The following is a 122,015-nucleotide window of genomic DNA, read 5'->3' as shown; positions in this document are numbered from 1 at the left end:
ATCTGAATTAAGAAGAAACAGATTGTTAAGATACGAGATGCTGATCCTGTTTTGTGTGATTCCTACCTTTTCCTCTATAATCATGGAAATGAATACTTGAGGTGCAGGTATTGTCAACTGCATTATACACATAGTGTTCATCAAGAGTTTACCTTGAGTTCCTGTTTCTACAGTATCAAGATTACTGCAGGATGTTTGGGGTCTCGGCGATGGATGACTATCATAACCAAAATCCAACTGATCACTAAACTTCATATGATAAACACAAAGTTGATTTAATCATACATTTAGTGGACCCATCTAGAAAATATACTCAAGGTATATTTGCATGTGGCAATCGATCACAGGCCATCCAAGAATTATCTTTGTAAATGGAAACAAAATGTAACCCTTTTAAAAGAAAATGTTGCATTTGCTCTCCATAAAGACTGTGATTCCAGAGAAAAGTAGCCCTGTGGGCGTCCTGAAGCAGGTCTTCAGTGGAACAGGCTGAAACACGCCCCTGGCCAGTCCTTCAGCGATGAAGTAATAGCCTAGGCCAGTGCTTCAGCGGGGAAGTAATAGCCTAGGCCAGTCCTTCAGCGGGGAAGTAATAGCCTAGGCCAGTCCTTCAGCGGGGAAGTAATAGCCTAGGCCAGTGCTTCAGCGGGGAAGTAATAGCCTAGGCCAGTGCTTCAACGGGGAAGTAATAGCCTAGGCCAGTGCTTCAACGGGGAAGTTATAGCCTAGGCCAATCCTTACCACCCGTCCTGACCTTCTCTGTTGAACTGAGGCAGTTCTGTCAAACTGGAAAGTTTGGTCATCCCGAAAGTACTGTGAAAACTGGGAGCTACACACAGTCACAAGAGTTTCATGACAGTTGTTTTTGCAGTCATACAAGAAATAAAAAATTGGAAGGAGGCACATATTTTTTAGTCACTTCCACAAAGTCAACCAGCCAGTGCATGATTAAATACATATTCCCTTGCATCCTGTTTCCTTAATTAGATTGTCACTCAGTGTAAATAGTCTGATCAGGAAAGTTCACTAAACTGTCACGTCTGGTCAAGTTGTTTACATAACACGGAGTAGTCCAGACATACACCAGCTGTATAATACTACTGTCAGATAAACACGCCACTCATCTATAGTTAAAAAAGCACTGACTGACACTGAGTTAACTTTCCCTCGAACTACTTCCTAATCAAGTAGCATGTGCAAAAGCATAGCTTTGATCTTCGGTAATCCCGTCAACAGGGTGTCACGAAACCTCCCAGACACAGTAAAGGCTTTAGTTAGGCACTCGCAAAAATTCCAGGCACAAAACAAAACAGTTACAAGGTGGGAGTTACTATGTGTGAACTGGTTGATTGTGTCCATACTGTCATCATGCCTCAACACTGGGTCATCTTTGATGCCTGGCCAGCCTGGCTGCCATGATACAGCTGGAACAGTGCAAATATCAATATAAAACCACATTCAATTATTCACTCATTCAAGACGTTGTTCATCACTGTTTTACAGTCTTAATGGTAATACAGAACTATGTATCATAAAGGAAATCAGATAGATTCACTCTCCAGTAGACATCTACTCAGGGACCGACCATTTCCTCTACTTTGGGGGCCTGGGAGTTTGTATTGAGATTAGATATTTTTAAATTTCAGCTGCAAAACCAGACATCTTTTTATCTTAAACTATGAGCCAGAATTTTGTTCAAGAATAACTATGTAATTTTTGCAGATGTCAATTTCTTTTCTCTCTCCAAAAATCTGAAGAATAATTACTTTTTCAAGAGTTTTCAGGGACAATTTATTTATTTTTGTTATATTCCCAGATCCCTCCCCCGAAGGACATATCAAATGTTCAGTCCCTACCCTGTGTCGATGTACATAGCATCATTGTTTTATGTGTCACCCTGTGTAACGGTAGTCAGTCAGATATGGTAATGAGATATTTTAATAGCGCTTTATTGTTTCTTCTCATTAGTGGTGAGTATTTTTTAGCTCCCTTGGGGTATGGAGCGAGTACCATGCTTTCCGGTGAGAAAGTCCTTTGTTTATCCGCATTCCGTCAAGATGTTTTACGGATTTCAGGGGATTGGATAACTGAGTTTCTCTATAATAGAAATTCTGTATAAAAAACATCATGAATACTCAGTTTCTCCACTCAGAGTTTTAGAAAATATTATAGTAAAACATCTTTTGAGTGGAAAGAACTTTTACCGGGAGTAAATTGAATTTCAATAGTGTCAGCATGGATTTTAATATTGACAATATTAACAATTGTAATGATGATTTAAGCAGCTGTGTGGCTAAACCTACACAAGAATACACTGATTATAAGATTGAACTATGTGTGAAACGTTTCAAATCTGCACTATCTGCATGGCGTCGGCAGGCGAGTAGTGTCATGAAGTTAGTATCTGACAGTGTGGACATATCTGAACTGCGTTCAATTCGTGATTGTTTAGGAGACCGTATGGCAATTGTGTGTAGTGAACATGGGAAACTAACTGAATTCAATTATTCTGATGAACATTTGCTTGCAAAATTTGACGAGATTGAATCAAAACATTTTGATTTAATTAAATCCGTGAGTGATAAAGTCTATGAACTTGAATTTGGTTTGAGTGAACAGAAATTCTCTGAAAGCAAATCATGTAAATCTGTAAAGACTAAGTCATCAAAAATGTCGAATGTGTCAAAACTGTATGAGACCAAAATTGCTGCTGCAGCATTAAAGACTAAGTTGAAATTTCTTGAAGTTCAAAATCAAAAGAGAGCTGAGCTTGAAAGGTGTCAAACTGAAATGAAATTATCTATGGCTATGGCACAATTAGAAGCTGTAGAGAAACAAGAAAGAAGTGAGCAAAGCTCACATACCCCCGTTATCCCTGCTGGTCAACAACAAATAGTAAATAGTTTGTTAATTAATGAAATATTACATACATGTATTTCTAACTGATTTTAACTTCAATGTTTTAAAAACTAAGATTGAGTTCCAGTGACATTTGCTGACATGAAGCTAGGGTGCATGGTTAAAATAATATGGGCCGTACTAAACACCCACCCTAAAAGTTTAAGTTTCTTAATGTTTCCACGGAAACAGCAAAATTTAAAAAGTTCAGAATCTTCAAACTAGCAAAAGGCACAAGTACTCATTGTGGTTAATGTGTGTAGCAAGTTTGGTGAAGCTAGGCTGCATAGTTAAAAAGATGAAGGCCGTACAAAACACCCACCCTAAAAGTTTAAGTTTCTTAATGTTTCCACGGAAACAGCAAAATTTAAAAAGTTCAGAATCTTCAAACTAGCAAAAGGCACAAGTACTCTTTGTGGTAAATGTGTGTAGCAAGTTTGGTGAAGCTAGGGTGCATGGTTAAAAAGTTATGGGTCGGACGGAAGGACGGATGGACGGACGGATGAACGGAACGCTATATACCCCCGATTTACTTCGTAAACGGGGATATAATTAGAAAGTGAAGCATATGAGGATTCTGTTCATTCTCCTGCTTTATGTCCGGATGGAAAATACATGTTTGTACAAGATTATATGGACACAGTTCAGGTTGAGAATCTTACACAAAGAGAAATTAAAGCTCCACATGAGTCATGTGTCAAAAGTGACATTGTGAATGCAGACATAGAATCTGTTCCAATTAGAAACGTTCAAGACTCGCAAAATGTTCCGTTCAGTCAAAACGCTCCGCTCAGAGAATCTCAGAGGTATTCCTGAAGGTGAAAAAATCTATTATTTGCAACGCTATCTTGACGGACAAGCCAAAGAGGCTGTCGAGGGATTTTTTCTTTTATCGTCAGAGAATGCATTCAGTGAGGCGATCAAATTGCTTGATGAACGTTTTGGAAACCATTCCATTATTGGAGGTGCGTTTCGTGACCGTCTAGATTCATGGCCGAAACTACCAGCAAGGGATGGTAATGCATTACGTAAGTTTGCAGACTTTCTCAGACAGTGTGAAACAGCAATGTCAAGCGTCAGATCACTAGACATCCTAAATGATGAATGTGAAAATCGTAAGCTTATTCAGAAGCTACCTGATTGGCTCCTCAATTGTTGGAGACGTAAAGTCGTCAAATATAAGGAACAGACATCAGAGTTTCCTAAATTCTCAAGATTTGTGACTTTCATTGCTAAGGAAGCAGAAATAATGTGTGATCCTGTCACTTCTTTTCCCTTGGAATTGAAATATGAGAACAAGCCCCGGAACACTTGTGCATCGTCACAGCATCCGACAGCTAAACGACCACATGGTACAGTGTTCGACATAAATCTGAAAGATTCATCTCTAAGCACTGTCACAGGTAAATTAGACAAGAAATCAAATGTGAAATTTGAAACTTGCCTTTTCTGTAAAGGTCAACACAAGCTTGATGATTGTGAGACATTGTTGTCTCAACCCTTGATTGAAAGAAAACAGTTCTTTATAGACAGTCAAGTGTGCTTTGGATGTCTCAAGCCAGGACATCTTTTAAAGTTTTGTCAGAACAGGCTAAAGACATGCTCACATCTTCATGCTACTATGTTACACGGTGATCTCCCTAAGCCTTCTGTGGAGACAAAGCTGAAAAGTATTAGCCACCTCAGTAATGGAAGCAATTCTGTGGATAAGTGCTCCATGAATTTACCCGTGTGGGTATCTCATTCCGATAATCCGTCAGATGAACTGTTGACATATGCATTGCTGGATACGCAATCCGATGCGACTTTTGTGTTAAAAGACTTGTGCAACAAACTCAGTGTCACAGGTACACCAATTAATCTGTTGCTCTCTACAATGACTTCAGCAAATGCACATGTCAGAAGTGAGAAGGTCAGAGGTCTTCAAGTTCGAGGAATGGACAATGTGTTCAGGATTGCTCTCCCTGGAACATATTCAAGGGATGTGATACCAGCCAATAAGGACCATATTCCAACCCCCGACAAAGTGCAAGCATGGTCACACTTACGACAGCTGTGTGATGTATTGAAGCCAACATACGATGTTGACATCGGTCTATTGATAGGCTATAATTGCCCACAAGCACTCATACCTCGTGAGGTTATCGCACCAGTTCAGGAAGGTCAACCATATGGACAACGTACCGACCTGGGATGGGGTGTTGTCGGTATCATTGATCAAACACAAATTGAGAACTCCGATTCAATTGGCATCAGTCACAGAGTGATGTCATGTGAAATTCCGCTCAAGCTACGTCCACCGTCCGAAGTTCATCTATCTCACAGAACATCTGTGAAGGAGCAGTTTGTTCCAAATGTGGTGATCCGCATGTTCTTTGAAGACTTTAATGAGAATGACTACAATGCTTCCAACATCTCTCATGATGATAGGATATTCATGAAACAGATGGAAGAAGGCATTCATGTAGCAGAAGGACATTATGAAATGCCACTTCCATTCAAGGCTGGAACTCCCAGAGATTCCAGATAACAAGAGAATGGCATTTCAGAGACTTGATGGACTAAAATCACGTTTCCGTAGAAATCCAAAGTTCCACACTGACTACTCCGCCTTTATAAATGCCATGATTAAAGGTGGACATACAGAGGAAGTTCCTGTAGGTGAACTACATGCATGTAACAGATGGTATATTCCGCACCATTGAGTATATCACCCTAAGAAGCCAAATAAAATACGAAGTCGTTTTCGACTGTAGTGCCAGATATAATGGCAAGTGCTTAAATGACTGTCTCCTGAAAGGACCTGACTTAACCAATAATCTGTTAGGCATGCTCTGCAGATTTAGGCTTGAATCTGTTGCGTTGATGTGTGATGTGAAACAAATGTTTCACCAGTTCTTTGCTAACAAGGAACACAGGGACTATCTAAAGTTCCTTTGGTGGAGAAATGGGAACGCTGAGGATCAAGTTGTCGAATTCCGAATGAAAGTGCATCTTTTTGGCGTTGTGTCAAGCCCAGGCTGTGCCAACTTTGCACTAAAGCAAACAGTGACAGACCATGTGACAGACATAAGTTCAGCCACAGCACAGTTCATCAAGAACGACTTCTATGTCGACGGCGGATTGTGTTCTGTTCCTACACCCTGTGATGCAGTGACACTCATTAATGAAAGCAGGAGTGTATGTGCAATGAAAGGCCATCATTTGCATAAGTTCATCTCCAACTCTAAGGAGGTAATGTCAGCTATACCGCCTGAGGATCATGTAATTGGTGTTCAGGACATTGAGATTGATTGTGACGCCTTGCCAACAGAAAGAGCTTTAGGCGTACAGTGGTGTGCAGAATCGGACTGTTTCATGTTTCAGATACAACTTGACAGTCACCAGGACAAAGTTGTCACAAGACGCACAATATTGTCAATGGTTAGTTCCATCTTTGATCCAATTGGACTACTAGCCCCAGTTATTCTCCGAGGTAAAGCGATTCTTCAGGAGTTGTGTAAGGATCAGTATGATTGGGACACTCCGGTATCTGATGGTATCCTCAAGGCATGGAATGCTTGGAAAACAGACTTGAAATCACTTCATGATTTGAGAATTCCAAGATGTGTGAAACCACATGACTTTGGGAATGTTCTTGCAACAGAATTGCATCACTTCTCTGACGCAAGTATGAGCGGTTATGGACAGTGCTCCTACCTCCGATTAATGAATGAACATGAACAGGTACATTGTTCTCTGATAATGGGTAAGGCACGGGTTGCGCCAATCAAATCTGTCACCGTTCCAAGATTGGAACTGACCGCTGCACTTACATCAGTCAAAGTTGGACAATTCCTAACTCATGAATTAGATCTCGGCGAAGTGCAAAACTTCTACTGGACTGACAGTCGAATAGTGTTGGGTTACATCTCAAATGACTCTCACAGATTTCATGTGTACATAGCCTGTTATCTTGCCAAAGAAGCACCACATAACAACACTTGTTATCCGCCATTGCCATGAACAAGTTCATCATCAGGGAAAAGGTCTAACACTCAATCAGATCAGATTAAGTGGATACTGGATCATAGGCTGTAGCTCAGGTGTGTCCAACTACATTTTAAAATGTGTTTCGTGTTGGAAACTCAGGAGCAAGGCTCAAGTCCAGAAGATGTCAAATATTCCCATTGATAGGACAGAAGAAGCTCCTCCATTTTCATTCTGTGCAGTAGACTGTTTCGGACCCTTTTATATAAAGGAAGGGATAAAGGAGTTAAAGCGATTCGGTGTTCTGTTCACATGCCTGTGTTTCCGAGCAATACACAAAGAGATTGTTGTGTCAATGAGTACAGACTCATTTATCAACGCAAGACGCTTTATGTCAGTGCGTGGTCCGATCCATCAACTACGATGCGATCAAGGTACCAACTTTGTAGGGGCAAAGAACGAACTGTTTGGTGTTCTAACAAATCTTGATCAAAGAAAAGTGAGACAATTCCTATTGCAGAGAGACTGTGATTTCTTTGAGTTCAAGTTTAACCCACCATGTGCAAGCCATATGGGTGGTGTCTGGGAGAGGCAGATAAGACCTGCAAGAAATGTCATATCTGCTTTACTTCATGACTTTGGATCACAGTTGGATGATGAATCCCTCCGTACTGTGATGTGTGAAACTGCTGCCATTGTAAACAGCAGACCCTTAACTGTTGACACTCTGTGCGATCCGTCCTCTCCAGAACCTCTGACACCAAATAACCTTCTTACCTTGAAGTCTAAGGTAATCCTTCCGCCACCTGGAACATTCATTAAGGAGGACATGTATTCCAGGAAGCGATGGCGCAGAGTTCAATACATTGCTAATGAATTCTGGAGTCGTTGGAGGAAAGAGTATCTGCAAAGTCTTCAGTTGCGGCAGAAGTGGACTGCCCCATGTAGAAATCTTTCTGTAAACGACATCGTGATAATCAAGGACGACAATATTCCAAGGAATCATTGGAAACTTGGACGCATCTCAGAAGTGTACCTTAGTGAAGATGGTCTAGTCAGAACTGTGAAAGTAGACTGTGGTGAATCAAACTTTGTGAGACCAGTTCACAACCTTGTGCTTCTCTTAGAAAAAGAGAACTGTGTTCAAATGTGTGTAAATTCATTTGCAGTATGGTGTTCCGAACTGTGCTAAATTCATTTTCGGGTTCATTGAACTTTATGAGTGATGATTCCGAATCCGATCCGAACTATAAACTTTGTCACAATGATTTGTATTTTCATGTTTTATTTTTTGTATGATTTTATGTTTTATTTTGCCAAAAAGCATTGACCTTTGTTCATTGTCAGGGTATGACACTTGCAATACTGTATTGTTAGCCAAACCATTGTGTTTATATTTATACCACATCAGTATTTCTCACTGTTTAATGTAAATTAGGTTAATACTAATTTCGGGGAGAGTGTAACGGTAGTCAGTCAGTTATGGTAATAAGATTTTTTAATAGCGCTTTATTGTTTCTTCTCATTAGTGGTGAGTATTTTTTAGCTCCCTTGGGGTATGGAGCGAGTACCATGCTTTCTGGTGAGAAAGGCCTCTGTTTATCCGCATTCCGTCAAGATGTTTTACAGATTTCAGGGAATTGGACAACAGTGCGTTTCTCTATATTAGAAATTCTGTATAAAAAACATCATGAATACTCAGTTTCTCTGTTCAGAGTTTTCGAAAATATTATACCCTGTGATATGTAGATCTCAATCTCACAGAAGTTGGTACCTTTATCAGGATTTACCCAAACATTTGAAGCTGTTCATTTACCATTCTAACAGTTAAATAAAACATGAGACACAGTTAAGAAAACTTGGCTTTTATTCAAAGATGATGAGGAATGTACCAAGGTACATAACAAGTATATATTACACATACCTGAATACATGAAGATTTCAACCTTAAATCATAACATGACAATCTTTCAAAACAGCATTCAGCATCCAGGCAAGAAAGGACAAGGCCAGCTGATAGCTGTGTGTCGACAAACACCTGGGATGATTGATTGACAGCAATACACATCACTTGCACAGAGATCAACTTGACAAGTCATGTAATCGACATACACCTTATACAACTGTCAGATATCTGTACATAACTACATGGACTTATGTTTCAAATAAATAATACATCTTAATTTACAATAACATTTAGTATTATTTTAATATGGTAATTATTTATGCAAATGCAACTGTAGTGTAGCACCCATTTCATGATAATATTGGAGGCAACCTGTGATTATGCTTTGCACTAAACATGCTTCACGATGAAATCATGGACAAAAACATACACGTCTTCAAACCAGATTAACATGTTCCATTATCAGGCTACAAAGCTGCAAACTTGAAACCTGCACACTGAAACCATTGATGGAGGGACAAGGGCCACAATTAACACTGTGATAATAGCACTACAGCCGGCATAACTTGTGTGCTGTCATAACCTTCAAACATTCCAACAGTCGTCAAGTTACAATTGCTTTGTGAAATGGGGGCCCCATCTTGAAGATACACACTACAACTCTGTTTAACCAGTATTAAATAGTCAGGGTTTTTATTAGTCTTAAATGAGTGTCAAAACAAGATCACAATCTTTATTTCACCCGTATTATCGAAATCTATACCTCTGTCACAAAGGTTGTTACCTAGATATTCCCTGTGGGTGTTGCCAGGACTTCCTGTATGAATATTTTAACTGAAATTAAGCCCAGGACTGAATTTCGGAAGATTATTTCAGTTGTTTCAACTGAGAAAATATAAAACATGAAGTTAACTTTGAACCAAACTTACTGTTAAATGTACATTAGGATTTGCCTCGAGTAGTGCATGGCCACATATCAACTTTCAAAGGGAGTAAGTTATTAACTTACAGAAGATCGCTCAAAAATAATATCTGAATTCAAGTCCATGGGCCTATATACGGAAATATTTCCGTTTGTGGGTCCATGAGCATAATTACACTTGGACCTAAATACAGGAAGTCCCGGTAGTTTGAGAAGAAACAATCCACTTCACATCTAACAAACATTTAAGTAATGATGTCTTAATAACCAGGTCTCGCTTGTAAGTGGGATCACATTGTCAACACTCAATCATACAGTGTGGGTTCATGTCTTCTCATCAGTTGCCACAAGGGCACATTGATCAATCTTAATTGGGGTCAAAAAAGCTTCTTTCGGTTAAAGACGTTACATGTTTACCAGTTCTCTAGCAACTTTGTCCGCACATTGGGAAGAACTACTATCTGTCTTAATCTGGCCTGTCTATACTGTCTTTCATGTTCATCTGTACTTGTATGTGTAACTTCTGAGTTGACAATGGAGGTTGTATCAGACACATTGGTACATCTCGGATTAAGTCTCATACCTCTGGGTCTGCTTCAGAGGACAATGGAACTAGTCCAATTTCATATTGCACAGCCAAATAAAAAATGGAATTTCCCAAAGAACAAAATCTAACGATTCAGTACACATGCTTCTCCACACATACACAGGAATGAACAGTGTAGTGTATGTCTTGATAAGATCTATTCATGCAACTATACATGTCAACAGTCACATGTCTCTCAAGCATTGGTAAAAGAAGAGTTTTGAAACATATTTATTTTGCTCATATGTTACAAAAAGACCACAGATAAAAACTGCTAAGACCACAAGGTGTATGAATATTGCAAGTTAGTTTCCACCCTAGTAAGGATCTGTGCACCATCTATATTAGACGTGGTGGCCTACCTGTAGAATACAGTACCACAAACTTTTCAAACACATCACAATACCCTATGACGAAATTTGTAGTATTTTGTTGTCAGTCACACCTCAGGGGTCATCGAGTGTGCATAAGCTCCTCTCAATGATCTATCATCTCTACATGCAATATAACTGAATAAGCCCAGCGATGTTGAGAGTTTTTAATATTTGTTTACTAAACATTGCCTGCAGTGGCGCATTTTACAGCAAGCGCTAGTTTATGAAATCACTTATTTTAAATACATTTTTCATTTTGTTTTTTTCCAAATTCAAGTGGCTACATGGGAACTAATATACATATATATGTTTTCTTCAATTAATGATTTTTCATTATTATGCACAGGAATGCAGTGTATTAGGTATATTAATATATTTGCGCTGAACACATCCAAATGTACCAAATGCGTACCTGCGAGTTCAACATCTGACACCTGGAGCCGTTTTGAGTTCGCAGCTCTTGCCTCATCACTCAGTATCTTGTAGATTACGGAATGGGATGAGTGCACAAAATGGCATTGGGATCACATGTAAGTGTCCGCAGACTAGTCACGAAATGCCATGTTTACCAACAACCTTCGCAAGTGTCCGTCACCTATTCGACCCTTTTCGTTCAGTTCCGTAATGTCATAGGCATGACTAGGTAAATTTGCACATGGTTTCACAGTCTGGACGTAGATCAGTCACTTAGCTGTCAGGCTAACAATCTGAAGGTCGCAAGGTCACGATTCTCACAAAAACTGGTTGCTTGTCTTTGAGACACATGACCTACGGCAGAGATCGTCCTCACGAGAAGTTGTGGTACTGTATTCTAAAGGTGCTCCGACATGGCTGCAGTAACCTGGATCATCATCATCATCATCATCATCATCATCATCATCGTCTTCATGATCATCGTCTTCATCATAATCGTCTTCATCATTATGTCTCGGAAATAAAAGTTGCAACATAAAATCACTCAATAAACTGGTATACATTCACACATATTACCAAGTGATTTCCTTTGAACTATTTTGTTTGAACCAACTGCGTCTTCTATTCTGGAAGTATGCTGGTGTTTGATGCATTCAGTGACTAACATAAGACAATCATTTCTTTTTAAACAAGAAACTTAAACATAAAATATTGAATAACAAATATAGGTTAGGAAGAGAAGAAGAAACAGCAGCATTTGTTAACCAAAATATCTTATGTGTCCAATCAAGTGAACAGCACTTTTCATTCACCATTTAGGGTAAGAGCAATAAGTACTAAGACAATTGTTAGGTGGGGTTGAAGAATTCATCAAGTGATTTATTGTTGTGGAAAATGAAACTGAATAATCGTGAGCTTGTTTTAGAAAAATGGTGTCTTCATTAAGACATTGATAGACAGGGGTGTTTGCAAGTATTTGCAAAAAAACAGGAGCAGCCCCTAAACGGCGAAACTGCATTATCGGTGGTTTGAGAAGGGAGCTAACTCCGTTTGCCTAATCGAAAGTTCGAGGTGGGCCCACATTTGAAACTAAACGCACTTGTTGTTGAGAATATGTACTACGTAAACAAACCCGCATTACGAACTGCTATTTTGTCTATTTAAAATAAGTATTATGACTTATAATTGGATTAAAATGTACTAATGCGATGGCAATACAGCAGAACTCACTTCTACGAACATCGCCAAACTAGGTCGTGGGGTCATTAATATTCATGAGTTATTCCTTTAATGGAACAAGTTCTCGGAAGCGTTTCAGGCTTGTATCATGTCCGAGTTCAATTCAAATGTAGACATATTTTCAGGCTTATATCGCCACCAACACTTATGATTAGATTGATGTGTTATACTGGAAAAAGTAGAATGAGTGGTATTGCCTCTGTAAATTTAACTTGAAGTTGATCTAAGTTTCTTGCTTTGTAGCTATTTTTGTAAAACTAGTGTGGTCAGCTATGATGACGTTATTCAAACTTCAAAGACTTTTGTGCCTTTCGTGGAATTAACGACACACGAAATGATTTATAAAGATATTTCCCATCAATATTGCAAAATAAGAATAATATATAATGTCACATACCCATGCAAAGTAATGACAAATGTGAGCCCACTAGCCTAAATGACTTTGTCAACCCAATGAAACCCAGCGATTTACAAATGTGGGCCCACCTGTTTTGATCACAATAAGATGGGAACAATGTGGGCCCACATTATAGAAAATGGTCATAAGTAAGCCAAGCTTATGAAGCTTAGCGATTTTTTAATTTGGTCCCTCCTGTTGCAATCACTATGACGGAAGAACGTCTACCCACTAGGCGATATACAAATGTGGGCCCACTTGTTTCGATCACCATATATGACAGGAACAATGTGGGCCCACATTTGAAAAATTTATTATCAATATTTAAGTCGAATTTCGCGATTAATAAACATGGTCCCTCCTGTTGTAATCAATATGACGGAAGAACTTCTGCCCACATTTAGGAATTGATTATCAGAACTAACGAAACAACCTAACGAAGCTAGGCGAAATACAAATGTTGGCCCACTTGTTTCGATCACCATAGATGACGGGAAAAATGTGGGCCCACATTTTAGAAAATGGTTATCAGCACTAAACCAATCTTAGAAACATAGATATATAATGCATTCAAACATTTAATTAAGAATACATTTTACCTTAGGGATAAGCTGGGCATTTAATAGCTGGACCAACAACGTACAAATACGAAAACACCAGAGATAGCTCCCGTTTGAAATTAGAGTGACCTCCCTTTCCCAATATGAACCACTGACAATGCGGTTTTCGCCCCCTTCACTGCCATTTCCGTAACGCTCACAAATGGCATCGTGCCATGTACTTCCTGTCAAGAAACATGACTTTCAGACCTTGACCTCAATAAAGACAATTATCCAACAATTATCTAATTTCAGGATTGTACAATTAAACGTGAAACAGTAACTATGCGATGATAGTGGCATGTTTTATAACCTTAAAGATGACCTTGACCTTTGATAAACATTACCAACATTTCATGTGGTAGGATTTGTAACGATACATGCAAACACAAACTTTCATGCCTGTAGAGGTAATCATGCCTCAAAATCTGACCACCTCCTTGTGAGTGGGTAAGTGAGTGAGTATGGTTTTATGCCGCTTTTAGCAATATTCCAGCAATATCACGGCGGGGGACACCAACAGTGGGCTTCATACATTGTACCTATGTGGGGAATCAAACCCGGCTCCTTGGCATGACGAGTGAACGCTTTAACCACTAGGCTACCCAACCGTCCCGACAACCTCCTGAAGGAGGTATATACCATAATGACAGATGTGTCAAACCAATTAATCAGAAGGAAAAGCTTTTTTAGGAGAATATTTCAATAAAAACAAATTCTCCACTTTCCAAAATCAGGTTTGCTTTAAAAAAACAGCGGCCTATCCCTGTTGAAGAAATAGCTACATCTTAAACAGAAAATAATCTTGCTACATTCAAATCTCGCAAAGTCTAAGTCGAACAGTCCAACACACTGGAATAACTGTTTGATAGTGTAGAAATTACACCCAAAGCTCTCAATAAGGATATTTTGATGTATGAAAGACCCATCGTTGCCCTCATTACTCATTATTAGCCCTCGTACACACCCCACATGATAGTAACTTACAGACATCAGTGTTTTCTGTCCATGATTGACAGTCAAGAGGAAAATAGCATGACTCCAAGTGATATGCAACAAAATACTGACATAGGACAACTTGGTGTAGAGCATGTTAAAAAGGCTGAGATGAATACATCGTTGTTCACTGTTGTATGGTTGAAATAACTAGTCAGCAAACAGTAAATACTGTAACATAATTGTACAAATCAATAATTCTTGTATTCATTAATGTAATCTTTTACTTTGGAAAAAGGACATGTCAGAGATACAGCTGTTGTCAAGAACTGTATAAATTACTAATATCCAATATTTATAATTCATTTTGAGGAAATATGGCATAGCTTATTTGACTTGCATGCATGATAAATGCCACTCATTCCATCCATCCAACAAATATTTTCTTAAATTTGCTTACCACCACGAAAGCCTTTTAGAGCCATTTAATTTTTTTTAACATTTTATTGAAATTTCAATATATTGAGTTGAAATTTCAAGATAACTAAGTTGAAACTTTAAATACATACCAAGTTGAAGTTACAAGATAATGATCTTGAAATTCAAGATAATAAGTTGACATTTTAAAACTATAAATTTCAATATATGTATCTTGAAATTTCAACTTAGAATTTCAAGATGCTTTGTTGAAATTGCAAGAAGCTATGTTGAAACTTCACGATACTAACTTGAAATTTCAAGAAAAAAACAACATAAAAACAAGTGGCCCTAAAAGGCTTCCGTAAATCACATTGACATTTCATTTCATAACCCTTGATTATATAAAACTGATTCCAGTTATCCCTATGCATTAATGCACTATGCCAACTAGTCTGTAAATGTACAAATAACTTCTGTATCACGAAACTCCATCATACAAGTATAATATCAAAGAATTCTAAGACTAGATTTCTCCTTTTGACCAAGTCAGTGTTATATACAATTATATATTGAACAAATACTGGTAAACTTGGAAAGTAATGAAAGTAGCTAGAAGCAAGACAGCTAGCTACCTCGGACAGACTCGTGGTCAGAATAATCCTATCTTATGTAATGTCAGTAACAGTCAAGTTAGTTCCACATAACCAGGAGTATTGTGAGGGCATGTACACATGTATTGCTACCTAAGCCATATATTCACTTCTTAACCACACTGAAGAGGGGTCAACAAGTGTGGTTCCAACATGTTCATATGATGTAATGTTTGGAAATCTTTTTTCAAAATAAATATGGCAAATGCCAAAGATGTATTGACATGGCCTTATAAACCTCTTGTGATGTTATCCTCCTTTTTTTCATAGAATAACCTCTTAGCAGGGACTTTTTGTAGAATATCACAGTCCCATGGTTATTCTACAGAAGTCCCTGTCCCTAGAGATTTCTTTTGCAATTGAACAAAATCTGCAGGACACACTACAATGTAATTTAAGGAAATGTGCAAAATGTAAAATCAAACAACATATTTTACTTATATTTCAGTGGGATCAAATTTGCAAGCTTCATACTTGTAGCCTAGTGAGTGAACCACTAACTACAGAGGCATTGATAAATCTGTAGAATAATAATGCTTTTAAGAATCTCTTTTTCAAATACAAGTACGCCAGGAAGATACATATTAGGTTTGTTTCCCAAGGTTCATGGAAAGTGTTTTGGAAACAAAAACTTGGGGATAAATGTTGTTCCAGATGTTTCTGTCAGTTTCTAACCTATAGTTAAAACACTTGGGTTGAAAATGTAAAACTGCGAGCAAGGGAAAAGCCCAAACTAGAGGTTTTACATGTTCAACCAAAACCGAGAAGATAGTTTTAAATAACTTATGAACTGTCGAAATGCAAGAAATACCAGAAAGAATAAGAACCATCAGGATACCTTATAGAGAAACAATACGGTAGTCACGCTATAATACAAACAGATAAATACCTTCCCTTGGGTTTACAGTGTTATCCTTTACTTGAAATATGGACAGAAATGTTCAAATAAACCTCAATCTAAATTTGAGAATGAAATTGGTATTTCTTTAATCTACAGTTATTCCTCTTTTCTCGACACACTAGATATATGGCAGAGATTTTCAACAACATCCACTGGAAATAAGAAATATTAACAAATAAACATGGGTTTCCTGATTTCTGTCAAGTCAGACATAACTGTCAATGATGAAATGCCTACATACATGCAGCTGGTCATCTGGGTGCAGCAAGTGTCAGGTTGTTAGTTTGAGCCCATGCTTCGGCCTCCCACACAAACACATTCACTGACAATGTTGACGGTCAGCCGGCCATTTTTCACAGCCTCAGCTACCTAGTGTCAGATAGCCCTGCATTCAATCACATGAACATAGTTTTCAAACCAGAGGTGTACGGATAAACAACATGCTTCTGTACAGTGAAACCTCAATACTCCGGAAACCCTGTGTTCTAGACTACTATTTTTCTCAATGTCCATGTTTTGGAAGGAACATTACTACTCACCGTTGGTTTGTAAATGCAGACATTTGTTAATCCAGGCTATTTGACCTGAAAGGACACCGTCCAGACTTACACAGTTTCACTGTTATTAAACTGTTCATCAACAGCAAAGCAACATAGGCAGAAAATGGTTCAGTTGGGTACTGGAAACCACACTTGTTTACATGTACTGAGACAATATGAATTTGAGAAATTCAACATTTTACTGTTTTTCTATAATTAACTTTGATACCATGTTTCTCCATGACTGGCACACCAATATTCCTCATCTTTCTTACAACAAAATGAATCACGACTTTGAACTGTTTCATCCAAAGAAAATGAACAAAGTTTTACATGATACAGTTCATCACATAAGCACTATTTCCTGAGGAGGAGAAATGACTCCATATGCTGCCACTGTCTCAACACCATCACTCTCTGTGATCAGCTGATGACAATCAATGATGAAACATACAATGAAATATATGATGAGGATGAACTTTCCTTCTTTATCCTACAATGTAGCTGTAAGCAATCATATCACAAGACTGATAGAAAATTAGAAGTCTAATTCATTGGCATTAGCAAAAATGGTTTCATTGAGCAAAAGTGATACTGCAGTTGACTTGCAAACCACACATATTAATCACAGACATTTGTCTACAGATTCACCTTAAGTTGGCAGAGTCTGAATGCTACAATTGTCAACTAACCGGGTAGAATTATTTCACAGTGTGATGTTTTCAGATTTTGATTCCAATAAGCTCGTACTTGCCATCTGAAGGCTTGCACTATACATGTTGTAGCAATGTGTTATGATTCTCTTTGCGAACTGAAAAAGTGATGAGAAATAAATGCTTGGTAAAGATTTCACACATTTGCATAATATTAACACTCTGGTTTTCACAGGAAACTTCTGATTCAGGTTCACGCAAACATCCACTCAGGAACATCTTCACACACAAACACATATGAGTAATACCACACGGTAACCATGGTAACAGTTGGGCGTACATTATGGCAGTATTTTGAGCGAAGTATCCACGTCATGCACCACTTTAAAGCACTTAGATGAGATGCCCTTCCATACATCAGTCTCCCATAAGACTAGCCCGGGCACGCGGTGTAAGTTTCCGTATTCGACCCCTACTACTCATAGAGGTCATATCTGGAGATGACCGGTTCTCACTTGAGTCAGAGTCAGAGTCAGAATCCACCATTCCATTCCGACCATTTGCTCGCTCATTGTCACTCTCGTCCTCTTGATACTGAACTGTCCTCCTCCCTTGGTTCCTCGTCTTGATTCTGGATTTTCGTTGTTGTTCGTACACAAACATATTGTCTTGAACTTTCCGCCTTTCTCTTGCACTATGACGCACAATTTCCACTTGTTTCTGGATTGATCTGGTGGCGGGTTTTGCTGCCCCACGTTTGGAAGATCTAGGAGAGTCTACATAGTCACTGTGCTGTTTGTCATCCTCGTCATCACCGTGGTCATCAGTGCCACTACCGCTGTTGTTGTTGCTACTGCTGTCTGACGATGATGTTCTGCCACTGGGGGAGTTGGTTGATGATGTGGCTGTTGAGTTTGATTCTGATTTTGAGACTAATGAGCTACTTTCGTCAGGCATGTACTTTGCAGGTTTAACTTTGCCAGTAGCAGCCCGTGTTCTGTATGAAGGTTTGGAGTGACCGTTCGAGACTCCACCCTTACCTGAAACAGAGAGAGGGGACTTGGATGAAAGGGCTTACCATTTCACACTCACAACATCCCTTGCTGAAAAAGACACAAGGGATTGAGAGGGAATGAAGGAGAGAAAGAGAAAGAGAAAGAGAAAGAGAAAGCAATGTCGCTTTGATGTCATTTTTGCAATATTACCAAGAGACACAAGAAAAGTGCTTATTTGCATAAGCAATGCCCCAATCCATTGGGATACAATGTCAATGTGCAAGGACTGAAGGGATAAGAACCAGTTTCATCTTCATCATTAATTTGCAATCTGTACACAATACCTTCTTGAAGTGCAACCTTCAAATACCATCCCAACTGACCAGTGATTCAAGGGGTGCAGGGTGTTGAAAGCTGGCAACTCCAGCCCAACTAAGGTTAAACACATATGGACATAAATACAATACTAAAACTAAAATATGGGAGAAGCAGAAATTACCATTTACTTGCAAGAGAACAAGAGATCATAATTATTATTTCCACAACCCTGAATATGCAACAAGAATCTATTTTCTCTCTGTCTGATAAAGGTGACTCACTTCTTCCACCTGATGCCCGGTTTGTGGTACGTTTTGGCTGGACCTTGCCCCGTGGCTTTGCTGCAACCTCCTCTTCCTCTTCTTCTTCTTCTTCCTCCTCCTCTTCCTCATCACTCTCTTTGTCAATCAGCACTTTGCGACGAGCCGCTTTCCGTTTGGTCCGCCGCACCTTTGCAACATCTTCTTCTTGTTCTTCCTCTTCTTCATCATCCTCAACATTCACATTCACTTCCTCCTCTACCTCGGTCTCTTCATCTTCCTCACTCTCGCCATCACTCCCAATCACCTTGCGAGCTATCAACAAAACATCTGACTTGAGACTTGAGTAGACAGCAAGAATTGATGTTTAATCAACGACGTGCCACTTCACATCATAAACAAGAGTCATCCGAAGATGACATATCCCCCCCGACGTGGCATGTCGGTAAACTGTGTGTACCTTCAAATGTATTTAGATTGGCAAGGAAATTTTTTTCCTTGATGCCAAAACCAGACATATTTAATGAAGGTTATTAAATATTGGTTCATGTAGCTCACTTTCTGATGATCTCATGAAATTGTAATAACAATAACTTCGCAGATTCGCATATGAATAGCTCTGTAGTAGCCTCATGACACAAAGGCATAAAGAGAATGTACTAGGTTATATAGCTCACATCATATATAGTATATTCAATTGGTAAATAGTACACCTTAGAATTATATGTCAGGGGCTACAAATTAAAAAGATTAAAATATAACAAACTGCACTACTAGTGAACATGATTGATATGTGCATAAAGTTTGGTGAATCTCTGTCGCATGGTTTAGAAGATATACTCCAGACAAGGACATTACCCTTAGTTCATCAATTTTCAATTTAAATTGAAAAAAGAAAAAAAAAGAAAAAATCTGTTAATAGCAAAGGCACCACTACATAACCTGCTTGATAGGTGTAAAAACTCTTGAGAAGTTAAGTTGTATGGTTTGGGAGATATGGTCCGGACAAGAGCACTACCCTCAAATTTCCTAAGTTCATCATATTTCCATGGAAACGACAAAAATATAAAATTCTAAAAATCTCTAAATAGCAAAAGGCACTTCTACTGAGCCTGATTGTTAAGTGTACCAAGTTTTGGGAAGCTAGGTTGTACGGTTTAGGTAATATGCTCCGGACAAGAGCACTACCCTCAAATTTCCTAAGTTCATCCATCATATTTCCACGGAAACGACAAAAATCAAAAATTCTAAAAATCTCTAAATAGCAAAAGGCACTACTACTGAGCCTGATTGGTAAGTGTACCAAGTTTTGGGAAGCTAGGTTGTACGGTTCAGGAAATATGCTCCGGACAAACAATGATTACAGACGGACAGACAGACAGACAGACAGACAGACAGACATACTGATGGCTATATTCCCCCCGTCATTATATGTCGGGGGGATAACAAAAAGAAATGAATTATCTGGTAAGCAGTATACCTAAGACTTCCCACCAGTCATCCTCCATATCTCCAGGGTTGGCATTTAGGTAAAACTACATTTACCTCTGGATCCATTCCCGTGGTTCTTGGAATCTCAAATTACCCACCCTTGATTTCCATTTGCCAATATGACTGGCAACATTCCAATCAGAATGCTACTGGATCCACAAGAGTATCACACAAAACTTGACCTAAATAGCTTCCTTAGCAAGAATGTTCAAATGCCATATTTTACTGACTTTCTATCATTCATGGGGTGTTGTATTTTCCCACACGTGACAGGTGAATGGCCAATCTCACTTCATCTGTCTATCAATATCAAACTTCACAAGAACTCAAATGTTCACAAGAAATATAAAAACATCTCAGTTGTCAATTTAAAGACTTCTTCATCATGTTCATGTTAATCCTTTCATTTGGTTTTGCTGCCACAACTATTTGTTCATACATAGCACACTGCAAATATAAGGTACAACATGAAACACAAGAAAATTGTACCTCAACCTCCATGTGACCACATAAATGTTCCTATGATTTGGAAATACCATTTCAGCCAAATTAAAATCTTTTCTAGCACAAAAATATGATTAAATCCATTGTTATGAACATATATATGATCATGTGAGAATTGCCTGATGAGAAAGGGCCAAGCAGGCTGTAGTCTGTAGTACCTGATATACGTGAAGTGTGAGCAGTCCTCCGGGACCGGGGGTAGGGTGTGGGACCACTGCTGTAGCCATCAGCTGAGCCCCGCTCGCCCCCTCCGTGTGACCTGGTGACTCGAACCGGGGTGGTGCTAGAGCTAGCGCTGGATGACTGTTGGCTGCTGTCAGTTGATGACCCTGGGGCTCGATCTCGACGGCTCGCTGATGAGGAGTTCCCGTTTGTCTTAATAATTGTGCGGGACGATTTGCTGTCATACAATTGAAATCAAAGTTTGAGAAAATTCCTTCTGTTAGAGTCAACTGGATTAATACAAAAAAACTCTTTAAATAAACTATTTACTTTTTTAAATGAAAAGTATTCTTCTGGTTGGCACACTTTAGTCTGAAAAGGCCCAGCTGAACACCTGTACGAGTACCCTGTGACACACTTTAGTCTTAAAACACCTACCTTAACAACTGTACGAGTACCCTGTGACACACTTTAGTCTTAAAACACCTACCTTAACAACTGTACGAGTACCCTGTGACACACTTTAGTCTGAAAAGGACCACCTTAACACTGTGACACACTTTAGTCTGAAAAGACCCACCTTAACAACTGTACCAGTGCCCTGTGACACACTTTAGTCTGAAAAGACCCACCTTAACAACTGTACGAGTGCCCTGTGACACACTTTAGTCTGAAAAGGACCACCTTAACAACTGTACGAGTGCCCTGTGACACACTTTAGTCTGAAAAGACCCACCTTAACAACTGTACATGTACCCTGTGACACACTTTAGTCTAAAAAGGACCACCTTAACACCTGTATGAGTACTCTGTGACACACTTTAGTCTAAAAAGGACCAACTTAACTGTACGAGTACCCTGTGACACACTTTAGTCTAAAAAGGACCACCTTAACACCTGTACGAATACCCTGTGACACACTTTAGTCTAAAAAGACCCACCTTATCAACTGTACGAGTACTCTGTGACACACTTTAGTCTAAAAAGGACCACCTTAACTGTACGAGTACCCTGTGACACACTTTAGTAAAAAAGGACCACCTTAACACCTGTACGAGTACCCTGTGACACACTTTAGTCTAAAAAGGACCAACTTAACTGTACGAGTACCCTGTGACACACTTTAGTCTAAAAAGACCCACCTTAACAACTGTACGAGTACCCTGTGACACACTTTAGTCTAAAAAGGACCACCTTAACACCTGTACGAGTACCCTGTGACACACTTTAGTCTAAAAAGACCCACCTTAACAACTGTACGAGTACTCTGTGACACACTTTAGTCTAAAAAGGACCACCTTAACACCTGTACGAGTACCCTGTGACACACTTTAGTCTAAAAAGGACCAACTTAACTGTACGAGTACCCTGTGACACACTTTAGTCTAAAAAGGACCAACTTAACTGTACGAGTACCATGTGACACACTTTAGTCTGAAAAGACCCACCTTAACAACTGTACGAGTACCCTGTGACACAGTTGGGAAAACTCTACGTCTCTATCCCTAATCTTTCACAACGAGTAAAACATGATACCTCACAGTTCTTACAGTTACCCATCTCCCTGACTTCATTCAAGCGTGCATACCTGCCAGATTGTTTAGGCAGCTGTTTGGTTCTACTGGCAGACTTCCAGTGGGAGGTTATCTCCTTGATCTGATCTTCAAACATGGCCGATAATCGTAACGTCATTGCATATATCTGAAATCATCAATCAAACTTGGTAAACAAATATTTTTTCACTCAAAATGTTGTTGACAAATCAATCAGTTCTTTTACACTAAAAACTAAAAATTATATTACGATATCATGTCACATCATACATTATTTGTTTTTGTATTTGGGAGGAACACAGTCACATAGTTGCTGCAAATAGTGCAAAGAATCTGCAGACATCGGGGGCCATGCTCTCCAGCTCCATATGCCGGGAATACCCAGCACACAGCAAGACAAGAAGCATCCACAGCACCAAGCATCAGTGCACCCCAGCCATGGTTGTCAGCTAGCCCTAGGCCTCACTTCACTTTGGCCACCACAATGCAGATGACACTGAATACTCTCGTCAACCTGGTAGAGACCCAAACACCCTGCCACACCTCGACACCATATCGGCATCCCTAAGGCAACAAATAAGGAGGGTAAGGACATTAACTTAGCCTTGTAACTGATGCCCGACAAAATTATCACTGGCCCCAGAACAATCGAAGCAGGAAACTGTGAACTACAAGTTAAAACTACCCCCCACAAACGACTTCACCAGGCCCTGTCCATGCAGAACTTCTCAACAGACTTTGAGCTTCAAGGAAATTATGACAGAGGCACATGAGTGGAGAGCCAAAGAGTTTGATGAATATCAACGAATTATCAATAGCCTCAGCAACAAAACCAACGATGGATACATAGAGGTTATCACGCGAGTGTGTTTGGGGATGGTAAATATCCTGCATTAGGAATAAACATTGTATTTAGCGAGCCTTGGCGAGCTAAATTCATAGTGTTTATTCCTAATACAGGATATTTACCATCCCCAAACACACAAGCGTGATAACCTCTTTATCATATAATGTCATTCTTTAATTCTGTGCTTCAAAATCGCTTTCCCTCACTCACAAACATTACCGAAACATTGCGAGTTTTCCTGGAATGCGCGCATTAATATTTATTACGTCACAGGGTAAGTGATGTGTCAGTCGGACAGTGACAGTAGCCAATATAGTTCCAACTGAAATATGTTTCTTATACAGTGGCCTAGCAACATATACGCAAAACAACAATTGTTTTTAATTGTCTTTCGCGGCAATCCATCGGTCTGTCCGCTAGAGTAACTGCCCTTTGTCAAAGGGAAACTACTCTAACCCTAGTCTATGAGACGTCACGGCCAAGGTCAGATGTTGTCGACAGTCGGTCTGTCCTGTCATAACGATAAGAAGTGTTGTCAGATGTACACACAGCGACAAAACGAAACAAGGTAACAATTCAAACATATTTCCGCCAAATCCAACTATTTTAATTTGTGGAGGAGGTTTCAAGCCGCAGAGGTCTACAAGCACAGATATGGCTACTGATCCTGCTTGGCTAGGTCTCGTGCCCTCGCGAAATTGTTTCGAAATGTATATCTCCAAAGTTGCCAAAACTTATAAAATGCCTTAGCTACGTCACAGTTAGACACAGATTTTCAGTATATTAGACTGTTCTTTTGATAATGATAGCAATTATCCCTGTAGTTTATCCAGATTCCCGATGGTTAATTCTGACTCGATCGCCGAATGACGAGTGCGACGCCGTGTTTGTTTATAAACAGTGAAAGTAGTCCCTACGTGACCTTTGATATTTGCATCTCTATCTGCATATGACCCCAACGGATATCGTTTTTATCCGTTGGCTTTATCCTGCCGAGAAACCTACCCATTATATGATAAATTTACGTATCATAAACTCTTTTCGGGCCAAATCTGCAGCAGCCATCCAGCAGTTGAGCGAACTAATATATATTGGGGGACTATGGACATGGAAATATATCGCAGAGTGTTCAGCAACAGGAAGGCGAACATGTGCACTCTATGCCAAGACATTTCACACTTCACAGAATTCTGCCCACTTACTGTCAATGCCCAACCTGGCACGAAAACTACAGATCAGCACAACTTCAACATTCCAACACAGGACATTAAAGGCAGGGCCATAGTCTACCACCTGGGTCAACAGATAGGCAATAACTTCCAGGAAGACAGGTGCTCCTACCCGCAGTGTCATTTTCTGCATGCTTGCCACACATGCAAGAAAAAACATCCACAGAGCAAATGTAGACAGGACCGTAGTCACGCCAGCAAGGATGCAAGCATCAGAGACACTAGGAAGACCAAATGACTGGTCCCTGAACAATTCCACACCTTCCAGGCCATTGAATCACCAATTTGTATTGACATTTTAAGGTCAACACTGGCCAAACATCCTGATAGACACATGGTCTCCACACTAGTGACTGGTTTCACATGAAGACAAGAAACACCTCACTTTGAACTCCATAATCGACATAGACAGATGGCTCACTTACGTCAGGATAGATGATGTCTTAATGATCATGAAGGAGCTAGGAAAGAGGTACCCTCATGTGCCACCCATGGATCCCTGGAGATGCACTGTGTCTACAAACCATTGTCTGGGCCAGCAAAGAACAGCAAGGTCCTTCCAGTCGAATCAGGTTACCCTTCACAAACGAAGTGCTCAGTAATTTGTGTCATGAAAGCCATCGGGGTCGATTGCGGACAAACATCCTCCTCCTGATGAAAGCAGTGTGGAGTTTAGCTTTCTCTGCATTTCTGAGATTTAGAGAATTTACCTGTGACATGTTTAATCCTCATCTCCACCTATGCCTGAGTTCAGTTCAATTTGCAAGTGACCAGTCTCAGTTTAATCTCACGTTAATATCATCCAAACTGACCCGTTCCGTCAAGGCATCACCCTGACCATTAACAGAATAAACAACCACATCTGTCCAGTAATGAGCATGTGGCACTACCTGATCTGGCGGACGCAATCTAACTGCCAACTCAACGCACCGTTATTTGTGACACCCAACAATGGAGCGCTTTCTCCATCATTCTTCATTCAACAACTCAGATCTGTTTTAGCATCAGCAGGCTACAACCCTGACACATTTAATGGACACTCATTTGGAATCGGGGCAGCAACCTCAGCAGTGAGACCCAACATTCCAGTTCACATGATCCAGACCTAAAGACGATGGTCATCCCAGTGCTATACATGGTATATCCACACATCCCAAAACACTATAGCCAACACCCATAGGCTATTATAAGTTCTCTCTTGTGCAGGGGGATCAGGGCATACTGCATGTTTTTCATGATAAGCTGATCAAGGCCTTAATGTTTATCCCTAAGGTCTGTGTGTACACTCAGGACTTGGTAAGGCTCCATGGTGCCTATGTTTAGGTCACATTCGTACACGTTACCAGTAAATAGCTATTCACATTATCTCTGTTTTCATTCTCACGTTGTCATAATATTCATGTTTATTCAGAGATCACCCGTTTAATAAACATACAGCTGTATTACACATTGTGTAATACCAAAACGTGTGCTTATGTACTCTTGGAACATGTTTCACGAACAAATACTGAAAGCTCGCAACATCCCTTGGCTTATTCAACGATATGCGTGTGGAGATGATAGATCACTGAGAGGAGCTTATGCACACTCGATGATCCAAGCAACCTTGTTGCTAGGTTGACGTCACATGGCATTGTTTCCCCCATAGATCTTGCAACAAAATTTCACAAATTTACGTCATCGGGTATTGTGACGTGATTGTAAACTTTGAGGTGCAAGGCCCCGTTCCACAAGGTGATCGTATTGTAGCGCAACGACAGTCGTTTGTCTAAGTTAAAGTATGTGAATTGCGATAACCTTAGCGCTACGATAAATCTTTTGGAATTCCAAAGGTGGACCGTTGTATGGTAGTAAATTCATACATTTCAACTTTTGACGTGTTTGAAGTATTATTCTGTTAAACTCAATTGGATTATGCCGGATCATGTAGGTGTCAGCCTATTCACACTGAACAGTATAATTCCAAAAGGCAAGTAATAAATACAACACTGAACCTGCTCCTGTGTAAAACCAATTTTCTGAAACTCGTGAAGTTTAGTATTCCATATTTGTGTTTTTACTCAGCGGATTCTGTCCACACACGTTCTCAGTATTCACATGACTAACCACGTTTTCTTGTTTAGGAAGTGCTGGTCAGTAGGACAAGCTCATCTGCATAACTATAATGTCTCTTTTCCCATGTAGGTGCAGTGCATACTAATATTTAGCACTCATGTAGTGTAGTACAACATGATCTAACATGATGTTCCCCCTTTTTTATATATATTACCACTTACTTCTTGGGGGATTCCCAGTTGTCTACCTAGTTTCCAACTGATCATTTGGCATTTATCCACATAACAACATGCTGAACATATCACCCCTATAAGTTCGTCACATACACTCGATCATTCCAACCATATTGTAAGGTCCCCATGGACCAGGACAAGTTGTCAGGGTCAGATACTCATTCTCGCCAGGCTTAGCTGGGTTATCAACAGGCTACCCAGTCGCAGGTGTTTGCCTGTCATATTCAAACACCATCTACCCGGTCGCGGGCAGATGCTCTAGTCACACCGTCCATACAGCCAGCCAGGCTACCATGGCAACCAAGGACAAGTAGTCAGGGTCCAAGATCCCTGCGTGTGCAGTCTGTATGGAAACAACGCAATGAGAATCCCCAAGCCAAATTTTTAGATTTTGTAATAATAACATGTTTCTGAACCTGTAATATTGAGTTTGTTGATTCTCATTATAAAATAATGGCATATTTCTTCTTCGTTTATGTTCAGAGCTCATCTCACCAGGCTATCTCACCACATCTCACAAAGATACTTCACATCTCACCAGGCTACTTCAACACATCTCACCAGGCTACCTCACCACATCTCACCAAACTACCTCACCACATCTCACCAAGCTACCTCACCACATCTCACCAGGCTACCTGACCACATCTCAGCAAGCTACCTGACCACATCTCACCAAGCTACCTGACCACATCCTACCAAGATACCTCACCACATCTCACCAAGATACCTCACCATATCTCACCATGCTATCTCACCAGGTTACCTCACCACATCTCACCAGGTTACCTCACCACATCTCACCAAGCTACTTCACATCTCACCAAGATATTTCACCACATCCCTTGAAGCTGTAATCAAGATAGACTTACTCTAGATTTCTTGTTAGTGTTATAGGACTTGGAATTTGTGAAGATGAGTCTGACGTCCCGACACAACTCAATGGGGTTTGCAAACTGGTCAGTGTCCACCTTCTCCAGCACTTGGCCAAAGTCCATTGGGTTCTCCACAAACTTGTAGTAGTCCTACATCACAAGAAATTACAACTTAGTACAAATCCTTACCTTGTAGTCCTACATCACAAGAAATTACAACTTATAATACAAAATGATAGACATGTGAAATTTCAATATTGAACACTAAATTAGATTTAAATACTAACTATTACTACTCTAAAAGATAGTGTGTGGACTATGGGAAGTTTGACTAAGTCCAATATTCTCACTGGATATTCATCAGGGTCAACAGCGGTCCTGAACGGCTTGCTATCCTCACACTCCAGGATCCTGGTAATGAGCTGCGAACACTCAGACTTCCACTTGTTGGGATCCTGGGGCTTCTCCAGGCGCGATCTCTTGTTGCCCTTCACTTTATCTCCCTGCACCACCAGGAAACCACAATCAACAATACCTACATCTTGCTAATATTGAGATTTACACAGGGAACTTGACAACATCATGTCACAAAGATAAGCCCTGAACATGTGCGTTCCATAAGGTGACACTTTGAATAGAAATGGGGCCAAACAATAACTTACCCATATCTGAGTAACAAAAACATTTGCCTGTGACAGCTATAATAAAAAACTGCAATGACTTAGAGAATAAGGGCAAAACAGAAGCATGCTAAGCTCACTGTCTAAATTTCCCTTTCTACTGAAACTGGTGATTAAAATTTAAAAGGAAGAATACAAAGTTAGTTTGAAGATATGTTTTAAATATGTCAAACTCTCTAAAACAAGTAAAGTTGATTATAAGTGTGTTCTCTCCATCGATCTTTAAAAGTAAAATTGATTATAAGCGTGTTCTCTCCATCGATCTTTTAAAGTAAAAGGTAAACTTGATGCCTACATTTTGACACTAATATAGTACATGTATTAACATGTTCCATTAAACCACAGAACTGCAGAGTAAATGTCAGCACAACATGTCTTACCCTCTTCCTCTTCCGACTGTTGGTTGCATCTTCAGTGACGTCATCAGTATCAGAGGAGGAAGTGTTCATCTTTCTCTCCTTCATCTCCTCTGCCAGGAATGGCATAGCATCAATAGCATCACTGTCACTGGCAAAGAAAACAAGCAGTTGTAATAAAATAGTGTAGATTCAGATTCAGAAAATGAGCATGGAACAGTCCAAAAGAGGGAACATGCATTTGCCATTTACTGTGATCAACGCCAAAAGCAGCAGAATTTATTCCTAATTGTTCATGATAGGACATTCATAGTTTTGCTTCCATCAACACCACACATAAAGATGAACATGATAATTAAGCATGGGTTAAAATGACGACAGCAAAGACGACAGTTTGGAGTGACTATTTCTGCAATATAACATCAACTACACGACTACTGCAGCGATATATAACATTAACTACACCACTACTGCGATATTACATCAACTACACAACTACTGCAGCGATATAACATAAACTACACCACTGCTGCAACGATATAACATCAACTACACCACTACTGTAGCGATATAACATAAACTACACAACTACTGCGGTGATATAACATAAACTACACAACTACTGCAGCGATATAACATCAACTACACCACTACTGCAGTGATATAACATAAACTACACCACTACTGTAGCGATATAACATAAACTACACTACTGCAGCGATATAACATAAACTACACCACTACTGCAGGGATATAACATCAACTACACCACTACTGTAGCGATATAACATAAACTACACCACTACTGCAGTGATATAACATAAACTACACAACTACTGCAGCGATATAACATCAACTACACCACTACTGCAGCGATATAACATCAACTACACCACTACTGCAGTGATATAACATAAACTACACCACTACTGCAGCGATATAACATCAACTACACCACTACTGTAGCGATATAACATCAACTACACCACTACTGCAGCGATATAACATCAACTACACCACTACTGCAGTGATATAACATAAACTACACCACTACTGCAGTGATATAACATCAACTACACCACTACTGCAGCGATATAACATCAACTACACCACTACTGCAGCGATATAACATCAACTACACCACTACTGCAGTGATATAACATAAACTACACCACTACTGTAGCGATATAACATAAACTACACTACTGCAGTGATATAACATAAACTACACAACTACTGCAGCGATATAACATCAACTACACCACTACTGCAGTGATATAACATAAACTAGACAACTACTGCAGCGATATAACATTAACTACACCACTACTGCAACGATATAAACTAAACTAGACAACTACTGCAGCGATATAACATCAACTACACCACTACTGCAACGATATAACAAACTACACCACTACTGCAGCAATATAACAAACTACACCACTACTGCAGTGATATAACAAACTACACCACTACTGCAGCAATATAACAAACTACACCACTACTGCAGCAATATAACAAACTACACCACTACTGCAGCAATATAACAAACTACACCACTACTGCAGCAATATAACATTAACTACACCACTACTGCAGCAATATAACAAACTACACCACTACTGCAGCAATATAACAAACTACACCACTACTGCAGCGATATAACAAACTACACCACTACTGCAGCAATATAACAAACTACACCACTACTGCAGTGATATAACATTAACTACACCACTACTCCAGCAATATAAAAAACTAATCCACTACTGCAGCGATATAACAAACTACACCACTACTGCAGCGATATAACATTAACTACACCACTACTGCAGTGATATAACATTAACTACACCACTACTGCAGTGATATAACATAACTACACTACACTGCAGGCTTCCACTTACCTGATGAAGCTAAGCATTGTCTCGGTGATGATTCCTGCCTTCTGTACAATGGCACTTCCTGGCTCATTGAACCTTGCAGTATTCGACTCAATATGCCTGACATCAAACTGGACAGCATTCACTCTCCTGGACAAAACAATACTGGTGGTCAAACGTTCTCAAAACATATTTTATATAAACACCATGATTACTTCTACTCATTCCCAGTTTTATCCCTTTAGTTATTAAATATAGTAAACTCTTAATATTTCTTTACATATGCATACTTATCCTGCATTACACCTCAATGCATCTACTGCTTACAGACAACAGCGGGGCAGGATACCAGCTGAGAAGAAGTTGTTCCACTTGAAGTGTGATGCAGGGCCTAAAAGTTGCGGCCACTTGACTCTGATGTGTTGACGTCATGTAAACACCATATTACTGCTTGTCACGGACGTCAATATTTTAAACATCTGAAGAAATCGTGGAGAGGCAAGTCTGCGACGGGTGGGCCCTTAGACATAGTAATGCAGGATAAGTATACAAATGTAAAAAATATTTAGATTTTACTTAATGTTTTACTTATCCTGCATTACTCGGTATGGAGGAGGGTATACCATCAGATGTGGTCCTCAGTGACAGAAACTCTGCACTAATTCACGGCAGTCATTGAGGACATCAGTTGCGCAGATCTGTCACTACTTCGACTAATCCTGTCTATGGACGGTTTACGAATAATTGCAGAATAATTCCCCTGATGGGTGAGCGAACAGTGCTGCAGTCTGGTAAGGCTAGCTCTTGACAGGAGCATTTTAATGGCGACATCTTCAAAGACCAAGTTCCTGGGGTAGTGGTTTGCGAAGACAGTGTTGGACCTCCAAAAACATCCTTCCATGATGGCTCTAATAGAGCAATTATTGTGTGGAACCATCATAGAGGCAACAGCCCAGATCTCGTGAGGATTGTTAGCTCTCAGTGGATCCAAGTTGGCAGTTTCATAAGCCTGAAGGATGAGAGCGCACAACCATACTGATAACGTGTTGCAGCTGACTTTACTCGTGGAGGCCTGTGAGACAGGAATAAATAGACATTCACGAGCACCACGCAAAGTCTTGGAGCGACGGATGTAAACTTGTAATGTGTACAAAGGGCATAACAAGAGTTATGCTTGCCTTCGGTTCCTATGATCGATGATGAAGGTGGGATGGAGTGTCAGAGCAACCAATTTTGGGACAGCCATCGTCTGAATGAACATTTAATTCCAAAGGCTAATTACCCTGCAGTCATGACATCAATATGCCTTGAATCACTGAACTGCCATTATATATAAGATGCTATTACCAACTGTTAATCCCCACTGTATTGTACATTGACCCTCTGCCATCCTGAATGAGTTGTGCAACTGTCACTGATTAATTACTGTTGTTCATATTTATGACTTACTCCATGTCAGGTGACCTTGGCTACACAAGTCTTGGTCCAGAAATGAAAATTTGAGAGACAAGGTCTTACCCTCATTCTAAGTATGACATTCAAATCCCATGTACGAGGGTGAAACTTGGCCTTCTGATTTTCAGATTGAGGCTCTTGGTTGCCATGATCTTCTGCATCACCCTGGGAAGAAATACTTGTGGAGTATAAGCGTACGCTCTTCATCCCTCATTAGCAAGTGATAATGATTTCATCTACTGCCAAAGCCTGCAGGTCTGGGATCGGGTAGAAGTAAAGTTGAGATCTTGTAGTTCTGCCAAGTGGCGAAGAGGTTGATGTTTGTGTAGCAGGGCGTGGAGTCATCCCACAGATGACATCCTTACCTTGTCAGCTTGCTGACGAGGTTAACCTCTTTGGTCATGTGGACAAGGCGCCTGACCTCTGATCAGAAGGTCCGTGGTTCGAATCCCATCACGGGACTCGGAAATTTTATGGCCACTACATTTGGATGACCTAGACACAGACATACGAGATGAAACACCTTGAGATGAAGCTTCCATTCCATGGGAGCTGCCCTGTCTGGCCTGGATAGAGCGTCTGCCATATTGTTCCAAATTAGCTTGACCAGAAGGCATAGGCCCAGCCGATCTACCAGATGGAAGAACTGGAATGTGCTTTAAGGAGGGAGTGAGAGTGGGTCTTCCCCTGACTGCACAGGCACCAAACCACCGTGATGTTATTGGTGGAGGTGCTCCTTCCAGTGTGATATTGCCAGAATGAGTTGTTGGTGGAGATGGCGAGTTGAGTGTACCGAAGGTGCTCCTTCCAGTGTGATATTGCCAGAATGAGTTCTTGGTGGAGATGGCGATTTGAGCATACCGGAGGTGCTCCTTCCAGTGTGATATTGCCAGAATGAGTTGTTGGTGGAGATGGCGAGTTGAGTGTACCGAAGGTGCTCCTTCCAGTGTGATATTGCCAGAATGAGTGCCTCCAACTCCATGTTGTTGATGTGCCAAGTGTGCTGTGTGCCGGCCCACATCTCTGAGGTCATCTGGTCTTCCAGATGCGCACCACAACCCTGTAGATATGCGTCTACGAACAAGTGGGACATTGGGGATAACTCTGTTAAAGAGACACCTTTTAAGATGTTCGACTCTTCCGTCCATCAGCTGAGATGACTCCTGAGGTGAGGAGGTAGAGCAAAAGATAGGCAAATGTCCTGACGTCTGATGTAACCCGCACGTAGGGCTGATGTTAGTTGACCCAAGAGTACTTGCCACTGCCGAAGGGGTTGACAAATGGCGTAGTATCTTGAGCATCAGATGGATTCTGTACTGTACTGTGCCATCACCTGTTCTAGTAATCATGCCTGTACTGGACTCTGTGACTCACCTGTTCTAGTAATCCTGCCTGTACTGGACTCTGTGACTCACCTGTTCTAGTAATCCTGCCTGTACTGGACTCTGTGATACACCTGTTCTAGTAATCCTGCCTGTACTTGACTCTGTGACTCACCTGTTCTAGTAATCCTGCCTGTACTTGACTCTGTGACTCACCTGTTCTAGTAATCCTGCCTGTACTTGACTCTGTGATACACCTGTTCTAGTAATCCTGCCTGTACTGGACTCTGTGATACACCTGTTCCAGTAATCCTGCCTGTACTGGACTCTGTGATACACCTGTTCTAGTAATCCTGCCTGAACTGGACTCTGTGATACACCTGTTCTACTAATCCTGCCTGTACTTGACTCTGTGACTCACCTGTTCTAGTAATCCTGCCTGTACTGGACTCTGTGATACACCTGTTCTACTAATCCTGCCTGTACTGGACTCTGTGATACACCTGTTCTAGTAATCCTGCCTGTACTGGACTCTGTGACTCACCTGTAGAACCTGTTCTCCAGTCTGGCCTTGATGGTGCTCAGGTCAACAGGGTATTCGATCACATGGGCATACAGTGGAAAGGCATTCAGGTCCACTGGTGCATTGAAGGGCTCAGCCATGGAGTGCTGCATGACCTCCTCCAGCCCATGAACGATCCTGTCACACTCCTCGTCACGGCCACACGGCGGCCATTCACTCTGCCCTGGGTTGTACAGCAACATCTTCAACTCCTCCTTCTCAACCATCACTCCCCCGCCAACGTCCCCTGGTACACCTGCACACACAACAGGAATAATTTCAGGAAATAACATTTTCTTAACATGTACAATGCATTCTACCTGGGAATACTGGGGAGAGACTTTTATATAAAGCGTACCACAACACGACAACTTTCCCTCAGTAGTAAATTTTGATATAATCAAGAAAATTAATAATTCAAAAGCAGTTTTTTAAAACAATTCTGAATTTCAAATCAAAGACAGGTAATAAAATATTTGGGGGATAAAACTGCTAGGCCTGGAAAGACAAATGACACTGGCAATGTGTCTGGTACTAATTGATGTTTTTGTTACAACTTACTTTCTTCATCAATCAGCTCCAGATCCCATGGACTTAGCTTCTCATGTTCCCCATTGTCCCAGCTGTGAACACAAGGTTGGAAAGTCTTCAGGTGTACCCTTCATTGTCTTGTATCGGACTAATGCTTTGACTACAATCAACTGCCAGAGGACAGTCACATGTTCCTGTGCAGCACAGCATGGACTCAACACTGTCAGACATGACTACATTCACTATGTGTTACAGATGGTGTTAATATAATCCTCACAAATCAGTTTCATAAACTGATAAGGTTATCATATGAAGACCATCATATAGCCTGATCATGTACTGATAAAAAAAACATTTTATCATACACTGGCTCATGATATCCATTTGATCCATTTGAACTTGGCTTCATGGTCTGATAAATATGCAAATGAAGCGGCCTAGCAGGATCAACTTTCAAGTTCCATGTATCTTTCTCAATAAGCCATTGGGACTAACATTCAATATGCTCATGGGGGTGGGGGTTTGGAACCAAAAAATGGAAGTGGAACACTGTAAAGATAACATGCATCAAAACATGGAACGGGAAAGGCTTGGGCATTGCTACTGATGCCACGAGGGCGAGTTGGCTTTTGATTCAAGTCTTAGTCTTCTTTCAGAAGCCCTCTTACCAAAGAAATAAAATAACAAGGTCTGAAATGTAATTTGTCTGGTCCCAACTCATTTCTGTCCTGTCAAAATTTTGTCAAAATACTTATGTCTAGAATACTGTGACCTAGAAAGACATCAAATCTTTCAGTATGCAAATAATAAATTTGCCCATTTTCATTGGCCAATTTTGGTAACTGTACAAAAACAAAACAGCTTTTCATATCAATGTTGGCTAATTGATGTGTTAACTTCCTGTACTTTATTTATGTGAAAATAAATAATGGTAATCAAAGTATTAGGAAAAAATAAATATTTTTTACATTTGTATACTTATCCTGCATTACTACTTAATGCATCTGCTGCTAACCTTTTGACAGAGACAGACCTTGCGATGGTCCTAAACGGAAGAAGGAAGGTTGTTTCCAATCAAGTCTATTCCTGTCTGAGGACCACTCGAACAGCTGTCACATGATTGTCCAGAGTGACATCACTTCCAACCACATTTCTACTGATCATTCGTAATAATTTTACGGTAAGCAGTAGATGCATTAAGGAGTAATGCAGGATAAGTAAAAAAATTGGCCAAATCCTGACTTCTGTAACATCGGTGAATGAAATCGCCTGGTCCATCAGACTTATGCATTACCGTATATCGCTGTGTATAAGGTGACCCCACGTATAAGACGACCCCCCTGTACACGCCTTCAAAATCAACCCCAAATCCTATACTCCGTGTATAAGGCGACCTGGAATGAAGCACATCACAAGTGCGCACACAAACCTTATATATGCAATAAAAATGTGTTTTTCAGAATAAAAACGATGTTTTATTGGTCTGTTTTCAGTCGTACAAATGGGTATCTCTCATACCCTCACTTCTAGTTGCACGTTTAAAAGGAAGCCAGAAGCTGGAATGTAAACATTAAACTTGTTTCCGTCCGGTTGCGCACGCACCTCCCTATGACATGTCACAAATCTCGAAGAATAAGCCATCATTCAGGACTGGACTGGATTACTTCCCTGTGGGGATGGCTGGTATGACTGAATTCAGACCAATAAAACATCGTTTTTAATCTGAAAAACCCATGTTTTAGTCTGTTTTCAGTTGTACAAATGGGTAGAATTCGACAGAACACTGAAAGGAGGGTCGGGAAAGTAATCAGGAAGTGACCTCTTTCACTTTGAATGTACCAAGTTCCTCACCCTTGTAGTGGCAATAGAACATTCGACCAGATGCACGGACGAGACAAGTTGTTTATCACAAACTCACAGCATGGTTAATGCTCTTCGACACACAACTAATTATCGATGCGACAGGACAACTGCACGCGTCAGTTGAACTGCGATTGAATTGTGGTCAACGTATAGTTTAGTTACAGAGCAACTCGCAGTATACAAGGTAACTAAAACAGCATGGTAAATGCTCTTCGACCCACAAGTAACTATCGATGTGACAGGACAACTGCACACGTCAGTTGAATTGCGATCGAAGTGTGGTCAGCGTATAATTTAGTTACAGAACAACTCGCAGTATACAAGGTAATTAAAAATAGCATGGTTAATGCTCTTCGACACACAACTTATTATCGATGCGACAGGACAACTGCACTCGTCAGTTGAACTGCGATCAAAGTGTGGTCGGCGCATAATTTAGTTACAGAGCAACTCGCAGTATACAAGGTAACTAAAAAATACGAGCAGTACTATAAAGTATGGGAAGACGATGCATACACCGAATAACCATAATAAAAAAGCTGAAGTACTGCACGCAACAAAAAACCATAAGAATGCGTACATTCACCAACAGCTTTTATTGTAACATTTTATATGGCACGAAGTGTCGAGCAAGTGAATAAAGCACAAATTCCCTGTCTTTTCTGGGAGATCTGTTGTGCCACCATGAGTGGACCAAACTGTTTGAGTCCTTCAACATCTTCTGTTGAGATATCTCTGAGATAATGCGAAGCAAACACTGAAGTAGATCTCCAAAAGCAGCCCTCCATAATAGCTTGCAGCGAACAATTACTGTGGAGTGCTAATGTTGAAGCTATGGCTCGAACTTCGTGCGGATGAGAGGAGGTGGGAGGTGCAAATCCTTGGGCCTCGTAAGCTCTGAGAATTACCGCTCTCAACCAAAAGGAGAGAGTATTACGTGTAATCTCTTTCTTTGCATTGGTTGAGAGCGGCATGAACAGCTGTCGAAAATCTTGTCGTTGCTGTTCAGATCGCTGCAGGTAAATACGAAGCGCACGAACTGGGCACAGTGTGAGATCAGCGTGATCATGAGGGCCCATAATGGCGGACAAGGAAGGAATGAGGAACATTCTCGAATCTTGGCTAGGAAATTGATTTTTCGCTAAAAAATCCCATCTGAGACCAAGACGGACGTTGCCATGGTTACGCTGATCGAACATAATCCGACCGACGTCAATGGCATGTATTTCCGATACTCTAGCTGCCGTAGCCAGCGAGAGAAGGAAAGCTGTTTTCTGAGACAATAAGTCGGACGTGACCTGATCTAGAGGCTCGTAAGTCTGACTAGACAGGTTGCGCAGAACGACATCGAGGTCCCAGGCCGGTGGTCGGAATTTACGTGACTGATCTTCAACCATGAAGGCACGTAGAATCTTCTGAAACTCCGGTACTTTAGTGAGCTTGTTGCCCGTAGGAGACGGCACCACTGAAGCCAAAGCGAGATGACCGGAGATAGACTAGGAACTCCGCCACCTGTGAGGGGGTTGCTACCGCCGGTTGAAGCCACGAGACCTGGCGAAAATGGAGAAAGTGGTCCTCTTGTCATCATACAGCTTACGAGTCGTAACTCGATGTGTCGACGAGACAAGCGCTGCCGCTTTAGCCGAATATCCTTTCTTCATTAACGAGGTCTTAAGCAAACCCAGGCGTGAAGCTGGAAGTTCTTTACCCCCGGATGCAAGTCGTCGGTGTGAGGATGAAGAAGGAGGTCGTCTCGATCTGGCAACGGGAACGGTTGCTGATCGATGATCTGAAGAAGTTCCAGGAACCACATTCTGGCCGGCCAATAAGGCGTGACCAAAAGCAGACGTAGGTTGGCCGTTTCTCCTTTCTCCTTTCTCCAGTATCGTTGGTAACAGCACCGTTGCCGGAAACGCGTAAGCGGCTAGATCCTCCCACGATATCGCTAGAGCATTGTTGTCCCATGCCTGTGGGTCTGGAACCGGCAACACGAATCGAGGGAGGCGGTTGTTGTGCCGGGTTGCGAAGAGATCTACTTGGGGCAACCAGAGTCGATCTGTCAGCAAATGAAAGACTTTCGGATGGATCACCGTGGGAGACGGCCTTGATGGTCTCAACAGGGCGTCTGCTATCACATTCTTGGCCCCTGGGATGTGACGGGCTCTTACACCCATGTCCAAATCGTCGACGAGGGCGAAGAACCTGAATGTCTGGTCCGGCAGGGCCGCCGACCGAGTCGTTCCCTGTTTGTTGATGCAGTGGACGACTGTGGAGTTGTCCGACTGTATCATCAGCCGTTTCCGACGGAGTCGAAGTGTCCAGAACTCGACCACCCGAATCTCCATGCTTCCATCTCGAGGCAGTTGATGTGGAGGACCTTTTCTTCTGGCGACCACAGCCCGGCCGCTTGGTAGTCCCCGAAGTGCGCTCCCCAGCCTTCCAATGATGCGCCTACGAATAGGTGTAGTTTGAACGGAGGCTCGCTCATAAAGACGCCTTCGCAAACGTTCGACAGCTGGAGTCACCACTCCAGATGACAATGTAGCTGCGCCGAAAGTGGAACCAGGAGGTTGGGAAACTCCAGGTGGGGGTACAGCAATCTCTGCAGCGGACGAAGTTGAAGACGACCTCGGCGAGTCAGGTCTTGGGCCAATGTCAACAGACCGAGGACTTCCTGCCACGTGTGCACCGATGCCGGGGCAAGTAGAAGTCTCGGAACGCTGCTCACAATCTTGTCCCAATGGTCTTGAGGTACCTTGGCCAGATTGACCCCCGTCTGGAAGCGTATCCCGATGTACTGTAGATCCCGAGTTGGTACCAAGTCTGACTTTTGCAGGTTGACGATCCACCCGAGGTACCGTAGTAGACTCAGGGTGGTCGCTAACTCTTCTTGAAGGGCTACTGTGAACTGGTAAGCTTGGAGCTCGTCATCTAGGTAGAAGGCAACCCTGATCGCCTGCCGATGGAGACATTCTACGACCGTCTTCATGATCCGTGTGAAAATGCAAGGGGCCGCAGAAATTCCAAACGGGAGTGCCGCCCACTGGTAATGAATACCTTGGTAGACGAATTGGAGGTACTTCTGGAACTCGGAAGCTATTGGTACATGGAGATACAAGTCCTGAAGGTCTATCGAGATGAGAAAGTTGTTCGGTAATATCATCCGACACAGAGAGCTGAGGGATATCATGGTGAATGTGTTGGGTTGTTGGTGGTATGTTGCATTGAACTTTTTGAGATTGAAAATAAGCCGCATCTTTGTGGAGTTTTTCTTGGGTACTAGAAAGATGGGCGAGTAGAACCCCGGCGATGGTGCCGATGTCCCTAGGCGAAGTACTGCCGCCTTTTCCACCAACGAATCGATGGCCTCAGTCAGCCGATCCGTTGGTGGAGTGTGGAATGTCGGGGATGACGTCAGTGGTGGCGTCGATCTCAGGCGTGGGGCGTAGCCTGTTGTCAAAATGTTCTGAACGTAAGGGTCGTTGAGGAAAGCCCACCTGTGGGCATAGTGATGAAGTCTCCCCCCTACCGGTAGCTTGTCGAAAGGGAGTGTTACCGGGGGAGACTCCAACGACGGTGACGGCGGTGGAAGGGTCCTCACTTCTTCCCCCGCTGGCTCTTTCCCCCTCTGGGATACTTGGAAAAAGAGACCTGGTGACTTTTCCTGTCTGAATCTCTCTTGCGGGACGGCTGTCAAGGCATGTCCCTACGAAAGGCCCGTTGCACATTCTCGTTTCTGTAACGTCGTCGTGGGGCTTTCGAAACCGATGGCCGTCTGGACAGGTTGTGTGAAGCCAAAATGATGATGTCACGCTCGGCTTCCCTGGAGTACTTGTCCAGAACTTCGTTGGTACGACCGTCAAACAACTGTTGCGATGACCACGGGGCCCGTAAGAGTGACCTGCCATGACGATCAGGTAGTTCAGTGCAGTCGATGTAACCATGGCGATGTGCCGTAGTAATCTGGCCCGATACATATCGGGACTGGGCGAGGACGTCCAAGATCCACCATTGCATACAGGTGAGGACCGATGGAACCGTCCTTTCGTCCTCGTCCTGGGGTTCTTTCTCCTCAAAGTACACTTAGAGGGCCTCGATCGCTGTCGACAGCATAGCAAGCGGTTGTAGCTGGTGACGAACAGCAGTGTCCATGGATTCCAAATGCCTGTCTTCTACTAGAATCTTGGAGGGCGCTGGTTTCTTGAAGAGTAGCCCCCAATCCAAGTCCCTTCTCATGGGTGACGAAAATGGCATGCCATAAATCGGGTAACGAGATCGCCTAGGCGGCTTGCAGAAACTCTGCCCAGGCAGAGCAGAGGCAAAGTTCTGGTCCATATCTTGAGCCATGGCTCTGAACTCATCAGGAGGAGAAAACTGAAGAGATTGCGGTGTATCTCCGACCTTAAAGCCAGCACGCGTTTGTTTGTCATCGTCTTGTGATAACTCAGGCAGAAAGTTAGATAGCCAAGCAAACAACTCAATGTCTTTGGGAGGCCTAGGAGGGCTGTCGTCACAATCCATCGTCGACGTCGATTGTGGAGGCATAGATGAAGGAACTGGTGTACTGGTTGACGGTCCATGGACCCCCGACGTAATCGAATCCTTCTTGGTCGACCCGGTCGAGGCGAGTACCGCCGCCATGATCTGGGCTATTAAAGCCGGGTCGATATGAAAGTGAGATGAGGGTGTCGTTCTGTCATTATCTCTACGATGCTGATCTCCCAGAAACTCCCTGCGAGAACGTCGCAGGTCCTCGTGGGGACGAGGGCTACGATCTCTAACTGTAGAAGTACTACGATCCCCATCGTAGTTATCGTCCGAATCGTACTCCCGACGACCACGAAGGTGATGAACGTCCTCGTGTCGTTTACTGTCTCTCGACGAGGCACTCGACCTGTCGTCCCGGGAATGGAACGACTTCTAGAGAGGGATCTGTGTTAACTGTCGTCCTGCACAACGTCCCTATTGTCGTTGGTAGAACAAGAAACGGAACGACTGGGGACCGTAGTCCCCTCATGGTCCTCGTCACCACCCGGTCCCGTCGTAACGGGGGTGGCTGAGTGACACTCTCGATCAACCGATTGACGAAGATCAGTCGTGCGGGTAGTATAATCAGCAGGCGAACAGTCACATGTCTTGTCGAAAACAGAAGTTGATTGAGGCGGGTCTTTATCAACTGATTTCTTGGGTGTGTCAGACTCGCCACCCCCAGGGCCGGATGTGGAGGGTGCAGAGTCCAAGGATCCACCCAATGACCTTCTCTGCTTGTAGCGCTGGTCAGCAGCCCGCTTTGCCAACACACGAAGATACAAGTTAAAGTTTATAGAAGACAAGTGCTCACATTCTTTACAACGTTTATCCCACGAACACGTAGAAAACCCGTCCTTATTGATGCAGGAAGGACAATACTTGTGAGGATCTACTTCAGACAGTTTTCTTTGACACGAGGCACAAATGCCCGACATGTTGCCACGTGTATAATCAAGTCAAACAGTGAAACACATGTTGAACACAAACAATGGATTACCAAGGATTACATTCCAGGAGTCTACAGGTAAGACATTAATACTTTATAAGAACAACAACTGCAGACAAGCGATAAGTACTAGTAGAATACAAACTAGCAGGCTACCGCGAAAGTCTTTCTCGAGCGACCAGTCTCAGAGGCGCGCTGAGAGATTTGTGACATGTCATAGGAAGGTGCGTGTGCAACCGGACGGAAACAAGTTTAATGTTTACATTCCAGCTTCTGGCTTTATTGTCAAATGTTGCGCTGGCTATCGGACGCCTGTTGACATCGCCAGTGGAAAAAAATGTGAGATCCTCCGTGTATAAGACGACCCCCCTTCTTAACACCCTCATTTTAAGTACGAAAAACTCGCCTTATACACAGCGATATATACGGTAATAAATTGTTTGGTCCCATATATAAATGCACTGGTTCGGGACATCGGACCTATGGATTTTTCAAATTTAAAGTTCCAGTTTCCTCTAGTCAATATATTGGACTTTAAACCACTTCATCCTGCACTCAACATTTTCATGTGAACAAAAAAAGCAACCGTAAATGTGAAAACAATAAAAGAAACAAGAATCAAGTGCACTTGTTCACACGCTTCACAGCTTTGGCTCCCATGTGTGCAAATGCACACTCAAAGCCTGGTATCCATCCTTGTCATTACAAGCTGGCTGTGTCACATTGTACTTACTGGACATTGAAGCACTGGTACATGCTGTCTGTGAACTCGGCCTGGAAGGGTTCCTGTGACTGGACTGTGCCCATCCACCAGTGGTCGTCTATCATGGCCCGGAACCGGTCATCTACACACATGCGTAATATCAGACATTGAAAACCTGCACTACACAATCAACCTGCAGTCACCCTTCAAGTACAAGTTGTGAAACCAGAAGTATGTGACACAGTTACAAATTATTGTTAGGTTTAATAGTAAAATTGTGAGGAGGTTGTGTTGAACAGAAGTTCCAGGGAAAGTTTCACAAACAAGATAGGATCCCATGTTAAACTGGCCTGTTTCATGGAGCAGAAATACATGTGACATTTGAATGATGTGATGAAGACTTACTCGGTTTCCATTTTCTCTTCATGGCAATGTTGTAGGTCTGCTTGAGCACCAGGAAGTCGATGACATCAGGCATGTCGTGGTACCTGAAGGATGGACCGTAAAGTCAGGGTTAAAGGCCAAATCCCATGGAAATCCTCTCAATATCAGTTCCTCTATCCCATTCAGGCCATGCTGGCAGTAGGGCATTCTTGTCATCATTCATATGTGACTTGTGCATAACTTCACTTCTCAAAAGCGAACTGCTTGGTTCCTCATTGGTAGTCTACATTATTCATCCAATGGCTTGTATGTCGACTAAAGCAGTGACGAATAATCACAATGTGTAACAAGGCAGACTGGCCATAGTTAGTGCTATTAAGCACCAAACTATTTGGTCCAGGCTAGGGCAACTGCATAAATTAAAGTTGACTCGCTCATCAATGAGATGGCTATTCATTCATCTTGTCAAGTATTTTAGGTAAATTCTCTTTATCTCCTCACTAAGTCTTTACTAGAACTAAGGGAACAGGGCTGAACAAAATGTAAGTTGTACTTACTTGATGGAGAATGTTCCCCCGGTCAGCTTCCCACTCTCATGGTCAATGAAGGCAAGCTTGAGACAGCACAGTCTCGGTGGCCGGATTTCATACTTGATGCCAACAATTTTAACCAACTCTTGTTCCTGGAGGAGATCATCAAATCTCATTCAAACGTTCACTATTTGTCAACACTAATATCCATGAGCATGTCCCTGGTACTTGATGAAGGCCACATTTTGTCCTCGATACGGACTTATTCACCTTGTTTTCACAGGAGACGTATTGAAGGCTGATTTACCTTGGTGTTTTCACATGAGAGACGTCCTTAAATATCACTGGAATCCATACTAAATTCAACTTACAACCAGTTACACTAATATCTATTATACTTGACTCTACTACCATGAGGTTGAAATGAGGTTGAAAGAGGGAAACATTAACATGATTAGTGATCTACCTTTCAACATAGACACAACACAAACCATTTTACGCGAGGTGTTGAGTGTGGTGTCAAGTGTGGTGTCGAGTGGTGTGTCGAGTGAGGTGTTGAGTGAGGTGTCAAGTGTGGTGTTGAGTGTGGTGTTGAGTGTGGTGTGTGCGTGCGTGCGTGCGTGCGTGCGTGCGTGCGTGCGGCTTGTTCTAGTCCAGACTGATGCCGATTGATAGTGCTAGCTCACTGAGATACCATGATGCAGTTTAACATGAATACCCCACTCACACACAGTATACTGACTCCGAGCAGACCAGTCCTTGTTTTAGGCCCTTAATGCCGAGCGCCAGGCAGGGTAACAACAAGTACAATCTTTTAACGTCTTTTTGTATGACGCAGCCAGGGATTGAACCCCAGACCTTCCGCTCACCAGGCGGACGCTCTACCACAAGACCACGGAGGCGGTCCAGTGGGGTGTTGAGTGGGGTGTCGAGTGAGGTGTCGAGTGGGGTGTCGAGTGGGATGTCGCTATAAGAGCAGTTGTGGGAGACAACGGCCTCGGTATAACAGTGGTGACATATTACTTAATGTAGTTAGTCAGCAAGAGTTCATCAATATCATGGTCACCTGTGAATAATCAAGTTTTAGCCAGACAAACCAGTGGCTGATTGCATGAGCAGCATCCTGCACGTCATCACATAATCACGCCAGGTCACAAACTGTGACCATTCCATCATCATTGGGATCGACGCCAGGGATCGAACCCCAGACCTTCCGCTCACCAGGCGGACGCTCTACCACAAGACCACGGGGGCGGTCCAGTGGGGTGTTGAGTGGGGTGTCGAGTGAGGTGTCGAGTGGGGTGTCGAGTGGGATGTCGAGTGAGGTGTTGAGTGGGGTGTAGAGTGGGGTGTCGAGTGAGGTGTTGAGTGGGGGGTCCAGTGGGGTGTTGAGTGAGGTGTTGAGTGGGGGGGTCGAGTGGGGTGTTTAGTGGGGTGTTGAGTGGGGTGTTAATGGAGGTGTTGCTGTCAGCAGAACATACCCTGAGTTTTGGATTCTTGTGCCATGGCTGGTTGTTGTTGGGGTTCACTTCATACACTTTATGCTTGACCACTGCATTCAGGTAGAGTTCATGACCTTGGCGGAAGTACATGACCTCATCGCCCATCTGAGGAACAAATGGCGCCTTGCGTGGAATGGTATCAGTCAGCCATTCCGGTGGTCGGAATGCTTCAGACAGTTCTGTTACACCTGATGGCATCTTGGGCTGCTGGTGCTTGAAACAGATGAAACAGTTCATATACAGTTAATTGATGTGTATTTTTAACTTCTTATTTTCTTGTGTATAGTGAAGACATTTCTCCCAATATACCAGTGATTCGGTTAACAATTACTTAATAATATAACTACAAAGAATTTTGATGAAATGATTGGAATAACTGTATCTGACACCCTTCACTCTTGTCTCTTGCAATGCAAGTGCTCGGGGGACGGACGGGCGGGCATCAGCCAAGTGGTAACGTATTACTTATAGAATATTCTGAATAGGAAAATTCTACAAATTACATTTAGTAATACATTACCACTGTTATACCAAGGCTGATTACCACAGTAGGCGGTGGGGAGCGCTACAACCCAAACCTGACTGCTTGTTGTTCCTTTTCTGACCAGCAGAAGTAAACAAGGCGGAAGCACTCGATGTGCATGCTCCTAGCTTGGCGTTACCCTATAGGAATACCAAAGGACTGTCAAGCGCATACCGTAAGGCTCAATCGTCTTTGCCAAACGATTGGTGACTCCAAACGGCCTCACTGGATAGGTATTCATCGCCGCAACGGATGAGAACACAGCACCCGTGTGAGCTGAATCTTAACACGAAACACCCCGTAAGTATATAGAGAAAAGGGTGGGGAAAATTTTTCCTTTTGGCGGGAAAAATATTTCCAAGCGTAGTTAAAGCAAACGCCCCAAATAGATACAGTTTATATGCAAGTAATAAACAGTAATAAATATCACCAAAGGATTGAGAAACAGGAACGCTTCAGAGCAGTCTTTGTACGTCTTGCTGAGGCAAGCGAAGAGACAAGAGTGAAGGGCGTCACATGGCAGCTCAGGTGGCTACGCACGTGCTGCATGAGGTAATTGAGATCTCTGTGGTAGATTTCGCTATAAGAGCAGTTGTGGGAGACAACGGCCTCGGTATAACAGTGGTAACATATTACTTAATGTAATTAGTCAGCAAGAGTTCATCAATATCATGGTCACCTGTGAATAATCAAGTTTTAGCCAGACAAACCAGTGGCTGATTGCATGAGCAGCATCCTGCACGTCATCACATAATCACGCCAGGTCACAAACTGTGACCATTCCATCATCATTGGTTCCCATGACCAACATATGGTGCTGGGGACATCTCTCCACAAGTGTCTGACAGGAACTCACCTTGACCACTTTCTTTTTCTTTTTCTTTGGTGGAGGTTTTGCTTTCTTTGCCTTCCTCTCCACATTACTGCCACTGTCCTGGTCATTTTCTTTATCATTGTCCTCCTCCTCATTATCATCATCATCATCATCTTGATCATCTTCTGTGGATGTGAAGCGTTTGCGTTTTCTCTGCCGCTGTGACATACGTTTTGGAGGCTGCAGATTACTTCCTGTATCCCCCATCCAATCAGAATACTCATCAGAGTCACTGAAAGCAACCAACATCACTCTTACAGCTCCTTTCATCACCTAGACACACTCACTACACATCTCAGCTGTTTGTGCTCTACTGGATACTTCGGCAATGAGAAGTGTGTCTGAGGGTCCACACTGCTTTATTTGGAGCTCTTCACAACACGTTAACTCTCACCTTCAGCTTCAACTGGCTGGTTTACATGTATATACCTTATCTCACGTTTCTGACGATATTCCCAAAAAGGTTGTATCATCAGGGTCCCGATCCACAAAGCGATCGTAACTACAATCAATCTTAGAGACTTACGTTGATTTTAAAATCGTCTTAGCTAAAGTTAATGCCTGTTCCACAAAGCAATCTTAGGGCGATTGTAACAAGTGCCCGTCTATGGCTCCGATGACACGGGGGAATCCGACAAGTCGATAAAAATTGTGCTTCACACTACGTAAATTTTACAAGATCAAAACGGATATTATTGATAGAGTTGCAAATGGCGTCTATACAGTCGGGTGAAACACCCATGACACACTGGACTTCACAGTCCAGTGAAGGTCGAAACTCAAAGAAAACAACACCCTTGCTTAAATATCTCAAAGTCATGAGTAACTTCGTCTCTGGAGACACGGAATGTGAACGCTGGGTTGCTGGTGTTATGGACAGAGAGACAGCTTCTAGAAGTTTCAAGAGGGCGTGGCGTGGCATACGATATCACGCATACAGTTCATCGTCAGATAACGTATCCAGCTGCCGGGGGCTGTCTCTAAAACCCCTTTCTTTGTGTAAGACACGGTCCATTTCCTTGCACATCATAATAAAAGTCGCCATCTTTGATGTTATGGTACAATATTTAAGATCGATTTTAGCGATCCTAAGTTGGTCTGGAGCAACTTAGCATTTTGATCTCAACTTACAACTCACTTAGTTAAGAATGCCTTGAGGAACGGGCGGCCGATCGTAACAAAAATTTAAGATCGCGTACTTTGTGAGTTACAATCAACCTAGCCCTAAGATCGCTTTGTGGAACGGGACCCAGATTAGTAATGCCTCATCCACTATCCGAACTCAAAGAGCATGCCTGTTCTCCTGCATCCCCTTACTAGGCAACAGCCAAACTGCAGAGCAGTGCAAGCTTCAGCTGTGACCTTGTTTCAGGTGTTTCAGGTGGAGAGGGGGGAAGGGAGCAACTGCCCAGACAGAGACCGCCATCCGCGCGCTGCACGCAACACACTGTATACTGCACGTGATATCTGTTCCCAGAAAGGCACATACAGAAACCAATTAAGTTATAGACAAATGTAAACACTTGACATAAACGTTTTACAAAACACACGTGACCCAAAAGCTGCAGGGAAGATAACTCATCTCACTTCCAGTGACATCCACATCAGCACAAAGCATGTCAGCATGACAGTAATCAACATCTTTGGGTTATATTTCCCTCTGGCTCATAGGAAACTTGCAAACCAACTGAAGAATGAAGCTTAGTGATATATATTCCTCCTACCTTTCATGCATGAAGTCAGATCCTGAGCTGTTGCCTTCCTCATCCTGAAACATTGCCATGGCGATCTGAACACAAACTTCTTTCGATGGATGCATGCAGATATTGACAGCTTATTTAACTATTAATATAACAGCGAGATCTCTGCTTCGAGGTGGTTACAATTTGGAGCCAAGTATTTATCCCCTATCCTGCACTGCTTTTAACAATTTTCTAGCAATATTACAACAGGGGAAACCAGAAATGGGCCTCACATATTGTACCCATGTGATTCAAACCCAGCCTTCAGCATGACAAAAACCCATATGTAACAAATTTACTGAAAAATATGCAGAAAGATAAGTTTTCCTGAGGAGCACCATCTCACCTCCTCCTCTTCAGTGTCATACAGTGCTCGGGTGAACAGTCTGTTCCTGGCGGTCTCCTCATTCTCAGCAGTGTTGGCCCCTGCAGCTTGTGCCTGCTTACGTTTATCTTTTGATGCAGCAGAGTGAGCCTGTAAAAAACAGCCAACATCTAACTTTAAAGGGGTCATCAGAAGATGACAAATCCCTACGGCCCCCACAAATTCGAAAAAACAAATCATCTGACCATTACTTTAAGTCAAACTTCTATTTCTATCTAATCTTCTGTCCACATACTAGAGTCGTTATTGAGCTATTAAAACAATACCTTGGAATTGGGATTCTGAACTTGTATTTCTATGCCTGGTACACTCCACACCACCACAATCAAACTTGTTGCCAAGGAAACAGAAAAAATATATATTCTAAACACAAAAAATAGCAAAAGGCATTAGTTGACCTGTTTTTTGTGTGTGCACAGTTTCAATTGGAGTACCTATTAGTTTTAGAGATATGGTCTGCACAAACACACCACTATGAGTCAATGTCAAACTTGTTGCCTTGGAAAAAGGGAAAAATAAAATTTAGCCAAAGGCACCACTTCAGCCCTTGATGAAGACATGTACCATTTTGGATGAAAAGTCTTTCACAGTTTTCAGCTTGTTCTCTGGAAACGACACCTACACGGGTCTTCAGCATGATGATCAAACGCTTTAAACTCAATACTACCCCACCTCCCCCTCACAGTTGAAGAGGAGTAGACTGGATGGTTTCGAAGATTGTTCACTACTTACACTGTGTGGAGAATTGGGCTTTTTTTTCCTCTCGAAGACAAATTTCTTAAATTCTTCATCAGCAAATGCCAATCTCTTCTCCTCATGTCGCCTGCAGACAACAACAACACATTTCATATGTGCCTTGAAACAACACACACTAGCCTGAACACGCAGCAACACCCTCAAGGAAACAGGGTATGTAATAAAATTATTAAGATTTTGTAGAATTTTCCTATTCGGAATATTCTATAAGTAATACGTTACCACTGTTATACCGAGGCTGTTGTCTCCCACAACTGCTGCTACAGCGAAATCTACCACAGAGATCTCAATTACCTCATGCAGCACGTGCGTAGCCACCTAGCTGCCATGTGACACCCTTCACTCTTGTCTCTTGCGAGAGCAAGTGCTCGGGGGACGGACGGGCGGGCAGCAGCCCAGTGGTAACGTATTACTTATAGAATATTCCGAATAGGAAAATACTACAAATTACATTAAGTAATACGTTACCACTGTTATACCGAGGCTGACTACCACAGTAGGAGGTGGGGAGCACTACAACCCGAATCCTGACTGCTAGCGTTCCTTCCGAACAGCGGAAGTAAACACCAAGGCGGAAGCACTCGATGCGCATGCACCTAGCTAGGCGTTACCCTATAGGAATAACAAAGCACTGTCAAGCGCATACCGTAAGGCTCAATCGTCATTGCCAAAACGATTGGTGACGCCAAACGGCCCCACTGGATAGGTATTTCATCGCCGCAGCGGATGAGAACACTGTATCCGCGTGAGCTTAATCTTAGATCAGGTTAAACAGTCGAAAAGAGGGAAATTAATTTCATTCAGACCGTATATCCCAGAGCAAGCCTACTTTGAGTATGCATTAGGCGCGTGACCTAATTCCAGTATTTGTAAGCATGCATCACAAGGTTGGGATACACGACAGACAATTAAAGACATAATTGTCAAAATACAAATAAGGACAAAGCACACAAAAAGCCGCCCTCACCTGTGGTGTGAGTGCGCTGGTTTGCGGGACCCCAACTCTTGTACCCACGGCAGTGGGAACATTGGAGTCGACCCAGATTGACCACCGTGCAAGGTCTGACGCCTGAGGAGTTCGGAATTGCGCTGGGCACACCCCTTAGGTGCCCGCTTGCGCCGCGATCCGCGGCCCAAGACGGTGCACACTCTCCACGACGGCATCAGCGACCTGTTTGAGGTAATGATTGGCAAAAACCGAGTCAGAACGCCAGTAACAACCTCGTAATATTTTGCGAACAGAAATATTCGAGTGTAGGGCAAATGTTGCCGCTAGCGCCCTGATCTCGTGCGGGTTTGACCCCGCTACCGGTAACCCCCGAGACCGGTACGCCAGATTGATGACAGAACGAAGCCACAACGCAATCGAGTTGCGAGGTATGTCAACCGTGCGATTAGGGTTACACGATATGAACAGACGGTCAAGCCCTTGTCTACGTTCATTCGAAGCCTTAAGATAATACTTAAGGGCCCTAACCGGACACAGCGATCTGTCCTCAGTATCAGCAGGATGTAAGATTTCTTTGAGTGATCTTACAGTGAATTTTCTCTCTGTTTGCCCGACTCTCTGATTCTTGGCGACGAAGCCCATGAGCAGGCCGAGGCGGACCGCTCCTTCGTCACCCCTATCAAATTGTACCTTGGCGACATCGAGTGCATGAATTTTGGATACACGTGCCGCCGTGGCAAAGGAGAGGAGAAATGCTGTTTTCCAAGTCACATGCCGGAACGAAGCACTATGCAAGGGTTCATACGGAGCTTCCGTAAGTGATTGCAACACTAGGGAAAGATCCCAGGCCGGTGCCCGAAGGCGGCCCTTCTTAAGATCGTGCTGTTTAAAACCCTTGATAATACCCCGTATCACCGGCTCTTTGGAGAGACTGGTACCCATAGCAACGTCCCGTACCGTAGCAACGGACGAGACATAGTTGGCAATGGAACCCCCGGAGAGTTTCGGTCTCTCGCAAGTGAGACATGAAACGAGCAATATCCTGCACAGATACCTTATCTGGCGAATGAATGTGATGTTTACAACACCACTTCGTGAAAATAACCCAATGTGCATTATACACCTTCTGGGTAGAATCACGATGCATACTAACGTATGCCCGAGACGCACGGGGAGAAAAACCTTTACTCCTCAGACGCTCAGTGACAACATCCACGCGTGCAGATTGAACTGCCCTGCGTTTGGATGAAGCTGACGGGTGTGAGGGTGGATCAAGAGATCCGGTCTCACAGGCAGTGGAAGTGGCGACTGCGTGACCTGGGTCAGCAAGTCGGGGTACCAGTATCTTTTCGGCCACATGCGCGCGATCAGTAACATTCGACAGCGAACTCCTCGGAGCCGGCTTAGAATGTGTGGTATCAACACTGTCGGCGGGTAAGCATAAGCGTCCAAGCCCGTCCAGTCTAACGCGAGAGCATCGTGATCGATGGCCCTCGGGTCCGGGACTGGTGATACAAACAACGGGAGTTGATTGTTGAACCGCGTTGCGAACAGGTCGACCATCGGACGACCCAAACGTTCGCACAGCCACTGAAACACTACTGGGTTCAGCATCCACTCTGTGGGGCTCGGATCCTGAGGCCTCGATAGAGCATCGGCCAGTACGTTCCGCACACCTGGGATGTGACGGGCGCGTATCTGGCACGGGACACTGTCCACCAGAGCGTAAAACTCGAACGTGAGATCGAGTAGCGAGTGCCTGTGGGTTCCCCCCAGTTTGTTCACATAGGACACTACCGTCGTGTTGTCGGTCGCCAGCATGAGCTGGGCGTCGACGAGACGATGCTTCCAGTGATTGACTGCGTTGATCACTGCCTTGAACTCGAGACAATTGATGTGAAGACCTAGTTCGTCTACGCACCACAGCCCCGAGCTCCCCTCCCCCTCTAGATGGGCGCCCCAGCCCACTAGAGAGGCGTCTGTATACAGGTTCAACGTGGCCCGGTAGGGCCGCATAGAGACTCCTGATAAGACATTGTAAGGCACCGTCCACCACTCCAGATGAGGTCGGAGCCGATCCGGGAGGGCGACGGTCGCACTGTTCACCTACGTTGCTAACAACTGGATTAAAAACCGTTGCAGCGGGCGGAGTTGGAGACGACCCCGTTCGGTGCAGTCCTGGGCTGATACAAGTAGCCCTAACAGCTGTTCCCAAAAGTGAACAGTCTGTTGCACCGCTAAGACTTTGGCAATCATCGCCTGAATTTTGTGCCACCAGTCTGGGGGGACAAAGAGGCGATGGGACACCGTGTTGAACCGACCTCCGATGTACAGCAAGTTCTGAGAAGGGGTTAACTCGCTCTTGGGGAGATTGATAATCCACCCCAATTGCTCCAAGAGCCGACGTGCGAAAATGAGATGGCGTGACAGGGTGTCCGTCATTCGATTTGCTACTAGCAGGTCGTCCAGGTACGCGAAGTACCGGACACCCCTCCTGTGGAGGAACCCCACTATGGGGGTGGTTAACCGGGTGAACAGCCAGGGAGCGGACGTGTGAATCAGTTCGGCACTGTCCTACTTGGGAACGAGAAATATCCTGGAGTAAAACCCCGGTGTTATTTCTGGTAGAGCTAACTCCGTACTGCCCCTTCTCCACCAACCTGCCGATGGCATTGGTGAGGATGGGAAGATCGGTTTCCGAATCGAAACCTGCCAACGGGGCAACGGTGAGCGGCGGATTCGCTTTGAGATCAAGCCGATAGCCGTACTGAATCGTGTTGACCACCCACGGGTCATCGAACACTTGTTCCCAATTCTCCCAGTAAGTCTGGAGTCTGGCTCCCACTGGGGAAGGAGAGGGGGCCCTGACAGGCTGCGGCAGGCGCAACTGTCCAGGGCCAAGTGACTCGGGTTCGCCTAAGGGCCAACCGAAGTTGGCGCTGTCGACATACGAACCCCTCCAATGAGAGTCACCTGGAGGGGCCCTTGCCGTCCTTAGACGACTTGGGCTTCCCCCAGTTCCCCGTCTTCCCGCAAAAGGGCAGCTGATTGCCCATACCGGAGCCCTCAGGGCGGGGCTACTTCCCAGAGGAAGAAGAACCCGACCCCTTAGACCTACCGGCCGCAGCAGCCTGGGGCGCGCTCCGGTCAGGAGCGGCACCCAGGCGCCTACGCAGGGACCCAACAAGAGCAAGTGTGTGCCAAGAGTCCTCGGCAACGTACTCCAGGGAAGCATTTAAACTGAGCAGGCAGTTGTAAATGCGCTGGTCACGGTCCGTGGGAGAACCTTCGACCAGTCTGGCCGCTGCAGCCAAGTAAGTGTCTCCGTGAGACATGGAGTGCCGAGCGAGGGCGTCCAGCTGGTGCAAGGTAGCTTGCGTTACCGTAGCAGCCGGTGGGGCACGGACACCCAACCGCTCAACATGGGCCTCCGCGGTAGGACCAGCCTCGGGAAAGGCAAGGTCATGTACCAGGAAAGAACCCTTTCTCTACGACGTCGGAGGCAACGGGAGACCCCGACCGGAGGCCGCCGCGAAGGCGTTCTCCAAGGAAGGCTTGATACCGCGCAGCAAGGTTGATGCGGGGAAAGCCGTGTCAGAAGACTCATCGTATACCTCGGAGGAACCCACAGTCGTGGATTCCCTGCGGTACCGGCCGGGGCTTGTCCTCAAAGAGGTCATAAACCATGGCCACGCGGTCCTTAACCGATAGCGGGAGCAATGGTTCGGGGGAAGGATCGGTGACCACGGGAGCCGCCGCCGTACCGGTGGACCCCGCGACCGGGGACGGAACAGCCAGCGGCCTATCCTGAGATAAGGCCGCCAGCTTGGAGTCCACAAGTTATGCAAGTAATGCAGCGACGGAATCCCCGGACAGCCCACGGGCCGCCAAAGCCGTGGTGGTGGTACCCGCAAGGGGACCCCGACCGGACGAGCCGGCCACCACAGGGGTGGAAACGGACTGCACATACAGCCGGTAGCGCTCGCTTGCGGCACACCCTGCAGCTCCTGGTTGCGGGGTAGAGGGGGTGGAGGACGGCGAAACATCCATGTCAGACATTTTGTTTGTACTATGAACAAAGAGCAAAACATGGTTACAACACACGCACCACAAATAGTCACAAACGAGTATTTTCACAAGAAAATAAACGAGCAATGGGAATATAGAACATACACATATAACATATAGAGGAATAAGTGATGTAAAAACCCCAAGATATACTAGAACAGGGGAACGTAAAACGCAACGTGCATATGAGACACCCCGCAAGTATATAGAAAAAAAGGGCGGGAAAAATATTTCCTTTTGGCGGGAAAAATATTTCCAAGCGTAGTTACAGCAAACGCCCCGTAAAAGCACAGTTTATTAGAGAGAATAAACAGTAATAAATATCACCGAATGGTCGGAGAAACAGGAACGATTGAGCAGTTTATTGTACGTCTTGCTAGAGCAAGCGAAGAGACAAGAGTGAAGGGTGTCACATGGCAGCTAGGTGGCTACGCACGTGCTGCATGAGGTAATTGAGATCTCTGTGGTAGATTTCGCTATAGCAGCAGTTGTGGGAGACAACAGCCTCGTTATAACAGTGGTAACGTATTACTTAATGTAATAGACTTGATTAAATGTTAGGGTAAGTTTGCAAAGTTTCAAGATAGTTAAGTGCTTACCACATTACTTCTGGATCTAGCGGTTTTACGACAACTCTTCTCTTCAGGGCTGCAATGTCACTCTTTGTGGCCCTGAGCGTGACATTGCCGAGTGACTGCCTTACTCCCTCCGTCTCCCCACTGCGACGCATTCCAACTCGACCTGTAGTCACACAGATAACATCAACATCACAGCATTTTAACCCGACCTGTAGTCACACACACATAACATCAACATCACAGCATTCCAACCCGACCTGTAGTCACACAGATAACATCAACATCACAGCATTCCAACCTGACCTGTGGTCACACACACATAACATCAACATCACAGCATTCCAACCCGACCTGTAGTCACACAGATAACATCAACATCACAGCATTCCAAACCGACCTGTAGTCACACACACATAACATCAACATCACAGCATTCCAACCCGACCTGTTGTCACACAGATAACATCAACATCACAGCATTCCAACCCGACCTGTAGTCACACAGTTAACATCAACATCAACATCAACATCATGTCATTCCAACGTGACCTGTGGTGACACACACATAACATAAACATCATGACATTTCAACCCGACCTGAAGTCTATCTGACCCTCTCTAACATGTGACAAGCAAGTAGTGCTGGTCTGAGGACTGTACTGGTCCATGTCAGTGTGACTCACCCTGATTGTTCCTGGTTGATCTTGGGGACACAAAGGGAGGGGGTGAGCCTACAGGTGGGGGTGAGGCCAGCGGTTCCCCTCCCTCCAGGGCAATCCGATGATCCTGCTCCAGCTGAAGCCTCTGTATCATAGCGTCGAGGCTAGGGCGGACCCGTTCTATCACAGCAGGCTCAGCCAGGGGGCCACCTAGTGGCTCACCATCACCAATAACCTCGGAGGATCCTGAAGTCAGTAGTAGCACATATATAAACTGACAAGGAGCACAGGTTGTAATGACAGCATATACTGCCATGAGGTAATCCACTAGAATACTGGTGAGGAGTCTCATGTCCAGCCATCTCATCAACAGCGTCTCACCACATCACAGCGTGTCTTTTTCTTTGTTCATTTGTTTGTTCAACACTGCACTCAGCAATATTACTGCTTTAACACACAATCTGTAACAATTTAGTCTGTTGACTACTGTATATCGCTGTGTATAAGTCGAGTTTTTCGTACCTAAAATAAGGGGGCTAAGAAGGGGAGTCGTCTTATACACGGAATCAAAGATCTCACATTTTTTTCCACTGGCGATGTCAACCGGCGTCCGATAGCCAGCCCAGCATTTGACAATAAAACTTCGCATTTCGTCCTAAATAACTGTTCCAATAACTATTTCCATACATAAACATGATTTGTATCTCTTTTCCTTGAATAAAGTTTAATAATTTCTGCAAATAAAGTTGAAATGACCCTCGCCTCGATGCAGATTGTCAAACCACCTGACACGGTAAAACAATCAACATCCGCGAGTAGAGAGCCGGAAGTACTGGTAGGCATTTGCATATTGCACATGTGACCTAACATGTGATAACCGGTGAAGCTGAAATCAATTCCCGCTGTTTTAACAGTTGTATTAACAAGTGTTGGAGACGGTGTGTACAAGTGATTGTGGAATAAACACGCTGAATGTGAAGCAAACATACGCCTAGTTAGTTACAACATAGTTAATTGGCGATTAAATTACTCACCAGTGTCTCTTATATGTTATTACTTCATAAATGAATTTTATTTTACGGGCACCAATTTGGTGTCGTACCGTGTAAACACAAAATAGCGACGTGTGCTGGAGTTACACACGCGACCTATCGTTGTAGAAAAAAAACAACGTAAGATTAACATATTTTTATTGCATATATAAGGTTTGTGTGCGCACTTGTGATGTGTGCGAAATACGCATCAGTCGGAAAGCGCACGTTAAATCTCCAAAGTAACTAACTAACTTGTGATGTCCGTGTGCGAAATACGCTACAGTCGGAAAGCGCACGTTAAATCTTCCATATCAGTCAGACTTGTGATGTGTTTCATTCCCGGTAGCCTTATACACGGAGTATAGGATTTTGGGTTGATTTTTAAGCCGTGTACAGGGGTGTCGTCTTATACGTGGGGTCGCCTTATACACAGCGATATACGGTAAATATCTGTTGACACTTAATTGACAGTACACATGCTTTGCAAATCCTGCAATTGACAGAAATCAGCACAGTCCAGCCAAAATATAACATAATTCAAGCCTAGTTTGGCAAGGGTGGAAACTGGACTCTTATCATAAGTAAAGTCCCTTGCCTCGGGAAGTTAGTCCGAGATGTATCCACAAAGAGATGAGTCAGATCTCGGGTCAAGGAGACTCCTTCTAAGGCATTTGATTGGACTATCCACCACAGCAGAACTCAAAATGAAGCTATTTTAGTGAATGGGTCCAGGGTATGTATCTTAACAGAATGAACATACAATACACCGGATAATCAGGGATGGAGCTATCTCATCAGCTACTGTGTGCAGCCCCCATTGTGGTGCAAGCTCCTGTCTGCCTTAACTCACCCTCCTCATTGACAGCCACCTCAGGGATCAGCATGTCATCCTTACAGTTCTCTCTGCCAGGGACAAGGCGCTGGGTGATGGGGCGGTAGGGGTTGCCATCGATGTCCACGAGGAAGGGAGGTGGCATCAGGTGGGGGGCCTGTTGCGTTTGTTCGTCAAGCACATAGTTATTGGCATCACGGATCAGTGGGCGGTAATCTGTGTGGAAAAATACTTCTTTCGGTACCTGAAGAGGGAAACAAAATGCATACAAGGTCACTGCTGGCAACGACTGAACATAGACTGTGGATGTAAGCAGGACTCAGATCCACAATAAGCATGGGAAAAAAGAACTCAAGATCTAACATCGTTGGCAGATTTCCCATCAATGACAAATATTACTGCAACACGGCAATAGTTTTGTGATTGATCCCATTATGGCTTATGTCCTAGTATTCATGATACAGGTTAGGATAGGTCTTCAAAAACCCATGTTAGAGGCAACTAACGGGATTGGGTGGTCAGGCTCACTGACTTAGTTCATGCATGTCATTGTATCCCAGTTGCGTGGATCGATGCTCATGATGTCAATGCTCACTGGAACGTCTGGCCCAGACTCGATTATTTACAGAACATAACTGGAATATTTCAGAGTGTGGCGTTAAACAAACAAACAAACAAACAAACAAATCCCAGAATTCACACCAACATCATCATATATAAGTCACACAAACATAACATGTTTTTTTCAAGCAAGTATCATTCAACCCGATACAGAACACAGATGTGTTTGTGCACATGCATCATTTGATTGGAACTGCTTACCTTCTGAAACTTCTCATTTGATCCAAATCCAAACAACAGTAGATGTCCATGGGAGTCTACAGCTGCAAAACTCAGACCGTCTGGAGCAAACTTACAGTCAAACACAGCCCCATGGCCTTGACCTTCTATCTGTCAACAGAAGGAGGAACATGATCCTGTACTGCCTCCAATGGACATGACATACACACCATACACCTTTAACACAACGTATAACAAAATGTTTACTTAGCCTCAGGCAACATAAGTTTCAACATCTACTTGTCCTGAACTGAATGTTACTAATTTGGGGTCACAGATGACTTGTCAGCGGAAAAACTAAATTGCCAAGATCAACTTGCCAAAGAGCCCAACATAATAGGTCTGTCAAATCAGGCATTGTACTTCTGCACCCCTGATATTTTCCATTTTCTGGGGTGATGGAATTCTTACCATGTTAAAGAATGTTTTGATCTTAGTCCCTGTCTGCAAGTTCCAGATGACAATGTTGCCATCATGGCCCGCACTGAGGAGGATTCGGGCGTCGACAGGACTCGGCTCCAGCACGAACACTTCATCTTGGTGACTCTGACAGAGACAGAGAGGAACAATTTCCATTTGATCAATTACCATTCAAAAAGTGGACAGTTAGGTGAAGTGGGAATATGCATGTGGCAGTACAGCAAGACAGGTATAGTCATCTGAGTTGCAAAAAGCATCGATCAAAGAATCAACCGGTAATACGTTGATTGATTAACCACTACCACCTCGCACAGTGGATTTGACAAAAGAGTTTACATATGTAGGATTTACTAAATCAGACGGAATACTAAGGTCTCAATCACTATGAAACGTGGCCAGCTATCAATGGATTTGGACGGTCGCTGTTCATCATCAAGTGGATGTTCACTTTTTTTGGAGGGGTTTTGTAATCCATATTCAGTTTACATTGTTTCATCATCCAAACTCCCCAACCACACTGGAGTATAATAAAGACACTACTAATAACAAGTGGATCTCCGCCTCGCAGCACCAAGGATACACTGGTGATATACTCAAGCAGAATAATTAAAACAGTAATTGTTCCACCAGAGTGGCCCATGACCACCGCCTTCTGGGAATATGACTCCAGGCAAATTACATACTTGAAACACATATATTTGAAATTCAACTGTGACATCAGGTGAAATAATCAGGGCCAAACATCAAGTAAAAAGAGAATTCTGAAATACAATTTCTGCAAATACAATTATTAATGCACAGGGCTCGGCATGACCAGCCGAATGATAGGACCGGACCCATCCTACCACTAGTCTAGGTGAAGGAAGGGTCAAAGTGGTGTATTGGGCAGAGAAACACTACTCCTGGAACCAGTGCCCTCAACTCCCAGATCTACGTCCTCCCTTTGGGAGATCGATCATTTTGACTTTCCAGATTGATCGATTGACCAATTTTCAATCAATCGTCCAGCACTACCACTTGGTATTACTGAAAGAGATCACTCACCTCTAATACATGTACAAGTCTGCCTGTATGGGAGTTCCACACTTTAAGAGAATAATCGCTGACAGCTGTGACAACATGTTCATCATCCATCACCCACGCCACCATGGTCACTTGGTACTTATCCTTCTTACTGTCATCAGTGGGAGGTGCGTCAACATGGGCAGGGGCAGATTTACTGATGGAGCAACAACATGGAGAGATGAAGGCCATTATATACAAATCATCTTAGCCAGTATATTTTTCATTTGTTGTTAAATTGCACTCAGCATTATTCAAACTATATGATGGCTGCTTGTAAATAATTGAGTCTGGATCTGATAATCCAGTGATTGTATTATGAGCGTCAATCCATACCCGACATCCTGACATCCAGCGATTTGGTATCATGACCAATGAGTGAGTGACTTTGGTTTTACGCCACTCTGAACAGTATTCCAGTCATACCCAGCATGTCAGCTTAATGTGGGAGGAAAGCCACAAGCACAGGTATGGTGCTGACAAACCTAGAAACATAATTGGGGCTAACCGGGATTCGAACTCACGATCATAGGTGTCTGGCATGTCCAAGGGACGCAACTCTGCACAGCATGTTATGGTGCCTGGGACAATTGGGCCACCTGTGCCCCCTATCTTGAGCAATGATTCACACGGGGGTTAGATGACACGCTATCAACCAAGTCACCAATAACTGACCACCTGATCACCTTCCACAGAGTTTCCAAACATTTCTGCTTCATCTTCAGGACAGAGTTATTATAAGATGAAAAGAATGACTGAGTTAATGCTGCTTTGAACAGTAAATGCGTTTATCACAGCATGTCAGCTGACTGTAGGAGGTAAGCCAGAGGTGATGCAGGTGACATCCTTTCAATGTGTAGGTGTGCTAAAGAAATGATCACATTCATGGAGAATCTGGGACTCAAAACCCACAATGATTGGATCTTGGCACACCTACATACAACTGTGTCTAGTAAAATGCTGCAAGACAACCCCCCCTTCATTCCAACCTAGACAATACAAATACTGCAAATCTTGAATGTTTTGTGAGCAGGAAAGTACTGCGACAATACGAGCTGCACCCACACCCACAATTATTTTAGGATGCAGTTATTTTTGCACAAACAAATAACATAGGGACCATATTTCGTTTATTCACTTGCCCACATTGTCAATCAAGGCAGAACTTGATTAAATAAGTAATCCCTCAGATCCTGTTTCCATGTCATCCATCGTCACTCAGCTTCAATCTTCTCATCAGGAACATTCACTAACCTGCCACACCCCATCAATTTCCTCACATAGCACTGAGCAGTCCAGACATACGCCAGCCATTACTATACACACTATTGTTAGTAAACACGCTACATCAATCCCCCTCACTTAGTTACCCTTTCATCACACTGATCCCTACTCATAAACAATAAAATATGCAAAAGCACTTTCACGTTTAGTATTAAATTAAGGTTAAGGCTGTTGGTACCCGCTCACAATAGTTTAATGGCACCAAACTTTCCAGATTTACAGTACAGGGTGTAATGTATCGAACTGATCAGAGAAATGCATTCTGTTGTACTGACCTTTGCAACTTGGTAGCCATGTTAAGCACTAGAGCTTTCCACTCCTGCCTCTCATAGCGCCAGATCCTGGCAGTGCCATCCTTGCTGCCACTGACAAACCTCATGCCCTGGTTACTGTAGGTGATGCTATCCACTCGGTCCTGATGGGGACAAACACATGAAACATAGCTTGTTCAGAAGAGCTGGGACCATACTCCAACCGTACTATCCGATGCATTTCACGATACCTAGCTCACAATACTTGCATGTGCTTTTATCTGTGGTGCATAAGCCATCTTTCTCAAAGACAGGATGGCTAAACACCTGGCACACTGATGATTTGGAAGCATCAAGTAAACTACAATGGATGAAAATATTGACATATTCACTACAAGTTAGAGTTTGGTGTAACAGTTATTAAATCAAATATTTAAGGTAGAATCGGCATTTTTTACTTAGCATGATACTGTGGTCGATACTTGTATCGAGAAGTAAAAAATCGTGATGCACTGGTGTACTCACTATACCCCTAATTTGGACTCCCAACATATTTCTAAGTTAAGAAAATAAAAAAAAGCAATATTTTCTCAGAAAATCCACTTATCGAAATCAAACTTTGCACTGCCCATCTACTATTGGTAAAGAAACTGTACCCTCAATTGAAAAAGAATCCATGAAGTAGTTTTCAAGTTATAAGTCAATTAATGTTGAAGTTAAAAAATATAAGTTCCAAATAGGAAAAAAATCATATTTCATATTTCACCTGTCCTATCAGTATAGATGTGTTCCTTAAATTTGAAAAGAATCCATGAAGTACTTCTCAAGTTGTAAGTCACACAAATGTTTTAATGTTTTAAGTAAAAAAAGTCCCAAGTCAAACTGAAAATCCAAATATTGAAATCAAACTCTCCTATTGGTATGCATTCACGATATGTGAAAAGAATCTACCCAGTAGTTTAGTAGTGTTCAAATCATAGCTTGCACAAACAAATGTCCTCTGAAGTAAGGACGGCAGGATGGAATTCCTTGGTATAACTATATCTCTCCCCCCACACACCCAGGGGAGTAATAAATATGAGCAGCTCAGTATTTGATATATTATTGGACATTAAGTAGTTTGGAAAAAGTTTATATTTTCACAGTAATTTGAACATGGATTTGCTTCTGTCAAAGAATGCTTTTCTCAGCATAAGGTTTCCCGAGAACATTTACAATGCATTTTATCAACTGTTATTTAAAAGTCAACAGTTTCCTTCCCGGAGATTTTTGTGACTCTACTCATATGTTTACTGAACCACCATTTTCATTATGTTTTTCTCTGTTTCGCTGTGGCTAGTCGTATCTGTAAAACAATTAGGTGATAAACCTACTGTGTTTTGAAATTTGAGGGACGAGTGTTTTGTGATGGACCTTCAAATCCCTGCATGCCAAATCTTTACAGTGGTGGTTGACGGAGATGACAATGACTATCGATGACAAAAAGGTTTGTCAACAACATGTTTTCATGAATAAAGTTTCTGCAAACACTTTTTTATAATGTTATATTTTACTTTTATTGTCAGTTGTTGCAATGACGAAATTGCCTGTTCCGAAACATTTCATTTGTAAGCAAAAGTTCTGCCTTTGTAGAGTCTTGTAATCTCATCATTGAAGCAGTCAGGGTTATGGCCTAGAACATCATATCGTCACCAAAAAATCTGATATCAAACTACCGTATTTCCTCTATTAGACGCCAGGCTGTCTATTAATTTTGTGAGAGCTGTTGACCTTGCATGTATTCGAGACCTGGCGTGTAATAGAAGAAATATCGATATGTTTTACAGTTCCTATGGGTGATCAATCAGCAGCCATTTTTTATAAATTGATATAGGCAATCGATGTATTCATGTGTATGTTTTTTTGTGTGAAAAGGCTTAATATATTTAAAAGGGGTTTCCGTAGCAAAAAGGAAACCTTTATTTAGCCAGTCAGAATCAAGCATTCTTCAATGTCTAGGTAGAATGAAAAATAGTGCACTGTAGCTCACCTGGATATGTAGTCAACAGTTTAAAAATGTCAACAAAGACGGACACTTAAAGAATAATACTGTCAGCATTGCCATACAAACAATTTCTGCCTAAATATGGAGAACTAACGTATTAACAAATATAAACCAAGTAAGTAATTAGCCACAAAGCTGTGGTTACCGTCTCCCATCATCTGTGCACCCTTAATATCTGCTTTTCTATGTCACTGCCAGAGATCAACCCACAGGGAAAGTTAGCGGTTGGGTTATAAATCGTACCAGTCTCTTCCTCAATCACTTACCTCCAATTTCATATGCCTCATTTCATTGAAAGTTAACTTTGAACAAGTCATCAGGTGACGACATATTCCAAATCAGAATATGGCGCAAATTGGAAATAGAGTTTGGCTATTTATACCCCACAGCTGGTTTATTACCATTGGATACCTTCATAAGTGCGGGAAAAAAATAATGCTGTTCAGTATTTTTAAATATCCCAAATCAACAATAGGCACCAATTCACCACTAGACTGATCTGTATAACAAGTTTCAACAAAAAATATTCAACAGTTTAGGAGTTTTGCTCCGGAAACACAAAATGAACGGAGGACAGACAGACAGACATATTGATCACTATCGCTAAACAAGGGGATAACAAGGATTCCAGATCGAAAACAAAGACTGGTGGTGTGTTTAAGTTGGTGGCCATCTTGTTTTAAAACCCTGTACCTGTTTTGGTTTTCAATCAGGAATTTTAAGATGAGATTGTTTAATCTTGTTTCTAATCAAAGATGTCTACCTAGCGGCCATATTGAAATTCCAATTTTGATGACTTGAGAACAAACTTGACCCCCCCTTGTAGTCACAAACAACCACACAAAATTTCACCTCATCCATTTCAAAGAAGTCGAAAATGTGAAAAGTTTTGGACAATGAAGACAGATAACATGCGAGGACATAAGTTCCCATGGCCTTTCAGCTCTAAACACGTAACTGATAAAAACAATATTCTGTGCACATAACGTTTTACAACAAACCCAGCAATATCAACAACTATTTTAACTCTTCACATAAAGATGCAATCTATAACTACCTTATGTGCTTCAAGTTCACATATCTTCTCTGGAGTAGTGGCATGAAAGAAGTAGACCCGTATCACATTATCTGAGTTCCCTGTGGCAAGGAACAGGCCACCGGGGCTGAAGGATGAACACAGCATCTGTGCACCTGCCCGAGAACGCTCAACAAACTTGATCGGCTTGGTGCTGGCAAAAACAAGTTGGCACAGAAATATCAGAAGTGTTTTAGAAATGCTGATCTTGCAAGAGAAATATTCACTATCAGCATGATCAGTATTATCAATAATTATTTACAAATTTCACTAAAGGGAGGTAATTGATCAAATTTCATGAATTATCCCCCTTTGAATTGTTACATCATAATTTTATTTGGACACAAATTAAAAACATGTTATTGATGTCAAAACAAAGAGTTTGAGAGCTGCACTCTTTTCATGATAAAGTGACCAATAATAAATACTGACTCTTCATATCAATAGCCTCATTTTCTCCAAATATTCCAAATACTAAGTAACTCTCCCTAATTTATAGATGATTTGTAATTTCCCAATTAAACAACAGAACATGGAGACACAATACATCACAGAACTTACTTGAACTTAAGGGTGTTCACATTCCACTGCCAGAAACAAACACAGCCATCAGCTCCTGTTGTGGCAAGGTAGCGGGTTTCACCCTTTGCTTGGGGACAAAACTGAAATAAGTATTTGTTCCGAGTTCAGAGTATTAACCTCACACAAGTCTGCATCTCAACCTGCTCAATAACTCTTCAATTGATATTTTATTTTGTTTGTATTCTAATGGGAACTTGGGTCGAAAAGGTATTTCAATGGGAATTTTTTTTTTTTTTAAACTTTTAAACTTTGGGAATATTTTTAATGTGCATGTCAACCACCAATCTGCATTATGTTGTTAATATCTCCCAAATCTATTGCCATAGTTACCTGCACAGATGTGATCATGCCAGTGTGGCCTTGTAGAACAATGACCGGGGCCTTGGTTCGCAGACACCACACACGAATAAACTTATCACAGCTGCCACACGCCAGCAATGTGTTCTCAAAGTTGACAGCCAGATCGGTGATCTCTGCTGCGTGACCTCGAAACGTAGCAAGCAGACGGCCAGCAGAAGCACTCCAGATCTTCACTAAATGGTCATCAGCACCCTGCAGTCAACAAATAAATGCTGTCACAAACAACAGACGCAGTGTCACATACCCTAACACTTGCAATGATGTTTGTTGCTTAATGCCGCACCCAGCACCATTCTTGCCATAAGATAGCAGCCTGTAAATAATAAAGTCTGGACCTGACAAACCAGTGATTCACATTATCAGCAACACCCCCCGCCATCAGGGTACGATGAAACACAATGAACAAATGTCACCCTGTCCATAGTCACCTCTTACGATCATCCTAATTTGCTGGGGCCCAGTTTTTACATGATAACAACACAACAACTTGTAAATCCATCGTAGTCATTCTTCTACTTGCATTGGGAAGAGATCTTCCTCAGGCAGAACAAACACCTAATGGCACACAAATCCCCAAATTGGCACAGCAGGTGCAGTATTTCCTTAGACCTTTCATATGTGATGATTGCATATTCTGACAGAATACACCTCACAATATGTTTGTCACATACAGCAATATCTTTAACAAGCCGTCCTTCCTCACTGAGGCGTGCAACCATGAGTGATGTCACATACAGCAATATCTTTACAAGCCATCCTTCCTCACTGAGGTGTGCAACCATGAGTGAGTGAGTGTGTGAGTTTGGTTTTACGCCGCTTTTAGCAATATTCCAGCAATATCACGGCGGGGGACACCAGAAATGGGCTTCACACAATGTGCCCATGTCGGGAATTGAACCCGGGTCTTTGGCGTGACGAGCGAACGCTTAAACCACTAGGCTACCCGACCGCCCCTGTGCAACCATGAGTGATGTCACATACAGCAATATCTTTAACAAGCCATCCTTCCTCACTGAGGTGTGCAACCATGAGTGATGTCACATACAGCAATATCTTTAACAAGCCATCCTTCCTCACTGAGGTGTGCAACCATGAGTGATGTCACATACAGCAATATCTTTAACAAGCCATCCTTCCTCACTGAGGTGTGCAACCATGAGTGATGTCACATACAGCAATATCTTTAACAAGCCATCCTTCCTCACTGAGGCGTGCAACCATGAGTGATGTCACATACAGCAATATCTTTACAAGCCATCCTTCCTCACTGAGGCGTGCAACCATGAGTGATGTCACATACAGCAATATCTTTAACAAGCCGTCCTTCCTCACTGAGGCGTGCAACCATGAGTGATGTCACATACAGCAATATCTTTACAAGCCATCCTTCCTCACTGAGGCGTGCAACCATGAGTGATGTCACATACAGCAATATCTTTAACAAGCCGTCCTTCCTCACTGAGGCGTGCAACCATGAGTGATGTCACATACAGCAATATCTTTAACAAGCCATCCTTCCTCACTGAGGCGTGCAACCATGAGTGATGTCACATACAGCAATATCTTTAACAAGCCGTCCTTCCTCACTGAGGTGTGCAACCATGAGTGATGTCACATACAGCAATATCTTTAACAAGCCATCCTTCCTCACTGAGGCGTGCAACCATGAGTGATGTCACATACAGCAATATCTTTAACAAGCCATCCTTCCTCACTGAGGCGTGCAACCATGAGTGATGTCACATACAGCAATATCTTTAACAAGCCATCCTTCCTCACTGAGGTGTGCAACCATGAGTGATGTCACATACAGCAATATCTTTAACAAGCCATCCTTCCTCACTGAGGTGTGCAACCATGAGTGATGTCACATACAGCAATATCTTTAACAAGCCATCCTTCCTCACTGAGGCGTGCAACCATGAGTGATGTCACATACAGCAATATCTTTAACAAGCCATCCTTCCTCACTGAGGCGTGCAACCATGAGTGATGTCACATACAGCAATATCTTTAACAAGCCATCCTTCCTCACTGAGGTGTGCAACCATGAGTGATGTCACATGCTCACAAGATTACCTAGAACTCCATAGCTAGCAGCAGTAAGTCACAGGCAACATACCAAATGTTTCATATACAGTAATGAAGCTCTTTCCTAGAACTCCAGATCTGCATCCACGCACTATCATGTGAGGAGTGTTCTCACTGCATTCTATTTTGTAATTCTAATTTCAGCCAGACCTAATTTCAAATGTCTGTTTTCCTATCTTGGCATAGTTCAGGGAAAATTACTGAGGGGATATTAGCTAAAGGCAGAGTACAGTATCAAGTGAACTTTAATCGACATTTCTTCCAATGACAATTTACTATGACAATAAAGATCCAACTTAAACCATTCTACCAGTTCAACAGTGCCATGATGATGTTATTCCACATACTGTGAAGATGTACTGGCCTGTCCTGTCGAAGGACACACAATACACAGCCGAGAGGTGACCCAGCTTCCTGTCATGGAGAGACACGTGGCTGTATTGATGGCACTGGAATATCAAATCCCGTCGACTGCGACCAGTCAACTCTCTGCCTTTCAGCAAAGAACCTGCAAAAACACAAGATTACTCAGTGATGAAATAAAGTGTGAAGTCAAGGTGAGAATTTAACACTAGCTCACCAGCCCTGGACTAGTACAAATTCCTGTGGGCTAGTACAAATGTCCCAGTTTCCCCATTGTTTTAACATTACAAAGGCATTTTAACTTTACCCGGGCTAGTAAAGCTTTTCACATTAGTTCTAACCCTGTTTAGAAGTTGTGATGTACAACCTTCATATAAACAAGTAAAGACATATGGGGATCCCTAGATTAATTAGAAAACATCAAGAACACCCCACCCCGACCATCACAAGACAAGCTATGTGGCCACTAAACAAGTACCACTACATATTGGAAAACAACAATAAGTGACCTTAACTATTCAACAAATCCAAGGTAAAATACTTCTTTCACAACAGCTGGGATTCAATCCTATGATGCTACATACAAAATGTGATTATTAGAGTGAGTGAGTTGGGTTTAACGCCTCTTTTAACAGTATTCAAGTTATATCACGGCGTGTCAGCTTAATGTGGGAGGAAAGCCCGAAGTGATGCAGGTCTCAGACGTGTACCAGTTCAGTGAAACCCACGAGCACAGGTGCGGTGCTGACAAACCTAAAAACATATTCGGGGAGAACCGTGATTCGATCCCACAACCATAGGTTTCTGGCGTGCCCAAGGGACGCAACTCTGCACAGCGAATCGCGGCGCCTTAGACGACTGGGCCACCCGTGCCTCCTGTGATTATTAGAGAAATATAATATTCTAATTCTGCTTCATTTAGATATCTGTCGGAAGGTTACACCTGGACTTACAGTGGGAGAAATGTGCAATGTTCCGTGGGGGCAGTAATGGTTCTGCATGATGCAGAACAGCCAGCTGAGAACATGCCCATTTTGTCTGTCTAGAGTCTAGTTGAGGAGAAAACAAAGTAATCATCAATAAGAATAAGCACCAAAACATTTTATGCTTTACAAATGAATTATTTTATATCATTGTATGTGATATTTTTCTAAATTCTGCTGATCTAGAGAATAGAAGAAAACAAATTATCAAATATTCTTACATGTGTCTCTGATTTTGGCAGGTTAATCAAATTTACTGAGGGAGCTAAGGATATGTTTGTTGGTTGTTTAACGCCACACACAGCAATATTCCAGCTATATGATGGCGGTCTGTAAGTAATTGAGTCTGGACCAGACAATCCAGTGATTGACAACATGAGCATTGATCAACGCAACTGGGATCGATGACATGCATCAACGAAGTCAGCGAGTCTGACAACCCAATACTGTTAGTTGACTCTAACGACAAGCACAGAGGCCTTTTAAGGCAAGCATGGGTTGCTGAAGACCTATTCTACCCTGGATCTTCACAAGCTGCGAAGAGTATGTATTTCCATGATTTAAGGTTGACACCATACTTTTGGTTCATCAAGTAAACAATTAACCATGCATCACAATGAAGCAAAATTATATCATGAACAAAAAAAAGTTAGGGACCATGAAATATATGTAGCCTGCAACCTCGGGGTATCGCGGTACTTGTCATGTACGCTAAACGGACCAAAATGCACTCACTAACCTTTATGATTATTCGTGTTCTCTATATCAGATATCATTTATTTTATCAAACAATGCATATTTTACTGATAAACGTTCATTATTTACATCAGTAGCTCCGAGTAAAAGCCGGGCCTCGCACTGTTTGACAAGGGAGAGAACTCCATCGTATCGCGGTACAGAGACAACTGGTGTATGGAGGTCCGAATTGGACAAAAAGAGGACATATATCTACCAACCACTTGGTATGATCATGCCGGACATCAGCAATTTGTCTAGACAAGTGCAAAGACAGCACAAGTAAAATTCTTAGTGTGTTATCAGTAATAGGTATTCAATGCATATTTACTGAAAAGTAAGAGAATATTTTCATAAGTCAACAACAAAATATCAGAAATGATATTCTAAGATTGTTTATAAAAAAAATTGGACGACAATAGTTTGTCACAAAATGGAAAAATGTTAAAAGGCAACAATAAATATATAAAAAGCACTCCTAGTATGCCCAAAGTATGTATTTATCTTTTGGCTACTAGTGAAGAAAGGATTTTTTAGTTTGGCATTATGGCCCTTAAGATCTCCCAATGGATTCTGGGCACAGCGCGGGAAAAATGTGCGGACTACGTAACTTCCGTTACCTTATAAGTCGCCATGAATATGCAGATGATCTAGTTCAGGTCGATAGAGAAAGTTTACTTGGGGAACTGCGGGTTATATCGTTGGCCATTGATAGACGGGGTAAGGCAATATTAAAAATGATGCCAGAAGTAAGTATCAACGCATTAATAACTCCTTACTTACAGCAGATGGAACATTCCGAGGAAATTGAAATTGTTTACGAAGTGAGCACTTCCTGGTTGCTGATTTGCATTTATAGACAGCCGCTAGGAGGCGTGTCCCGCGTGAACTATTGGAAATCACAAATGCCGCGATACGATGAATGCCGCGGTACCACAGGGTCCAAGCATATATATAGTACACACTTAAAAACTTTCAGTCTTCACTACAAAGAGGTATTTCCAAAAATATCATGATCCCAAACTTTTCTTGTTCAGTATATTATGACTTACAATATATTATTTTGTTTGATTGAGATAAGACGTAAACTTACTTTCTACAGTTCGAAGCAGTGACAGACTCCCTGCACCAAGAAGGGAGCGAACTCCTGTGATACTTGGCGGAACTTCTTTATCCAACAATGGCCCAAGCCTTTCACATATATTGAGGAGGTGGCCACATGATATGTGACGGAATAAATCAATCTGTAAAATCAAGTCAATTAATTTACTTTGAATTTGGATTTCTTCAATTTAAGGCCAAAATTAAAAAGAAGCTTATGCATATCATCTTCTTTTCCTCAGACTACATGTACCAGCCTTATAATACATAGTCATGTTCTACTGACGTGTTCAACGTGTGTGTGTGTGGTGTGATCACTGGTTATAAGTTGTTATGAATAGCCAGAATAATCGAGAAAATTAGAAATTAAGATCAAGAAAAATTTGGTGGTATATAAATTAACCTCCAGGGGAACTGAAAGACAATTAGTCCACAATCCATTTCAGGGTGATCATTGACATATTGGGGGTGAAAGCTACTAGTCTCACAATTGTACTTGTGAACTAGTAACTATGGTCCAGGCATACTAGTGGTATTCAATTAAAAACATCACATGCCTTAGATGCCAGGAAATCAACCAGTTGTCAACCGGTTAGTATGCACCCAATCTTATGCATGACAAGGACATACAATGTATGATATAGCCTTTACATTTAATATGTTGGCAAAACCTGTCCCTGAAGATTTCTCATTGTGTTTCTTTCTTTTCATAATTTCAAATAATTCCTTGAACAATTGTCTTTTCCAAAACAACACAAAATTAACAAATAGATATGCAAAAATCAATTCATTTCAAAATATAGATAAAAATTATGAATCTGCTAATGGTCAAAATAGAGTAAAACAAAATAATAATCTTGTTTAACAAAACAATACATGCATCTCAGTGTATAAAACTGGATTATTGTGTTTTGAATTAATGATATATTGAAGACAACAACCACTGAAGCAATACTGACGTGCAAAACATTACCTCGCAAAATTTAAACCCAGTGCAGTAATTGTTGATAAATCAATATAGCATGTATTTTTAATTTTTAAGCCCGATTTGCTTGAACAAGTGATTACCCATGTGATACAGAATAACAGGGGACTATTTTTAGAATATGACCTAGTTCACCATTGATCCAGCCAATGAGAGCACGCTAGAACTGTAATGGCCTTGATATTTGCATAATAGACCCAGCTTTGAAAAGCGAGCGATCCCATTGGTTGGCTTTGTGCCAGGTCCCTGACATCATTCTCCATGGCTAAGGACATTTGATATTATAAGTGCATAGCAAATTCTGAGTTTTCTTTTGCAAAATACAATAAAACTACGAATTGTCACGCAGATTTGTTTGCAATACCTTGTAGTTCGTACAAAATGCTACCCAAATATGCCAAGATCTCAAATTAGCCATGTTAAGGTACATTTTAATAATTTGCTAAAAGTTTGGTCTATTTCAACCCAATAGCAAGTTTTTCCGTGACTTACCAAGTTGGAATAACTTCTGTAGTGTTCTCTGCCTTCCCAGTCAATTCTTTTAGGTAAAAGCTGCAAAATTGAAATTTGCATTTTTTTTCATGTGGTAGACATTTTTACAAGAAACGATTCCCCATTCATCAAATTCATCATCTGGCACCATAGATGTGATGAAATTAATCTACAAATTCGCAAATATCAGGAGAAAAGCGCGAAACTCGAAAGCGAAGTTATACACATGGACTGTCGATTACTAACCTTGTGTTCTTTCAGCTCCCCAAGCAGCACCTACAAATATAAAGAGATCAGATAATTTACTGGTGTCATATAAGTCAAATCCGATCAAAAATATGAATTTTACTTACTTCTGATGCCTTCTTACAAGGCCCCGAAGACAGGAATCGAGCGATGAGGAAATACAATTCTGAAAAGATATGGAAAATTTGTCAATGGTTGGTCGACCCGCTTGGAGTTTTCGGAGCTCAAATAGCAGTGAAAAAACTTCTACCTGACTCTATCGACGAGACAGAGGTGACTGTTGATTCTGGTGTAGGCATTTTAGCCTTTTCACATTCTCACTGAACTCAATTTTCTAGAATTCAAGACGTAATTAGCGATTAGCCTCAGTCGCCATTTTGAGCTATTTTTGTCCATACGTGTAGAAGGCATTTGCTAGGTGGACTATTTTCGCGTAGTAATTCCAGATTCACGAGTTGGCAGCTGAGATCAATAGCGAGTTACACTCCGTTATAAGGAATAGAGTAAATACATAATACTAATCAAAATGAATCTTGTCAACAGTCAACACACAACAAACAAAATAGAACCAGTTTATGCAAAACTAATTTCTTTCGCGGACGCTGACCACTTGTTTTAGCAAGTGCACTGACGTCACAAGCCGGGGTTGCCCTCAGTCGAGTGTGAAACGTGAACTGGGAGTGAGCGAGGAGGGAGGGACACGTTGTTGACAATATTTAGGGTGAGAACGTAATTCATCTACCACGAATTATGGGTGCATTTGTAATTATCATTATATTACTCAGAGAAGACTTTCATTTCTTATTTATCGTTTATTTTGTGACGTTGCATCATATTGATGATCTTCGGCAGAACGTATCTGAATCTGGCTACATGTGACACATGTCATTTGAGGATATTGTATTCCGATCTCCGGGAAATACAACCCGATTCGATTCGATATGCATGCGACATGTCTCAGCAGTAACATACATAATACACAGCTGAGACAAATCGGTTTAGTTGGTTCGACACAAGACTTTCTGAGACCTATACAACACCTATATACATTTAGGTCAACAGCTGATTCCACGCTTACATTTAATTATATCTGTACTGGAAAGACTCGTGTTTGCAGATTTGTCATGAAGTCTGAGTAATCAGAATACTCCAGTACCAGTCTTCCTCCCTACACAATTCAAAGACAAGTTGTGTCCTTGCAGTATTTTGCTAGTTTTAATATTGTTTCTCTTATTTTATATGTGTAAAAGCCTTGCACATAATGCGTCCAACTATGTGGAGGATAATGCAATTGGTATATCTATCTAGCAGTTATCATTTAATGGACTAGATGAAAAAACACCTAGGCCTACCTACCCAACATTCTGTATCTAGGTGGCAATGCCTTAAATGATTGCCTGATGAATTCCAGAGCGAGAAAATATAGCAAGTATTTAAATGTCCAAGTGAAAGTGCTGAAATCAATGTGATTAAAAAATATAAATTTGTGGGTGTGGTCACAGCAGTGCATGATAAATGTTTTCATTAGCTGATGTATAGACTTGTGATGCTTCGCAGCTATACAAATATGCCAGGAAGCGGTCATTCTAAAAGTGTTGCTATTTCTGTTAATCCTACAAAAGTGTCATTGCATATGTGATGTATTTCCTTTAGTTCTCATATTGAACTATCTCTGTGTCTATAACACAAAGACTGGGATACGGTCATGGGTTTGTTCTTCTATCAAGGCCTCAGTACCTCGGTCTGCGCTGACCAAAAAGAATAAACACTATCTTGGATGCATCGCAACCCAACTGTTGTCTAGACAACATAGTTAAAGTCACTGTCAACTCCTGAACTGCACTTCTCAGGAATCTGGTACAGTCACAAAGGTCACTTAGAGATGAAGTCTTTGCATTTGTTAATGCCTGCCAACACAAGTTTCCCTACTGGTGTTCTTAGCACTTCTCATCTCTGAATTACCGGTACTTGAAGCATACTTTTTGGGTTGTTACCCCTGAATGTGTTGAGTCAGCCGAGATGGGAACCGATTAAGTCCGGTCCTTCTGTGCGACTTCTGGTAACTTAACCAAGTCCCTTATTTGGTTGTCTGTTTGGTCGACCGATGAAGGCCTGTGTGGCGAGGTCCACACATCCCAAGATGGCTGCCTATTTATTGACTGAGTAAACATTATTTTGTACCAGCAGCTTGTTTTGATCCATTTATGAACTTCAATTAATACCATAATGTATCAGAGTGCTTCTGAATTCAAAATTTAGAATTATACAATATATTGTAATTCATAACGCAATACAGCCTTTTGCATCGCAAAATATTGTGAAACACTTAAAGCGTCCAATACCCATCCCTAGACTGGTGATTCACCTGTTACAGTGTGTGGCGTTGCCCAGTATGTGAGAAAGAAGTTTGGAAGCATCTGTTAACTGGCATAGTGTGTTGAACTGCCTGATCTAGACCTGGCTACCACAATTAACTGCAGGCGAGGCTCTTCATTCTGATGATGCCACTGTGTCTGTATGCAACTCTTGCTATACTGCTGCCTGCAATCTGGGTGGTATGATTACCCACATTCCCCAAAGTAGGCATCCCTGGTCTACTGACAGCTCTGGACGACGCATGAAGTAGGGCTGGAGTTCACTGTCATTCACAGGATTTTGGTTTCTGTATGTGTACTCTTGAAAGGGCGGTATCTTTCTTTGTTACCTCTGCAATCTGTCCGATGATATCGGCTAGTTCTCTGTGTAGCAGACATAGTTTACTTTCGCCTCTGTTGCTACAGTTGAAGACTCCCATGGTAGTCTTGACAGACAGTCGGCATGTTCTTCTGACTTTATGTCAGATTTCGTAGTTGTGCGCCATGAGGATAAGCGCACATCTTTGAAGTCTGTCAATCTGCACTTGTTCAACTTGAGTTTGATTCCATGTTCTGCTAGCCTTCCTAGGACTCTATCCACCAAGCCCAATTGTTGCATTTCTCTTCTGTACCCATCAGGATATCACCCAACAAAACTTCAAACCCATCTATTCCTTGGATTATCTGTTCCATAATACACTAGAAGATTGCAGGAGCTGTGGAAACTCTTAATGACAACTACTGATACTCATACAATCCTTTATGAGTGTTTATAACCAGCAAGGGCTAAGAGGTCTCTGACAGTTCAAGCTTTTGGTATGTACAAGGGCTGGCTGAAAAGTTCTAAGCCTAACTGTGAAAGACCCATACCAAGTCGATGGTTTTCACATAGTCCCCTTCCAGGTTTACACACTTTTGCCAGCGATGCTGCAAGGCCTGGCTGCCGGTCAAGAAGAAATTTTCTTCAGCCACCCTAAAAAAGTCATTCACAGCGGAAATGGCGTCATCATTACTAGGAAAATGGCGACCAGCTAGTTCCTTTTTCATTTTGGGGAAGGGTGGAAGTCTGACGGGGCCAAATCAGGTGAATAAGGGAGATGGTCAATGCGTTCGAAGCCACAATCATGGATCGCTGACATGGCAACCACCGATTTGTGAACAGGAGCATTGTCTTGGTGGAACAGGACTCCTTTAGTGAGCATTCCCTGTCGCTTCACGCAACTGTCTCCATAATAACTTCCATTGATAGGCTGGCCTTTTTTAAAGATAGTCAATTAGCAGAATACCCTAGGAATCCCAAAAGAATGAAGCCATCATCTTTCCAGATGAAGGAACCAACTTGGCTTTTGGGGGGCTGGTGATTCCGGATGCTTCCATTGATGAAACTGAATTTTGGTTTCTGGTTGAAAGTGATGAATCCAGGTCTCATCCATTGTTACAAATCGGGCCAAAAAATCATCGGGATCTACTTCAAAACTTCAGGACTGACACGTTTCTGGCCCGATGTCAAGAGCTTTGGCACCCAATTTGCAGAAACTTTTGTCATTCCCAACTCGTTGGTGATAATGTGCTCAACCCTCTCATGAGAGATGCCCACAACACTGGCAATATGTCGAGTGGTCAATCGACGATCAGCCATCACCATGTCATGCACCCGGGTAATGTTTTCCGGAATGGTTGCTGTTGAAGGCCTTCCTGGACGCAGGTCATCGTCAAGGCTCTCTCTGCCACGCTTGAATTCCGCAGTCCACTTCTTTACAGTGGAAAAGGAAGGGGGATCATCCCCTAAAGTGGAGACCATGTCAGCATTTATCTGTGTTGGAGTTAGCCCTTTCAGTTGTAGGTGACTTGATGACTGCCCTATAGCCAGTTTTGTCCATTTCTGGTGATTTCAATGGGTAGTTTCACAAGATGGTCTGGTACAAAGACAAAATTAACACTGCAGTTGCAGTTCTTATGTCTATGATTCATTAAATGATTGTCCTTGTTGGTGGCATAAGTTTGTTTCAATCTGATTTTGATATCCCACTTAGGCTTAGAACTTTTCAGCAAGCCCTCATACTTGAGAAGTCCACCTTACTGACCACCTTAGCTGCTGATAGTTCAGAGAAGAGATCCTCCGCTGTTGCCATGGGGTATAACCTTGGATTCCAGTGAAGAATTTATTGTCACTTTGCAGTCTCTACATATGCACAGCAACATGTCAGACTTGGGGACAATCACGATTGGGGATGCCCAATCAGAACATTCAGTTTTCTTCACAACCCTGCCCTTGCAAGTCTATCTAGTTCTGCTTCTACAGCTTCTGTTTGCGCACATGGTACTGGCCTTGCTTTGCAGAATTTTGTGTACTGTCTCAGGCTTTACCTTGATGTCAGCCTTGAAATTGTAAATGGTTCCTCTTCCTTCAAGTACACCCTTGTACTTGTCCATAAGCTTCTCAACAGACTTGATAGATCTATCATTAGAAATAGGTCCTTCGCCTGTGCAGACATTGTTCCATTTCATATTGAAACTTCTCAACCAAACACGTCTGAGTAATAGTGCCTTCCTTCCTTCCACCACTATTAGAAGTGACTACTTTGTCACATCTTCCAATCCCATTAAAATCATATCTGAGTTGTCGCTGCTGCTAAACAAAGATCCGAGGACATCCCATTACAGGTCACTTTAGAACAACCTTTCGTGACCTTTGACCGACCACTGAAATGAATAACAAGAAGTCGACATCAGCCAATTAGAAAGCAGCTTTCTTGAGCTTTACGGCACTCGTTTCAACCTGGCGACTTCCATTTCAGACTAAGCTTGATAAATATGTTGACACAGTTCTCGATAAAAAAAATAGAAAACTGAACAAACAAACATTTCGGATTGTCTAATATTTGGTTGAGATTGTAAGGCAGTACTTCCCAGATACTGTTCAACGCCTCCTCCGTTCAAATGTTTATCCCACTGAAGCGAGAGATAGACGATAATTTTGACGGAATCAGTTGTACAAGTCGTTACTGTCGTTCGGAATACCCCGTGTTGACGTTTCGAGGTTGCATGATTAAAAATCACATTCCGACTGTCACTTTCATATTCTGGTAAGCGACGCTCTGATTGGTCAAATGAAAGGTTGTTCTGACATGACCCGCAATGGGATGTCCTCATCAGATTTCACCTGTCGTCTTTTATCGTCTGTTTTACGCTATTTCCCATTTTCAAGTTTAATGTTAGTCAAGCATCTGTGATTAATTAAGCCCTTAAGTATTGAAATCTGCAAAGTTGCAATGTTGACTTTACTTGTCCTTTAAGAGAATGATGCTTTTGTGAGAAGTGAATACTTTGTTGTGATGGTTATGCATATTTTGATACATATATATGTAAACATCCTGATGTTTATACAGATGTCGTGGTTCCCTGAGCGGCGGAACCGGTCATGGATGCAGAGAATGTGTGCGTCTGTGCTAAAGGCCGGCCCAGTCCCCAAACACATCGGCATCATCATGGACGGCAACCGGCGCTTTGCTGCCAAGAACAGCATGGAGAAGGCTGAGGGACATCTGAAGGGATTTGACAAACTTGCTGAGGTAGGATGATGGGAAAGATCAGCTGAAGTTTTTCAACAGATTTTACTCAAAAATGCATCCTCTTATGAGCTCAACAGAAAGGTACAATTTTTTTAACTAATCCTGCTATACTCCTTAATGCATTTACTACTGTTTTCTGACAGAAAGATGTACTGTGTGGGATCCAGCTGCTAAAGAAAAGTTGTTCCAACCAGTTACTGGCAGCACCCTCACACAGTCGGCACGTGACCAGGAAGCGATGACGACACATAGATCACATTACTGCTTTGTCACCTCCACGAATGGACGTACTGCTGTATCCCTTGTGGAAATAAAGCCTATTGTTTTGCTTCATTGCGTATTCTACTTTCATCATTTACTATTATGTTGTCTTCTCTGTATGGTTTGTGCCCTTTGTGGTCTTCCCATACATATTTTGTTAACATTTTGTCGCTTGTTTGTGGCTCTAGTCACGGTAATTCACGGGTGTATTGTTCCATCTGCCATTTTGAATTCAACTTGTTGCCACAAACTTTCGTTTCTTGCTTTCTGAATTCTTTTATTTGGCCTGGGTAATCGATTAAATTTTATCTTGTTCTGACTCATACACATGAGTAATAAGTATGAGTCAGGATAAATATAGATGATATTTTTACATTTTTTATTAACCTTGTGTTTGTTTTAAAGCTTTGCTTTTCACTACTATATGCGTAATTATTTGCTCGCGTAAACTTTTAAAAAACGAAAAGTTTTTGAGTTACATTATGCCTCATGGTTCCTGTTGTGTGCTTGCCACATCAATATGCCTTTGCTCAAATTGTAGAATTTATGCCTCATTGTACTCGCTGCCGCAGGAACAAATCTAATCGGGACCCCCACCCTCTCTCCTTTGATTGTACGATGCCCTGTACTTTCACAGCACAATGCCAATATTGCGGTCCCTTGTCGCCATGCTCCTGCAACTCCTACATACAAGTAACTAGGAAACGTCTTACTCAACGTGCTGTCGACAGCCTGGTATGACTAACATCTCTGTGACTCCCCCCTTCATCGAGACCTATGCCTTATTGTGGTCTCCTACACCACCCTTGCCGTCACCTTGCTACTACAGCTCCTCTGCCTTCTATGTCACCGGCGCCAACTCTTGTCTACCATACCTTGGCATCAGCGGTTGGTCTCCACAGCTCCTCCGGCACTCACAGCAATCCTGATGCTCACACAGCACCACCCTTCTATGACAGTTCTCGCCTCGGCACTGGATAGGGATTTTTGCGACTCTTTCCTTAACCCCGTTGTTTAAAGCATCACACTTTAGGAGAGATGACCTCCGGGTTCACTCCTTTTATGTGACTGAAGGAGCTCACATGTTAGTTGAAGCCGGTCCTTCAAAGCCCCCACGATCCACTTGGCTGATACATGCTCGGTTTTCATAGAATTGGAAATTTGTCACTCAAGGTGAGCCTGGCCTCGTGGTGAGGGCATGGTGAACATTCACTTGCTCTTCATAGCAAGTGCCCCATCAAATCGATCATGGAAGGCTGTTTTGGGCAATCTGACTACATCTTCACCACACACTACCTCCGTGACGTAGCCCTGGGGGATGTCGCCGAAGTCTACAGTTTTGGTCCCCTGGTGATGGACAACATGTCACCAATCCTGATTTTCTGAATGAACTCTCCAGTGTATATCAACCCAGATTAGAGGGCTCTACTGCATTCCGCATTCGCTCTTAGGTCAGTTCTAGTTTTGGGCTACCCGCTTCATTCTATTTCTGCCACCTATTTGGTTGTCCTGATGCATCAGCTCTCGTCTGCTTCTTACAGGAATGGTCATTGATGTTCCATCACTTTCTGCTGGTTCATCAGACCTTAACAAAGGTTTATTATGGTTCACATCTGAAGGTATGCCCACCTGCCTTAATGCAGGATAAGTCAAAACATTTAGTAAAATCCAAATATGTTTTACATTTGTATACTTATCCTGCATTACTACGTCTAAGTGCCCTCCCTTTACTGCAATGCCTCCTCACGAAGTTCAGATGTTATGTTTGCAGCAGTAATGTGACGTCATCACTTCCGGGTCACATGCTGACTGTGAGAGGGAGATGCCAGTTACTGGTTGGAACAACTTTTCTTTAACAGCTGGATCTCACACAGTAGTCTCTCTGTCAGAATACAGCAGTAAATGCATTAAGGAGTACTGCAGAATAATAATTTAATCTACAAATGTAAAAAATATTTAGATTTTACTAAAATTACATTTTGACCTCGTGTTGAATGGTGCAGACTTGGCTGTCTCTGACTCTGTGACCTGTGACTATTGCTTGCAGACACTTGATTGGTGTCTGGACCTGGGCATCTGTGAGGTGACTGTGTACGCCTTCAGCATTGAAAACTTCAAACGGTCCAAGGAGGAGGTAGACTGTCTCATGGAACTGGCCAGGAAGAAGTTTGCCCGACTCCTCGAGGAAAAGTAAGTTGATGGAATGACAAAACAAATAAATTATTTAGTTATTTTTTTAGCATGGCATAACATATTGCAATTCATCCTTCCCTTTGGTCATCCAGGCGCCCTTGGTTACTTTTCAGAGTATTCACGTAAAATATATATTATATTTTTTATTTGACCCACATTACTCCTTGATGCATTTACTTCTTATTTTTAACAGAAAAAAAAGTTTTTTTGGTCCAGCATGCATTCCATGAGCTATAAAAGTCTTCATTGTTTATCCTTGATTTCATTCAATTTTGTTTACATTAATTTCCGCGAAATTGTGTATGAACTGATCGTGCTGATGAGCAAGTTACATCACCTCACGATGAAGTCTCCATAAAACAAAATTTAGTCATTAGAGATACAAAGTCTTAGGTCTTCCTGTCACTGTATTGAAATTTCTTTTCAGGTACGATATTGGCCATGGCATTTAGTATTTTTTATTATCACCCATAGATAGAGGAGAAAATGTGTGAACAGCTTATTGCTATTTGACATACACATGTACACATGTAATGTTAATTTCTACGTATTAAACATTGTCCTGCATACAGTACACAAATACCATTGAATTTGTAAATCATCATGTCTAGTGATATCTATCGTAAATTTCATGTTTTCATTCACCTAACAAGCACACAAGCAAATAAATTGCCACCATGACCATAACAAGAGATGTGCAAGAAAGCAGTACGCATGTAAAGGAAAGTAACTGCACAATATTTTGGATTGCAAATGTTATTAAGTATTGTAACATTTCACTGCCAGGGTTGTGTTTTTGAGACGTGAAATATTTAAGAATTTTTAAATAGTTTTTGAAAATTGAAATAAAACCAAATGTGCGGTGGACTTTATAATGATGCGGCCGGTGCCTGAGAACCAAGACTATTATTATTTTTGTTAGCCTTATGTAATAAAACAGGTCTTACCTCACTTAGTGCATCAAATCACTTTAGCATGTTGATTAAGAACCTGAAAAGATTTGGAAAATATTTGTTAACGGTACACATGCTTAGCAAACCCTGCAATTGACCAAAATCTCACAGCAGTTGCCTTGTTGTTAACGAACTGGACGTCGATTTTGTTACGCTAAGCCCATCCTTTGCTACTGGAGAGCCACCAACTTCAATCATTTACTCACCTCATGATTGGACTTGCTGATTCCTCCCTTTCTGTTTCATGAGATTTCTGGATGTTCCAGTCATGTGAACTCTGTTTATTATTTGGACCTAGTTGATATTAACATATGCATTGTTTCAGGGAGCTGATTGAGAAGCATGGTGTGTGTATTCGAGTACTGGGGAACCTGCGTCTACTGCCAACTGATGTACAGAAGACTATTGCAGAGGCAGTGGAGCTGACTAAACACAACAATAGGTAAAAAACTGTCAGAAATGCTAGAAAAATACTTTCTACCCATTAAAACAAGATACAGTCAAGCCTTGTTAATCCGACACTTGTTAATCCTACAATCGGCTTTATCAGACACTAATCATGGGAACCGATTAAATGAGTGCTATTTAGACCCGTCAATCCGACAGTCTCGCCCTCCGACTCCGACACACCTAATTTGCAACGAATTACTGAAATCACTCATTAATCAGTCTTGTTAATCCGACAGTGATCAGTGTACTCTGTGGTCTTCTGCCCGCGATTGCACAGCCCCTGTTTTGATGCGAGATGAATCAGCTGGTAGCTGCATATTACAACGGCTGCAGAGATAAAGTTACTTAACAATAAACAATTAATGCTTTAAATGAAGAAAACAGGATAAATCACATCTTAGATTACCACAATCTTATTAAAATCAGATACAAGTTCTCGCTATCGGCGAGGACATTCAATTACAGGTCACGATAGAACAACCTTTCGCGAACCATGACCTACCAATGAAATGACCAATAGGAAGTCGACGTTAGCCACTTAGAAAGCAGCTTTCTTAAAGTATTTTGAATAAGTCATACAGTCTGTAACAGTTGTTTTGTGTTAAACTTTAGAGGTTGCATGATTAGAAGACATATTCAGTCAACAATGTAACTTAACAATATGAATATTTATTTTATATTTTTTATTACGTGTTTGAATCCTTGTAGTTATTGTCCGTATTTCGATCACGAATATTGATACTACAGTAGAACACGGATATAGCGAACAAACGGATACAACGAACTGTTAAAAAATCCCGATTTATCTCCTATATAATATCATATAAAATTTACGTATAAACGCACTCTCTACAGCGAACTAACAGATACAGCGAACTGATATCTGTTCACCGACAATCACATCTATCACTAATTAGTGACGTGTATAGCGAACTGAGAAATCTTTCAGTGTCAAGTGTCACTGACAATTGTCTGTACGCAATCAGCGGCGAATCAACACAATGGTGGCGAATCAATACAATCAGCTGTGACGGATCAACCTTGTTAAATTTGCATTGTGTTAATCTTACCTGCACATGTAATCTTGTCTGTAAAACAAACATTAAACATATACAGTTTACGAGATTGTCTCCAAGTGTCAGTTCACTTGCATATGCTATCACAGCGGGCAATAGTTAGAGGAAAGCTATCAGTTTAGACACGAAATTGAGAATTATTAATGCTGTTGATGCTGGCATAAAAACCAAGAAAGACATTGCAATTATGAAGAAGAGAGAATCCATTCTTGAATCCTGCGACTCAACTGACTTTGGCCCCGCCCGGATGAGGTTACGAGCTGCCAATCACCAAGACGTAGAGGACGCCCTCTTCAAGTGGTTTCAAGCCGTGAGAAGGGAAAACATTACGCTTAGTGGTCCGTTACTGCAGACCAAAGCTGGCAAACTTGCAGTGAAATTAGGCCATGAAGATTTCACGTGTAACACTGCAATTACGTGTATTGTGTTTTGTCTTATCCAAGATGGCAAACGTTTCCGAGCGAAACGTGTATAACGAACAACGGATATAACAAACTGATTTCTCTGGTCCCTTGTAGTTCGTTATATCCGTGCTCTACTGTACTTAATTTCGTTTATGCGACATACTCGTTAATCTGACATAATCATATGCAACCATCGTTGTCGGATAAACAGGACTTGACTGTAGAATGTTTCACAGACTGTTGCTATTGAAGTATCGAGTAACTACCGACCTCCCTACCTCCCTGACTGTGATTTGAAGTATTTCAGTCAAAAGGTGTCCTATTGACAATTTTGCACCAGAAACATTTGAACGAAAACATCAAGTTCAGATTTAAACGTCCAATGATAGAAGTCTGAAACAGATTATACGAATATGCGCATGCAACCCCGTTTGATAATTTTGATGTAGTCTTGCAAATGCACGGGCCGGTGTGAGGTCATGACCTCAGGACAGGTGCTATAGGCCGTTTCACTCATGCATAACAATATATGATTATCTTCTAAGTAGATCACCATTTTTCATTTTTAGGCTAATCACAGTGTCAGTTAGAATACGCCAGATTAGGTAGATTTGCGTTATTTTGATATATGCTATTTTCATAATCCTATGATTCATATTTAATAAATATCCGACAATAGTTTAGGCCACCTCACTCAGCATGCTGAGTGTGGTCCCATCCTAACACACATCACACACTGTTTATACTATGCACACTGCCCTCCCAACAGCTGCAAGATTGCTGTTGAGCAATACACTATGCTTTACTGTACACTATATGTGTATACAATGTGTGTACAGTATGTAGTGTCTATCGAATGTGTGTACAGTATACAGTGTCTAATAGGGCTGTTACGATTCACTCACATATTTGGTGAATCAAACCGTATCCATTCATGAATTAAATTCAATCAATTCATTATTCATGGTCACTAGAATCGACTGTTTACGAATATGCAGTCATGTGCACTTACATACCATGTACCTAAAAAATATCCATAAGAACATTATATAACATATGCATAGATTTCTATAAAGACAACACTCATATGTTTAATTTGATAGTATTTTTGTCACTGGTCATTGTCGTATTTCACTATTTGAGCAGATACTAGTACCTGGATAAGTGCAGTATACAAATGTAAATATATTGATAATTAACCAACCATGTCAAATAATTTATGTTGTTAATTTTTCATTGAATATAACAAATAATACATCAACTGCTGAGTTGTTATTGAATTCGTGAATAAAGATTCGTATTCGTTACCCTATATTCGTCAGTTTGTGATACGAATCTTATTCATTGCAGCCCTAGTGTCTATACAATGTGTACAGTACACAGTGTCTTTACAATGTGTATACAGTATAGTGTGTATATACAGTGTATATATACAATGTATGCATAGTATACAGTGTCTATACATGGGGTGTACAGTGTACAGTGTATGCAATGTGTCTACAGTATAGTGTATATACAATGTTTGTACAGTATACAGTGTCTATACATGGGGTGTACAGTGTACAGTGTATGCAATGTGTCTACAGTATAGTGTGTATACAATGTTTGTACAGTATACAGTGTCTATACATGGGGTGTACAGTGTACAGTGTATGCAATGTGTCTACAGTATAGTGTGTATACAATGTTTGTACAGTATACAGTGTCTATACATGGGGTGTACAGTGTACAGTGTATGCAATGTGTCTACAGTATAGTGTGTATACAATGTTTGTACAGTATACAGTGTCTATACATGGGGTGTACAGTGTACAGTGTATGCAATGTGTCTACAGTATAGTGTGTATACAATGTTTGTACAGTATACAGTGTCTATACATGGGGTGTACAGTGTACAGTGTATGCAATGTGTCTACAGTATAGTGTGTATACAATGTTTGTACAGTATACAATATGTACAGGGGGCACGGGTGGCCCAGTCGTGTAAGGCGCCGTTATTCGCTGTGCAGAGTTGCGTCCCTTGGGCACGCCAGAAACCTATGATTGTGGGTCGAATCCCGGTTATGTTTCTAGGTTTGTCAGCACCATACCCGTGCTCTTGGGTTTCACCGAACTGGTAGACGTCTAAGACCTGCATCACTTCAAGCTTTCCACCCGCATTAAGCTGACACGTCGCGATATAACTGGAATACTGTTAAAAGCGGGGTTAAACTCAACTCACTCACTCATTGTTTGTACAGTATACAGTGTGTAGGTATGTGTGTACAATGTTTGTACAGTATACAGTGTAGACAATGTGTGTACAGTATAAAGTGTGTTTACAATGTATGTATACAGTGTGTATGTAATGTGTGTACAGTATACAATGTGTGTATGTTTGTACAGTTTACAGTGTGTATAGTATACAATGTGTGCAGTTTACAGTGTAAATGATTTGTGTACTGTATAGTGAGCATACAATGTGTACAGTATACATACAATGTGTGTACAGTATACCTTGTATATACAAAGTGTGTACAGTGTCTATACAAGGTGGGTACTGAATAGAATGTTTGTACAGTATACGGTGTGTATACAATGTGTACAGTATACAGTGTGTGTACAGTATTCAGGATGCTTACAGTATACTGTGTGTATACAATGTGTGTACAGTATATAGTGTGTATACAATGTGTACAGTATACAGTGTGTTCAATGTATGTACAGTATACAGTGTGTGTGCAATGTATGTACAGTATACAGTATGCAGTGTGTTTACATTATACAGTGTGTATACAATGTGAACAGTATCCAGTTTATGTAATGTGTGTATATTATACAGTGTGTGCAATGTGTGTACAGTAATATAACAGTATACACTTACTTTTCTACCCAATGATTTTTTAACACACACAATACCTTAAAGCTTTCTGTAGCATGTGTGTCACCACTGGTGCCTGTGTGATGCTTTTATTGTCATCTAACTGTGGGTACTTCAGTTAACTTTGACAAATTAATGGGACCAGGGTGCAACTAGGTTTTCATGTCATTTCCCTTGGTTGTCAGCACCTTTCACTGGTTGAAAGTTTCAAATGGTCCAATCAGAATTGAGCTTACCCATTTTACAAATATGGTAGTCATATGGAAGATTTTCATTGTTCCTTTACTGTAATTAATAAACCATGTTGGAACAGGAAAATCAGAGCAGACAATCAGAAGGTTGAAAAATATATCAATGTATAAATCATTAGAAATTTTATTCAAAGAAAGAGCAAAATTCTTAATTTTTTAACTTATCCTGCATTACTCTGTATTGCATTTACTGCTGTCTTTGACAGAGAGACGAACTGTGTGAGATCCAGCTGCTGAAGAAAGTTGTCCCAACCAGCTCAGGAGGCAGCGCCCTCTCACAGTCGGCACGTGACCCGGAAGTCATGACGTCACACCAAAACACATAACTGCTTTGTCACCTCCACGGACGGACGTACTTTGTATCCCTTGTGGAAATTAAAGCTTATTGTTTGTTTTTTATATTTTGCGTGTTTCTACATTCATTATATGCTGCTACATTGTTACCTGTTATGGGCGGTGACCTTAGGGTCTTCCCATTCGTAAATTGTAACGTTTATCGCTCGTTTGTGGCTCACGGCACAGTAATTTACGGGCGCAATGTTGTTCCCGCCATTTTGTTTTCTTTCCCGCCATTTGGCCATTCACCTCGTGGCCACGTAATTTCGTGTTCTGCGTTTTGAATTCTCTCTTTGGCTTGGGTAATACATTACATTTATGTATGTTGTTTTGGTGTGCTTAAAGCCTTGACTTTTCGCTACCTTTCAGCGTAATTGTTTCTTCTCATTAACTTCAATATAATACAAAGTTTTTGAGTTACATTATGTCTCCCGTACTCTGTGGTTTTGCCACATGGTTACGTGTTTGCTTAAGGCTATGCCTTTTCGCTACCTTTTAGCGTAATTGTTTATCTCATAAACTTCAATAAAATATACTGTTTTTGAGTTACTTTATGCTTCCCATACTTTGTGATTTGGCCACATGGTTATGTGTTTGCTTAAAGCTATGCCTTTTCCCTACCTTTTAGCGTCATTGTTTGATCTCATAAACTTCATTGAAATACAAAGTTTCTGAATCACATCATGCTTCCCGCACTTTGTGGCTTTGCCACATAGTTATGTTTTGCTTAAATTCCAGACTTTCTGCCTCGCTGCACTTGTTGCCGCGGGAACAAATCTGGTCGGGGCCGCCCCTTTCTGCTGTGATTGTACGACGCCCTGTACTTTCACAAGGCAGTGCCGATGTTGCAGTCATTCGTCGCTGTGATCCTTCAGCTCATGCAAGTATCCAGGACACACCTCGCTCAAAGTGCTCGTCGACCCCCATCTACGTTGACGGCAGCAGCGCTCAGCGGAGCTTGGCAGTGCTCCCAACACCACCGGCGGCTCCGGCGCTCTCAACATAGAGTCTGCCTTCCATGGCACGACGTACGACCGTTCACGGTCTCCTACTCCACCGGCGGCTCCAGCGCTCCCAACGTAGAGTCTGCCTCCCATGGCACGACATACGACCGTTCACGGTCTCCAACACCACCACATCAACGCTGATGTCTCCGACGCTCCCGGCGCCTCCGATGTCGCGGCGCTCCCGGTGCCTCTGATGCCTCCGGCGCTCCCCGCGCCTCTGATGTCTCGGCGCTCCCGGCGCCTCCGCATCCTCTGATGTCTTCGGCGCTCCCGGCGCCTCTGAGGTCTCCGATCTCAAGATCTTCGACGCCTCTAATGTCTCTGGCGCCTCTGACTACTCCTACTCCAGAGTTATGGCGCCTATGATATATCCGGCGCCTTAGATGACTTCCGGCGCCCAGATCAACAAGCTTTATCAAGCTCAGATCAACGAGCCGAGTATCCGATCTTCTACTTCGGCTTAAGGGGCACCCAGGGCGCCGTTCATCATGGACCGTACTGGGACGTCAGCGTAAAGACTCAACTCCCAGGACAGCCTGATAGATCATTCCTTGTCCCCTCCCCCCTCGTCCATTGTGGGTGCCGAGGATGAGGACGAGCGTCATTATGCCCAGTAAGGGCACTGAAGGTTATTCTACGACGATCTAAAGACTGCCGCAAGTCTAGGAAACACCTTTTTCTGCCGGTCTCCCCTTCGTCGCAGTCGTTGGTCAGCCGGAATACTTTTCCCTGTGGCTCCGGGCGGTCATCCTTAAAGCTTATGAAGCCGCCGGATTGGACCCTCCCCCTAAAGGCTATCACCTGAAATAAAACGAGATCAGCGCGATCGTATTTACACTGGTTCTTCACGGTAAACTGTTCCATCCAGTCGTTCAGGGAAGCCTGTTCGTGGCGATCGGACACCGCCTTCACCAACCACTACTTCCGTGTAGCCTTGAAAGTTGTCGCCGGCGTTCACAGTTTTGGTCCCTGGTTGTAGCCCAACAGGTCATCTATCTCTGAGCGGGGCCCGTCGACCTCTCTGGTATTTATCACCCAAGACGAGACGGCTCTCTTGCGTTCCACATTCGCTCTTAGGTCAGTTTTAGTTTTGGGTTACTCGACTCATTCTATTGCTGTCACCTATCCGGGTTTTACTTTTTGCATCAACTCTCGTTTCCTGACGACAGGAATGGTAGTAAATGTGGACACCGGCGCCGACGCCAACGCCGCTGCTTCTCTGATACCTGGGCGGTGCCCGTCGACCTCACCGGTGTTCCTTGCCTCCAGCCTAGAGGGCTCTCCTGCGTTTCGCATTCGCTCTTGGGAATGGTCGTAGATTTTGCCGCCGACACGGCTGATTCTTCGATTCCCCGAGTGGGGCCCGTCGAACTCTCTGGTGTTTATCGCCTCATATTAGAGGGCTCTACTGCGTTTCGCTTTCGCTCTCGCTCTTCGGTAAGTTCTATATTTTGGCTACACGCCTCATTGTATTTCGGTTTCCTATTCGGGCGTTTCGTTTTTGCATGGACTCTTGTTTCCTGAAGACAGGAATGGTCGTAGATGTTCCGGTCATCACTTGTATGCGGTGCGGATTCATCGGACCTTGACGAGGGTTTATTATGGTTCACATCTGCAGGTATGCCCACCGGCCATGCCGTCTGATAAAGATGCAATACGAGTAATGCAGGATAAGTTAAAAAATTTAGTAAAATCTAAATATTTTTTACATTTGTATACTTATCCTGCATTACGAAGTCTAAGTGCCCTCCCTTTCGCTACGCTACCTCCCCACGAGGTTTCAGATGTTATGTTTAAAACAGTTATGTGTTTTGGTGTGACATCATGACTTCCGGGTCACGTGCCGACTGTGAGAGGGCGCTGCCTCCTGGGCTGGTTGGGACAACTTTCTTCAGCAGCTGGATCTCACACAGTTCGTCTCTCTGTCAAAGACAGCAGTAAATGCAATACGGAGTAATGCAGGATAAGTATACAAATGTAAAAAATATTTAGATTTTACTAATTTTAGAATGAATACCTTGAAGAGACCTGCTACCAACTGTGATCACCAACAAGCTGTTGCATGGTGAACATGAAGCAAATTATCACGTTCTCAACAGAACATCCTCAAAACTATCACCATTTACCAAGTAGTTTGTACTGAATGTTCTAAATGGTCCAAACAGAAATGGTAGTAAATGGCCTTGCTATGGCCTACACAGGGCTCAATTTAAGGAACTTGCTTTAACTTGCACCCGACCTTGCTGACTGTCATGCTTTTACCTAAGTTAGACGTAATAGGAACATGTGCATATCATCTTTGTACCCTGAGTTGGTCAGTGGTTTGATCCCCTGGATGTGTCATATGAAAAGATGTTAAAAGATGGTACTTATTGTTACCTAGTTGCTACCTCGGCATTCAGAAGATAAGACAAGAGGTGGTTGGCTCAGAGTCAGTATGCTGTGGCATGGTATCTACATGGGCTAGACCCGTGACCCACAACCCATGCTTGCCGTAAGAGGCGACTATGCTTGTCGTAAGAGGCGACTAACGGGATCAGATGGTCAGACTTGCATATCATCGATCCCAATTGTGTGGATCGATGCTCATGATATTAATCACTGGATTGTCTGGTCCAGACTTGATTATTTACAGACTGCTGTCATATAGCTGGAATATTACTGAGTGTGGCGTTAAACAACAAACCAACCTACCAACATGGGCTAGCACTATAAGAGTGTGGACTAGTGCAAGCATCCAGGAACATGCACACGCATACTTATTTGTGCAATAATCATTATTCCATCCAGCATGTTCAGATATCAAAAAGAATTTTGTTCATGAAAAGCTGGGACAGATCAACTCGTCCAAATGTTCTGAAAAAAAGTCTGTTGTGTTTCCAAAAGAAATTGTCTGGCTTCCTTCTACGGAAGCCTTTTAGGGCCACTTGTTTTTTTCTTGAATTTCAAGATATTAAGTTGAAGTTTCAAGATGCTATATTGAAATTTTAAGATTGAAATACATTGAAATTTCAAGTTAAAATTGTAAAAATGTTTAATTTATTATCTTGAAATTTCAAGATCATTATTGTGAAATATCACTCAGTATATATCTTGAAATTTCAAGAAAAAAAAGAAAGAAAACAAATGGCCCTAAAAGGCTTCCACACCTTTCAGAGGAAATAAATGGATTTTGCTAGGCGCTGACAGAAATAAATGTCTTGTCTTAGGCAATGGCTAGATTAAAATTATTTAGTCTCAAAAAAAATTCCAGCCCCCAACTTCCCCACACCCTGAGTATTTAATTGTCACTTCCTTAATGTACTTTTTGACTAAACGTTATCAATTATCAATGTGCTATTGGAAGCTGATTTTTAAAAAAATCTTTTGTTATACGAAACTAAATCTTGGACATCAATTAGCACTATCAAAGTAGGACTAAGTGTTGTGTAATTGCAGTTCTTGCGCAGCTCAGGGTTGTTTTACAAGTGTCAAAAAATAGAAATCTTTTACTTTTTGAATGAAGATTACGAGAGGAATGCTTGGTTGTCAACACTGATTTCGTATCATAGCTTACACTTTAAGTAACTTAATTTGCCAAAATGGAAGTCAAGGTACACCATTGAGAGCCTAGTCTATTTATCAGAAGTTCACAAGCATAGTCAGGTGCAGTGAACCCAATGGCATCGGACCTCCATCTGTGGGGAGTATGTAGCTGCTATTTATGCTGCATTCTTCTTCACTGCACTGGTCAATAGTTTCAACAATTTGAATGTAAAGAATTGGGATCAGCATATTAAATTTGTCAGTGATATATTTCTTTTCACACTTGCATCCAAACCAAAGTGTAGATATGGGCATGTTATGAAGTAAACAAGAACAAGGACGAAGAACTGTTTGTTCAGCTTGAGGTAAGTTTAGCCATGTTGAGATGCCACTCCATTCAGCTGCTCTCGGCCATTGAGGCTATCACTGGTGCTATTTATAGCACAGCTCCAGTGATGTTGAGGAGGGGCATCACAATCCTTGTAATGGATTCATGGAGATATTGGCAATAGTGCACTTAGTCAGGATTTCCCCCTAATGATATATCATGAAACTGAATCTGTTACCATTTAATTTTCATTTTGTGTTTTCTTCTGAATAGTATATATATGGAGGCCCCACCCAGTGTTTTCCCTTGCCTCTAGTGGTGTGGTAAACTGATTCTTACTGCAGAGATATTATTGATTTTTAACAGTGCATAGCTCAACATAAGTCTCAGATTTATATCTTTGACAGTTGCCATGGTAATTCTCAGATCTGAAATGCAAGTACCTAAGAAAATTGCCTATCACATTATTATCCTCCACCACGAAGTAAGGCAGGGAAAAGGAACATAGTTTGTCTGCCTGTCTGTCCTTATTACACTCCTCAAAGGGGACAAATTTTCTCCAAAACTATTTGAGTCAGAGATTTTAATGGTCATGATCTAAGTTTGAAAATTGGTGCCGTAAATTCTTTTTTAACAGTTTATGTCCCTAGCTCCGTGCTTTTCAATTTTGTGTATAGTGTGTGAAATGTTTCAGAAACTGCTAAAGTTACATGAATAAAAGTTTGCATGCTTATCTAAGAGATACTTCTCAAGAATTCAAAAATTGGTCCTGTAAATTATCTTTTTACAGAGTTAGGCCCTTGATCCACATTATTTTACTTGGTGCATAGCGTGTGCAAGGAGGACAAGTTTTCTCAGAAACTACTGAAGTTCATAAGTTAGCTTATGTAAGAGATACTTATCAGGACTCGGTTATTCTTTTTATCCCCCCGGCATATAATGCGGGGGGATATAGCGATCAGCCAGTCTGTCCGTCCGTCTGTCTGTCCGTCCGTCCGTAATCATTTCCTTTTCCGGGGCAGAATTCGAAAACCATTCAGTGTATTTGATCGAAACTTGCCAAAGCTATCAGGCACATACTGAAGTGGTGCCTTTTGAAATTTTGGGATTTTTCTAATTTTTATTTTTTTTATTTTTTATGGAATGAAGTTGGACATAGACTCAATTGGAGATGGGGTTCGTTTCGGGGGCAGAATTCGAAAACAATTCAGTGGGTAAACAATGTATGCTTCTTAAAGAACATTCAACTGTTGACTCATTACATACAGAATTGCACATTTACTAGTGGTTACTTTGCAGACAGCTGCCAGGGGGATATGTCATCTTTCTGATGACTCTTGTTTTCAGAGAAGAGGCCTTTTGTGTGTATTAATTTCACATTTAATCATTTTTTTCTGATGATATGAAACATCCCAAGTGCCTATCTCTTCTACATACCTAGACTCTTTGGGGAACGGGTTCGTTTCCGGGCCAGAATTCGAAAACAATTCAGTGGGTAAACAATGTATGCTTCTTAAAGAACATTCAACTGTTGACTCATTACATACAGAATTGCACATTTACTAGTGGTTACTTTGCAGACAGCTGCCAGGGGGATATGTCATCTTTCTGATGACGCTTGTTTTCAGAGAAGAGGCCTTTTGTGTGTATTAATTTCACATTTAATCATTTTTTTCTGATGATATGAAACGACCCAAGTGCCTATCTCTTCCTAAGTCTTTATTGGGCACAAAATTCTAATGTGTCCCATAGTTGGGGAAAGTGGTAACGCCCATGGCAGAGTATAGTGGTAATGCGGTTTTCTTGTTTACTTTTGATTTGTCAAGCTGAATATGTTAATCAGTGATCATTTGTTTTCAATGCATGACATGCATATGGTGTACCTAGAAAACCTTAGGTATTCTGTTACTGAGTATGTCCCTTGTACCGTCAGTACCCAGTGCTTGTAGGGGCAACCTCTGAAGGTGCAGGTATTCTGTTACTGGGTATGTCACTTATTCAGTCAGTACCCCGTGTTTGAAGGGGCAACCTGTGAAGGTACGGGTATTCTGTTACTGGGTATATCCCTTGTACCATGAGTACCCAGTGCTTGTAGGGGCAACTTCTGAAGGTGCAGGTTTTCTGTTACTGGGTATGTCACTTATTCAGTCAGTACCCCGTGTTTGAAGGGGCAACCTGTGAAGGTACGGGTATTCTGTTACTGGGTATATCCCTTGTACCATGAGTACCCAGTGCTTGTAGGGGCAACTTCTGAAGGTGCAGGTTTTCTGTTACTGGGTATATCCCTTGTACCCTGAGTACCCAGTGCTTGTAGGGGCAACCTCTGAAGGTACGAGTATTCTGTTACTGGGTAAATCCCTTGTACCCTGAGTACCCAGTGCTTGTAGGGGCAACCTCTGAAGGTGCAGGTATTCTGTTACTGGGTATATCCCTTGTACCCTGTGTACCCAGTGCTTGTAGGGGCAACCTCTGAAGGTGCAGGTATTCTGTTACTGGGTATATCCCTTGTACCATGAGTACCCAGTGCTTGTAGGGGCAACCTCTGAAGGTGCAGGTATTCTGTTACTGGGTATATCCCTTGTACCCTGAGTACCCAGTGCTTGTAGGGGCAACCCCTGAAGGTGCGGGTATTCTGTTACTGGGTATATCCCTTGTACCCTGAGTACCCAGTGCTTGTAGGGGCAACCTCTGAAGGTACGGGTATTCTGTTACTGGGTATATCCCTTGTACCCTGAGTACCCAGTGCTTGTAGGGGCAACCTCTGAAGGTACGGGTATTCTGTTACTGGGTATATCCCTTGTACCCTGAGTACCCAGTGCTTGTAGGGGCAACCTCTGAAGGTACGGGTATTCTGTTACTGGGTATATCCCTTGTACCCTGAGTACCCAGTGCTTGTAGGGGCCAACTCTGAAGGTGCAGGTATTCTGTTACTGGCTATATCCCTTGTACCCTGAGTACCCAGTGCTTGTAGGGGCAACCTCTGAAGGTACGGGTATTCTGTTACTGGGTATATCCCTTGTACCCTGAGTACCCAGTGCTTGTAGGGGCAACCTCTGAAGGTACGGGTATTCTGTTACTGGGTATATCCCTTGTACCCTGAGTACCCAGTGCTTATAGGGGCAACCTCTGAAGGTACGGGTATTCTGTTACTGGGTATATCCCTTGTACCCTGAGTACCCAGTGCTTGTAGGGGCAACCTCTGAAGGTACGGGTATTCTGTTACTGGGTATATCCCGTGTACCATGAGTACCCAGTGCTTGTAGGGGCAACCTCTGAAGGTGCAGGTATTCTGTTACTGGGTATATCCCTTGTACCCTGAGTACCCAGTGCTTGTAGGGGCAACCTCTGAAGGTACGAGTATTCTGTTGCTGGGTATATCCCTTGTACCATGAGTACCCAGTGCTTGTAGGGGCAACCTCTGAAGGTGCAGGTATTCTGTTACTGGGTATGTCTATTGCTTGTTGTTGATATATGCTTGATTAGAATGAGGTTGTGCACTCTGCCATCTTGTATCTATTGATTCAAAGAGTTGGTTGGGATATAAGATAAAAGAACACCCAACCTTTAGTTTGTGGAGCCTTACTGTGAAAACATTGACTTTCCTCATGAAACTGCCTCTTTGTATACCCAGTATGCTGGTGCTTCCTCTCCATGCATCCCGAGCCATACAACATAATGGTTTCATTCAATTAAGACTGAATTTGCACGGTATTTCAAGTATGTCCCACAGTTGATGACAAGAAAGTTATAAGACTGAAGCAGACTGTGGTACATGGCATGAGTGTAGTGTAGGTTCTGCTGCTACTAGTGTCCTTTACATGTCTTTGTTTCAGAGCCATCCTGAATGTTTGTTTTGCATACACAGCACGTGATGATATGTGCACGGCCATGAGGGAGATGGTGGAGGGTGTCAGTACAGGCTTGCTCAAACACAGGTCAGTTTATAAGGGCTGTGATATGTGAAGATCCGAGGTAGAATAGGTCTTCAGCAACCCATGCTTGCCTTAAAAGGCGACTATGCTTGTCGTATTAAGAGTCAACTAACGGGATCGGGTGGCCAGGTTCGCTGACTTTGTTGAAGCATGTCATCGATTCCAATTGCGTGGATCGATGCTCATGACGTCAATCACTGGATTGTCTGGTCCAGACTTGATTATGTACGGACCACCGTCAAAAAGCTGGAATATTGCTGAGTGCGGGCGTAAAACAACAAACCAACCAACATAAGGGCTGTACAGTTGCATTACAGTGACCACCTACCTTTTTTCATTTTGAAGTTTATTAAATATGTCCTTGTTTGGTGTTGATTAGACTCAACACCTACTTGTGTGGAATGTATGAAAGTGTATTGCACGGCAGGACAAATGTTTCAGTGACATCTCTGAAGATCTGCTGGGGAAGTGCCTGTACACGTCCCGGTCTCGACACCTGGATCTGCTCATCCGTACTTCAGGGGAAGTCAGACTCAGTGACTTCCTGCTGTGGGAGGTGAGTTGCTTACACTTTGAACATGAAACTGTGTCTATAAAACTTCATCTGTTGGTATGTTACTGAGATGGGTACCCAATATGGTGACACAAGAAGTGGTCCTTAGATCCACTTTGTATGCTATTTGAAGTTTTGCCTTAGAGCAAGTTGGTCTATGAACATTATTATTGTCATGTAAAAACATTCCTCCACTCCCCGCCATTGCTCTGTTACAGAGCTCCTACAGCTGCCTGGCCTTTGTGAAGGTATTGTGGCCAGAGTTCAGCATCTGGCACCTGTATGGCGCCGTCCTCCACTACCAGAGAAGTTATCAAGCAATACAGGTGGGTGCTCCATAAGCAATGGGTTCAACTAATACAGCTTAATGTGGTGAATGCAGAGACCATGCATGAAGACTGTGAGAAACACCTCGACAATAGAACACAGTATACAGTTCGTGGAACAGTATGTTTATATTTCGATAGGTACTGGCATCTCTTAATGGTGTTTAGGATTGGGCAAAGTTAGGTTTAGACAGAGACACAAGATTTTTGCATAACACAGTGAGTGCTTGGTTAGTATTGTGAACCAGAAGAATCAGGCGTAAGCTGACTTGAACAAAGAGGTTAAGTTATTCTGCTGAAATAGAGCTATTCCGGTTAAAAGCAACACAGTAAAAGGTCAGTAAATCATTTCATTATAATATATATAAATTGAGCGTGCTGTATTTAACAAACATTCCATCAATGTCACCAGAATGCTAAGCTGAACAACGCCATGGAACAGGAGCGCATCCTGCGGGAGTCTGACTACCAGGCTATGGTGCAGGAGCCGTCCTCGCTGGGTAATGCTGCCGGCATCACGCCTCAGAGTCGTGTTCATCAGTACACAGCAGAGCGACAGACTAGAGTAGAAACATTCCTTCATACGCTACAGAAGAAACGTGACACTTACTTTCATACCCTTGTCAACCAGACAGCAGTGCCTTGTGGGTCATAACACCACACTTGGGTAGCTCCGAGACTGGAGCTGGTGGAGGCAAATCCGGTATTCCAGCATGGCTCATCTGTGGACTCTAAACACTGTTCAAACATGGCGTTGTGTGAAAGTTGAATGCAAATGGATCTGATTGGGAAGATGTATGATTTTATCAGATTTTAGTGAGAACTGTGATTGTTTGTTCCCGAGGGGAGTTTGTTGTGGGTGTATGAATAACAATAGAATCTTTGACTTATTGACATTTGCTTCGGGCATGTGATTCTGTCAGTCAGCCAAAAAGGAGAACTCTCTCAGAGAGCCTGTAGAATGAAGTTTGTAAGATATGCAAGGCAGAACAGCTGAGAATGCATTTGTTTGTTAACTTAAGAACAACTGTCCTGGCTATTTATTGTATTTGAGGATCTTTACAACTTAAAAAACAATTTAAAATTTACATAATCCAGCTATTTTATGATTTGTTTCTCTAGATGAAAAGAGCTTTGATATTATGTCAAGTGAACTTGTGAAGCTAAACTATCTGTAGTTGTGAATGTATTCCTATTGTATATAATGATCTATGGTGGTGTGATGAATTTCTACAACACTTGTATAGTTGTAAATATTGCATCAATAAACATGCTGAACTCGGTTTGAACTCAATGAGACTGTTGTGGAAATATTCCACATAGAAGTGACACGATAGGCCCATCTATCATGGGTCTCGGAAGATGGCTAACAACAGTTTCTACAACATATCTAATCAACCATGAGATTCAACTGGTTTCTAATTTGTTGTATTTACAATACTATGTTTTGTAACCAAAGAAGTAGAAGGATGCAAGTTTACATGCTAGGGGACTGCAAGGACAGAAGTCATAATTAATCAGTTAATCAGATTCTGCCCAGATCTTGACACCTCCCGTGATGTGGTCTGGCTTATGTCCTCGTGTCTTAAGGATGAAGTGAGAGTGAATGTGCTGCAGCAGTCAGCAGTCCAGCATCTATATCACATGTGATACAAGTGGGCCGCAATATCATATATACCTTGAAAGTAACATCGGTATACAGGGATACGCTAAATGATAAGAACAACAGGGCTCACAAGGCGATCAAACCCACAGGGATCCACTATTGAACGGCAACCAATAATTGTAGCATTTATGGGGTGGTCAGACTGACAAAGTTGATCTCATTATGTCAAAAACTGGTTTGTCTGGCCCATACTCAGATTACAAAGTAGACACAATTCATCTATAACAACTTCTTAATACTGTATAGGTAACGTTTCGGAATAGATCCTTATACAGTTGTCAAGCCCACAGATGAATTGTTTGATAGGCATTACTTAGAAGATTGACGGATGACAAAGTAGACACAATTTATGGATAACAACTTCTTTAATACTCCTAAATCGACATTTATTTATAGGCCCTGCCATATAAATGAAATATTTCTGAGTGCAGCATTAAACAAGTATGCATGAGTGCCACAATGCATCCACTGGACAAAACCAGCCATATCAGCTCAAGTCCATGTTAAAGGACAGGGTTTGTCAGTGATTTTAGGTTCATACGATCTGCGTCACTTTGAGCTTTCGTCACATTTTACATTAACCCATTAAAATGGGCTGAACTAAATAGCTTGAGTACGGGTTTACGCTGAAATGCCAAATGTAACTATAATCCTATTTAAAACTGGACTTTGCCACAGACAGAAATATTGTAATAAGCACATAATGAAACTGAGACATGTCCCTTCGTAATTAGTGTTATCATTAACTGTTGCACATTATAAGAGAGTGGAATTAAATTAGCTAGGACTGTGGATGCCTTTACTTAAGTATCGCTTAGGGCGTTTGTAAGTGTGTCAGTTACCAGTGACCAAGATACCTGCAATGCCACAACATTTCAGGTGTGAACACAGCGACCAATATACCTGCAATGTCACAACAGTTCGGGTGTGAACACAGTGGCCAATATACCTGCAATGTCACAACTGTTTGGGTGTGAACACACTGACCAATTTACCTGCAATGTCACAACAGTTCGGGTGTGAACACAGCGACCAATTTACCTGCAATGTCACAACTGTTTGGGTGTGAACACACTGACCAATATACCTGCAATGTCACAACTGTTCGGGTGTGAACACAGTGGCCAATTCACCTGCAATGTCACAACAGTTCGGGTGTGAACACACTGACCAATACACCTGCAATGTCACAACTGTTCGGGTGTGAACACAGTGACCAATATACCTGCAATGTCACAACTGTTCGGGTGTGAACACACTGACCAATATACCTGCAATGTCACAACTGTTCGGGTGTGAACACACTGACCAATATACCTGCAATGTCACAACTGTTCGGGTGTGAACACAGTGGCCAATTCACCTGCAATGTCACAACCGTTCGGGTGTGAACACACTGACCAATATACCTGCAATGTCACAACTGTTCGGGTGTGAACACAGTGGCCAATTCACCTGCAATGTCACAACAGTTCAAGTGTGAACACACTGACCAATACACCTGCAATGTCACAACTGTTCGGGTGTGAACACACTGACCAATATACCTGCAATGTCACAACTGTTCGGGTGTGAACACACTGACCAATAGACCTGCAATGTCACAACTGTTCGGGTGTGAACACAGTGGCCAATTCACCTGCAATGTCACAACAGTTCGGGTGTGAACACACTGACCAATATACCTGCAATGTCACAACTGTTCGGGTGTGAACACACTGACCAATATACTTGCAATGTCACAACAGTTGGGGTGTGAACACACTGACAAAATTACCTGCAATGTCACAACTGTTCGGGTGTGAACACACTGACCAATATACTTGCAATGTCACAACAGTTGGGGTGTGAACACACTGACAAATTTACCTGCAATGTCACCACTCTACGGGTGTGAACACAGTGGCCAATATACCTGCAATGTCACAACTGTTCGGGTGTGAACACACTGACCAATATACCTGCAATGCCAGAACAGTTATGTCAAAATATGAATCGTGATTCAGTGTGGCTACACCCAGTTGTAACATAATTTATATTTTATGGGTGCTTCATATTTTAAGACCCCCCCCCCCCCCCCCCCCCCCACGATGTACGTCTTGAGCGTATAAAATAAATATGCATCAGATCACACTAAAGGGAGGGAGGTCAATATATTCTCAGAAGTAACGACTTTTTTTTGAACTTATCAAATGCAGTACTTGATAAAAGTTAGTATTTAAATAGTAATATTATAATCTTAATCTTATTATAATGTCACAGATCGCTGTACTTAAAGAAAACAAGGTGCTCAAAGTGAAGCCCTTTTCCCTCTACATTCTCAACATAGTCTCTATCAGAAGTGTTTGGCTTGTGTTGGGTCCGACTTGGCCCGGGCGGTCAAAATCAACTATAAACACACAGATGTATCTTCAAATGTGTTTACATCTATAGATTAGTATTAAATCTACCTATATACCACTTTATAATGTCACGGTGCATCGTATTTCAAGAAAACAAGGTGCTCTAAGTGAAGGATTTTTACTGTATTTTCTTCAGAAGATATATATCAGAAGCGTTGGATCCGACTTGGCCCGGGCTGTCAAAACCAACTTAAACCTCACAGATGTATCATCAAATGGATTCACATCTGTGACATTATAAAGTAGTATTTAGGTAGATATAATACTAATCGATAGATGTGAATCCATTTGATGATATATCTGTGAGGTTTAAGTTGATTTTGACAGCCCGGGCCAAGTCGGACCCAACATTTCTGACTTGGATTTTCTTAAGAAAATACAGTAAAAATGCTTCACCTTAACGGCCCAGATTTCTTTAAATGTGATACACTGGAACATTATAAAGTGGTATTTAGGTAGATATAATGCTAATCTATAGATGTGAATCCATTTCATGTTACATCTGTGAGGTTTAAGTTGATTTTGACAGCCCGGGCCAAGTCGGAGCGAACTGTGTGACTGTCGAGAGTATAGGGAGAAGAGGTCTACTTTAACCAACGTGTCTGCTTTAAATACGATGAACAGTGACGTTATAAAGTGTTTTTGACTTAGATATAGTACTATCCTATAAATATAAACGCTATGCCGACAGATGAAAATTCGTATCACGATAGCTAGAAGTATTTGATACGTGTCAAATCTTATTTCGTTTAACGATTGCTCTTTTACATGTTACCTAGATCAGCGACGCTAACACATAGCTCCACTTTCTAGTTTTCAAGTGATTTACTCCGAATTACTTAATTATGCTGCACGTTTTGGATTGGCGATTGTTCAGTAGTGTCATGTGTGTATGTTACATCAATAATATGTAGGTATGATCGCAGATAATGAAGTAATTAGCCAATAACACTTTGGCCCGTCTTGGCCCGGCCCGGCCCGACTTTTAGGCAATGCCCCTGAAAGGTCTTCTTCTGGTCCTTCTTCAGAGTAAAGTTTGCATGATCTGCATATTGAAATTGAATGTGTTCATTCCCTTCATATCAATGCATTTTTATAGATTATTTTTATCCCATGTGGGATTTGCTCCATATGCTAATTTATAACGTCCACTGAGAGGGTCACGATCGACGCTTCTTGCAGAAATGGCGTCCGATACGATAAATATCATCTGGAGCAGTCGCAAATGGGATATAAAAAATAAGTCCTCCCAGATATACTCAGTGAAACATAAACCGCCTTCCTTAAAAATCGTTTGTTCGGGGAAAATACATTAATATGATATGATATATTAGTATCTCAGACTGACCTTGGGAGTAGGCAGTCGTGCGCCCATCTCCAAATATCAGAGGGACTCGAAATCTGAGTAAAACGACTCGACTGTTTGACTGTTTGAGAGTGACTGAAATATCAGGTCCATCACTGAGTTTCAACTGTGTATACAATGTATATATCTACAACTGCATTAACACAATACACTGAGCATTAAATATGACACTCCCACATGTGTTCACGCTGCGAATTTGGGGGTATTTGTGAAGATGAAGTGAATTGATATTTCTTTTCTTCTTCTTTTTTTAAACATATTGATATGTTCTATGTTAAGGGGCTTGTTTTCGTTGAATGTTTCGGTTTCAGTATTTTGGTAGCGTGTGTATGAGCCTGGAGTGTAACATCAAAAGTATCTTAAAAACGTAATGAAGTTATGATAAAGCAAATACTAACAACTGGACAACTAGTCCTGAAAACAAACGACTCACTCGTGAGACAGTCCCGTGAGGATTCCGGATTAGAATTGGTCTTCAGCAACCCATGTTTGTCGAAAGAGATGACTAACGGGATCGGGTGGTCAGGCTCGCTGACTTGGTTGAAGCATGTCATCGTACCTCAACTGCGTTGATCGATGCTCATGATTCACATGGTCTACGACAATGGACCGGACATCGTGATTACCATATTGCTTTCACGTTAGCATCACTACACCTCCTGTGTACTTAATTTAATCATCTCCTGTTGATCCCACTGGCTACGTCATTCTTTTGTTATCTTTGTACATTAAACTTATTTCATTGGCTTTGTCATAAGTGACGGATGCAACATTGTACATATTTATTTTATTCACCTTCAGTGTCTGCTTTTAAGTGTTCAACTTTCATGTTTAATCATTGGTTAAGATGTTGTTGATGTGTCCTTCATGTTGTAAGCCTTAACAAACCCAAGCCATGACTTGCTCAACTGATTGGCCTCAAAGTTGACCCTTTGTCTCACTGCATGTTCTCAGTCTGCACACACTTCTTACACAGACATGTTGGCAAGTAAAATCATCTAAAATCATATATATATCAAACCTTTATTACTTAACTTAACTAAACGTGTTTAATATTATCATATTCTCAGTTACAACCTGTTTACGTAAATGTGGTAAACAAGACATAAATTGTAAGCTTTGGGAATTACTAATATTTCACTTTTCTGTCTCTTTATTCCTGTATGTATGAGGGAGAGTGTATGTGGTCTTTTACGGAACAGGCTTTTGTGATTAGTTCTGTATAAGATACAGTCTGTGCTATACGGGATCCGGAGTAATATTTTCAATGTATGTAAATAGTACAGTTGTACTAGTCATTGTTATAAAAGTATATGTTTTATTCAGATATCCGGAATAATACGTTGCGGCACTGTGGTCGGAAAGACACCCCAGTCTCACCCACAGGGTAGGCACATGATTACTTGTATAGTCTGTTTCTATATTTGTGTAACACATAAGTGTGTCACACTCGTAAATTCACGTATATGTATGTATTTTGAAAGAGATTTATAATCTCTTTACACTTAGATAATATAATATATGGATAATTATTCTATTTGGTTCTTACATCAGTTAGCAGATTGTTGTACTGTATAACAACTAATATATGAATAAGATGTGTTTGTAGTGTAAAACGATTTGTATTAATGTGATTGAAGACTGCATTATGTACAATGTTAATATTATTTATAATTCCTTTAATACGTTTCAGGATGTAGATAAATATATGACACATCCATTGGCGGAATAAAACGTCTCTCATCCGTAGCGTGTGTGTGTATATTCCTCATTCACTGCCCTGCTACAATAATGTTGTTACAATCATCCCACTTTGTGTTGTGTAAACATATCATGATTTATATATATTTATTAACTCTATGCACTTACCCGGCATTCACCTGATGAAGGAACAAGACGTAACTCTGAAACGTCGTGACCAAGAATAAAAGAAGTAGCTATCCATAAAAGTGTCATGTATTCATATTCTCCAACTTCTAAACGCCTATCAAAGACTTCAAATATATACCCATTCAAGATTATTAATGCAAAAGCAAGCGACAGTTGTGGTTGTGTGGCCATGCAGGCATATGTATAGTGTTTTCCGGACAACTGGTTAGACATCACATTATATACACAGGTGACTACATGCAGACCAGGAAGTACGGATGACCGTTCGCGACATGCGCGGTAGACTACGAATACATGGATGGTTACTTCCACTACGGTGTTTATGGTGAATGACTCGCAATCGTTCCAAATGGCTATGCCAATAGCTACACGTACATTAATTATACAGGACTCTGTGCTGGCGTTACACACAGCTACTCACTGCTAAGACACATTTGGGTACATCCAAATACTCCCGCGAAGAGCCGGGTTAGAAATGGTCTTCAGCAACCCATGTTTGTCATAAGAGGCGACTAACGGGATCGGATGGTCAGGCTCGCTGATTTGGTTGATGCCGGTCATGGTATCCCATTTGCGTAGATCGATGTTCTTGATGTCAACCATTGGATTGTCTGGCCCAGGCTAAATTATTAGAGACCGCTGTCCCACAGCTTAAATATTGTTGAGTGCGGCGTTAAACAACAAACAAACAAACAAGTGAGTGACTTGAGTTTCACGCAGCCTTGTAAAGTGGTGAAACCGACGAGTAAGGGATGGTGCTGACTATCCAAGAATCATAATCAGGGGAATTGGGGAATTGAACCCACAACTACTAGAGTCTAGTATGCTAAAATCTAGCCAGTGAATGTCGGTGTTGACGACTGGTCCGTGCATCAGCTTCTGTTTCACCTTGAGTTCAAGTGTTCAAGATTAGTGACAATATTACCCATGGGTTTCGAAGTAATCGAGATAATAAAACTCGTATGTGCACTAGTGCAATATCACATCACGAGATCCAGTGTATTGTTCACGTCATCCGGACTGCATTGTTGCCGTCATCCGAATCTTATTGTGGCGTAAGGTCGAAATGACGTCACACTAGAAACGACGTCATAGCTGAAGATTGTTGACGTCATTCGACAATTGTGTTTTTTTAAGATGGTAGTCATGATAAGTGCGTTTATCTAACGGGGGCCTGAAAAGGATTAAGAAATAATGAGTAATACAGAAATTATTACATTCGCATGTGTGTTATACTGATTTGACGAAATGAGTGTCAGAATTCCTGTATTTCCCGGGCGAGAGAAAGATTCGAATAACGTTAACAATGCCGCCCAGTTGATGTAAACTATACACATAAATACTTCAAAACAGGCTTCATCCATACCCAGATAATTCCTAAAGGAAGGTCCACCTTCATTTCTCAGTTCCTGTATAATGGTTTTATAGGCTCCCAAAGTTACATTTCTGGAAATATAGGGGTGTGCCCATATCTCCCTTCTCCCATATCCTTTCTCCGAAGGAAGACAGACATCAATAACCCCGCCGCCGTGATTTTTCTCACATGCTACTGGGACAAAGTGCTCACCGGTGACGCCATGCTGAACTCAGCAAGAACAACACATACTTGTCATGTGAAAACTCAAGTTGGCAAACGTTTTGGAATTTACCAACCTTTGTTTGCAAACTAATGTTTGGCTGTGTGAAGCCGCCTGAGGACGGCGGTTGTGAAACACTTGCATGTGTGTCATACTGATTTTACGAACCCCGTGCAAGAATTCATGTATTACCCTCGCCCTCGCTCGGAAAATACAAGAATTCTGACACTCGTTTCGTAAAATCAGTATGACACACATGCTCGTAAAATAATCTCCACATAATACCTTTCCTTCCACATTAAACTGACACACCGTGAAATACTATTCAAAGCGGCGCATATCCCAACTATCTCACTCCCTCCTGCATGGCCGTGTCCTGTGTGGGCTTCCGCCAACCAGCCGTCGTCGTGTATTGAGCCTGTGTTGTGTTCATATCGGAGAGGTCAAGATATCTATCTTTTCACTTTGTTTGAAGTTAAATTCTCATAAGTGTGATTAGATTTGATGATGGTGACTTTAAAATAATAATAGACACTCTACTCATGCATCATGGCTGTGTATTATATGTATTTTTTAACACAAAACCAATCTAGATGTATATAAAAGCAAGTCTAGCATGAAATCAGCATCAGGAACATTTATTGTTTTAATTTTAGAAGAAATAATGCATTGTGTAATTAAAAAAATCCCATAGATTATATCTTAGTCTATAGACACTCGTGCATGGTAACACTTGTAAGGCAATATTGACTTATGATAGCAAAACCATGAACTATCATGAAATAGTATTACAAGTTTAATAATATGCAGATGATCCTTTTCATTGTATTCCATGTATATAAACAGATGACATTGTGTCCATTGCAAGGATGTTCACGAGAATCAAATATGATTGAGTATCCGGTACGGTATCCGTATACTGATATTATGTTACAGTTCCTGAGTCGTGGACGGTGGAAACATGTCTACCTTGGTTTGCCCCGTCCCCAGCTATATCAGCTCCACGACGCCATACGTATCGTTGTATAACCTAGACAAGAGTCGGGTGGCGGGTGGTGGTGGTGGTGTGTTTGTGTGTGTGTGTGTGTTTGTGTGTGTGTGTGTGTGTGTGTGTGTGTGTGTGTGTGTGTGTGTGTGTGTGTGTGTGTGTGTGTGTGTGTGTGTGTGTGTGTGTGTGCTTTCAATCAAAATATGCATGAATTGTAAAGATAATATCACAAAAACACCCTATACTGCACATTGTTGTCATTGTCTCTACTCTACATGGCTAATCCAACCTTAAAGTGCTGTTGGTCAATTGAGTGCCAAGGGTCTGACAGCGGGAACTGAGTCATCACATCAGAAGCCTTCGTCGTGGGTGTCCGTGTCCTCCGTATCTTCTATACTTAGCATGGACAATGCAGCAGGGATCTTGATGACGCTGGAGTCCGGGCTGTCCCGTGGGAGGGGGTTGTGTTGCCAAATGGTGGGGTTCCCACTCTCGTCCAACTGGATGGGGACGGGTTCGGGAAGGATGTCCTCCTCCTGGCGAGGGGTGGTTAGCTCCTCCGCCGGGATGCCCACATCACTATGACCACTCAGTCCTGACTTGGTGGACGTCTTGGATCTTTTGCGGCATCTCGTTGTAATAGCTTCTTTCTTGGGACTGAAAGTAACCACGGGTTTGTCGTTGTAGTCTGAATCTGATGCTTTTGATTTGCTCGACTTCGGTGGGACGATGGTGGACCCCCGAATGTCAAGCCCAATAATCAGGGGGTCGTGTTGGTGCCTGGTCACTGGTCCCATCTCTGAGTCGTGAGACACCCCACTTAATGTTTTACAGTCACTGTCTGGCATGTTGCTATCTGCCACTGATTGAACCACCTGAGATTCGACATCAAAGTACGTAGATGCAGCGGTGTTGTTGCGGGCCACGACCCCACTAGCAATAGTTCCCGCTGACCTTGATCCGCTCATCTTGGTCTGAAGAGCTTTCGTAATGACGTAACTTCGATACGTGTCAGCCGAATCATGTTCCTTGTAGGAGGAATGCGGCTGTGGGGAGACACAGGGGGTGCGGATCCGGGTTGTTGAGAATGGTCTGTATTTGCCTATTTCAGACTTCATCGGCCGCTCAATCTTTTTCCCCCGTCTAGGGTCATGATTCCTTGCTAGCCTTATACACTGACGAACCTGCGAGTACAGACACGTCCCCTGCCCCCTGGGTCGACTTCTCTCATCAGCTGACACGCGCTTCACTTCAAAATACTGTTCACTGTCCTCCTTGTTAGCAACTGCGTGGAACGCCTCCCTAGACGGGTGCAGTGGCGTCCCCTGAACTCTGGTTTTACACGTCAGCTGGCCAGCACTCTTTCTCTCATCCCTTACCCTCACAAATCGTTTTGAAGGATTAGATTCCCCGACCGACCATGGTCTGCCCTTGGTAATCCGCGGGAAGGACGTTTCCTTAAACCGAAGCGGTCTTTCATCTGGACAGTAGGTATTGATATACATAGGATCTCGGACATCTCTCTTCTTCATCATCTGTGACCAATGGTATGACCGGAAGTTGCAGTGCAAAGCTTCAGACCTGTTCTGCGATGACCGGTGGCTGTCAGGCGGGCTCTCTTTCCCTTTCCGCAGGGTGAGCACTTTCGGTCCTGACCCAGGCCAAGACTCCGAGGCTATTATCCCCCTGGGGACAAGTCTGGGCTTTTCAATTCGACTGATGGGGCCACACTTTTGCTGCAGCTCCTCAAGGGCAGGCGCCCTGACTCCGGTGGGAAATAATGTAGCAGACAGCAAATAATCAGACTGACTTGTTGTGTCACGGCCGAACCGGTCTCTCCGGCGTCGGGGCACCAGTGTCTGGAATATGACGGAACTGGCGTCGATGTCTGGAGACTTCTCCAGACACTCGGGTGAGAACATCACCTTCTTCTCCACGGCCACCGGCATTATGGGTGGTTGATAGGTCACTAGGGTGATATGATCAGGAACCACCCCTCGTCAACCCCTCATCAAGGACATCTTGTTATATGCTTGTGGGGAGAGGATCTCAACATATGGCTTTCTGCAATAAAGAAAAAGAGCAAAATTATCAGGTAGATATGACCAATATCATGGATTGCCTCATCAGCAGTGCCACAGACTAAGAGAACGGGTACGATATGGAACATTTCATCTAAAATATAACAATCATATATAAGTAAAAAGAAACGTTTTATGCAAACGTACTTACACAGACTGATTAAACTAATAAATAGCTCGATACAAGTATGCCACGGAACTTCTCATACACAACATATGTGTGGTGTGTACATGGCATGTGCGGTACAAACACAACTCTCGATCATCGCTGTCGATTAACCCTTCATGTAGCTTAGGTTTGTGTTGGTAACTTACTAGTCGACAAGCAGTGACTGGATGAGCTCGCTTTCATTTCAGACATCTTTTATCTGATTGAAATATTCGCGTGCCTGGCGACAATTATATATAACCCTTGTAATCAGTGAGATGAGTTCACTGCGGTTAGCGGAACATGGGTTAATTCATCTACTTTCAACTATAGATTCTTACATGGCACTCGCACAAAAACCTCTTGACAAACGGCAAAGGAATTAACCCTAATCCGATATTGAGATTTCAACCCCTTGCCTACAGCCTTTCTTCCCAGTGTTTGACATAATATAGTTCGTCTGGCCAGCCATGAAAGGGCTTCACAAAGCAACCTACCATTGATAAAGTCCCTCTGTGAAAAGCGCGTTGGCTGAAAAGCGCTTACGTATTTAAGATCTTAGGAGCGGAACTCAACACCCCCAGGACACAGCGAAGTGTAGAAGATTTTATTTTTAATCCAGCGGGTTAAATTACATATGTTGTTGTATGTTTATGTTGTTTCTTTGTTTGATGGGTGGCTGCCGGTGTAGGTGTGGCTTTTTTCCGTAATAGTGTTTCTTTGTTAACTTTAAGCTTAACGTTTATACACAGTCAGAAATTAGAGTCAACAGACCGGTGTATACACATGCCTTTAAACATGCTCCGCTACTGACATAGTGTTCACACAAAGACAGTTTGACCGTTAAAGATTGGTGAGTGACGAGTAAGCTGAGTCGTGATCCATTAGACAGCAGAACTGCATATATAACGGTTTTTGATGTCCCTCAAACTGTTATTAACGTGTTTATCTTTGAGATGTAAATTTGTCGGGCACACCGTCAGCTGATATTGATCATTTGTTACAACATGTAAAACAGCATAAGTATTTGCAGTAAACTTATCCAAATGAAATATATGCCATGTTTAAACCAACTGCGTCACAGAAAAGTCTGTACTCACCTGACTATCGACCATCCAATTGAGAGTTCTACAGCTATAGGGCAGTAGAATGACAAAGTCCTTAAGTGGGGTTTTATCGCACAGTTAGAACATGAAATACAGGCCCTTTGTTTATACAGACTTGTTAGTACACTACTGACAAACGAACACTTCGAATCGCCTCCGCCAAGTCGCCAGTCACTCAGTCAGTCACCGTGATATATGCCTGGCAGTCGATACCGACCTGTACTATAATCCTGACGCTGGATTACCAACCACTCTCGCCAGATTAGGATAATCCATCCATGGATGTCTGGGACTCCGTTGTTTCCTGCACAGAAATGATATCGCTAAGTGGATATACTGTACACTAATCGCGTTAAACCGCCCCCAGTTGACGGTATACTGTTACCTTCACCCAATGCATTGTGAATGTTCAATTGTTGTATGTGGGATCCAATGTTTCTTAGAGCCTAGAGAGCGTGTCAAAGTGGCTCCACGTTGGTAAGAGTGCGTCATTTTATTTTCCATACAAACAGGTCAACATTCTATTGTCTCTGTGGGGAGGTTCTCCAATAAGCTCATACGGCCAAAAACAATCCCTGCACTGTTGTGTAGAAGCAGGAAGTCCGAGCTCAGTAACAAACAGAATGTAAAACCCAATACCCGATACCTCTCTAACTCTGCCGATGTATATTCTGAATATGAACTATTTCTTATCAGGTATAGGTGATCCGCATTGACTTGTCCGACTACGACGTAACACTCAATCAAAGTGCTTCACCCACAGACACCTGGCGATAAGTGGCAGGGGAGCTAACACTGGGCCGTGATCGTATAATAAGGTCGACATTGTTGTTTATCAGTGGGGAGAAAACAATCTGTGTTGTGGGGAACGTGTACCCACTCTCCTACTGGGACATTCCACGAGTGGGGGCTAGTTGGAACTCCATGATCACTACCCTGGCATGTCGGGCCACGTCATGTCCGACCTAGGCTCCATCCCACGAAGGGATCTTAGTGTTACGAATATCGTAAACCTAGGTTAAAGAATGGGAGCTACGATTACCTTTGAGCTAATATCGCTTTGTGGACCCGGACCCTGGACGTACCAGCGTTTTTTGTTTACGCCGCACTTAGCAATATCCCAGCTATATTACGGCGGTCTGTAAATAATCGAGTCTAGACCTGACAGTCCAGTGATTGACATCATGAGCATCGATCCACAGAATTGGGTCAAGATGACATGCATCAACCAAGTCAGTGAGCCTGACCACCTGATCCCGTCAGTCGCCTCTTACGACAAGCATAGTCGCCTTTTACGGCAAGCATGGGTTGATGAAGACCTATTCTACCCCGGATCTTCACGGGTCACACGACGATATATACATGTTGTTGTTTAAAGCCATACTCATCAAATATTCCAGCTATGAGAGGGCATATAAATATTGGAAGTTTTGACAAGACAATCCGGTGATTGGTGTTATGAGAAATTTGATCCACACCGTGGGGGTACGATGACAATCAACCAAGTCACCGATCCTGACCACCCGATTCATTTAGTTGATGTGTGTTTGATGAAGGATAGTTTATCATGCGCATGATATGTTAATAATGGCCTAATTAAAATGGTTGTTGTATCTTAAAGAACCTTTATTTCCGAGACAAGTTACTAAAAGGTTCGGTGTACAGTAAATATAAGCAACAAAACCCTTTTCATATTCAAAAAGCCAAAAGCAGAGTCGATTGTACGATTCCGACTATATCATTTGCAACATGTAAGAATCTCTATCAAATAGTGTTCGCGAAAAGGTGAGTGTATCCTGCCCCAACGATGGCACCAGTCACAAACACATGCAAAGGCAAGGCATCTGAAAAAAAACACTTGAACAATGGGTCAAGTCAAAATAGGGAATTGCATCGGACATCATTTTTGTAAGGTTAACTGAGGCTTTGAATGTTATAATCTCTCTCTCTCTCTCTCTCTCTCTCTCTCTCTCTCTCTCTCTCTCTCTCTCTTGCAGACTGTGCATGAGGCGATACAGGACGTTGGCGCCAGCGACGTCCAGGTGATTCCACTAGATGTTTCATGGTTTTGAGACCAGGACATTTAGTTGAGCAAAATAGTACCCGGATGTAATCATTCGTCACAAACATCCTTTGATACTGTTACGTGTCGAAATTGAAACAATAAGTTAACCCAGAAATCTGTACACACCAGAATTCAATGTGAAATCAACAAACAAAAAAGAAATGGTATACATCTAACAATTGGTTTTTTTATGAAATTAACTAGCTTCACAAATACAATTTACTGCACATCAAGTACAATGGCAGAACACAGTAGAATGGCGGTACAAGTACAATATATAAACACTATATAATATGATATCAATTGTAATAATATTCACCTCGCAGGAACAGTGGTCAAGCTTCCAAAATACGCCTTGGGTGGATAGCCAGGGTTAAAAACAATCATCTTTACACAACGGCTGGTCTTGAGGTAATGTGAGATGAGAGAGACACACGCTTGTCCCTCTTGTATGGTCTAATTATATTCCAGAAGTTTTTATACAATCTGGGCGAGTCTAGCTGTTCCGGAAGTTTCTAGATCACGCTGGCATCTAAATATAGTAACCTCCACAGCGCTGCTTACATTAGATAGTAGTGCATTCCTGACAACTATTTATTGTCAAAATGCAATGAACTTTTATTGAATCTCAATAGAAACAATGCTATACAATTACAACCATGTTTAACAATAAATTGCACTGCCATAAAACAACACACTACTATGTTGAAATTCAAACTAACGACTAATCGGGTCGTCAGATAACGAATTGTAGGTGGTGCCAGTGAACACCATTAGGGAGCAGCCACCACATAATGTCGTGCTATGACCCAGTACGCTGCTGGTAGCTTTCATGAGCTTGTCCCCTAACACGACTGCGACCAGTCGAAAATAATCCTCAATACGTCACTGAACGTTGGGACGATGTTATGACGCCATGCTCATTTCAATCTTGCATCTTTCAACCAATTGCGTACAGTTCGAACAAGTAAACACACATGGGGAGGATTCTGAATCTACCTCTGGGTGCTGTGAGTCCTCTGTTACCGGACTTCAATTGTGTGCGTCTTCCCAGACCCTGCTGTATTTGTCATGTCACCGGTTTGCCCATGCAAATTCCATGACCTTAAAATCAAACTAAATAACTTGTTTAGATCACTAGCAACCTGCAGGACCTAATCATGCCTATTACTTTTCGTCAAGGAGACATTTGAGTTCTAAATGTGCATTGTTGAAATGTAGGTGTCCACCTACAAGACCAGTCGCATCCTTGGCGTCCACCTCCAAGAGTTGAATTAAGTATTTTAAATGACAACCTATCTCTCATCTGATGCAGACCGCCTCCGTGGTCTAGTGGTAGAGCGTCCTCCCGCAGAGCCGGGATTTGATCCCTGGACGCGTCATACCAAAAGACGTCAAAAGATGGTACTAATTGTTACTTGTCTAGCGTTCGGCATTAATGCGCTTAAACAAGTACTTGTCGGCTCGGAGTCAGTATAGATATTCTTGTTCCTCAGTGGGATAGCACTATAAAATCGGCATCAGTCCGTACTAGTACAAGCACACACACACGCGCAGAAAACGCACGCACGCACACGCACACGCACACGCACACGTGCATGCACTTTTCTATATAAGTGCAATAATCTTGGACGCGACGTTAAAGTCCATTTCACCTTTCCTCTCCTCACCTCATCTGATCCATATACGGCATGCAATTGATATGGAATAAGTATCGTGTATATGAATATATTCTTTTGTGGTAAGTTCTTTATCATTAATAGCCCATTGGTCACAGTACAGCAAAGGCCAATAGTCACATAGTCATTGTTGTGTCAGTTCCTCTATCAACACCTGCAAAGTTGTATGGACATGAGAGACATGAGACTGTATTTCGGTACTTGGAGGCCAGTGGCCCATGGTACAATAGGCATTACAATTCTTCTTGGCACGGCGAGAGGTTGGGTGATTAGCCATAAAGAGTCTATAAGTCACAGGTATATATTGGCAGTTTGGTGATGCATGAGTAAGGAGTAAGCATTAAGAACGTCGATTACAGTGATGGGAGAATTAACACATCACTGTTGATATACATTTACATCACTGGTCACTGTTGATATACATTTACATCATTGGTCAGGCTCGCTGACTTGGTTGATGTATGTCATCGATCCCAATTGCGTCGGTCGATGCTCATGATATCAATCACTGGATTGTCTGGTCCAGACTCGATTATTTACAGACCGCCGTCATATAGCTGGAATATTGCTGAGTGCGGCGTTAAACAACAAACAAACAAACAAAACATCATTGGTATCCTAGTATGAGGACATGACAGACGATGACACCATATGGCATTGCTAACATTGTGATCAGGTCGTTGTAGCAAAGAGCATGCATAAGCATGACACTGATGGGGCCTGGTCTGAGACCCTCAGCTTCCCAACAGAATCATTGCCCAGAATAACTATGGTCCTGACAAACGTAGAATTGCATACCCCATCAGTCTTCCCGCAACAGTGTATATATTTCTGATTAAATTGGATTAGACCGAAAAAATACAAACGTTTTCAAAACGTCACTAGGGCTTGACACAGTCGCCGAAACACAGCAACCTTAAGGTCCAACCACAACTCTGATACCTGGTATTAAATACATCACCAGCGAATCACCATTTCTTGTTTGTTTTAATTCAGCCACCATCAAACGTGGGTGTATAATTTCTTTTGCCTGGCAGTTTACAACCCCCACCCGTGAAGATTCGAGGCGCCGTTATAACACTGGAATATTGCAGAATGAGGCATTAAACATCAAAGGAAAACACTGACAAACTCCCCGTGGGCGTATATATATGGTGGCCAAGAGGGGACATGCCTTTCTTGCTCTGTCGCTTTCTCGCGGTAATGCAATATTCCCTCTTGACCACTGTTGGGGTTGCATGTGTTTGTTGTTTCAATTGGGGGGAATGTTGAAATCTTCTCACTATTTACTAAATTATAATTTAACTTTACAGACGTAGGTGATTTTAAAACAACCAACAGATTTCTGCGTAAAATGTAATTGATTGATCTGGGGCCCTATTTAGTTTTATGTGACCATCACGCCGAAAGCGTGTGGCGGGTCAGTGCAATACCTTTAACTGAATCAGGTTAAAATCTATACACATATTTTTCAAAAGAAGTTTCAAAGATTATGGTTAATCAGTCATGGCTGATTGTATTGCAAAATACAATCTTATAATTGTGGGTGTTCTTTAACTTTTTTTTAGTTGAATATGATGTTACAGTGTGTCGTCCTGGTGTCCGTAAATATTCCTTTTGACATTTGATTTATGATCAACTTGTATATTGTGTCTCTTGTCTTGTGCAAATCTGCAAGTATATGTACGTAATTTGATTAAGACCGATGTGAGTGAGTGAGTGAGTATGGTTTTAAGTCGATTTCAACAATATTCCAGCAATATCACGGCGGGGAACACCTGAAATGGGCTTCACACATTGTACGCATGCGGGGAATCGAACCTGCATGGGTTTCGGAGTGACGAGCGAACGAGTAAACTACACACATGGAGAGACATCCTAATTAGTGTGTGGGTCTATGTGGTAGATAATTACATAACTCACATCAGAACGCACAATTGATGACAACCATACAGTTCAATAGATAGAGAATTGTTACATGAATATGAATATTCCTGCTTGAACAAAGAGCCTATACTATAATTGGATACCTATTCACACCTGTGGGAAAAGTTCGACTCTATTTTACAAGCACATTAACATTTGAAATGTAATTCCCGAAGACAGTTTGATCGAATTGTTTTAAAATAATAGTTACAACGCATTACATTTCTATTGTCCAAGGAATGTGGTTACGGGTAATGACGTATATGTGACTTAAGGTTGAAAACATATATCTAGTCGATCTGTATTTTTAAGGGAAACATAACAGTGTAACTTTTGTCTGCATAATGTTCATGTATCTTTATCAATATAATTGTCATCCCGTAATCGGACGAGCACGTATTCGGCTTCACTCCAAATCTGTTAACCTTCAAAATAATTCTTTTGACACTACAAACAATACAAACAGTGGCTGAAAATACTGACAATTATTTGTCAATGTATGGTCTATATGTAATTCATTATTTGTTCTTGTTCAATGTATCCTTTAAAGTTTCATTTTTAAGATTGAAGGAAGAATGGGGTAGTAGTATGAATAAAATGAAAATATGAATAACGACTATTAAGTTGTTGTCTGTGAATCTTGCTAATTTACTACACTACAAGAAAATAAATATTGCTTTTTCGCTCTATCGCTTTAAAGCTTTCTGTCATGACTAAACATAGCCATATGAAAGAATCGAGTGTTCTTTAACTTCTTTTGAATAGTATGTACTGTAAATCTTGAAATTAACGCTGGTGTTAATTAAATGCAAAAATGCGAGTGGACTTAATTAATTAAACTTTGCATTTTTGTCACAGAAATGACTGTTGATAAGACGGCCCCACTGCACACTTTGAATAGCGGAAATACCAACTTGAATATAAAAACAAACAACTATCTATTTCCACATAATGTCATTCAAACACTGGGAGTGAAAATGAACATCCGGTAGTGTTACCATTGCTGGAATGAAGACTTCCAGTTTGATTACATCTACTCTGCAAACAGAATAAACACTGGTATAACCTAAGTGTTGTTTTTTAGGAATACGATATAGTTTTTTAGGAAGTACACTACTCAGCGCAAATAAGCGGTGTTATTTGCTGTGTGTTTTGATTACTGGGCTTGTAGGCGGGGGATCCCATAAAACTCCTCATAGGGCCATAAATCAATTAATTACTTTTTAAGCAGAAATCCGTGGTTTGTTTTAAAATCACCTACGTTTGTACAGTTAAATTAAGTTTAAGTAGAAAGTGAGAAAAATGCAACATTCTTTCCATGTGTATAATTTGAAATGTGACTGGAAAAATCTCAGCTATCTTTTATTAGTAAGGATAAGATATACGGATGAACAACTTCTTTATTACAATTGGGAGCGACGTTTCGGTGTAGGTTCTAACACTGTTATCAAGCATGTGATGAACAGAGTATGGTTTACGTCATCTTCCCGAGGCAAGAGAGTTAACTGACTATAAAAGTCCCGTTTCCACCCTTGCCGAACTAGGCTGGTATTATGGAGTTACAATTTGGCTGGACTAACGAGTCTATGCATAGTCCAATCAAAATCGCGCATCAAAATCGAAATCCGGTTCGTAATCTGTCGTGCAGATTTCGGTCGATTGCAGGATTTTCAAAGCATCTGCACCGCCAACGCGTTGTCAACAGATATTTTAAAAATCTTTTCATGTTTTTCATCAAGGTACTCATGTGATTTGGTGCATTTCGCGATGTAAGACCCGTTTTATCACAATATAGATCTTGATAATCGAGCAGATCGTCCTGACTTGGCGCCGCCATTTTGTTTGAAGCAAATGCAAGCGATACGAGAGGTGGAAATCTGATTGGTCCATAGGAGAGGCTTAGACTTTTAAAGTCAGTTAACTCTCGTGCCTCGGGAAGATGGATTTACGTTGCCAAGTTTGTTTGTTGTTTAACGCCGCATTCAGCAATATCCCAGCTATATGACGGCGGTTTGTAAATAATCGAGTCTGGACCAGATAATACAGTGATTGATATCATGAGCATCAATCCACGCAATTGGGATCGATGGCATGCCTCAACCAAGTCAGCTAGCCTGTTGTTGCATTAAGTGTTTAGGAGGTCGCCTTCTGCCTAGGCAATTTCGGCTGACCTGTCCCTTTTTGGGACTCATGTGTGTGAGTAGGGTACACCTATCTATTGTGAGTTTGGTGTTCACATAATTTCTGTTTTTGTATTGATATGATTTCTATTTTCTTATATTGATATGATTTCATTTCTATCCTTGGCTGCTCTGTTTATATACGTTCGAGTAACTGTCCGTCACCAGAAATAGAGTTAGTTTGGCCTTCGCTATTGCATCTCTTGGCTTTAGCAGATCTATGACAGATAGCGGATCTGACTGCAATTCTTGTTTTAAACTAGCCCGGGCTGGGGCATGGTCTTGACATTCTAGTAACACGTGATCAATGGTTTCAGCCTGATTGCAAGATGAACAAACTTTGTCATAGTGCTTTTTGTGACCGAGTCTGAGGCGTGAGATAGCAATTTCAATTTTCCTTTCATTTGAGTATGAGTTTGGCTTTTGTTGGACCTTGGGTTGAATTTTGTATAGCCATCTGCCGATCTTACTTGCGTCCCATTGGGCTTGCCATCTTTCTGCTATGGAGGCTTTGATTTTGCTTTTTATCTCTAGTTTACTAAAGGGAATAGGCTGTATATCCGCTTTGTCTAGAGCTAGCTTCGCCAGTGAGTCTGCTTTTTCATTTCCATGAATATCTATGTGAGAGGGGATCCAACACAGCTCCACCTGTTGCCCTTGGTCCGATAGTTTTGTATATTCGTATAGAATATTGTTGACTGTGTTTGGCCAGGAGTTTGAGTTTCTGCCACTGATGGCCTGAAGTGCACTTAGCGAGTCTGATAGGACGACTGCCTTTGCTTCCGGAAGTTCCGGAATGAGTTTGAGTGCATGATGAATTGCCTCCAATTCAGCCGTGAATAATGACTGAATGTGCTTGGGTTTTGGAGCTGTGGAGATAGCCTGACCACCCGATCCCATATATACAGGTAGGAGGCAGTGTTTATACAGTAGAGTAGATTAAGATGTACTTTCCCGGGAGTGGAGAAGCCTGTTATGTACACAAAAGGGTAAACATTTTGAAAGGTGAAGCCAGCAATATATGCAAAAGGGTGGAGCCTCTTTTATGATTAAAACGTCACCTATCAGACGTGTAAATTCCTAGATATATACATGCATATATTTCACATTGCATAATATTAATTGAAAATCAAATAATAAATTTGTTATTTTCAAAGGAAAAGTGCGACTCATAGCTGAAATCTTAATGTACACACCGTCGACTTTCATGCCAAGCTGAATGACAAGGGCAGCTTGTTGTAACCGCCCCCCCCCCCCCCCCCCCCGTTTTTTTAATATAAAAAACAGTTTTATTTGAATCATGAAAATACAAGTTGGGGACAAGTGATACTTCTACAAATATTTGCACCCCCCTGTCAAAAAAGGTTAACTACGGCCTTGGTACCATTTCAAAAGCAACCCTGCTTGGCAAACCTCAAGCGTTAACATACCTTTCGCGCTGTGAGGAGTTTCTGGAAGCAGAGACCATATAATAGATCTATTATATGGTCTCTGCTGGAAGTAAGTCCTTGGTACACGCCCACACATGCTGTGGTATAGACCAACTTTTAGTCTGACTGTCTCAGAAAGTTAGTTATGTTAATTAAAAATATATGTCTACGAAATATAAAATACAATCCAAGAGGAGCCCAGAACCATGCTTAATTCAGGGCTGAGGCAGTCTAGATTTGCCAAATCATTCTACAGACTTGATTTGTATTCGTTTCTTGATATATTCTCTGGTGTCTGGGAGATCGACTAGGTGTCGGGCGATTTAAGAGCCCCACAGTCTCACAGTGACCTAACTTTGTTTGTGAATTAAAAGTGTATTATGGAGTTTATGAGAACCTTAATGAGAAGCTAAGTACAATGTATAGACAGAGGCAGTGGACCCGCTTTATGGCTCACTAACATTATTGTATGTGCGCCTCTTATAAGTATGGTTTCTTGTAGGCTGTATTAAACAATGAATTACCCAATACACCCAATATACATTCAACTCAGTTCTACATATTTTGCTTGTTTAGAACCTTGGTAGAAGTGAGTGTTATTTTCTTTTCCTCGAATACATTTGTATTGGTATTTTGAACCCCATGTCAAACAAACCACATCCACATAGCTGGCAATTCGTTCTGGTGAAATACAGCACCTTATTTGGAGAGACAAGTGGGTATTCATTCAAACTGTCTTCACACTTTTAAACCAAACGCTCATGGACAAAACATTTCTGTTCCGTGTTCACCTGAAATCTCAGTTGCCGTTTTGTTCAGTGAACGTTTCACAGAGTGCCGTTTTGGTCAGTGAACGTTTCACAGAGTGCCGTTTGTTCAGTGAACGTTTCACAGAGCGCCGTTTTGTTCAGTGAACGTTTCACAGAGTGCCGTTTTGGTCAGTGAACGTTTCACAGAGTGCCGTTTTGGTCGGATTCCGATTGAGTTCGGGAACTCTTGTGCAAGCGAAGTTAAAAAATGTAATGTTTCTCGATGAGGACTAACATAACGTGTTTACATCGCAACCAAAGAACATTCAACGTCAAATAAAGTGCAAAGTGTTATCAAGGTTTGTGTAACTACAATTACATATATATGTGTCTCTAGCGATGTCTGGGATCTGCAGTTGATTAGTGCCTAGATGGTCGAGAAACATCGATCTCATAGACAGATGCGTTCTGTCAATCACCCAATGGCCTATTCTTATAAACATGACCTAACATATCTCACATAGATCAAAATTGTGGTTTAATGCATGAGTGTTCCCGAGTCTACATTCATTTGTTCTTGTGGGACACCATTGGCACGAAGAGTTGGATGCTGTTCCATAATTGATTTCCTGAATATTACCATGGTTGTATACATCTAGTGTAGATCTCATGCCAGTTGTAGGGTTGTTGTCGACATTCGTGTACCACACTGTAGTCATATACCAAGGTTTGTATGTTTGTATTTTCACATACCATGCACACATAGAATTGTGCACATTTGAAGCAATATTTTGTGAAAGTCTCAGATTGTGCTGAGCATATGCTGAATGCAAGCAGATGACCTGCATACTATGACTAAAGAAAATTCATGGTACATTTAGCTAGGCAGAATAAGAGCTGGTTAAAAAATTATGGTACCCAAGTGGAGAATGATCAGTGATACAAAGGGAACTGGACAATCTGAATGCAGAGAGATCCACACCTTGTATATTTTGGCGGACTCCCACACAGAGTTTGGATAAGTTTTACCCGCATCCACCCATACCTAATCAACTTGATGACACGTACCCAAAAAGCATAGTTGTAAAATTTATATGATTTTAAAGATTATTAGCTTTTATTGATCTGATGTTGTCGTGAGACAATAACTTAAATTCTGGAAAGTCGGTTTAGTACTTCCAATTGCTTCTGAAAGGTATCAGCTCTGCTGCAAAACGTTGATTAAAACATGTTTGCAATTAAAACATTGTTGCTTAAGCCATATTGTTTGGTAACAAGGCTCCTGGAAGAGGGCACAGACCACTGATCACTGTGTGAACTGCCAATGTGTGACACTGAATGTGTTGTTGGTGTTCAGTCCAAGTGAGAATCTTCAATTATTCCAATCAACACAGTGAGTGACATGTAAATTGAATGTTTGAAATGTACTCTAAATGATGATATGGGTTTTATTGAAATAAAAGTGATCAAAATGTTGGAATGTGTGAAACTACTGATATTAATTAATTGCTAACGATTGGTTTGAAAATGTCTATGAAGTGTATAAAATTAAAAGTGCCCAAAACATATGCTTGGATATGTTAGTGTTAGTTAGTGCCGTGGTTAAATAATTATGAATATATACTGGTTAACTGGTTTCGAACGTCGTGCTTTATACTAACTTGTTAGAAATGCAAGAAATATGAAAATACATGGGTACATGTCCACCAAATTTGTGTACGGATCATTTAGACCTTTGTACAGGTCATCTAAATTTGTGTACAGGTCATCCAAATTTGTGTACGCGTCCTAACAATGTCTAAGTGAGATTCCCAAACCCATGATGTACCTATAGTACACTTTACTGAAACAAATTAAGGACTCCAGTTTTAAGGTATACAAAATGAAGATGT

At 42.0% G+C, this 122,015-nt stretch overlaps 4 protein-coding genes across 6 annotated transcripts in view; 2 read left to right on the top strand and 2 right to left on the bottom strand.

The window, feature by feature from the left end:
• Positions 1–8,716: 8,716 nt before the first annotated feature.
• On the bottom strand, positions 8,717–72,894 carry LOC124116325 (bromodomain and WD repeat-containing protein 3-like). The gene is made up of 35 exons (XM_048383971.1): positions 72,740–72,894; positions 72,597–72,655; positions 72,490–72,519; positions 72,244–72,303; positions 70,759–70,909; positions 68,901–68,996; positions 67,932–68,092; positions 65,464–65,685; positions 65,113–65,213; positions 64,534–64,705; positions 61,457–61,596; positions 59,880–60,054; positions 58,827–58,961; positions 58,398–58,526; positions 57,594–57,819; positions 55,734–55,955; positions 55,072–55,213; positions 49,432–49,522; positions 48,661–48,789; positions 48,297–48,340; positions 46,555–46,804; positions 45,155–45,388; positions 43,701–43,825; positions 43,165–43,247; positions 42,790–42,901; positions 34,748–34,809; positions 34,169–34,442; positions 30,872–30,997; positions 28,986–29,112; positions 28,276–28,428; positions 27,923–28,075; positions 22,722–22,834; positions 21,130–21,371; positions 18,998–19,291; positions 8,717–18,443 (listed from the first exon to the last, which is right to left on the bottom strand). Exons 1-35 carry the CDS (start codon positions 72,786–72,788, stop codon positions 17,821–17,823), a joined length of 5,505 nt encoding a protein of 1,834 aa, XP_048239928.1. The 5' UTR covers positions 72,789–72,894; the 3' UTR covers positions 8,717–17,820.
• A 173-nt stretch (positions 72,895–73,067) lies between these two features.
• LOC124116326 (dehydrodolichyl diphosphate synthase complex subunit DHDDS-like) lies at positions 73,068–98,153 on the top strand. The gene is made up of 8 exons (XM_046477611.2): positions 73,068–73,210; positions 78,233–78,415; positions 80,724–80,866; positions 82,148–82,264; positions 95,893–95,994; positions 96,433–96,547; positions 96,763–96,870; positions 97,283–98,153. Exons 2-8 carry the CDS (start codon positions 78,233–78,235, stop codon positions 97,523–97,525), a joined length of 1,011 nt encoding a protein of 336 aa, XP_046333567.1. The 5' UTR covers positions 73,068–73,210; the 3' UTR covers positions 97,526–98,153.
• Positions 98,154–106,333: 8,180 nt separating this feature from the next.
• Positions 106,334–110,853, bottom strand: LOC124116324. 3 transcript variants are annotated; one of them, XM_046477608.2, is made up of 2 exons: positions 110,312–110,853; positions 106,334–108,823 (listed from the first exon to the last, which is right to left on the bottom strand). In XM_046477608.2, the coding sequence occupies exon 2, from the start codon at positions 108,706–108,708 to the stop codon at positions 107,110–107,112; it is 1,599 nt and encodes a 532-aa protein (XP_046333564.2). In that variant the 5' UTR covers positions 108,709–108,823; positions 110,312–110,853; the 3' UTR covers positions 106,334–107,109. The 3 variants fall into 3 exon arrangements, with proteins under 3 accessions (XP_046333564.2, XP_046333563.2, XP_046333565.2); XM_046477607.2 differs by lacking the exon at positions 110,312–110,853 and adding an exon at positions 110,089–110,305; XM_046477609.2 differs by lacking the exon at positions 110,312–110,853 and adding an exon at positions 108,992–109,077.
• A 9,480-nt stretch (positions 110,854–120,333) lies between these two features.
• Positions 120,334–122,015, top strand: part of LOC124116323 — a 23,750-nt gene continuing 22,068 nt past the window's right edge. The window contains exon 1 of the mRNA XM_046477606.2: positions 120,334–120,482. The gene's annotated coding sequence lies outside the window, so the exon portion shown is untranslated. The remainder of the gene's footprint in view (positions 120,483–122,015) is intronic.

Source organism: Haliotis rufescens, unplaced genomic scaffold (assembly GCF_023055435.1).
Source record: "Haliotis rufescens isolate VD_foot unplaced genomic scaffold, xgHalRufe1.0.p SCAF_5, whole genome shotgun sequence".
NCBI classification, from domain to species: domain Eukaryota; kingdom Metazoa; phylum Mollusca; class Gastropoda; order Lepetellida; family Haliotidae; genus Haliotis; species Haliotis rufescens.
This window is presented reverse-complemented; position numbering and strand designations above follow the sequence as displayed.

Excerpts from the sequence above, each read along its gene's own strand:
- LOC124116326 (XM_046477611.2), top strand. The coding sequence starts at position 78,233 with ATGTCGTGGTTCCCTGAGCGGCGGAACCGGTCATGGATGCAGAGAATG. Across the intron at positions 80,867-82,147 it reads GCCCGACTCCTCGAGGAAAA|GGAGCTGATTGAGAAGCATG; the intron begins GTAAGTTGATGG and ends GCATTGTTTCAG. Across the intron at positions 96,871-97,282 it reads GAAGTTATCAAGCAATACAG|AATGCTAAGCTGAACAACGC; the intron begins GTGGGTGCTCCA and ends CAATGTCACCAG.
- LOC124116325 (XM_048383971.1), bottom strand. The coding sequence starts at position 72,788 with ATGCCTACACCAGAATCAACAGTCACCTCTGTCTCGTCGATAGAGTCA. Across the intron at positions 65,214-65,463 it reads GCATGATCACATCTGTGCAG|TTTTGTCCCCAAGCAAAGGG; the intron begins GTAACTATGGCA and ends TACTTATTTCAG. Across the intron at positions 34,443-34,747 it reads GGAGCTGATTGATGAAGAAA|GTGTACCAGGGGACGTTGGC; the intron begins GTAAGTTGTAAC and ends TTGTGTGTGCAG.
- LOC124116324 (XM_046477608.2), bottom strand. The coding sequence starts at position 108,708 with ATGCCGGTGGCCGTGGAGAAGAAGGTGATGTTCTCACCCGAGTGTCTG.